Source organism: Hoplias malabaricus, chromosome 12 (assembly GCF_029633855.1).
Source record: "Hoplias malabaricus isolate fHopMal1 chromosome 12, fHopMal1.hap1, whole genome shotgun sequence".
Taxonomy (NCBI): Eukaryota; Metazoa; Chordata; class Actinopteri; order Characiformes; family Erythrinidae; genus Hoplias; species Hoplias malabaricus.
Genome location: NC_089811.1, coordinates 2,437,433 through 2,581,611, shown reverse-complemented (window position 1 = coordinate 2,581,611; position 144,179 = coordinate 2,437,433). Strand labels below are relative to the sequence as shown.

Sequence of the window (144,179 nt, the reverse complement as noted above, 5' to 3'; positions counted from 1 at the left end):
GTTCAGTGTTTAGCCTTGTTCAGTGTTTAGCCTTGTTCAGTGTTTAGCCTTGTTCAGTGTTTAGCCTTGTTCAGTGTTTTGCCTTGTTCAGTGTTTAATTCCGTGTTTTGTCTTGCTGTGGGTGTTATCTTGCTTTGTGTTTAGCCTTCTCGTTTAGCTCTTGTGTTTTATGTTTAGATTTCTTGTTTAGCGTTTACCTGAGCCTTGTTTAGTGTTTAGCTCTGTTTATAGTTTAGCCTAGTCTTTTGTATTTAGCTCCTTAGCCTCTGTATTTAGCCCTTTTGTTTAGTTCCTTAGCTTCTGTGTTTTGCCCTTTTTGTTTAGAGTCCCTTTGTCTAGTTTCCTTTTAAGTTATGGTAATAAAACCTCCTGCACTTACCTCCTTCCCTTACTCCTACACCCCCCCCCCCCCCGAACGCACTTGAAGGAGAGCATAAACTACACAGATATGTTACGTCAATCAGAATACATCCCTGTCCCATTCAGAAGTGCACTATTGCATGTTTCACTATTGAATGGTTAACCACTCGTCATAGATGTGCACTTACGGGTGTAGTTCATCTGTTGCTCTGCATACTTTGTTAGCCCCTTTTCACCCAGTTCTGAAGACCCCCAGAGGTGTGATGTGGGTGGTGGATCATTCTCAGCCCTGTAGTGACACTGACGTGGTGGTGGTGTGTCAGTGTGGATGATATCAAATGGATCAAACACTGCAGTGCTGTTTTTTAACCCCTCAGTGTCACTGGACTGAGAATAGCCCTCCAACCAAAACTATATAGTGCCCTGTGTCCAGAACTACAAAGTGCTCACTGGAGCTGAGAGAATGGATGGAGAGTGTAGAGACAAAGAGGTTGTTTTAATGTTATGGCTGATTGGTGAATATATGATGTCACACTGCACTGCATATCAATGACCTTGTTTGAAGGCAATATAGTCTGAAGATATCGGATTATATCAAACATGCAGATTCTCATTTGTGCTGTGTGTTGTGCTGCGATTCTCTGAGCTCAGTTCTCTCCTCATTAGAGCAGCCCTGTGCTGCTGCCACATTATCCACGCTCTCCTGCTCCCACTCCCCCAAGCTGACTGAGGAAATCTCGCATCATCCTCCCCGAGCTTTCAGAACCAAAATGTAGGTGTTCAGCTGCCTCCTACGCCACTCACAAACACATTACACCATATTTAATTCAACAGCCAGCCCTGGAAATACAAAGAAGACGTCTGTTTCCTTTGTCTTCACTTTAATGTCTCTCATCTAGAAAAGGGGTTGATTGTTTACAGCAAGATTCTTTTGGTTCAGCTCATTTTTTAATGACATTTCTTTGGACATAAAAAAGTTGATAAGGAAACATACAGGTTACACCCCTAAAATTCCTCTGGGGAGAAAGTATTAAAAAGAGCTCCAAATATTAATACATTTACAATGAACATGGCCTCGCCTTTAAAGCATCACACAGTAGAAATGTTAGGAATGTCTGAAATGCTCCAAATATCAGTGCTCTTCATATACAATGAATAGGAGCATCTCAGACAGTGCTAACATTCCTACAGTGTGAAGTGTTTAAGGCAGTGTTCTCATTTTGCCAACTCTCCTGTCGGCTTGCACGTTGGAAAAAGCTCCGGTGTTTGTATGAAGCCCTTGCTGAGTAAATGGGGAGAAAACTAAAGATCTCATGCTGAAATAGTTCAGGCTTTTTCCTGTTTGTATCGTTGGCTGAGCCATGACCAAGAAACAGCATTTGGAGATGTTTGAACAGTGGAGAGACCTTGTAATGATCGGAAATCATGAAAAGAGATGTGGATGTTGCTCCATTTCAGCTCCATAGGTGGTAACATTACCTTATTTTGCTTTCACAGTTACATTAATTAAAGGCTAATCACCAGCTCTATGAAAGTGTCAAACAAGTAAATACAGTAGTTGAGTTCCTAACTTGTGTTTATTGAGAGTCAGAAAACATGTTATTTCTTACTAATTGAAGGAATAAGGTTTAAAAGACCGTTGGTCCCCCCCCCCAACGGTGTTCGGAAACTCTAATAGGCGTCTTGTCTGTGACGTAGATGGTGGACAACAACTCTAGAAGCTGCACTTAATTTAATGCAAAATGACGAAAAGGTGTGTTGTTTTTGGCTGCAATCATTCAATGTACAGTGGGACATCTGTGCACAAATGGCCCAAAGATCCCAAAATATCCAGAAAATGGAGTAAATTTGTCCACTTTAAACGGGCACTTTGGAAAGGACCATCCGCTCACTCCGTTATCTGTAGCTCATTTCACTGGCGCTTTTCCAACAATATGGGCATGTAAGGACACCAACGAAAGGTGTTCAAGAGCCTCTGTAACATGGAGGTAAACAGGGTAAGGACACTCACTTCGCCTGTTTTAGTTGGTGTTAGTTAACGTTAGCTTGACTTGCTAAACTCGGTGTCTCAGATTATACTCGGCTACGTAGCTGCATTACGGAGGTTTATAGTGTCTGATGAATTCGAGTTCGACTTCGATCACATTTACAAGAATAACGGTACCTCTACATTTGAGTTTAGCTTATTGCTAGGCTATTGTCATGAGTAATGTTGGTTATTTAGCTAGATACTGTCATAACAATCAGTCATAACGGTGTTTTACCGCGGCGTTGTTCAGCTGTTGTCCACCAGTGACGTCACGGTCGCGTTCAAGAATTTCCGTAGAGAGCTCGGGTTTTTCCGTCAATTTAATAAAATTGTCCGTTTTAAAGCAAATTAAGCTGATATTTTCATTTTAATTCATACTTATATCTGTCAGTAACTAAACTAATGTGAAATATTCATGGAGGTCCATTTAAGTGGTGCTTAGCCTTTAAGCACATATTTTTGGACAACACTGATTTTATGAAAGTGACCACCTACTGAAAGTGCTACAAAACTAAACAATCAAGTGAGTTTCTATGATAATTCAAACAGTGAATAGAAACGTACAGACCAGTTAAACCTCAAGAACTAACAAGCTAGACTCGTATTCACACTTCTTATTCAAATGCATCATTCTATATTTAAAAATTTGGAGCTTCTGAATGAACACAAATAGAAGGGTGGGGGGTTGTTTTACTGTGGGAACAGTTCTTCTCCAAAGTTGACTCCACTGCCTACAAACTCATAATTATTTTACAATCACAAAATGACCTCCCAGTCACTGGTGGTGCGGTTTCCTGGTCCAGTCCTGTCTGTTTACCCCACCAAGTGCTCATGTAGCACATGGCCCTGTTTGTTGTTGTTCCTGTCTCCGCCCTGGTTCCGCCCTAGCCCCACCTTAGTCCTGCCTCTGTCTCGTTATTGTCTCCAGGTGTTCCTCGTTTGTCTTGTCCTTATATAGTCCCTTTGTTTCAGTGCTCCCTGGTCTGGTGTTGTGTGTGTCGATATGTGTTTTACACTCTCTCTGTTCTTACGTGTCTACCCCGGTTCATGGCTCTTCCCTGTCGGTCATTGTTAAGCTCTGATTAGTTAGTTTTGTCTTTACTACCCGTGTTTATTTTGTTTCTGTCTGTGTTAAATAAAATTCCTTGCGTTTACGTCCGTCTCCTCGTCACAGTCACATATTTTAAATTTAGTTATGTATCAAAGCAGGCATTTACAGAGTTAGGAGTCTTGCCTAAGGATGCTTACTGATGTAGCAAATGATGGTCCCCAGATAGAGACTCAAACACAGTTTGACAGTTGGATGGCAGCGTGTCACATCTTAGCCACACCATGATCAGTTCGGTCTCTGATTTCCTTCTTTTGTTTGTTTGTTTGTTTATTTACGTTCTACATTCTTGTCTATGTCTCCCGTTCTCGTGTGTTGTCTGTAACCACACCACCTTACACCCTCAAAGCTACTCTCCCATGTCTTCCCTGTGAGTCTAGAATCTAAAATCTGTGCCCTGTGTCAGTGCTTGGTCTTTCAGGTCGTTCTTTTTCTCAGGAGAAATATCTGAGCAAAAGCTTTCTTTGTCTTTTCCTTTGATCCTATTCTTGTCTTGAAGAAAATATCAAGACATTAATGAGATCTCACTGCTAATTTATTTTCATTCCTATAGGTAGGCACTTCCAACTCAATGGTGAAATGTATATAGGTCGAACATTCATGTGGCTAGATTGCTCATGCCCGCAATGACCTACATAACAGACCGGTCACAGTGATGGGCAGTGTATTAGTGGAGCGAGGAAGCCTGAGGCACAGAGTCACCTGCACTTAGCCTCAAAATCAAATGAGCAGGCTTTACAGCAGCACAAAACTCTGACTAGAGAAGAAGCTTTCAGAAAGATCTGTCACTAACAAGGTCTCCTAACCCATTCTGCGGCAGAATCACTCCCGTGCAGAGCTCAATTGCAAGACTAATTTAAAGCCAGCAGCTGTACTGTTGAAATCCCGTGAAGTGCTTGATTAGCTGGACCACATGTGTTACATTAGCGTTGGAGCTAATCTCTGTAGGTAGATCTCCCGGGCTAACACAAGCCAAAATACACTCTCCTGCCAAAGGAATTAAAATAAAGACACGGCAAACAGTAAAATAAAGGTGGACAACTAGGTTATGCCGTATTAGACACGATAACTGTAATGATAATATGATCTGTGAATCAAAAAAGGAGCTACATCATGAAAAGGGTCATCCCTGATTCAATTCTACACGGTGTCTTAACTGCAGTCAGTGAACATGCATCATCTGTGCATCAAGAATGAACTTAGTTTGCCCCCCTTTCAGCCTGTTTTTTAATGATCAGGACCCCCACAGGGTAGGTATGATTTGGGTTGTGGATCCTTTTAAGTGACACTGACATTGTGATGATCTGTTAGAGTGTGTTCTCCAGTTCTGTTGGAGTTTCCACTCTGGGGATGTATGTAGATAGAATGGTTTCCCCAAAAGGGACTGAGCCTAGTCCTGGACTATATCCCACTTTTCTGCTGCTCTCCAGTTTGTTTATGTGTTCGAAACCAGTGTAATGTGTTTATGAAGCATCTGGTATGTTAGGCCTCTCTCTCTCTCTCTCACTCACTCTCTCACTCTCTCTCTCTCTCTCTCTTTCTTGCGCTCTCTCTCTCTCTCTCTCTCTCTCTTTCTTGCGCTCTCTCTCTCTCTCTCTCTCTCTCTTTCTTGCGCTCTCTCTCTCTCTCTTGCTCTCTCTCTCTCTCTCTCTCTCTCTCTCTCTCTCTCTCTCTCTCACTCTCTTGCTCTCTCACTCTGCTCATTGCAGAGACATCTGGAGTTTTTGGGCAACAGATGAGGAAATTGCTCTATTCCTGCTCTATGATGCTCAAATAATACTGATTTATTTTTACAGTTTAGGGTCACTTAAGGTGGAAATGTCTCCAAACTTGGGAGACGGCTAACTGCATTACTGAAAGTGCTACAAAATAAAATTGAGTTATAATTCATCATACAGACAAGTTCAACTTCCGCCACATACAAACAAGAGTCATTTTGTTATTAAAACACATCGTTCCAACTAAAAAGACACTAAGCTTCTGAATTTAAACAAATTTGAGAGAATTGTGTTTCCCCAGGGCGGCGCGATGGCACAGCTCCAGGGACCTGGAGGTTGTGGGTTCGATTCTCGCTCCGGGTGACTGTCTGTGAGGAGTGGGCGTGTTCTCCCCGTGTCTGCGTGGGTTTCCTTCGGATGACTGTCTGTGAGGAGTGTGGTGTGTTCTCCCTGTGTCTGCGTGGGTTTCCTTCGGATGACTGTCTGTGAGGAGTGTGGTGTGTTTTCTCTGTGTCTGCGTGGGTTTCCTTCGGATGACTGTCTGTGAGGAGTGTGGTGTGTTTTCTCTGTGTCTGCGTGGGTTTCCTCCGGGTGACTGTCTGTGAGGGGTGTGGTGTGTTCTCCCTGTGTCTGCGTGGGTTTCCTCCGGGTGACTGTCTGTGAGGAGTGTGGTGTGTTCTCCCTGTGTCTGCGTGGGTTTCCTCCGGGTGACTATCTGTGAGGAGTGTGGTGTGCTCTCTCTGCGTCTGCGTGGGTTTCCTCCGGGTGACTGTCTGTGAGGAGTGTGGTGTGTTCTCCCTGTGTCTGCGTGGGTTTCCTCCGGGTGCTCCGGTTTCCTCCCACAGTCCAAAAACACACATTGGTAGGTGGATTAGCAACTCAAAAGTGTCCGTAGGTGTGAGTGAATGTGTGTGTTGCCCTGTGAAGGACTGGCGCCCCCTCCAGGGTGTATTCCTGCCTCGCGCCCAATGATTCCAGGTAGGCTCTGGACCCACCGCGACCCTGAACTGGATAAGGGTTACAGATAATGAATGAATAAATGAATGTGCTTCCACACAACATTTCCTTTAAGTAATATGTTACGGAAATGAGAAATGAAAGGGAAAACTGAGTGAAATCACACAGAATAATTCCAGTCCCTTCAGAGCAAAGGTCTTTCTTGTTGCTCAATGAAGTTTTAGTCAGTGATGAGCCTCAGAACTTTCCACTTTTACAGGGTAAAAATTAACGTGGTGACATAACGCTAGAGAAAACACATGACCCCATGAGAAAGTCCACTGCTGCTGCCCAGATCCAGTGGTGCCAGGAAGACAGGCCCATAGTCCTTCGGCAGTGGACACACACACACACACAATCCCACCAAAAATACTAATAAATCATGCAATCCCTGGATGCCCCAAGTACAGGGCACAACATCTCTGTTATCTTCCAGCTACTTGGTGATACAAGAATAAACTGGAAAATAGCATCCATGGGCCCTCATTTATTGTTTACTGTAGAAAGGGTGACCATTATATAACCAGTGTCCACATTATAGCCTCACAACTATAAATGCAATCAACACAGTCATTATTCTGGGCTTTAATTCTCCAGCTTCTTTTTCAGATCTCCTGTTCTATCTTTAACAAATGTTAAGATGAAAATCTCCCTCTCATGAAACTCCTAAAATGTCATATCTGCTCAACAAAGTTACATATCTGGATGTCTCTAAATATAGAGGAAGAAATCACCCCTTAGACACCGTCTTTGGAACCAGTGGTGAATTTAGCCATGGGCATCTTTGAGAAGCCAGGGGCAGGATGGAGGTCCGTGAACCCTTCAGCCAATACATTTTCATTTTAAATGGGAAAATGGAAATAGGGAAATGATCCATTAACCAATATCTGAATTGAAAACAGGAAAAAAAATCAAAAAGAAATTAAAACAGGAAAGTGTTCTATTGTCAGAGTGGCCAACAACTCTTGCTGATCACAGCAGTAAGAACATGGCTTAGGAACAATACTCTAATACTCTTTGGCCTTTACATTCGTCAAAATAAAGGTCCTAAAAAGGTTCTTTGAGCGATGCCATAGAAGAACTACGTTTGGTTCCATAAAGAAACATTTGCTAATACGTTTAAATGGGTTAAAGGTTAAAATGGGTTAAAAGGTTCTTCACTCTCATGTGTCTCTTAAACAAACATGGTTTATTTTGGTTTTATGGAACCAAATATGCTCTATCTATGGCATCACTCAAAAAACATTTGTAGCATCTTTATTTTTAAGATTGTAGGTGTGTGAGGAGAAGGTGGGCTCACATTTGGAGATATTCAGCAGGTAGTGTCACTGTCACACAGCTCCAGGGATCTGGAGGTTGTGGGTTCAAGTCCTGCTCCGGCTGACTGTGAGGAGTTTGGTGTGTTCTCCCTGTGTCCGTGCAGGTTCCTCCAGGTGCTCCAGTTTCCTCCCACGGTCCAAAAACACACATTGGTTAGTGGTAGGTGGTTGGTAGGTGAATAGGGAGGGTTGTGTCAGGAAGGGCATCCGGCATAAAAATTGTGCCAGATTAATATTGCAGATCGTGGTTGATCAACAGATCAACATCTGTTCCCATACAATAATGGACTGCTACCAGTGGCGATTGCTCTAAGACTGCAAGGGAACCTCTGCTTCCCCTAAAATGTAAAAAAATAAGTGATCAAATATATACTGTTGTGTGTACATGTCATTGAATAAATATGCACTACAACGCGCTCAACTTTTGTTCAGAATCAGCTTCTTATCACTGGTAAAGACGCGGCTTTCCTCTCAATCATTCCCACAGCTTTACAGTGCTTTAAACAGTGAGGACGCTGAGCGTCCACAGAGTTCAATAGTGAAGCAGCGAAGTGCAGCGAAACGAGACGAGTCATTGGATAAATGCTGGGCTTTGTCCCGCCCATCGGACGCTCAGCGTCTCTGGGGGTCTATGGGGCAGTGGGCTGGCCTCGGCTGGCCCGGACGCTCAGCTTCTGCATGATGATTGGATGATCTGTCTGAGGCTGAATCCCTTTTTGATTGACAGCGAAATGAGCGAATCAGCGATCCTTTGGTGTGGGAGCACATGCGGACACACTTCACATGGGCCAAGGCCGTTTAAGCCTAGCTCTGCTGGCCATTGAGAGGACACTAGTCAAGTCCCTGGAAAAGACGCCTTGTTGGTACGACAGGGTCACAGATCATTTTCTTAAAAAGGAACGGAGGGTAGAATTTACGTATAAATAAACCGACACATTTTATGATGTAGGCCGAAATTGAGCTTCTCCTCCTTGAAAGACCAGCATCCGCCACTGACTGCTACTATTGGTCTGACACATGTATGGTATTAGCTTGTAATTTGATTCTGTTGACTGCATTAAAGTCTGAACACTGGGATATGTAGGAGTTCATCAACAATCATTAACTTTGAAATCCATTTTCAATGTGCTAAACACTACTTAAAATAATACTATTAAAACATTCTTTATTATAGCGCATGCTTTTACATGAAATAGTTTGTGTCAACAAAGAAATCCTGAAGAACAAGGAATGCCGTCTTCCTCAGACTTGGCTTGTTTTCAGCTGTGTCTAAGCTAAGACAGCCATATTCACTAGACCACTAAGATTAAACTCTACTGGAAAATGTCATCACATACCACTCTGCTAGAAAGGTCATTGTATTGACAGATTCCTCACATAAATAATAAAGAAAGCAACTTAGTACTGATCCTTGGGGCACACCATAAATAACAAGGGCGGAGGATGATTAATGTTTTCTGCTGCTTGTTGGTTTTAAGGTTGTTTTTTTTTCATTTTACACCAAGAAGTCAAGAATAGAACATTAAAAAAAATCAGCTCCAGTGCTGAAATCTGCTGGATATAAACAACATTTCTAGAAGCAACTCAGCACTTTTGACCTAATGTGTTGTTTACTCCTACTCAAGCTGTTTGTTCTTGGATAATTTTACTTCAGCTTGAGTCATGATTTTATTGAAAGATATATGATTTTACTAGTGTTCTCAGTTCTGCAAAATGTTAATGTATGATAAATATGATGGTCTGCCTTCTTCCTTCTCAGCTAAAACAAAACAAAACATGGTTTTAAAGCCAATTCAGAAGACAACAGAAGAGATGTCTTCTAAAAATGTCAATTGTTGGTTCAGCAGAAACACAAAACACTATCTGATACTTTATTCCACACTTATTTTTTTTCAAATTATAATATTTATATGTGCAAAGATGCATTACATAAACAGTAAGAGGAAACAGCAAGTATAAGCCTTTCATCTGTGTTTACCACGACACTGTTGAGAATAGGAATGAAAATGTAAGAATGAAAATGTAGGAACAAAAATTTCATTGAGCAGAATTTAAGCATTTGATTCTAAAAAAAAAAAACCAAGAATATGCAGAATATTTAATATTTATTGTACTTTATATATAGTACCAGTCAAAAGTTTGGACACATCTTCTCATTAGTCATAGATGGACGAGGGCTATTCACTCTATAGAACAGTGTACCAGTCCCTACTTCTGCACGGCCCAAGTTATGGTCTCAAACACATTAAGAAGGGGAGCAGTTTTACAAATTAACTCTTGACGAGGCCACAGCTGTTCCCTGAAAACCATTCCAAGGTGATGACCTCATGAAGCCGACTGAGAGAATTGAGAGTGTGTGCAAAGCTGTCATCAAAGCGAAAGGTGGCTAATTTGAAGAATCAAAAGTATAAAATATATTCTAGTTTGTTTAACAATTTTTTGTTTACTACATGATTCCATATGTGTTCCTTCGTAGTTTCAATGTCTTCCATATTCATTTACAATGTAGAAAATAATAAGAAACAAAGAAAACCATTGAATGAGATGTGTCCAAATTGACTGCTAAGTTTGGTAAATTCACAATATGTGGAAAAAAGGCCCAAAACAAAGGAAACCCTTCCTGAGTGGGCTTGTGCCTCAGTGCAACTTCTGTTAAGGTGGAATGTAAAATTTGAGTAAAAAGGTATAGGGGTCAAAGCTACACCAGATGCCACAGACATGAAGGTAGTGATGCGAACATTGCTTTATCTCTTCAAGTCAGTGTGGAGCATAGTGTTGTCTTGAGGGCAGCAAAATAGGCAAACTCTTCTATCCACAATTCTCCTTTTATTGATTGCTTCTTTGTGTAAAAGGTGATGGAACAGTTAAAAAAAATGTTCAGCACCAGCACAGCACTGACGCACCAAATCAGCAGAAAATTGGAAAGAGTAGCGTTCAAAGAGCCATTAAGAAAATTTAAACAAGTGAAAATCTTTAAGGTTTAAATCACATTTCAAGTCAATGTGATCTCTAAATGAATTTGACTGGGGTTTGACCTTCCTACCCTCTTTCCCCTGGGGCTGCAGAGACCCTCGCTCCACAGGATGCAAAGGCGCCAAAGTGTGGTTTTCCGAATCCCATCAGCCCTGTCTATCATAGATGAGGAAATGAGGAGAAGGGAGGGTCCTGGAACAATAACAACAATTAGCAGGAGTGTACCCTATGCGCCACAATGTCTTTAGGAAAGAGACCCCCTGTGACTGTTCCGGGGTTCATATTTACTAGTAGCTTATCACCAGAGTAAACAAGTGATTTAAATGCCTGGAAAAACAATTTAACAAGTGCGGTGTTCCCAGACAGCTAGCCCTGGGGGACATGGAACTGAGGGGTTTTTGATATGCTGATAAGACAACGTAAGCGGTTTCTCTCCACACTTCCGTCAGTATTGATCTCCATTGATAATCAAAGGCACTACTGTTAAAACCAAGGTTTGTATCTGTTTTTTTGGACAGCGTACAGCAATTTTCTTATCTATTATCAGGGTTAGAGCATTGTTAGCTTGTCTTTCTGAATTCAATATTATATCACTTCTCAGACGTAGAATCTAGTGTAAAAACCTTAGGGCACCAACAGTAGTGTTTACAGTAGTGGAAAGGGTACCAATCCATCACAGGGCATCACACGCTCAGGAAAAACACATGGAAACCCTTGCAGACTGAGGGAGGGTACAATTTATAACTCAATATATCAAATTGTGAACAGTGACAGAGGAGTATTCATTACAGACCTGTCTTTCTTGTGTAATTAATAAACAAAGTCAGGGATGCATAATTAACTTCATCAAACCTATTCCCCAAGACTGTACGTTGGCATATGCAATGGTGCCTTTACACCGACTTGACTCAGCACGGCTCGGCTCGAAATGCACCAGGTATTCGATTTGGCCAGTGGAAAAACAAAAGAGCCGAGTCAAGTAGAGATGTGTAGGTTCCATGCATTGGAAAAGCGCTCTAAACATACAAAATTGTACAATACCCAGGAAGAAATATAACCTTAAGTCAAAATGATGCCTAGATACATGTTTCCTCAGAATACTTCCACCAATGTACACGAGTTTAATTTTCCATTGTTTCCACTGAAAAAGAGATCTGTGTGACTTCAGTCTCATCATTCAAGGAATCTCAAAATCATTCAAACTCAGGAGTTATGAGTTCATTCCTCTGAGAACTTTAGCATCTCCATTGTTCAGTTTAGTTCTTCTTTTGTGTCTATTTCCTTTTCTCTGTGAGGGCTTTTTGACACAACTTGACCCTTTGTACTGCAGTTGTTTTGACTTGAGTTTAAATAAGTATAATGGTGGTCACTGACTTTCAGTCAAGCATTCTTGCAGATCAACTTTGTCCCCTGTGCCCCACTGTGGGCAGACATGCTCAGTGGCATTTCCACAAAGACCTCCTCTGGACTTTTTTTAAACAAGAAAAAACTAATTCAGAGGTATACAAGCAGTAAAATCAACACGTGGAATGCTTCGTTTCTAACCTTTAACACTAAAAATTAGTAATTCTCAAGTGATCCAGAGCAGAGAAAACACAAGCTCTGTGCCATGCTGTTTCCTCAGAGCTGGGACCAATGAGCACATCTCATCTGCCTAAGCTTATCCTGTCATAGTTGCTGGTTTTATAAACCCTTGTTCAAGCTGTTTTCAAGCATGGCTAATCTGTAATGGGATCACAATTTGATTCCTTCCCGCCAAGACCTGTTTTGCATCCTAGTACAGATAAACACTTCATACACAGAGGAGTTATTGCAGAAAGCTTAAGTAAGTCACGGAATATGGTTCAGAGATTGCCCAGAGATTCCCAGCATGCCTGGTGCCTGGTGTGGAACGAGAGGGGATCTGGGTGACACAGCCTAGCATCAACTAGTTAGCGTGATGTACCCAAGGATGAAATTAGACTGAGACTGACGTCTGGAGACCAATTTTTTTATGAAGCCCAACAATTCCCACCAACACTGAGAAGAGATGACCAAATTTAGAGTCAGGATTTTGGCCTGCTCTATGGGAAACAAGTCGACTGAAAAATAAATACATTCAATTCGACAATACGACAAACAGAATCAGCTGCAGATGAGCATAAATTTATAATGCCCAATGCCAAGTGTACACCAGAAGGCTATAAAGCCCCCACCCAGAACTGGACATGTTCCTCAATGATATGAAGCTGCCGCAAGTGCCCTCTGGATGGGATTTAATGCAGGTTTGTGATCCAGATCTAATGCCATCAGATTCACATAAACATACTCCTCATTGTAGTTGCCATCTCCGTTTGGAAGGTCGATCACATTACTGAGGAACACAAACACAAACACACAAATACAGGGGACACACTGCCATGAGACGTTTGACCTCTGCGTTCTGGGAAGCTTTGCGCACTTCCCCGCTGTTCCTGGAGCATGAGGCATAGAGGGGGACAGGGCAAAGACAGGTGCTGATATCTGAGAGCGGGGTTAGCCCTCCCTCCTGGTTGTGTGAGTTTACAGCTGTGGGGAACACAGCCCATTGCTGCAGCAGTGCCTCAGGGATCACCCTCACACAGTTCTAGGGGTCCACTCTTCAGGGGGCACTGGGATTGCAGCTCAATTACACACTTATAGAATTACAAGGCAAGTTTCAGACATGATGGCGTGTCGGTTTTGCACGTGTGTTTTAAAAAAAAAAAAAAGCTTTTCATAGCATTAACAATCTGCAAACCATTCTTAAAATCAAAGGTTTTAAAGGGGGCTGCAGTAACAGCTTCTTGGAAGGCTTTACGCTAGAGGTTGGAATATATCTGTGAGAATTTGATGGCATTCTGCCTCACAAGCTTTAGTCAGATCAAATACAAGTGTTTGAAGATTATTTCTGAATCGCATACGCCACTCCAGCTCATCCCAGTGGTATGGATAGAGCCTCATCACTCCAGAGAACATGTACAAGTGACAGCAGAAATATTTTGGCTCACTAACACAGTGTGATTGTGCTATGGTACAGGAATGCCATTGCATTCTTATACATCCTTCAGCTATAAAACAACTCCAGATCGTACTGTCTGTACAGGACAAATTTAATGCTGTTAAACTTTTGCACCTGTGGACATTTGTGCAAACAGCTGCTAATTTCCACTCACACAAAACCAAGCTCCCATCTTTTTTTAAAAGGGGAAGGTTTTTCAATCCCAGGAGTGACAGTAAAATTTCAGATACAGTCAATTTGTGTGGATTTTTAATTTGCTAAATCATTTGAACACAGCAGCATTTATCATGGCAGCACTGAAACCTCCTTGGAATAAAACCTTTCTACATTGTCTTCCATTGAAAGTCCATTCATTCATTCATTGTCTGTAACTGTTTATCCAGTTCAGGGTCATGGTGGGTCTGGAGCCAATTTCGTTGCACACGCTCGTTGCAATGAAAATAACAGCGTCTTATTTTATATAATATATTTTCTTTATTTAATTTGACTGTTTTTTTGTTTGTTTGTTTGCTTTGAAAGGCATAGGTAAAAGAATGTATTTGATATAGCAGAATTTAATGTAAAGCAGAGAGACTATGAAGGGGCCATTTGGGTATGAGTTTTTGTTTGTTTCGTTTGCTTTTTTTTTTTTTTCTGGTGGGGCCTGACCTCTGACGTTAACCTGCTCTGCTACCCGGAATCACTGGGTGCAAGGAACTACCTGGGGGGAGTCCCACTCCGGGTGACTGTCTGTGAGGAGTGTGGTGTGTTCTCCCTGTGTCTGCGTGGGTTTCCTCCGTGTGACTGTCTGTGAGGAGTGTGGTGTGTTCTCCCTGTGTCTGCGTGGGTTTCCTCCGGGTGACTGTCTGTGAGGAGTGTGGTGTGTTCTCCCTGTGTCTGCATGGGTTTCCTCCGGGTGACTGTCTGTGAGGAGTGTGGTGTGTTCTCCCTGTGTCTGCATGGGTTTCCTCCGGGTGACTGTCTGTGAGGAATGTGGTGTATTTTCCCTGTGTCTGCGTGGGTTTCCTCCGGGTGACTGTCTGTGAGGAGTGTGGTGTGTTCTCCCTGTGTCTGCGTGGGTTTCCTCCAGGTGACTGTCTGTGAGGAGTGTGGTGTGTTCTCCCTGTGTCTGCGTGGGTTTCTTCCTGGTGACTGACTGAGGAGTGTGGTGTGTTCTCCCTGTGTCTGCGTGGGTTTCCTCCGGGTGACTGTCTGTGAGGAGTGTGGTGTGTTCTCCCTGTGTCTGCGTGGGTTTCTTCCGGATGACTGTCAGTGAGGAGTGTGGTGTGTTCTCCCTGTGTCTGTGTGGGTTTCCTCCTGGTGACTGACTGTGAGGAGTGTGGTGTGTTCTCCCTGTGTCTGCGTGGGTTTCCTCCGGGTGACTGTCTGTGAGGAGTGTGGTGTGTTCTCCCTGTGTCTGCGTGGGTTTCCTCCAGGTGACTGTCTGTGAGGATTTTGGTGTGTTCTGCCTGTGTCTGTGTGGGTTTCCTCTGGGTGCTCAGGTTTCCTCCCACGGTCCAAAAACATGTTGGTTTGTGGATTGGCGATTCAAAAGTGTCCATGGGTGTGACACTTGGAGTATGAAGTATAGACTATAAACTGGTACACTGTACAGTATATAATGACAGAGTATAATATGTACTGAAATGTTATATTGTAGCGAACAGTCAATATATTCCAGTGCTGTATAGCGTATACAGTGTTTTCCAGACAGGTAAGTAATATATATATATATGCATTAAAATGAAAATACCATGGTTGTATGCTGTATATAGAACAAGTTTCTCATTAAGAGTAGTTTAACTGCAGAAGTGGATGTGCGTCAGCCAGCAGCTCAGTGACGATCCGAAGTATCTGACCCTGCGTGAAGACAGGTGCATCAGACGGCCCCAACAGTAAGTGTGAACGGAGGGTTATAGAGGCAGGACCTTGCAGGGTGTGTAACCAGAGCCCCTCTCATTCCTTTTGGGGGGCTACACACTGGGTTACAGCTAGCTGTAGTTCACATCACTGTTGGGGCGTATAGATGCATGTGGAACCTGACACTCTGCTGTAAAGTCCTTCAAAATAGCTTGAGTTCCATCATGGCATCTTTGACAGCTTGAAACTAAACCTGTCAACAGCTCCCCGGAAGGTAATAATGGCTCTCGGCTACAAACTAAATACATATACACACATACGCATACAAAGGAATGGGCAGAAGCTAGTCTTGGAGCAGGAAAGGACATATTCCAGTCCTGCAAAATGCTAGGACAAGAGAGGAATTACGTAGTATGGCAGCATTTGAAATATTTAGTTTGCTCTAGTTTTGCCCTCTTATCTCCCCACATCCTCATAGAGGCAAGGCGCTGGATGCTGGAAAGTAATTCATGTGGGATTTCTTTTATAAGAGTTTTGACAGATAGTCAAGTTCATTCAAGGATCCTTAAGGGTCTCAGGGAGATCATCGTCAAAATGGAGTAAATGACTTTGGAAAGAGAGGTTTGAAAAACCCCTCATTATTCGAGTGAGTGCTGTTGTAAATGTGCTTTGCTACATGCCTTTTGTCCTCCAGGGCTATAAGAAGTCATTACTACTTCAGGGCTTAACAAAGAAGTACTTAGTATCATCTGTTTCCACCTAATTGATCATATAGACTCCTCCTAAGCTTGGCCGAGACAAAACAATTCCCAACGCCATCCATCCACAAATGGAACGTGCTGAGATGCAGTTGGGGGAGATTAGTCTCAGGGAAGGCTTTAGAAACCCTCAATTCTATTCATGCTGGAGCCAGAGGGCTAGTGAGACCAGCTCCAAACACAAGTTTCAGGGGACCACCTCTATCAGTGAGAGGAAGTCTGAAAGCAGGTTGAGCCCCAGAGTAAAAACCTTCTGCTCTTTGCGGTCTTCCTGTGATTGTACCAAAGCCAATGACCAGGAACTTCTCTTCTTCGCTGCTGATGATTGAGGCACTCGAAGAACCCCAATGAGCCTTCTTATTTTTGTAAAATAACAAAAAGAGGAGCTCCTCCCTTCAAACCTTTTTGGAGCATTCCCTTAAGCTTGGGATTAGGTTTAGAGTTAAGGTTAGGTAGTGGAAGAGCTAATTTGTCACACTTGGTAGACAGGGGCATAGCCAGAAATTGATCATTAGGGGGCCTTTGGTATAAGTGGGTGTGGCCTCCCACTCCAGTTCTGAGTCAGACTGATTAGATGTGCCTGGCTGTGCACCTTCAGGTAGGTGTTAGAAAGTCTCATGTACCTCCACCAAGGGCAAACATGGAATTCATGTTTAGCCTGGGCCCTAGAGGAGAAACAAACAAAATCACTTACATATGGAAGTCATTCAGCTCATTGAATCTCTTGATGGTACTAAGTGACAACTAGTTGTGGTCTAAACCTTTATTTGCTGCTCAGCTAAGTGAAGTCATCAAAATGGATGGCCCATTGAAAGAGCGACCAGTTATTTCCTTTGAGAGCGGCACAATTTGGCAGCAGGTGGTAAGTGACAAATCAAGTTGAGATTTTCTTTACTTTACAAATGTGTTACGGCACAAAGATGCCATTTCCCACATTTCCATTACCACTCTCTGTGACATACATTTCTTTTCTCAACCAATGCCCCTAAGAGTGCAAGAGAAGCTCGTAAATGTTGTTTCATCTTTGTACAGAGATAAATCAATAAAAAAAAATGAAATGAAGTATGAAAGTAGCAGATATTGTTGGTGTGTCTAGGCATTATATACCTTCAGACACTGAGAGAAGCCCTGAACACTCATGAGGTGTCATGAGCATTTAGCATTTACTCTACTAATTTACTAATTACAGCTTGAAAGTCTACAAAACATGGCTCTAAAACTTGACAGGTAAAATGTATGTATTTTATGTGCAGACTTCTCAAAAACTATGTTACAAATTTTAGCTTAAATGCTAACTTGCTAACTAGCCCAACTAGCCCAACTACATTTAGTTTGTGATTTTGTCCAGGAGTAAAGAACATTTAGACTGTACCTACCTCTTTTCTATCGTTTTGTAGCTATACCTTTTAAATCAGTGCACGAGGGGACATGTTTCACATGAACCTCTCGAATCCCACACAGAGAGAAGATTTCCCATAGGAAATGTTAGAATAACAAAAACAACAGAGCACCAAATCAAATGAGACACATAGACTATATCTGGTGGTATCTGCTAAACAAATCATAGGAAATTAATACTACAACTTTAATTACACTGTGTGGGAGGAGACTCATGTCTTCCTGAGCCTCATGCCACACTCCCTGGAGTCAGAGATGAAAAGTGCACAGCTGTCTACACAATGCAGCCAAGGAAAGAAAGAAGCACTCCATAAACAAAGTGCTCCCAATGGTCAGACAGTACCTTATTATGAATGAATTTTTGCTCCAGGGACATGGCCATGGTTTCAGACCATACCAATATTAATTATGTCTGCGGCTGTTCATTTATCTTCAGGAGGTCATGTGAAAATGGGGGCGAAGGAGAAGTGGCTCATTTAAAGGCCAGATTTATACTAGGAGTTTTTCTTGGTATTTTATTATTCCGTCATCTAACGTAACAACGAAATACACAACGATGTCTGTGTATAGCTCATACACAGCTGCTTCAGAGAGTCCCATTTCATTTAACACTTTACTTTAGAGACTACACTAGCTATGTATGCTCAACACCTGTGTCCAAAAGGGGTGCAACCTAAAGTAGTTGAAATCATGAAACCATAAACCCGCCATTGTTTCTACATCCATTGTAATGGCAAAGTTTGATCAGACACAGCAGTGCTGTTAGAGTTTTAAAACCCTGTGTCCACTCTCTGTCTACTCTGTGAGACACTCCTCCCTCGATGGTCCACCTTGTAGATGTAGAGTCAGAGACAGTAGCTCATCTGTCGCTGCACAGTGTGTGTCGCTCGTCCTCTAGTCCTTCATCAGTGACCTACAGGACGCTACCTACAGGACACTGTTGACACTGAGGGGTTTAAAAACTCCAGCAGCACTGCTGTGTCTGTTCCACTTCCACCAGCACAACACATACAAACCCACCACAACCAAGTCAGTGTCACTGCAGCGCTGAGAAGGATCCACTACCCAAACCATATCTACTTTTTGATGATTTTGTGTGTGTGTGTGTGTGTGTGTGTGTGTGTGTGTGTGGTGTGCAACCAACAGATAAACTACGGTTTGTAAATGTGCACCTACAGAGCAAGTAGAGCCGATAAAGTGGACAAACAAGGAGGTGGTTTTAATGTTATGGCTGATTGGTGCATGCTGTATATTCAGGCCACACCTGCAGACACAATTCTGTTTTTCTTCAAGGAGTCACATTCCTCTTTAACCTACAAATGGAGACATTAAAATTTAATATCCAACCCATGGGTAGGTGTTTGAAGTGTGTGTGTGTGTGTGTGTGTGTGTGTGTGTGTAGAAAGGAGATTGAATCAGGGACACACACATCCCTGCTCATGTTATCTGGCTGAAAGCTACGTGTTGAATGGTGATGAGGATGAATCACTGTGGGCTGCCAAAGCACTTGATGCCTTTGTCAGTGTCAGAGGATGAATAGGGCTTCAGCCTGAAGAGCACCAAATAAAACACAGCCTACCATCACAACAGCTCTTCACTAAATAGGACATTATTTTCAAAATAAGATGAACAAGTTCTATTACTTTTTTTTATCATCAAAACCCAAATAAAATTAACACATGAGGATCTGAGATGAATGACATTTGGGTGTGAACGTTATTCACAGGAATATGTTCCAAAGCTACGAAGAGGAGGCACACTATTTACTCCCAGGTGTATTTCGGTGTTAAATCTTAACCATCATGGCACAATGTACAGCCAAATTTTGCCTCTGCATTAATCTGATTCATTTCAGGGAACACACACACAAACACACACACACACACATCGATACATTATGGGCAATGAGTGCCCACACACTCTGGGAGCAGTTCGGAGTTAAGTGCCTTGCTCAATGGCACCTCAGCCCCTGACCCCCAATTTTTTTCCCCATTTTGAGGGCCTCGAATCAGTGACTGAATAAAAAATGCTCTCAATTATAAGTCATCTGGGGAAAGTCTAAGCCATCTTAATTACATTTAGTCATATATTCATAAGGCCCTGTGAAGGACTGGCGCCCCCTCCAGGGTGTATCCCCAGCCTTGCGCCCAATGATTCCAGGTAGGTTCTGGACCCACCGCGACCCTGATTTGGATAAGGGTTACAGATAATGAATGAATGAATGAATATATTCATAAGTGGACTGGTAGCTTTCTGGCTCCATTAATGCTTGCCCAGTGACACTAGTTCCAAAGATACATTATGCTTTACAATAACAACACATACGCCTGACGAAACATGGAGTTACAATGAGTGTACAGCTGTCTATACCATCATTCATACCATCAATAACCCTGTAAAGAGCTGTGGCAAGAAATGACTGAGGATGGTGGACAAAGATCAGTTCCAGCCAGTGGCTTTTATTTGGGCTTTGGAAAAAGGTGGTCCTTCACAAACCTTCAAATGTGGGCCCTATGTCTGTGACTGGGTGTGTAGGGCATTCCGAATGCGACTTGTGGAAATGTGCATTTACGTGGAAATGCCAGTAAGGAGTGGGTGTCTGCGTGCGTGAACTCGTACATGGGAAATTAGTCATGACTGACTGGATGGGCTTTGGTTCACCAGGGAATGTAGCCACAGGCCCACCCATGGCTATACTCCTGGTTCCAGCTAGTCCTACTTTTTGGTCTGTAGGAAAACAACTTGTTTCGCACCCACATCATGTCACAAATATGCCTTGAGATGCACACTCTGAGTACATAAATGAAGTTCTCTTGTTCACTTTCCAAGTTACACAGTGTGAAACTGCAGCAGTATTTAATGTGGAACATGAGAAATCCACACTCTCTCTCCGCCAGACACAACACAGCAGTGAGTGTAGCAGGAATTTTCCTGACAAAGGGAGTTAAAGAAGTGAAAACAATCTTTCCCTGTGCGACATCACAACACATTAGCATGGAGAGGAGTCACTGACCCTGGAGAGCGCTTCTAGGGGAATAAAGGTGAGTTGAGAATCATGTTGAAGCCTTTCGGCAGGACTTTGTGTTCTCAGTATTGGAAAAGTCAGTCTAGCATTGATTCTTGTCTTGTCTCATTCTGTTAGAGGCTGTTTTTGCTAAAGAATGTGTTTTTCTTTCCTCAGTGGAGGAATATGTGAATGGTTGTGTTGTCCTAAGTATTTTGTAGTGGAATCCACCATCTGCATTGAGAAAGATCTGGGCAGTGTTGGTGTCATTGGGGAAGGCCCAATTAAAATTAAACCCTCAACTGTGAAGAGAGGCCTAGTTTCTCGTCTGCTGTTTCATGTCTGAGAGTAGATGACTGGGCTCACTAAAGAAGGTCAGAAAACGTTAGTCAAACAATATGCTACTCGCAAACAGCATTTTGAAGTTTCATGATGTGAAACCGATTCTTCCAACTACAGTGGAACCTTTACCTAAGAACTTGATCCGTTCCGTGACCCGGTTCGTAAGTGGAAAAGTTCGTTTCTCGAGTCAAGTTTCCCCATTTAAAATAATGGAAAAGCAATGAATGGGTTCCAGCCCCCGCCCCGAAAGTCACCCTTTCTGCACTGATCTATGTTTACAACACTCTCAAATTAGTAAAAAATACATGTAGCGTTACTAAAAATAAAAGAGAAATACAGTGGAAACAGTAATAAAAAAGAAATAATAAAGTTGTAAGTGGTTACACATCGCTACCTTGAAGACGTGACGACTGGCTGGAGGAGTAACACAGGCACTGGCTGTATGACGGGAGGTGGGGGGGTGGGTGGAATAACGGAGAGTAGGCGGTGAATGTGGGGAGACGAAGCGTAGATGCGGTTTAACTTAGCACGAATTTCCATGTCTGCTATTTACACTAATGCTAAATTGCTAAAGCTACAATGTGCTAATCTTAAAAGCTCACTCAAGTCTGGGCACTGGGAGACTCGCCTATTGGCGTCAGTGGACATTTCCAGGCGCCGGCTCGGAGGAGGCTCGGGTTCGTTTCTAGAGTCGTGGTTCGTTGGTGAAGGCAAAAAATATTCAAATGACCGGTTCGTATCTTGGAAAGTTCGTTAGTAGAGGCGTTCGTTAGTAGAGGTTCCACTGTATATGCATCTGGGCCTGGTCAGTGTGCAAAACATTGCTTTGCACAAGCTCCCAGTGCTTCCTGGCAAATGTAATTAGTGCATCTTGACTCCTTGTGTTTCTCTCTCTGAGGAATACCACTGGAAATAAAGTCTCTGCAGATTTCACATAGGGAAGATGGCAGCTATATTAGCGCAATAACTATATCCAATATATTTCAGTGGCCGGCTTATATTGGCACTGGTGGATGAGGACACATCAGGAAACCTTCACCTGTTGACAGAGGACAATGTGCAATTAGTCACAGTCTCTGTGTCTGGGACTTCCTTTGACATGGCATCTAGGGATCATAAAAAAAATGTTATGAGGATTATTAATGGCCATGCACTTGGCAGGCCTTCTCAAGTATCACATAATTTCCATCAGGCTATGACGCAGATAGGATGCATAAGAGAACTGAGCTCCTTCCCAGAGTGCTAACACTTGTAAGGCTCCCACGCCAAGGGTCTCGGTCAGTGCGAATCTAGTCATTGCTAGCATAATGCTAATGAGTAATAATAGCTATTGCTACTGCTGCTTTCTTAAGTAATGGTCCTGTTCAAACCTGCTTTAACTTTCTCATTAATGCCGAATTTACCCTCCTCTGCTTAGTTTTTGTGTAATATGTAACACACACACACACACACAAACACACACACACACACACGAAAGACTGGTGTGGTGCAGGTTTAAAAATAGACTCATATACTTATGAAATACTTGTAAACATGGACTTGCAACAAGTTGGCACCCTATCAGTTTGTTTTGAATAGCTAACATGACTAAACCACAGGATCACTGGGGTATCAAAGTAACCTGTTTGCAAGTATTTATTTCCAAAATGTATTAATATCCTTTTGTGCAGCATGGTGGAACTTGTAGTCCAGATTTTGACCCTCACCTTGGGCAACTGTCTGTGAGGAGTGTGGTGTGTTCTCCCTGTGTCTGCGTGGGTTTCCTCCGGGTGACTGTCTGTGAGGAGTGTGGTGTGTTCTCCCTGTGTCTGCGTGGGTTTCCTCCAGGTGACTGTCTATGAGGAGTGTGGTGTGTTCTCCCTGTGTCTGAGTGGGTTTCCTCCAGGTGACTGTCTCTGAGGAGTGTGGTGTGTTCTCCCTGTGTCTGCGTGGGTTTCCTCCGGGTGACTGTCTGTGAGGAGTGTGGTGTGTTCTCTCTGTGTCTGCGTGGGTTTCCTCCGGGTGACTGTCTGTGAGGAGTGTGGTGTGTTCTCCCTGTGTCTGCGTGGGTTTCCTCCGGGTGACTGTCTGTGAGGAGTGTGTTGTGTTCTCTCTGTGTCTGCGTGGGTTTCCTCCGGGTGACTGTCTGTGAGGAGTGTGGTGTGTTCTCCCTGTGTCTGCGTGGGTTTCCTCCAGGTGACTGTCTGTGAGGAGTGTGTTGTGTTCTCTCTGTGTCTGCGTGGGTTTCCTCCGGGTGACTGTCTGTGAGGAGTGTGGTGTGTTCTCCCTGTGTCTGCGTGGGTTTCCTCCAGGTGACTGTCTGTGAGGAGTGTGGTGTGTTCTCTCTGTGTCTGCGTGGGTTTCCTCCAGGTGACTGTCTGTGAGGAGTGTGGTGTGTTCTCCCTGTGTCTGCGTGGGTTTCCTCCGGGTGACTGTCTGTGAGGAGTGTGGTGTGTTCTCTCTGTGTCTGCGTGGGTTTCCTCCAGGTGACTGTCTGTGAGGAGTGTGGTGTGTTCTCCCAGTGTCTGTGTGGGTTTCCTCTGGGTGACTGTCTGTGAGGAGTGTGGTGTGTTCTCTCTGTGTCTGCGTGGGTTTCCTCCGGATGCTCCAGTTTCCTCCCACAGTCCAAAAACACATGTGGATAGTCTGTGTCAATTGGTCTAGATATGTGACTGATTGGGTGAGTGTGTGATGCACTGGCCCCTGTCCAGGGTGTGTTCCTGCTTTGCGTCCAATTATTCCACATAGGCTCCTCACCCAACATAGCCCTGATTAGGATGAATTGGTGGCAGACTATGAATGTACTTTTGTTCTTGCATTTTAATCCCATGTGAGTTTTATGTAGCATGTGTATATTATGGGAGGCACAAAAATTACACATTCACACACTGAGACAGTTTCATAATGTAAAGTGACACTGATTTAAAACTGGCTTAACCTGTCTCCTGAGAGCAAGAATTCAAGTCTGAGGTCAAAAGCACTCAATCTCCAGGGACCTTCAGAGAAAATGGTGGAAAATTGTTTTGCTCAGGAGCAGCGTTTCTAAGAACAGAGTTGATTGGTGGTTGGGTGGATCGACAGGACATGCTAGGACTCGTCAAACAGAGCTTATTCAGGGCCCATAAATTCTCAGTCATCTCATTACATCATATGAGGTTAGCAGGGCAAAGTTTGGAAACTCAGTAGCTTGGAGCAAGAGCTATTGCCTGATTATGCTATGCTAAATGTCTTTTATGTTAGAGTGGTGTTTTCCCCCAAAAAATACTAAAATGTTTGATAAAAAATGATTTTGTGTATGAATAAAAAAGCACAAATGAGCTATGTATGAATTCCCAGTCTAAGCACAGCCTCATTTCTTCTGTTGGAGCCATTCATGGGTCAGCCAGCTGTTAGAGAACCGATGACACATATGACACACTGCATCTGAAGACATTTGGTATAAGAGGTCGGGCTCCAAATCTCCAGCAAACAGACTAAATTTAAACTATGACTGTGCGATAAATCACAATCCAACTCTAGCATCACGATTTCTTACCAGAAAAACATCTGAATGGGTTTCGCAGCTCCTCTACTTCACAACAGCAAAATATCTGCTCTGAAATGAAGCCCCAAATGGAACACAGAGGAGAAAAATAGTGCAAAGGCCACTGCATTTTGGAAGATTAATGGCTGTTTGGCTGTGAACTTCTCCTCCACAGAAAGGAGCGAGGTCAACGGAGACTCAGCACATCTCTCAGCTTCAAGGGGTGTGGAGGACACACAGTAAAGACCAGGAAAAGGCAGGAGTTTCTCGCTTATTAATGACGTCTTAGTACATTTGTTTGGAACACAGACATAGATTTAGACGCAAATGGTGCTTGTCCACTGCATAGTACATACACTACTCGACTCTACTCACTGCTTGGTACTTGGTTCCTCGTTCATTTTCTACTACAACAGCTGCCCCTAAATATAACTGGTGACTTCCCAAAATACTGTCTCTAAAGTCCACAACAAACCTGGTTGTAGTGTTAAGTAATGTTTACTCATCGTATATTCGCAAGTTGTTGAATCCAGATGTGTGCATTGGTTCAGACAGATCAGTTGAGGTTTGCTCCTTGATGCACGGCCTAAATCTTGTGTATTTTTGTTTCTTTTTAAACATTGGGCATCATTTTATGAGCTGCCATTGTGAGTCAGATAAAAACACGTGTTCTCATGTGTATGCGACTCTAGCTCGGAGATTTTACAGATGGCTAGTTTGTGCTGGATGTCTGTATTTTGTCTGCATGTAGAGTGACAGTTCTCTCTGGTCAGTTAGCACTCTCCAATGTTTACATATCATGTATTAGTCCATACTCAGCTCACTTAGAACCATGAGCGACCAGGTAGCAAAACTGCCAAAAGGAAAAGCACAAAAGCAGAGCAGTGTTTGAGCAGAGTTAAGTAGATTTCAGGCAGTGGAAATGCACCAAAACAGTAGTAAGCAGCTTTAAAGCCCAATATTTGAATGTCTGGATTTTCAGATGATTGAAAAAGAGTGATCTTCTCATCATGTTCAGCGTTGTGGTGGGTCCGGAGCCTACCCAGAATCATTGGGTGCAAATCAGGGAAACAAATCTGGGCAGGTCACCTGTCCATCACAGGGCATCACTCAGCCAGTCACTCAAACACAGACCTGTGGACAGTTTCACGTAGCTAACTACAAACCTGCAACCCCAAAGGATTTTAGTGAATTACAGTTTGTTGAAAATGACGTATATCCAAGCAGCTACATTTATTTTAATACTACAATAATCCTGTGGTTTAGCCTTGTTTCCTATCTCACACAAAATCGTATTCTCTGTATAGAACAGTACAGTACAGGCACTAAAGGTACAACAGTGGTTTTAAAGTAATATTTGTGTTCCCTAAAGGTACTTTACATTCACTTCTCCCAAAGGAAAGCTGAACATGTGTAAGCTTTCATTACAGAGATGTGTAAAATAATAAAATACCTGGGGATGAAATTAAAGCAGATGACTATGACAAATTTACAGCAGGTTTGCTTTCAATTAATCGAATATAAACTACTGAATATAAAACATCTTTAAAATAACTTACAACAGTCATCTCTGGAGTAACACTAGCTGCTTGTTACTGTTATTTAGTATAAATTCACTGCAAAACGAAGACACAATAAAAAAATGCAACCATGGTAAACATGTCCAATGCTTCTGTAAAATAGCAGCCCACTGTTGCTCTCTGTGCTGAAGTCATAGCTTTAAGCCTCTGATCTAGAAAATGGAAAACCTCTATAATTGTGGATTGGTGCCAAAATACCAGTTCAAATGTCTCATCAGGGAGGACCAGTACGACACCATCAGAGACGTCATGGTTAACGGTCGAACACACAGGACTGCGAGGTCTGAATGCATGCATTCCTTAGCAGCAGTCTCCAGGCTTTTGTGAGCTCAAAATGGAGGGGAAATAATTTACTGCAATGGAGAATCCCAAAGGGGCACAAGGAAAGAGCGTGGAAATTTCCTGCACACACAGCAGTCCATCTGTCTGATGTTGCTGGGAAAAGACCCCTCACTGCCCCTCAGTTCACCCTCCTTTTCTTAAAATAACACTGGAAATTATGCTTTATGATGCTTTTGTCAGGGAGATCCCCTCGGGAGAGACACGGAGAATGGAAGGTACTCTCTACAGAATAAAGCATGAGGCCAACAAAAAATGTAGGCAACAATTTGCATTAATCTTTTTGACTTCTGCCAACTGCTAATAGATTTACACTGATCCAAAATAATGTTTTAAGTACGGTGAAGTTTTTCAGCCATTCATAGCAAGATATTGCCTCTGAAAATGGTGGGGACTTCAGGGAGGAATAAAAATGTTGAACAAAAGAGATATGTGTACATCTCTGCAACAGAAAATAACTCAAAGAAAAGCAGGACCATGATGGACATACGTGCTGGCTTTCTTTCCTAACATTCATTCATTCATTCATTCATTATCTGTAACCCTTATCCAGTTCAGGGTCACGGTGGGTCCAGAGCCTACCTGGAATCATTGGGCGCAAGGCGGGAATACACCCTGGAGGGGGCGCCAGTCCTTCACAGGGCAACACAGACACACACACATTCACTCACACACTCACACCTACGGACACTTTTGAGTCGCCAATCCACCTACCAACGTGTGTTTTTGGACTGTGGGAGGAAACTGGAGCAGCCGGAGTAAACCCGCACAGACACAGGGAGAACACACCACACTCCTCACAGACAGTCACCCGGAGGAAACCCACACAGACACAGGGAGAACACACCACACTCCTCACAGACAGTCACCCGGAGGAAACCCACGCAGATACAGAGAGAACACACCACACTCCTCACAGACAGTCACCCGGAGGAAACCCAAGCAGACACAGGGAGAACACACCACACTCCTCACAGACAGTCACCCGGAGGAAACCCACGCAGACACAGGGAGAACACACCACACTCCTCACAGACAGTCACCCGGAGGAAACCCACGCAGACACAGGGAGAACACACCACACTCCTCACAGACAGTCACCCGGAGGAAACCCACGCAGACACAGGGAGAACACACCACACTCCTCATAGACAGTCACCCGGAGGAAACCCACGCAGACACAGGGAGAACACACCACACTCCTCACAGACAGTCACCCGGAGGAAACCCACGCAGACACAGGGAGAACACACCACACTCCTCACAGACAGTCACCTGGAGGAAACCCACGCAGACACAGGGAGAACACACCACACTCCTCACAGACAGTCACCCAGAGCGGGAATCGAACCCACAACCTCCAGGAGCTATGTGACTGCAACACCTACCTGCTGAGCCACCGTGCCACCCCCCTTTGATTTTAGTTTTTTTTTAATAATTAGTTTACAGTTAAGAAGGCTTGTGTCGGGAGAAGTTGTCCAGCTTTGCAGGGGAATTCAAACACAATAAAAAATTAAGTTCTCCAAACTATTAAATTAAGTTGTCAGATGATTTTGCAAGATTTTTTTTTTCTCTTAAAACTGTGTGTATATTTAAGTGTTAGGGGATGGCCATTAAAATTGATTACTTTTGAAATAAGCCAGGAATCTAAAAAGGACCTTAAGAACAAACTTCATTATCCAACCTCTGCTGACCACCCATACCAGCTGACAATATCCAGAGATGGCACCACCCAAAGCTGGTATCTAAAGGACAGAAGTCCATCAGGAGATCAGGAGCTGGACCTCAGCAGAGGCAGCAGAAAATGTCATGGACACTGCACTGATCTGCCATGAGAGAGGCTGTGCTCTCTCAGGGGAACAGGGTTGACGGGGAAGTGATAGCTTCAAACACTGTTGCTGATCTAGGCTCAGTTACTGAACATTCATTACACAAACTAAGAGAGAAAAACAGTGCGTCTGGCATCTATCAGAGAGAACAATCCCCTAGTTCTCTTCACCAAGACAAGCATCTTTATCGTATATGAAACAACATGCAGTACACATTATAAAGAGCACAACAACAGCAGCTACAACATAATAAGGCTTTTATTTGGCTGGGGGCGAAAGCATGGTGCATGCCCATGCTCATCCCCAGAGCTCCCAACAGGGGCATGGAGCCCACACCACCTCCACAATGTGTGCTGTCAAGATTTCAGCAAAGGATTAAGCGCATTGTGAAAATGTGACAAAATAAAAGTCCTGACCTCTATTATATAAATGAAGAGTTGCTGATCTTCAATATTTGGTGCAGAAATGGAATTCAGTGCTAAAGCAATAAGATCAGGACACGGTCTTGGTGGATAATAGGAACCCTGCCGGGACACACTCTACAAACCAGCAATGACAGCTCAGCTCAGCAGAGAGAGAGAGAGAGAGAGAGAGAGAGAGAGAGAGAGAGAGAGAGAGAGAAGATAGAACAGAGATAGAATAAGAAATGGAGAGAAACATTCGAGAGAAAGAGAAACAGAATTATTAATAAGAGACTAGGATGACAGAGAGAGAGAGAGGGAGAAAGAGTGAATAAACAGAGGACAAAAGGAGAAGCAAGCTTCATTAGTCTCCCAGCTATATTTCTAAAACATGCCATTTCAGCAGTGTACTGTATGTTATCAGAGAGAGAGAGAGAGAGAGAGAGAGAGAGAGAGACAGAGTGGGGGAGGGTTGGAGAGAGAGGACAATTACAGTGCTCATAATGAGGGGCTGTAATTTGCTGTAATGAGAAGAGTGGGGGAGAAATCTAATTGTTTTGTTTACAGAGTGTTACGGAAGACAGCTGCAGTTAACAACAGATTTGTTCACGTCTTAATCACAGCGAATAATTAGTACAATGGTAGTAATCAAGATCACATCAGTCAAACACTCCCTTCCTCTTTGTACAATACCAACTGGTCACTTTATTAGAAACCCCTCCCTTGGGGGGCTCCAGAGTGACACGGTCTAAACATTGGTCCTATTAGGCCCCAGTTTAAAGAAATTAATTGGCTTCCTTATATCTGCGTGAGTACGATGGCCCTCCCCCACCAGACTCACTCCCATTCAGTACAATGCTCAGGTATTTTGGCTTATGGCAAATTAGTGGAGAATTAGTGTTCACCTGGGACGGTACGGTGGTGCAGCAGGTAGTGTCACAGTCACACAGCTCCAGGGACCTGGAGGTTGTGGGTTCGAGTCCTGCTCTGGGTGACTGTCTGTGAGGAGTGTGGTGAGTTCTCCCTGTGTCTGCGTGGGTTTCCTCCGTGTGGTGTGTTCTCTCTGTGTCTGCGTGGGTTTCCTCCGGGTGACTGTCTGTGAGGAGTGTGGTGTGTTCTCCCTGTGTCTGCGTGGGTTTCCTCCAGGTGACTGTCTGTGAGGAGTGTGGTGTGTTCTCCCTGTGTCTGCGTGGGTTTCCTCCGGGTGACTGTCTGTGAGGAGTGTGGTGTGTTCTCCCTGTGTCTGCGTGGGTTTCCTCCGGGTGACTGTCTGTGAGGAGTGTGGTGTGTTCTCCCTGTGTCTGCGTGGGTTTCCTCCAGGTGACTGTCTGTGAGGAGTGTGGTGTGTTCTCCCTGTGTCTGCGTGGGTTTCCTCAGGGTGACTGTGAGGAGTGTGGTGTGTTCTCCCTGTGTCTGCATGGGTTTCCTCCGGGTGACTGTCTGTGAGGAGTGTGGTGTGTTCTCCCTGTGTCTGCGTGGGTTTCCTCAGGGGGCTCCGGTTTCCTCCCACAGTCCAAAAACACACGTTAGTAGGTTGTTTGCGCCAATGTTTGTAGGTGTGAGTGTGTGAGTGAATAGGTGAATGTGTGTCACCCTGCAAAGGACAGCCGCACCCTCCAGGGTGTGTTCCTCTGGCTTGTGCCCAGTGATTCCAGGTAGGATTACTCACTGTGACCCCTCAGCTGGATATGCGCTTACAGACAACTAGTGAATGGTGTTCTCCTCCAAGCATTTTGAGCTTCAGTAACATTGTGAAAAGAAACAATGGCTGGCTGCACGTATCTCACTCTCACCTCTGTTGTTTGGATATAACAAAAACCAACACTACACTCATAACACCACACACACCCACACACACACACACACTGTGACACTGCTGAGAATGGTTCACCTCCCTAATAATAAATGGACTGGCTCTAGCTGACCATTAATGAATTGAATGGGTGGGGGAAGGGGTGGTAATTTGTGCATGACACATATTGTGAGCCCATAAACACACACACACACACACGCAGAGAGAGCGAGAGAAACGGCACAGCTGTAGAACATAATTCTCTGCCAGTGAATGAGAGGCTGAAAATAATTCTGTGTTGGACACAATTACATAAATGAACTGTGCTGTGTAGTGGCCACAATACTGACCTCATATAATTATTTCATTCGGCCAATTCAGGACACATTGCAGACCTTACATCTACAGCCGATTTTGCTTTTACAAACCTGAGACCAAACAAACAGATTAAAAATGAGGATATCTTCAAAATCTTGCTGTTGAAATATTTCACACAGAAAATAACGTGTGGCCACAACTCACTAAGCTGTGGGAACAGGATCCTATTGCATGGCCATCACTTCTTCACCCAATGGGAGTCACTTGCTACTAAAGTTGGCCATGATTTGGCCTAGTAAACAAGGTAAGGGAACGACTCACTCTGGGACTATTAAAGGATTGTCTTATCTTATATACAGTACATACATATACACCAATCAAAACATAACATTATGACCACCTCCTTGGTTCTACACGTGCTGTCCATTCTCTGAGCAGCTCTGCTGTGTCTGATCCACTCGTACCAGCACAACAAACACTAAGACACCAGCAGTGTCAGTGCCACTGCAGCGCTGAGATGGATCTACCATTAAAATCATACCTGTTTGTGATGGTCCTGTGGGGTCCTGACCAAAGAAGAACAGGGTGGATCTGGGCAAACAATGTATGTAGTTCAACAAGTGGCCTGCAATCTGTAATTGTACAACTTCTCCTGAGTGCTCCTGTGTGGTCAGTGGAGCTGAGAGAGTGGACAGTGAGTGTAGACACATGGAGGTGGTCATAATGTTATGGTTGATCTGTGTATATCTCATCAATATCCAAAGAACTTTCAAGAGGAATGGACCAATAGAAATGCTCTAAAATGACTATTTCAAATATAATATATGTGCAAAGATGATAGACACACTTAATTATCACTGATTTATGTAACTGAGGTGCACCCATTGTGGATGTTTAAACACAAACACAATGCAAACACAGCATGTCAAACCTCCAGAGACAAAGGGGTACAAACCCCTCATGATTTTGAGCTTTGGAGCAGTGAGAACTGTGTTTTCTGAAGGAAGGAGCTCTATTCAGCACCTAACTAATAAACCTTAATCTGTTTATGACCTCACTAATGCTCTTATGGATGCTATCAAACACTCTTGACAATGTTCCAGGATCTGGAGTAAAACCTTGTGTAATTCCAGTGTTTCCCAAGGGTGGACTTGTGATTATGATTTCAATATCCAAGAATGTGGGCCAGTGTAGGGTGCCAGAGTGTGGCCAGAATTGTGCCAGTGAGTTTACATTCAAACAAACTTCTCCTGCAGTGGAACCAGGCCAACTGTGAAAGCAACTGTGAGGTTCAAGAGAAGAATAAATAATGAGGGATAATAAGAGACAAAAGGACAAATAATTAAGTTTCTCCAAGAGTTTGTTGAGCAAACATCAATTGGACGCTGTAATCAATTGATTTTAAATCATCTGTGATAATTAAATCAGCTCTGGTTGTCCACGAGGGAACCTCTGATAACAAAACCCACATATGATCAAGTTCCTCATGGAAAATACCAGCTCCAGGGACCTGGAGATTGTGGGTTCGAGTCCTGCTCCGGGTGACTGTCTGTGAGGAGTGTGGTGTGTTCTCTCTGTGTCTGCGTGGGTTTCCTCCGGGTGACTGTCTGTGAGGAGTGTGGTGTGTTCTCTCTGTGTCTGAGTGGGTTTCCTCCGGGTGACTGTCTGTGAGGAGTGTGGTGTGTTCTCTCTGTGTCTGAGTGGGTTTCCTCCGGGTGACTGTCTGTGAGGAGTGTGGTGTGTTCTCTCTGTGTCTGAGTGGGTTTCCTCCGGGTGACTGTCTGTGAGGAGTGTGGTGTGTTCTCTCTGTGTCTGCGCGGGTTTCCTCCGGGTGACTGTCTGTGAGGAGTGTGGTGTGTTCTCCCTGTGTCTGAGTGGGTTTCTTCCGAGTGACTGTCTGTGAGGAGTGTGGTGTGTTCTCTCTGTGTCTGCGCGGGTTTCCTCCGGGTGACTGTCTGTGAGGAGTGTGGTGTGTTCTCCCTGTGTCCGCATGGGTTTCCTCCGGCGAGGGCATGTCTACAATATTGGAGGTGGGCCCTGGCCCCACCAAATGTCACTGTGGGGCAGTGCGCAAAAAAACAAGTGTCAGAGAGAGACTGTGGATGTATAAAATTCCCGGAGGCTGCAGCAGGGTCTGCTACACATCACTAGATCCAGTGTAGTTCCTGGTGTGCTGCTAATTCAAATATTAATTTTTGAACTCTCTGGAATTGTTTGTTTATTGAATATATTCAATACTAATAGGTTGAATCACAGGTGTCGAATTCACGGATGTGGACAGTTGAATGTACTAGAAAAATATTTAACACATGACAGGCTTGTGCAAACAGACAGCATCTATAAAATATTCAGCAACAAATATAGAATTATATATATATTGTCCATGCAGAATAATGCAATATTTTAGGTCACTCTCAGAGAATGTGTTCATGCAGAAAACCAACAAAATGACATTTGAGGTACAGAAACCTTCGCACATGACCTTACGATTTCAGACTCAAGGCTCAGAATGTTGTGCACTGTGAGTGTCCCAGATCCACAGCAGTGACAGCATCTGCGTCCAGGGTGAGCTGAGTGTCCAGCGGCGGTCAGACAGGCTGCAGACGGAAGCCTGTACACGTGTGACCTAAATAAACCTCTCCACTGCTGCACACAAGAGCTGCTTCTGAACATGAGTGGACCGCAACAACATTTTCACCTGGTCCTCAGTGGGTACATTTACATACAGCCTACAATCCATAAATAATGTGAATAATAACTCAATGAAAAAAAAAAGAGTACCCCTACAATCATAGACCATAGTCCATCTATTGCTCTGCATACATTATTTGCTCCCTTTCACCCTGTTCTACGTTGCTCAGGACCCCCACAGAGCAGGTGTGATGTGGTGGTGGGTCATTCTCAGCGCTGCAGTGACACTGACGTGGTGGTGGTGTGTTAGTGTGTGTTGTGCTGGTGTAGAGTGGATCAGACACAGCAGTGCTCCTGGAGTTTTTAAACCCCTCAGTGTCAGGAATGAGATTAGTCCACTGACCAAAAACATGCAGCCGACAGGGTCCTGTGTCACTGATGAAGTCCACAAGATGAAGACCAGTTAGGTAGGTGTGTCTAAGATAGTGTTTAAAACTTCCAACAGCACTGCTTTGTCTGATCCACTCGTATCAGAACACCAACACACTATCACGTCAGTGTTAATGCAGCGCTAAGGATTGTCCACCACCCAAATCACGCCTGCTCTGTTGGGGTCCTGACCAATGAGGAACAGGGTGAAGGTCTGTATTTGTAGAATTACAAAGAGCTCCAGTGTGTTCAGTGGAGCTAAGAGTATGGACAGTGAGTAATGTATCACACAAGAGATTATAAGTACTCTATAAAACCAAGCAATCAATGCTAGTCTGTTTTTTCAACTCCAATGACACTATATGAGCACTGTGTAGTCATGCAATTACAGACGGTTGCTCCGCATACTTGTTACCCCTTTTATAAACTGTTTTTCAATGGACTGGACATTCACAGAGCAGGTACTAACCTGAATGGACAACAGTCACTGAGCCAAACATTTCCAGCCAACAACATCCAGTGGGATGTTGAACCCAGAACAGTTCAATTGTTGCATGTTCCAACTGTTTATTCCAGATGTCCCCTGTTGCAAGGTTTTAAAGAGCTTGGGCCTCCGACCCCTGGGGCAATTCATACACATTGAGTGACTTCCCTTGGTCCCTTAACATTGTCTGTCACCAGCCCCCACATTAACAAACAGCACTGTTAATGATTGTTAATGATTGTTAGCATCTACTCCACTCACTGTCCACTATGTTTAAAGAACTCCAGCAACACTGCCGTGTCTGATCCACACACAGCACCACCACGTCAGTGTCACTGCAGGGCTGCGTATGAACCACCGCCTGAATCATACCTGCTCTGACTGGACCCGAGCACTGAAGAACAGTGTATATATAACTAAGGGCGTAATATCATAGTGACTCACAGTGGAAAGCATACAGTTTGTGAATTGCGTAACAAAAAGTTGAGGGAGATGGCAAACTGTTTGCCATCTGCTGTGCAACAGTTACGTAACGAAGCAGCAATTAATGTGAGGTCCTTCAAACATGACCCAGCCGTTTCAGCACATTTCAAATGGATGGCCATGATTCACTGTTTGTTTTCTCTACAGAAAAACAAGCCAAAGTAACACACATTATGATATGCATAAGCTGCGATTCATTAAGTTGAGAGGGGCATAAGGCATACTTAACTCTGCTCTTTAGAATTACTTACTAATTGGACTCTCTGGGGGTCTGATTTTGGAGGGAAAGAGGTTTGGGAAACTGTCAGAGTGGCCTTTGATGCGAGATTCCCAGCGGCGTGTGATGGAGAGACAGATCAAGCGCTGACTGAGACGTAAAGGGAACATACTCTACTCCTTGTCCACAAGTGATAACATCTGAATTAAACATCTGTGAAATGCTGCGGGCAAAATACCACAAGGATCAAACACCACAGCAGCATTCAGATCTTCTGGTTTCAGCACCTGTTCCTTTAAATTCACCCCAAGCAGTGAGGAGCAGAGGTTCTGGTTTTTCTTTTTTATCATTTTTGCTTGGTCCTCATTTTCTTCATTTTTACTCATATTTCTCTGTGCCTGTTGTGTTTGTTTCATTCCGTTTAACCTCGTCTTTGCGCTCTCGCATAAACACAAGTCCAGCGCTCTGATTGGAGGCACTCTAAATAATTCTGAAGTGTCTGCACTCTATCTAAGAAGCAGCAGTTTGGCAGCCCACAAAAATCACACTGAGTGGCCTTGTTTCACAGTATAAGGGTTGGAAGGTTCCAGACGCTTAAATACATCTGCACATGCACTGAGCAAGTGACTTTGATACAATATGTGCCCTAAAAGAGTCAAGCCAAGTCACACCAACACATCTAACACCTTTTTCCTGTGAAAGATGAAACCGGTGGTGTATTTGCAGAAAGCCAGCCCCATTCCTTGCTGGAAGGAGATAATCGTGAAGCCCAACAGTGTGACTGACTAATGACGCATCATCTTATTCTGAACAAGCGATTGTGGCTACAGTAAAGCAGGAAACCAAATATTTACCCAGTTCAGTCTTGCAGTTCAATCCTTGATGTACATACCTTGAAAACTCTTCTTTTCTAATCATTCATTCCCAGCTTCTCTCCAAACTTTCACCTGATAAAGGAGATAAGACCAAAACGTCCAGCGTTATTCCTGAAATCAAGAGTACCGTGGAACCTCTACCTACGAACTTGATCCGTTCCGTGACCCGGTTCGTAAGTGGAAAAGTTCGTTTCTCGAGTCAAGTTTCCCCATTTAAAATAATGGAAAAGCAATTAATGTGTTCCAGCCCCCACCCCGAGAGTCACCCTTTCTGCACTGATATATGTTTACAACACTCTCAAATTAGTAAAAAATACATGTAGCGTTACTAAAAATAAAAGAGAAATACAGTGGAAACAGTGATAAAAAAGAAATAATAAAGTTGTAAGTGGTTACACATCGCTACCTTGAAGACGTGACGACTGGCTGGAGGAGTAACACAGGCACTGGCTGTATGACGGGAGGTGGGGGGAATAACGGAGAGTAGGCGGTGAATGTGGGGAGACGAAGCGTAGATATGGCTTAACTTAGCACGAATTTCAGTGTCTGCTATTTACACTAATGCTAAATTGCTAAAGCTACAATGTGCTAATCTTAAAAGCTCACTCCAGTCTGGGGGCGCTGGGAGACTCGCCTATTGGGGTCAGTGGACATTTCCATGCGGAGGCTCGGGTTTGTTTCTAGAGTCGTGGTTCGTTGGTGGAGGCAAAAAATATTCAAATGACCGGTTCGTATCTTGGAAAGTTTGTTAGTAGAGGTTCCACTGTATTTGCAGGTAACTTGCCTTCTATTGCTACAGTTACAGCCTCTGCTCTTCTAGGAAAGCTGTAATCTAGATATCAACAATTTTTGTGAGGATTTGATTGCATTCAGACACATAACCATTAATGAGATCAGGTGCTGATGCTGAATGATTCATTCTGGATCATAAACACCACTCCAACTCATTTCTAAGGCACCATCTGCTCCACAGGCCAATGCTGGGAAGATTTATACCAGTACAGCCAGTGCTGAGCATTGGGCGCGGTAGCCATATGGTCATGTGCAGCTGCTCCAGTGTGTGCCATTTCATTCCATGCGATGCTAAGGAGAATACACAATATGTGGGACAAACGGTGCAGCATGTTAACATGTGTTAGTTCAGTAGGTGTCTCAATGAACGAGGCTGTGACATTGTCACACACCTACTGCAATTTCCTTTGGGCTTAAAAAAAAAAAACAAGTGTTATCTTATCTTACAATTATACATTTATAAGATGTTAATCTCAGTAAATCTTTAATCACACGCGGTGACGGCTGAAGCGGAATAAAATATATATATGTGCGATAAAAAGAACAGCTTAATGATTAAATATTACAGAAGCTGATCCAAAGCATCCTCTGCTCTGATATCCTCTCGTCGTCATGGTGATGTCTGGCTCCCTATCTCTCCCTCACACACAGCGGGAGAGACAAGGACAAGCACCGCGAGGGTCACGCTGCGAGTGCTTCTCTTCTCACCTTTGCTCTCATGCTCTACATACAAATATAAATATAGATAATCCCCCTTCCGTTTCTCCATTTTTGGAGAGCATCTCCACGGTGACGTAAGTGAGATTTCTGCACTTTCACAAAGACCCACCAAAGGTCAAGGCTGAAGTGATGAATGCAGGCGAGTTCAGTATTCAGAGAGGAAATGGATTTGTTTGTCCTTGGCAGAAGAGACAAAGTAAAAATGTAAAAAAAAAAGCTTAAAAAATACAGGGAAATTCAGTTGTCAATGTGCACAAGCTGAACAGTTTCACAACACTGATCACACACTGCCTGTGTGTGTGTTTGGGGAGGCTTAAAACGGTGGGATTATTTCATGATGCATTATCAAGAATTAATATGAAGCATGTGATGGATCATTGATAATAAGACATTTATCTGTAAAATGAAGCCAGCATCAGAAAGAGACCATGCTGCAGCCCTCTCTCATATATGTGTGTTTTTAATCTGTATACAGTTGCTGTTGTTGTTGTTGATGGCTGTATGGATGGTGCACTTCAATATCAAAGAGAACCAAGGCTCTCTCACCTCTGACACCGAGGCACACCTTTCCAAAGCCTCATTAGACCCAACAGCTGTTGGAGCCTTGAGATACGGGAGAGAGTATAAATAAACGCAATTATTTTCCATATCTGTGCGTGATGTTTGATCTGGAGACGGTTCTTAGGTGAGAACCCCCTCTCACTTGTGTTCTGGACTAATCCCAGAACGGGTCATAACACTATCAAAGGCATCGTTTGCTTTGAAGGGCTGTAATGGCCTGTGCTGTTGGTTATTGGCCCTTTAAGCAGTGACTGCTGTGGTTAGGTCCAGTGATGGGGTGGAAGCTGTTGGTGATGGAGGGTTAATTATATCTTCAGTAATTTGCTCTGCTCAACATCTGTGACGGAGCTGTCATCGTTCTTCGTTACCTCCTCGGTTTCTTCGGTGCTCCCAACAGCCTGAGCTCTCATTAGCAAAACTGCAGTCAAAGCCATCCTGCTGCTGCAAAGAGGAGCATAAATGATGGGGGCCCTCTTGCTTAGTGATAGCAACTGAAAAATGCATGTAGTTTTAAGCTAATTTTCATTTCAAAGGATCATCTAATAACTCTGTTAGCATTGTAGTAGTGTTCTTATGTCACTGCTCAGTACACAGCACAGTACGTTCTATTGGTTAGGCCTTCAGGAGCTGGACAGAAGGCCTAACACTAATGTGCGGGCAAGACAATTTGGAGCTGACAGTAAGATCAACCAATCACATTTGGCCTTGAAGGGTAGAAGCACTGCTGTGAGAAAAGCACCTTTAGCAGTTCTGAATGTCCTAGACATGGGATATCATTGAAAGAGTCACAGTAAAGTTGCAACGTGCAAAGTTACATATAGGTAAATGTACACAATGAAATTTTAATACATTTTTGCATTGTCTTGGCTTCAGTTCTGGTTTTAATTTAAACGGCAAAATATTAATTTGCACTTGTTTTCATAATTTACTTAGATTTTAATCTCACAATGGTAGTAGCAAATCAGGCCTCACGATAACATGATGAGTGGATTTTGAACTAGACGTGCATAAGGACATTTGTCGCAGTTCCTGGTGTTTTTGGACTGTGGGAGGAAACCCACGCGGACACAGAGAGAACATACTACACTCCTCACAGACAGTCACCTGGTGGAATCCCACGCAGACACAAAGAGAACACACCACACTCCTCACAGACAGTCACCCGGAGGAAACCCACGCAGACACAAAGAGAACACAGCACACTCCTCACAGACAGTCACCTGGAGGAAACCCACGCAGACACAGGGAGAACACACCACACTCCTCACAGACAGTCGCCTGGAGGAAACCCACGCAGACACAGGGAGAACACACCACACTCCTCACAGACAGTCACCTGGAGGAAACCCACACAGACACAGGGAGAACACACCACACTCCTCACAGACAGTCACCCGGAGGAAACCCACGCAGACACAGAGAGAACACACCACACTCCTCACAGACAGTCACCTGGAGGAAACCCACGCAGTCACAAAGAGAACACAGCACACTCCTCACAGACAGTCACCCGGAGGAAACCCACGCAGACACAGAGAGAACACACCACACTCCTCACAGACAGTCACCCGGAGGAAACCCACGCAGACACAGAGAGAACACAGCACACTCCTCACAGACAGTCACCCGGAGGAAACCCACGCAGACACAGAGAGAACACACCACACTCCTCACAGACAGTCACCCAGAGCGGGACCCAAACCCACAACCTCCAGGCCCCTGGAGCTGTGACAGAGACACTACCTGCTGCACCACTGTGCCGTCCAAGTTTTTAAATGTAAAACTCAATTAAAATTTTTAAAAAAATTAACATAATATGTAATAGCTGGAAAATGGCAAGCGAGAAGATCTTATTTGTCACTGCATTTGTTATGAACACCATCAAGGAAAAAGCACTGCAAAAACATGCTCAGTTCATAATATTTTATCCAAAAGTACATGGGGGTTTGGTTTAGACGATCTGAGATGTGATTTTGATGCTTGTGATCATGAACATTGCATATTAATAGTTTTCTGGGGTTTTTTTTTAATAAAATCCCATATGTAAAATTTACTTTACAATACTTCCCCACTGTTTAGAACTGGCCTTATTTTGGGATCTATTTCCAGTTTTCAGAAGCATTCCCTGAAATCAAAAAGCATGAGCTGTTGACAGTGAGTTCATGGCCATCAGTGTCTCCAGTAAAAGCTACTTCAGGCCTTTCACCATGTGCTGAACGGACCTTTCTCTGCTTTTTCCTGCTGGACAGAGAAGACTGTGGAGAGACAAACACAATGGCGCCAGAACAAAGCTGGAAACAGAAGGCCACATACCGGAGCTTTCTTTCATAGAGGACAGGAAACTCTGACCTTGTCTGCTAAAGCTTCACCATTACGCTCTCAGAAAGGTCAGTGACCTCAGTGTCCTCCATAAACCATTTCTAAATATAGCTGCTTTTCATTCTCACCTTTACCACGCAGACACATTCACAAAGAGAGGAACCTCAAACAGACTGAGACAGACTGGATTAAAGTGCCATCCTGACTGATTTAGAAGTAAAACGTCATCATGGGCCTCTCAGTGACATAATGGTTAGTGGCACTGTCACACAGCTCCAGGGATTTGTAGATTGTACCCATGTTGAAAACTGTCTGAATGCCCCTTTTGTGTATTACATAAGAGAGGCTTGCAAAACATTTCCTATATTGATGTAACCCACTAATAATACAGGTAAATTCCTTGATTCTACATTCACTGTTCATGGTCTGAGCTCCAATGTCCACTCTGTGAGACACTCCTCCCTCGTTGGTCCACCTTGTAGATGTAAAGTCAGAGACAGTAGCTCATCTGTCGCTGCACAGTGTGTGTCGCTCGTCCTCTAGTCCTTCATCAGTGACACAGGACGCTGTCGGCTGGATGTTTTTGGTCGGTGGACTGTTCTCAGTCCAGACACTGAGGGGTTTAAAAACTCCAGCAGCACTGCTGTGTCTGATCCACTCTCCACACACTAACACACCACCACTATGTCACGAGGACTGTTACAATAAATACATTGTTGACCTTACAATATATGAACATGTCTGCATTCATTTTTAGAGATTGTTGTTTACATCAGAAAAAACTTCACCAGTATTGTCACGCCCTCGTCCTGCCATGCCTGTTTTCCCTGCCATGCGCTCTCTCTGCACATGGCTCTGTCTGTTATTGTCCTTGTCTCCGCCCATGTCCCGCCTTTGTTCCGCCTCCTTGTCTGCCGTCCTCGTTATCTGTTTCAGGTGTGTCTCGTCTGTTCATGTATTTAAATTCCCTTGTCTCAGTTCCTCTTTGTCAGTCATTCGTTTCACTCCCAGGTCATGTCGTTTCCTCTGTTTATTTCCTTAGTCATGTTGTTATCAAGTCTTGTTTGTCTCCGCGTTTCCACTTTTGTTTGTACTCTCCAGTCTGTCTGTCTTGTCCGTCGCTCGTTCCCTTGCCTTGTTCCTATCGCTTCCCTTGTCTCAGGTCTGTTTGTATTTTAATTCAGTCTAACTTTCTTTGTATCTGTTCAGTTCTCTGTTTTGCTCTCCTTCTCCAGGTCCCTGTTTAACTCTTCCCGTATGATCTCTGTTCAAGTCTCTGTCTAGGTCTCCTTCTGTCCTGATATTCTGTCTAATCATTCGAGTCTGTCTATCTCTGTTGTTTCAATAAATACTGTGTTTTAGCAAGTGTGTCCGCCTCCGTCAGTCCGCCCTCCGTGATCCCTGACAAGTATTTTTGCCAGTTTTCTCTGGTCCCTTTATTCTGGAGCCATTAGGTGGATTTTGTTTAAAAGCATTGTTTTTATTTATTAATAATATTTAAACATTTGTTATTATATGAATCCAATGTCTTAATATTTATATTTTTTTTTTTTGCTAAATGTTCCTTGCTCTTTAAAAGAGGTGCATTATCATGCTTTTATATGATCATCATATAAGTGGCACAAACACCAATAATACAATTTTATCACAATTATTTCTGGGACAATATTTTAACCACATTCATTGGTCATTCTGATATTTGGATTCACTCTAAAGGACAGTGGGTATTTACAAATTAACCAGAGCCCAGAACAGAAATAACAATAATGGAAATATAATACTTTGTTCTGAAAGCTCTGGCTTGTATGAGAAAAAAGAAAATGGTTTGATCTTATTTTGCTGATGGAGTATGTTGACATTATCCTGGTAATTTCCAGGAAATCCAAGCTGCTGCCTGTCTGCATAATTTTTACTTATGCCACTAACACTGAGTAAACTTTGTCCTCGAGTTGACCTTAAGACAAAGCACCCGACACCAGAGAGACTCCCTGCACCACTTCAGAGAGCACTGTCAAAACCTCTGATTGTCCAGATCAGGGTTTTTCAGGCAAAACAGGATGTTTCAGATCACATCCCATTTGGACGTCACTCTGGAGCCGCTGGGCCCCCAGCTGGTAGTGAATTGAAGAGCCACATGTCATTCTGTCATCAGCTTTAACCGAAATGACGAGAGATTACTGATAGATCCGTATCTTCAAGTCAACTCACTTAAGATCCCATCCAGAAAAAAGAGTTGGGAAAAATGTAATGCAGCTGAATAAACAAACAGTTTATTATTCAACATAGACATGAGCCAAAACATTAGACCCCTCACAGATGAAGCAGATAATATTGATTTTCCCGAAAATGGGTACCACACAAGTTCTGGGATGTATTACACGATAAATGAACAGTCTGTTCTTAATGTCAGTGTGTTGTATAAGGACTTGGTGTGATGCATTGCAGTACACACTTCATCCACTGGGGGAGCCCTTTTGTTTTTCCCCCTTGACCTCAATATACAGGAAGGGGCAGTTAGATTTGAGCTGAGGTGGATGTGGATGTGGGACAGGCCCAAGCATTTCCAGGTGAGTTGTTTACGCTTCACTTCCACATGACAGTAGCAGTACATGACTGTTAGGCAAAGCATGCTAGCTTTCCCAGTTCTAAATGTTCCCTAAACTGGTCACCATTGGTTGGTAGCAGGAATTCATAGGAGCTGGAAGCAGGAGAAATGGACAGGATATTTTTACCATGAAAGCAAAGCTGATTTGACCTGAGCTGGGAGCAGTAGCTGGGAAAAGTGTATGTTTGTGTCTGTTGTTTGATTTTTTCGTCATCTATTGTTGGATGCACTACATTCTTCTTCTTCTTCTGAAAACTCCCCCAAACTCATCAGTGCACTCTAAAATCCCTTACTATTCCACTCCACCTTAAAAAAATACCTGATTACTTCCAAGTGATAAGCTGAGTTCTTCAAAGTTTCAGTTCCACCTTAAATGCTGGCGCCATACTCAGGAGGGAGAACACTAGTGGAGAGTCAGGTGCCACTGTCAAAGAATGGTCACATTTTGGCTCACAGAGTTCAGGTAGGAGAGTCCCTTATCAACATTTTGCTTAGGGCCCCAGGAAGGTCTGCTGCCCTTGGTCTAATAACATTGTTTATTTTATTGTATGGTGATTGTGAAATGGGCGGCACGGTTGTGTCGCAGCTACACACAGCTCCAGGAACGTGGAGGTTGTGGGTTTGATTCCCGCTCCAGGTGACTGTCTGTGACTGTGTCTGTGAGGTGTGTTCTCCCTGTGTCTGTGTGGGTTTCCTTTGGGTGCTCTGCTTTCCACAGTCCAAAAACACACGTTGGTAGGTGGATTGGCGACTCAAATGACCGTATGTGTGTTTGTGTGTTGCCCTGTGAAGGACTGGCGCCCCCTCCAGGCATTGGACCCATCGCGACCCTGAACTGGATAAGGGTTACAGATAATGAATGAATGAATGAATGATTGTGAAATGCACATCCTCTACATACTGCACTGTTACAGTCCATATGTCCATGATTACACAATGGAGAAAAAACGATTGCATTGTATTTAATACTTTATTGTTTTCCTATACATTAAGCTCAACAAATAAATAGAATCATGGTTCTAAGCCACAAAGAAACATAATTACATTCCCAGAGAATGAACCCATGTCTTTCTGTGTTAATATCAGGTGCCAAGGGCTGTCCACACATTAGGTGCCAGCTTTGAAGTGCGATATAATTCAGATGAGAATTGCAGAAAAACAGAGACAGCCGTCGTGACCTGAGTTTGTTAGGCCCCCTTCAAGATGCGTTTCCCATTGTTTTTGTCTATCTAAAGATGCAGGAGACTGGATTGTCTCATTTAACAGTCAAAAGAGATTAATCCTCCGTCTGGCCAGGCCTTGTTAATTTGTTTAATTGGGGTTATGTGGCCAAGGTAAGCAAGCACTTGCCCTCTCTGAGGTGAGCGGGAGTTTGTCACTCTGGAATGAGGTTAGTGAAGGACATCATGAAGAATATCTTTGGACAAGGTTTAATGAGCTTTGCGCAGACATTGTATGAAATATAAAGTTTTGATGCAGAAACAAACCCAGACCACTCTCCGTACTCCACTCTGTCTCAGAATTAAACGTCATAACTCAACAGCAAAGGAGTAGTTCTGGCAGAAAATACAGAATTTACTAAATCTTCCACTATTGAATCATGCAGGTGCTCTAAACAGACTCCCTCTCCAATTTGAGTCTGGCAAGTCAATACTTCATGTGACAGATAAATAGGGTAAGAAACTTAGGCAGGTACTGTCCTCTTTCAAATTGAAAGTCTGCGCCCACACTTACGTTTTTTACAACAATGTCCTGTTAAAATAAAGTACACAGACAATGCAATGAACATGCCCAACTGTTCTGCTTTTTGGTTTTTTGATTATTTTACATTGGAATGATGACCCACTTTGACATGGACACACTGCAGCTAGGGTATGTGCATTAGAGGCATGAAGCTAAGTTATGCACTTTGTTGTACACTGTCTCATATTGGCTGTTAGACCCTGTGAAACTCTTCTTGTTACACAGATAGCGATGCATACACGATTGTCTTGCAAAATATAGAGTATTGCAGAATCGCTGTATCATGACATCATTGCTGTGGTGGGCAAAGCATCATGATAAGATCGTGTTGTGATGCTCAGTCCAGGTGTCAGGGACTCGCGGAGGGCAGACTGACGGATGCGGATGCACTCGCTAAAACACAGTACTTTATTAAAGAAATATAACAAAACAAAGAGTCTTTTACAGAAGGGAAAACAAACAGGGAGCCAAGCAGGCTAAACTGGACACGGGGAGCTAAACAGGGCAAACGGGACAAACAGACTAAAGAGTCAACGAAACAACGACTGAGGAAATGAAACAATGAGGTGGAACACAATGACGGGGAAACTGCAAAGACAGACAGACTAGATAACATGACCGACTTGACACAGTACAAAGGAGAAATGTCCGACAAACAGGAACTAGACAAGGGAATTTAAATACATGACACAGACAAGACACACCTGAGACAGATAATGGGGAGGACGGACAAGGAGGCGGAACAAAGGGCGGGACAAGGGCGGAGACATGGACAACAAACAAAAAGAGCCATGTGCTGAGAGAGCACATGGCCGGGAAAACAGACATGACAGGACGAGGGCGTGACACCAGGTAGGCTCCAGGTCCACAGACAAACATTTTACACATTTTTAAAGCTACAGTAGTCTATGATCAATTGCATACAAGGGCGGTTCTAACAAAAGGGATTCCATTAAACAGCACTGTTCGTGTTGGTACATAAATATCAACGCAGAATACAGTAGTTAATGACAAGAATGCACTGTGCTTGTGTAAAATGGGTGTGTGGATAATGGAAGTAAAATAGATGTAGATCACCATACACTACTATTATCCACCCATTATCCACTGTAAAACAATCCAGTGTACAACAATCATTATTCATTGTGGACCAATCTGGTACACAACAATCACTATCCAATGAAAACCAATCCAGTGTAAACTGGCCATTATCTTCTTCAAACAGACCACCCATTGTGTAGATGATGACCACTATAAACTGGGTTAATTTACAATAAATGACCACTGAAAGAGGCTCATAGATGAAGTTTAGCGCTTTCTGAATCTGATCCTAATCTTAGAAAACACACAAATAAATGAACACACAAGACACACACCTAGGTTTAATTTTCTTCTTTACTGCTTTACCCCAAGCAGCCACTGGCAATATACAGTCATAGACAATCCAAGCACACACTGCTAAACCCTGTTTACACATGCTCCCAATGGGGAGATACGCGTAAGATTTCTGAATTGGATATTGTATTCTTTTGAAATGCCTGAACATTATTGCCCCAGAGAGTTGCTGAACAGTCTCCTGATTTCATATCCGGTGCTGTAGCAGTCCTGTTCAGAGCTGGGCAAACTATAAAGCCTTCAAATTAAAGCATGACTCATGCCTTCTCTTCGTATCAGTTTAAAAATAGTGGCTCAACTTCAGGAGCAGCGGCAGCTATATCCAACATCTGAGAGCCCTTTATATAATCTGATGATTCGAAAAGATACATAAGGTGCACCGGTGTTCCGGAGGGGAAAAAAAATCCTGTGTAGGGTTTCCCTCCCCTGGAGCACATATTAATGCAGCTGCTGCAGGAACGCAAGTAGATTTAGGTACCATTAATATTTATATCAACACCTTTAAAATAAGACCACAGGTTTACATTCCATGGTCCAAAAATAACTCGGTTCTAGCAGATATCTTTTTTCTAGATATTCACAGTTTCATAAAACCAGTGTTAGGTGTCATACACCATTCAGCCGTAACATTAAACTAACCTCTTTGTTCCTACACTCACTGTCCATTCTCTCAACTCTACTGTCCAGAGGAGCACTTTGTAGATTTACAATTACAGACTGTAGTCCAACTGTTGCTCTGCAAACTTGCTAGCCCCCTTTTGCTCTGTTCTTCAATAGCTGGGGTCTCCACAGGCCACCACAAGTTTTGATCAAAAAAAGCAGCCCATCTCAGCAAGTACGAGGAGCTCTGAGTATTCGGATTGAGAGGGCCTAGTTGAGGTGGCACGGGCATTTTATAAGAATTGCCTCCTGGACACCTCCTGCTGGAGGTATACCAGGCTTGACCAACACTGAGGAGGCTCTGGGGTTTACCCAAGACCAGCTGGAGGGATCATCTCCCCAATCTGGCTTGGGAAAGCCTGGGGATCCCCTAGGAGGGGCTATTAGAATCTGTGATGGACAGAGATGCCTGGGATTCTTTGCTGACCCTGTTGCCACCGAGATCCTGAAATAGATCAGGCAGAAAAGATGATGAAAAGGAGGAGCACCACAGAGCAGATGTTATTTGGGTGGTGGATCATTCTCAACGCTGCAGTAAGTTTTGTCCACTCTCTTAGACACACCTACCTCATTGGTCAAACTTGTGAATGTAACTCCAGCAGCTCTGCTGTGTCTGATCCACTTGTACCTACACAACACACACTACCATACCACCACCACGTCTGTCACAGCAGCGCTAAGAATAATCCACCACCCAAATACTGGGTCTATTTCTAGAATGTACTAACAACTTGTTTTCAGCAAACTGCAACTTTGTTCTCCAGAAGAACCTTGTAAGAGCGAATTTGTGATGTCACAGTAAACGATGGGAGTTTCAGGTCTTTCTCATGGGCAAGTCACAAACCGATGCATTCTCATTATTTTGGACAGATCTGTGCAATTTTATCCCTTCTTGGAGTGTGTGTTCTTCATTTGGAACATTTTGGAACGCAACTTCGGCCGAAGCAAGAACACGAGAATGTAGGAACACACAAAAACACTCACAGAGAAACAGCCCTGCTCTGAGGTTTTATAAATAAAGGGGTAGAGGGAATGAAGGAACAGCACTCTCTCCTCTCCCAGCACCAATGGAGCAAGGCATCTGAGCCCCAACTGCTCCCCAGGTGCTGAGGTATTTGCTCATATCTCATAGTGTGTGAGCAAAATTGGTGCAGATTTTGATTGTACTGCTGTGCACAACAATAAAAGCATATTTCATGTTTGTTTTATTTATTTTTTTAATTCTGAAGGAGATGCTCAAGGACAACAAAAACTGCACAAACCAGACAACAGCTTTTGGAAATGAATTACTCAGGGACAGGTTCAGGGTAATTATAGACTCTCGTCAGATGAGTAGTTAGAGGTTACCCCTAAAATTATTTTATTTATTTATTTATTTGTGCTTTTTCATTGTTTAATTTTCTCATTTTATAAGAGCATTAGTAAAGCCATGTACTGATTGGATGAGTAGTTCTGAATCACTCCAGCTCATCACACATGTACTGGATGGTGCTTCATAAAGCCAGTAAACACAGATCTATTGCTCCACAGCCCAGTGCTGGGGGGACTTTATATTGCTTTAGCCCATGCTTGGCATTGAGCATGGTGACTTTAAGCCCATGTGCAGCTGCTTCAGTGCAGGGTTTTCTTTGCGGATTACACTGTACGTGCTGTGCACCACAACTGGGTGTCTGTGTCTATTGGGTTCACCGTGAAGTAGTTGAATTGTAATTTGAACGAACGTCCAGTCAAAATATGTCCTTTATTTCACCACTGAGGGGATGGTACATCGGTGTAAGGCCTCTTTTCCACAGCAGGGCTGAACGGCTGCCATATCCATGTCTCACCACTGTGTGCTGGTCGAGATACATGAGCCTGGATACGGTTTCTGTTTACATCTGTGCTGAGCACAGAGTGCCTAAGAAAACTGTTGTGATGTCAAAAAGTTACTGTAAATGTGGAGCCAATCAGCGAATCCCTGTGGTATTAATCCAACCCACAGGAACGGCTCCCTGGTTCTCACAGGCGGTTTGTAAGCCTTCCGTGTCTATGTTAAAAAAACACAAACCAAACGTTTACAGTCCCTGGACCATGTGGAAAAGTGGCCAATAAGTTCTGAGGTTATTTTAATAAATGTGTAGTAGTGAGGACCCTCTGGGGAACAAAGACAAAGGTTGATGATTGAGCGATTGTGTACACCTGTTCATGATTATTTACTGCAAATTTCCCCACAGTAGGTTCTTAGAAGGGTGAGGAAGAGTGTGTTCAAGGTCCAGAGTGTGTGCTGAAAAATCTTTGCATTTCAGTGACATTGAGAAGGAAATTCAACTTAATCCCAATATAACCTGAGTGGTGGTGATAGGAACCAGACGTCTGAAGAGTGCTTTTTCATTTGTACTCCACTCCATCCCAGTGATTCCTACTTCACTGCATATTCCACAGACACACGGTGCTTCCATACTTCTGTCAGAAATGAGCCCACCATGGGTTTTAGTAGTTCAGGTAACAGAATACACTCAGAAACAACTTGGGACAATAACGGTTAAAGGAATCACTGAACCATTTCATCATACTCAGCATGTTTACATTCCTTTGATTAGAAAAGAAAATATTAGAAAAAGAAAATTTGCAAACGAGTGGAGAATAATGATAGGCTAGCTGTTTTTAACAAACCCATCCATCATGCTGCTGGGAAAGCAGTCAGCAGCTTAGCAGGCTCCATTTGATCTGAAATAGCTTAGTAATGGATTATTTGCATCATAGATTTTCTTTCCTAGAATCTTCTTCTCATTAGAATGCAGCTTATTTTTCCTAGACACTGCTTTAGTGAGTCACTGATGAATGAGCACTCGAAATAATCAAGCAATTTACAACCACGCTCTTCAGAAAAGCCTTGAATTAAAGTCAACGATATCTGTAAAAATAATACTAGCATCGTCCATGGTTTCTTTCTTTCATTAAACCAAATGAAACCAAAGAAAAATCTGGGAAAATGGGATATGAATGTTCTGATTTGACAAAAGCCTGTTTCTTGACTCATTCATTCATTCATTTTCTGTTCAGGGTCATGGTACTGCCCACACTGTAAACCTGAATACGTTAGCAGAACTTCACTGTCAGAAGTATGCCTACACTTTTCCTTTATGTGTAATACAGGGGTGTTCAAAGTCTGTAAGTTTGAATTGGCCCCGGCATTACTTTTAAGAACACATCGTTAGTGACCTGCTGGCACTTGGCAGTTTTTCTTTTCACGTGACGGTGGTAGCAATGTGCTAATGTATAGGATATTGCACCACTGTGCTAATGAACTAAGCTAAACCTTAATGGCAATCATTTCTCTGGACCAGCAAATGAATTTAAGAATGACATTTGGTGATGGCTATATTTTGTATTTAGCTGGTTATGTATTCATTCATTCATTATCTGTAAGCGCTTATCCACTTCAAGGTCGCGGTGGGCCCAGAGCCTACCAGAAATCATTGGGCGCAAGGCGGGAATACACCCAGAAGGGGGCGCCAGTCCTTCACAGGGCAACACACACACACACTCACACATTCACACCTACGGACACTTTTTTTGAGTCGCCAATCCACCTACCAACGTGTATATTTGGACTGTGGGAGGAAACCGGAGCACCCGGAGGAAACCCACGCAGACACAGAGAGAACGCACCACACTCCTCACTGACAGTCACTCGGAGGAAACCCACGCAGACACAGGGAGAACACACCACACTCCTCACAGACAGTCACCCGGAGCGGGAATTGAACCCACAACCTCCAGGTCCCTGGAGCTGTGTGACTACGACACCTACCTGCTGCGCCACCATGAGAGGTCATTTTCACCATATACATTTGAGAGCGCTTTGCCTCCATAAGCTAGTTCTGTTTTGGGTTTTTTTTTCACCATGTTACAATGACTATGATTATATTTGAGCAGACAGGTCATCTTCATCCTTATTTCACAGGATGTCTGAAAAGAAAAAGCAAAGTGATTTAAAACCCAGTGTTAACAGAAAAACTCAGTTAACAATAATCGCATAATGGCCATTCAAGTCTTAACCGAATTCAGACCTTTTAAACGATTAAGAGCATTAAAAGAATTCAGTGCCAAGCCATAAATATCCAGACAAGTACATTAACAGTAAAAAGGCCTTCATGGCTCCTGACAGTGGAGAGTTTTCATTCACTCAGTGCACATCCTTCTTAAAACACTGTAAAACTCTAATGTGGTCTCTGGAGCCAAAAGGCTGCAAAGGATAGACTGCTTAGTCTGGGAAAATGACCTTTGTGGGCAAGTAGTCGAGGCTTGGCTTTATGGTAGCTTTGGGCATAGTAGCTGTATGTAAGCAGCATGTACTCTGTGCAATCCTGCAGCATCCCACAGAGCAAAAACGTGCAGAGAAACATTGGCCCACTCCAGATGTCTTCTGAATTCCCACATTTGCCACACCTCATTGTTTCAGCCTGCACATACATACCAGCCAACTGGAACAAAGAGCATTTGCATACACCAGTATAGCAGCTATTTTAATTCTAAGGGTGAGAAAAGTGTTATAACGGTTTAACATGTCCTAGTCAATTCCACTGGAGCGTCTGTTTGACTGTAGGTCACCTATCTAACCACCAGAGGTTGCACATCCTGGATTCCAATCACTGTATTAGTCAAGCCAACCTCCGTGAGCCAAGCAGATAAATCACAACCTGGGGAAACTAAACCCGTAAAAGGGGACATAATATGAAAAAAGAAAAAGCAAATCACTTGCTCAGTGCATGTAGTCATTACTTTGAGTATCTGGGGCCTACCGACCCTCAACCAAGGCAGGTGTGAATTGTCTAAAAAAAAAAAAAACCCATAAACACATTGAATAAAATGAGTCATTCGGATATTATACTAAGTCAAACATCACATGCAGAACCTTTAGGATTGTCCCACCCCCTCATCTGAGTCTCAGAACCCAGCTTTTCTGAACAGGACTGTTTACACAGGAGTTAGATCCTTGTGGTATTTTGAGCAAATAATGTCACAGATGTTACAGTTGTTAAGACCCCAGGACTGTGATCAGATGTGGAAAAGGGCACTTTCCCCCCGAAAGTGAAGATATGTCCAGGTGGAAACACAGTAAAAAGTGGGCACTAAAGCATGGACAAAACATTAAACAAACATAAACAAAACAATCAATAAATCAAACTAACAAACAATGCATTAAAACAATGACACAGCGATGTGGCTTTACACAGTTACACAGAGATGTGAAGGTTCACCATAAAAATACTTACAACGAATATGGAACAGTTTAAGTACAACTCCAATCATCTCTCCCTCTGATCTTAGGTTTGCAAAGCTCACTGCTGCCCCTAGTGGTTGGGATCCATCGGTACATGGAATGTTTTGTACGTGGAGGTTAGATAGAGAGGTCAGGCATTAGTGAGGTCAAACGCTGATGATGAATGATTGGTTTTGAAACACCAAAGTCACCTCTGCTCAACTGAGAGGTATTGGATGATGTTACATCATTCCAGATAACACAGCTACTGCTTGACATTGCACAGGGTGACTTTAAGCTCGTGTGAAGCTGCTCCAGATCTTCTTATTTAATTGTATACTTTTTGTGAAGCGATCCTACAAGCTGTGTGTGTTGAACTGAACTCAGCTGAGGTGTGTGTTCACCTCGAGCGAATCTGTAGCTGAATTTAGAACTGAGTGAATAGTTTTATTTTATAAACTTGTCCCATGCCGTGGAGTTCTTAGAAGATCCCTGCCGTGAAGATCAAGTAAGAAGCAGCATCCCACACTTTATCACATGCGGTTTTATCAAGTCTCACCATTACTTCCCCACACGCAAGGGGTGGAAAGGTCAAAACCTCTCCAGATGGCTGACACTTGCAAAAACCAGAGCTCCTTTCTTGATGAGATAATGTCATCTGCGCTAATCTAATCACATTCAGAACCCCGGAAATACATTTCTGGTGGAGAACAACATTCTTTCTGTGTTTTCTGAAAAAGGTTTAATGGGTCCTCGAGGAATGACGTTCGTGTTTAAGCCATTTCTGCAGTGGTCAGGTTGGCTGCCGTTTCTGCTGTTTCCTCCTGTTGTCTGTTAATAGTGTGATGTTGCACTGATGTGGTACGTGTGTTTGAACGTGTTCAAACAAAGACAAACATTCCTTGATGCTTCTTTAGATGGATTCAGAAACACTCATGAATAAGAACACAGGAATATGATGAACATATACAGTTTGATTGCGTTTAAACAAAACAAAGAGAGTCTGGGACTCCCCCAAACTCCATTCGGAGTAAATTCTCCTGTTCACAACTAATAATAATAATAAAAATAATTAATTCATTCTCTGTGATCCTTATCCAGTTCCGGGTCGCGGTGGGTCCAGAGCCTACCTGGAATCATTGGGTGCAAGGCAGGAACACACACTGGAGGGGGCGCCAGTCCTTCACAGGGCAACACACACACTCACACACTCACACCTACAGACACATTTGAGTCGCCAATCCACCTACCAACGTGTGTTTTTGGACTGTGGGAGGAAACTGGAGCACCCGGAGGAAACCCACACAGACACAGAGAGAACACACCACACTCCTCACAGACAGTCACCCGGAGGAAACCCACACGGACACAGGGAGAACACACCACACTCCTCACAGACAGTCACCTGGAGGAAACCCACACGGACACAGGGAGAACACACCACACTCCTCAGAGACAGTCACCCGGAGGTAACCCACACAGACGCAAAGAGAACACACCACACTCCTCACAGACAGTCACCTGGAGGAAACCCACACGGACACAGGGAGAACACACCACACTCCTCACAGACAGTCACCTGGAGGAAACCCACACGGACACAGAGAGAACACACCACACTCCTCACAGACAGTCACCCGGAGGAAACCCACACGGACACAGGGAGAACACACCACACTCCTCACAGACAGTCACCTGGAGGAAACCCATGCAGACACAGGGAGAACACACCACACTCCTCACAGACAGTCACCTGGAGGAAACCCATGCAGAAACAGAGAGAACACACCACACTCCTCACAGACAGTCACCCAGAGGAAACCCACGCAGATACAGGGAGAACACACCACACTCCTCACAGACAGTCACCCGGAGCGGGAATCGAACCCACAACCTCCAGGTCCACCGCTCCACCGTGCCGCCCTAATAATAATAATAATAATAATAATAATAATAAACAGTGCCTCCAACAGTTTGGAAAGACCTGTGCATTGTTTTTACAGTGATAAAAAAACATGGAGCACACAGAGTGAACATGCCAATGCAGGGACTCCTCTATCAGCAGACTCTCACAGGATAGAAATAAATAAATAACGTCAGCAGATTTTCATCCCACCAATGGGACAGGTTCAGAGATGAATATATTCCTTCTGAAATGAACAGTTTCCAATGCCCACTTCTCTTTGTACAGAACGATTTAGAAAATGGCGCTTTAGATTTTGGAGATGAGGTTAAACTGCCTTTGACAACATGCAAAGCAGCCTTTGAAGAGGTCAAACTCACTGCCAGCTGAGCGATGATGTCATTGTTGTCAGAGCATTTTACAAGCATTTTACAAGCTCTGAGATTGGAGCACAAGAATTGAAGAGATTTCTGGGTTTTTCCTCCTGTTAATGTCTTGTTGTTTGTCCCTAATAAACTGCATTAAGTTCCAGACCACAAACCATCAACTAAGTACCACTGGACAGTACTACACCACTATATGTGTGCACCCAGCAAGTCGTTCCCTGTATGTGAACCATACTGGGTGAAATAAAATGATTCATAATATGAGTCTGAAACCCTAGTCCTGGACACTCTCACTCTCTCTCTCTCTCTCTCTCTCTCTCTCTCTCTCTCTCTCTCTCTCTCTCTCTCTCTCTCTCTTGCTGTCTTCCCTCCTCTGGTGGAATGTGGTACTGTGTTCATTTGGCTCACAAACGCACTGCAGCTGTTCGTCCTGGTGCTGGGATAAGTGTTAACATGACCTTCCAGATGGAGCTTGGTTGGGGTTCATTACACATCCCCCCTTCAATTTCAGGATAATTCATTTTTTCTTGTCTATTTTTAATGGAGTCAGAGGGAATTTGGTGTTTAGATATGCGTTCATTACGTGCTCCTTTAAATATCTCAAGTGCCCACCAATTTGTGGCTAAGTCTCAACGTCAAAGCCAAAGAACCCAAGAAAGGATTATCTAAAAGGTTCTAACAGGCCTTTGTCAGGGACTCGTGTGCCATACTCTGCCCCTAGCACAGATTTTAACCTAAAGCCGGACACCCTTTCCCCCCTATATTTATTCTCCGATCCCAGCTATAAGGTGTATAAGGAAAATTGCTGTGAGTATTTGATGACATTCAGCCACACAAGCATTAGGGATGCCAGATGCTGATGTGGGTTGCTACGTCCTGCATCACAAACCCCACACCAGCTCATCACAGGATATTGGATTTGGCTCCATCACGCCACAGAACGCCTCTGGTGCACTCATAGCATTTAGAATGGTGATATAAGGCTCATGTGCAGCTGCTCCAGAATATCTTACAGCACTAAAGATCTATTCATCGTAGTTTACGTGTAAGTGATCAACTATCATGGCGTTAATCATCAAAACAAATCCCTACATCCCATCTTCCTATTAAGAGAAGGCAATGACTAATTTGGGATTTATTGGGAAACAATTGTTAAATGTGAGTGAGTGATTGAGTGATTGAGTAAGTGAGTGAGTGGGTTAGTGAGTGAGTGAGTGAGTGAGTGAGTGGGTTAGTGAGTGAGTGAGTTAGTGAGTGAGTGAGTGAGTGAGTGAGTGGGTTAGTGAGTGAGTGAGTTAGTGAGTGAGTGAGTGAGTGTGTGAGTTAGTGAGTGAGTGATTGAGTGAGTGAGTGAGTGAGTTAGTGAGTGAGGTAGTGAGTGAGTGAGAGAGTGAGTGAGTGAGTTAGTTAGTGAGTGAGTGATTGAGTAAGTGAGTGAGTGGGTTAGTGAGTGAGTGATTGAGTGATTGAGTAAGTGAGTGAGTGAGTGAGTTAGTTAGTGAGTGAGTGATTGAGTAAGTGAGTGAGTGGGTTAGTGAGTGAGTGATTGAGTGATTGAGTAAGTGAGTGAGTGGGTTAGTGAGTGAGTGAGTGAGTGAGTTAGTTAGTGATTGAGTGAGTGAGTGAGTGAGTGTGTGAGTGAGTGTGTGAGTGAGTGGGTTAGTGAGTGAGTGTGTTAGTGAGTGAGTGAGTGAGTTAGTGAGTTAGTGAGTGAGTGATTGAGTGAGTGAGTGTGTGAGTTAGTGAGTGAGTGAGTGAGTGAGTGAGTGAGTGAGTGGGTTAGTGAGTGGGTTAGTGAGTGAGTGAGTGAGTGAGTGAGTGAGTGAGTTAGTGAGTGAGTGAGTGAGTGAGTGAGTGAGTGAGTGAGTGAGTGAGTGAGTGAGTGAGTGAGTGAGTGGGTGAGTGGGTGGGTGAGTGAGTGAGTGAGTGAGTGGGTGGGTGAGTGAGTGAGTGAGTGAGTGGGTGAGTGAGTGGGTGAGTGAGCGAGTGAGTGAGTGAGTGTGTGAGTGGGTTAGTGAGTGAGTGAGTGAGTGGGTGGGTGAGTGAGTGGGTGAGTGAGTGGGTGAGTGGGTGGGTGAGTGGGTGGGTGAGTGGGTGAGTGGGTGGGTGAGTGAGTGAGTGAGTGGGTGAGTGGGTGGGTGAGTGGGTGAGTGAGTGAGTGAGTAAGTTAGTGAGTGAGTGAGTGAGTGAGTGGGTGAGTGGGTGAGTGAGTGAGTGAGTGTGCTAGGGTTACGAACAAATCTCCAAAACAAATTAAGTAAAAACAACAGGCATCTTTTTTGATTAAGGTCTAAATCATTAATTTCTCAATGAAAAGGTAGAAGACCTTGATAATTGCTGCAAATGCGATGAATTTTTCTCCGAAGTTAGGCTGAATTCCCAATCTATCCATTTATATTAGATATACATGTGTAGATTCCTTACCTTACATTATGTCCAGGGCTTTTCCTAATCATGGTTAAGTAGTTTAATTTTCTAAGTTCCAGTCCTTGGGAATGACTCCTAACACTACATCAGCAAACCTCTATGTCTTACTCAAAACACTGTGTGTGTATATAGCCATGTCTGATCTGCACAAATCAAATGTACAGTATATCAGAGAGCGATGTGTGTACAGCTTTGAAAAAACACAGTGAGCAGTGTACATTAGTATATTACTGAATGAGATGCATATTTAGCGCCATATGTAAATATGCTTTGGTAATTTTTGTGGGCCCCAGTAAGAGGCTGGGGGAGGGATTTCCAATTCCATTAAAAGCAATATGTCAGTCATTTAACCCAACATTGTGCTGGACTCTTGAGTAAAAAAAGCCCCATGAATCATTTTAGAGCGGCTTTGATCTTCTCTGTGGGATCCTTTATGTCTCGGAGTCTGTGTCGCAGATGCTCTCCTTCTGTTCGAAAGCAGCTTTCAATTTCTCTATTAAAGCAGCGATTTGGAGATAAAGACAACCTGAAAATAAAGGTTGTGATCCATTTCAGGCTTTTCACTTCGCAATCTCTGAAACAAAGGCCATTACAGCAGATCCTTAGCCTTCTGAGTGGTTTTAATGATGTACCTTTGCATGCATTTGAATAAACGCATGGATTTTGAACAAAAAATAGCGCCCTCTTTATTTTCTTTTTTATAAAAATGCAGAATAAAGTGATACTCACTGCAAATGCTATTATAATAAAAACACCCGCCTGTTGAGAATATTCAACTCAGTGAGCTGCAGTCAGGAGAGAGGCAGGTGAGTCAGTGATGAACAAAGTAACCCATGTATTTCTCCAGAAGGAGAAGCGCATGCATTTCATTTATAGATAAAGAAAAGCCTGGGCAGGGTTTATTTTATGTTTCAACACTTGTGTTTAAGTAAATATCTGAATTGTTTTTGACAAATGGCAGTTAGGGGCTCAGATGTGAGTCAGAGCTGTTATTTTTAGCTGTAATTTTAACAGGCTCTTATTGGTCCATCCTACAGCGTTCTACCAAGTGATAATTAAAATCAGGCATAGATTTTATACACAGACTGCACCAAAACACACAGAAAACTGGGGAAAACAACCTGAATCTAGTAGGATATGCATGCGTCAAGAAATATGACATTAAACAGGAAACATCCAGTGACTAATAATCGGTTACTGAGAGTTTAATAGCTTCATCTGTTTGGGGTTCATCTATGGCTCTGTCTGCCCAGTGCCTCCCCTCTCTTCTGCCTCTGCCAGGTTCAACTCCGCTACAGGTGCAGAATAAATGTACCCAGTGTTCCCAGCGTTTCTGTTCGTTCATTAATTATTGTGTATTAACACATTGTAATGAGTGGCTAGTGTTTATAAACTGTATATGAAATAATAATAATAATAAAAAACTATATAAAATGAAAGCAACAAAACTGGAGATAAAAGGTTGGTTTGTTCCCTGAAGACATAGAGAAACATATATAACAGACCATTTTACTTTTCTTTTCCATAAACAAGAAACGTTTCAAACTCCGGAGCCACAGACCTGAGAACAATGGCCATTCTCTGATACCCAAAGTCATGGTTTATCACTCGGTGGTCACTCAGGACTGATAGGATTCAAACAGCCAGCTCCCACTGTTTACGTTTGTCAGTGGCTTTCCTGCTTTTCTTTCCTTTTCAGTGGGATATGATTTGGTGGTTGGCCCTCACCCCTATGACAACACTGACCCCTGAACCCTGAGGTCTGATGCCGGCCTTATCTGGACCATATGGGTCTCTGGAGCCATGGGAAAGATAAGGCAGCTCTTTGCTGGGGGACCAGACTGTTTGGTGCTTTTCCTGGTTTGAAACCTGTTGCCAAATCTGTGCATCTTAAAAACCTTCACGCACTTAGAGGAGCCACTATTCCTAATGTAGGACTTGCCATCATTTGTTGCAGTAACAGCCTCTAATCTTCTGGAAAGGACTTACGGATTTGATTGCATTCAATCACAAGAACGTTAGGGAGGTCAGGTAGTGGGTTTGGAGGATTAGATCAGGATCAAAAACACCACTCCAACTCATCCCACATGTACTTCCATTAGAATCCTCCAGAGAATCGGTTCCACTACTCTGCAATAGGGGCGGAGCCAGGGGGTGGCCAATGGTGGTCAAGGCCTCCATAAATTAACCGTTGGCCCCCCTGGACCCCCCAAATTGCCGGCAACTTTTTTGCAGAACCATTTCCGTAGGGCCACAGTTTAACAGCGCACCTCAAACATGTAGTTCTCTGAAGAAATAGATGGTGGCGCTGTACTCAATGCCTGTATCAGTAAATGAGTGAATGATCAAGAAACACTACTAGATCCACAGCAACTTCACATACAAAAAAAATAAGGTATCATTTTCTGTGCCACCCCTGTGTGAGTAATGCTCTCACACACCTATGAAAATCGTGGGGCTCCATTTTGAGGCTGCTGATTGGCTAAATGTATGTTGCTGCATGTAATTTTCCTCTCAAAAACAGTTTTTGACAGGCTTTGCTCTGGTCTGGTGACACCTGATACTTCGCCCACTGCAGAAGAACAGAAATGAAAAGAAAGGTCAATATGTTTTTTTCAAATTATACATTGTTTTACATTTATAACATTCTCATATAGAAAATTAAAGGATGTAATGTGAATGTGTTGGTTTAACACTTTCGAAACCTCTCCTCTTGGCAGTCCAGTATCATCTGAGGTCCTCATCTAATACCTAACATTATAAATACTTCATTATGTTAAATCAAGTGTGCTGCTGATTTACCAAATTCATACAATGAAGGGGAATATTTGGAAACAAACTTTGTTCTTCACACAATCTCACTACACATCTACTATAGTTTACAAAAAACACATCCTTTTACTTTGACTGTATTTGTGTTTATGTATTTACTGTAATTATATATTAATTTATACGGGCACCATGCTTACTGAGAAAATACATTATTCATTCATTATCTGTAACCCTTATCCAGTTCAGGGTCGCGGTGGGTCCGGAGACTACCTGGAATCATTGAGCGCAAGGCGGGAATACACCCTGGAGGGGGCGCCAGTCCTTCACAGGGCAACACACACACTCACACACATTCACACTTACACTTTTGAGTCACCAATCCACCTACCAACGTGTGTTTTTGGACCGTGGGAGGAAACCGGAGCACCCGGAGGAAACCCACTCAGACACAGAGAGAACACACTACACTCCTCACAGACAGTCACGCGGAGGAAACCCACGCAGACACAGGGAGAACACACCACACTCCTCACAGACAGTCACCCGGAGGAAACCCACGCAGACACAGAGAGAACACACCACACTCCTCACAGACAGTCACCCGGAGGAAACCCACTCAGACACAGAGAGAACACACTACACTCCTCACAGACAGTCACGCGGAGGAAACCCACGCAGACACAGGAAGAACACACCACACTCCTCACAGACAGTCACCCGGAGGAAACCCACGCAGACACAGAGAGAACACACCACACTCCTCACAGACAGTCACCCGGAGGAAACCCACGCAGACACAGGAAGAACACACCGCACTCCTCACAGACAGTCACCCGGAGGAAACCCACGCAGACACAGAGAGAACACACCACACTCCTCACAGACAGTCACCTGGAGGAAACCCACGAAGACACAGGGAGAACACACCACACTCCTCACAGACAGTCACCCGGAGGAAACCCACGCAGACACAGAGAGAACACACCACACTCCTCACAGACAGTCACCCGGAGGAAACCCACGCAGACACAGGGAGAACACACCACACTCCTCACAGACAGTCACCCGGAGGAAACCCACGCAGACACAGAGAGAACACACCACACTCCTCACAGACAGTCACCCGGAGAAAACCCACGCAGACACAGGGAGAACACACCACACTCCTCACAGACAGTCACCCGGAGGAAACCCACGCAGACACAGAGAGAACACACCACACTCCTCACAGACAGTCAAATCAACAAATATTGAGTTAGGAATCTTGCCCACTGACTCTTTATGGTGTAACATATTGTGTTTATGCTGTATAGTGCAGAGTAACAGATCCACTTAGACACCATGGCCTCGGAACAATTAGCCCAGGCTACCCCTGAGCTACAGAATCCTGCAAACTGATCCCCTGCCAAACACGATGCCAAGGAGCAGCTACAGAATACCCAGCAGGCCCGCACTGGCATGGAAAAATAGGAAGTGGGCTGACATCTGAGACTTTGTTCCCTGGCATCTCCATCTCATTTAAAGCGAAAAGTATTTGAGCTGTTCAGAGTTTAGTGATTCTATTTGGGGCATTGACAAGTTCCGTGGCACATTGTGGAAACGTTGTAACTGAGAATGGACATAACCTCACACCCACGTCAAGTGCAAGGCTCTCAAAACATTCATGCTCTTTCCCCGTATGGTACACCACACGCATAATCTATGACAATGACTGATATTTCAATTAATCAGTTATTTGAATTCAGTGGCAGAGTTTGTTCTAGGGTCCAGAGTCCTGGGATCAGGTGTTAGACCCTTGTCTCAAGTCATGTGTGTTCTCCCATGTCTATGTGGGTTCTCTGGATCACTCTCAAGTCCAAACACATATGTGGTAGGTGGCCTGGCTGTGTAAAATTGAGTGAGTGAAAGTGTTTGAGTGACTGGGAGACTGTGGAGGACTACTTCCCTGTCTGGGGTGTGTCCCTGCTCACGTTGGTCTTAAATAGTACTCATGCTGGTCCTTTTGGGCCTCGTATGTCAGCGGGGAACTAGCTGTACATGTGTCCTTTACAAACGGAGATTTTAATTAGAAATCAGGTTCATATTGGCACTTGAGAGTTGCCAAAGCTAAATTTCAGAAAGACTGCTTTTTAAGATCTGAAACAGTAAGTCAAGCTCATTCCGAGAGGGGATCAAACCTGTCATCTGTCAAACTTAAGTCAATAGCCTTCCACATAATGAGTAACTGATTGGTCTGCTCTTGCTGCACCAGAGCCTCTGTCTGGAGCATCAAGTTCCATCAGTATACACCCCATTGTCCCATGTAAAAAGATACTGAGGACTGTTAATGTATTAATGTATTATATTTTGTTTTAGTCTAAACCTGAGAAGGACTAGCGCCCCCTCCAGGGTGTGTTCCTGCCTTGTGCCCTGTGATTCCGGGTAGGGTCCGGACCCACCACAACCCAGAACTGGACAAGTGCTTACAGACATTGAATGAATATATAAATTAATATTTTATTCTACTTTTGAACATAAATGAACATAACCCTAAGTTTGCATGTAAGGTGTATGAATTATTACAGTATAATTATAATTCATTCATTCATTCATTCATTCATTGCCTGTAACCACTTATCCAGTTAAGGGTGGCCGTGGGTCCAGAGCCTAACCAGAACCACTGGGCACAAGGCGGGATCACACCCTGGAGGGGGCGCCAGTCCTTTGCCAGGCGACACACACTCACACATTCACTTACACACACACACCTACGGACGCTTTTGAATCACCAATCCACCTATTGGATATAATGTATGAATATTAGTAAGTATGCGAGTATGTTAGTAGGTGCGTTAGTGCGTGAGTGAGTGAGTGAGTGAGTGAGTGAGCGCATGAGTGAGTGAGTGATCGCATGAGTGCATGAGTCAGTGAGTGAGTGAGTGAGTGCATGAGTGAGTGAGTGAGCGCATGAGTGCATGAGTGAGTGAGTGAGCGCATGTGTGAGTGAGTGAGCGCATGAGTCACTGAGTGAGTGAGTGAGCGCATGAGTGAGTGAGTGAGTGCATGAGTGAGTGACTGACTGACTGAGTGAGCGCATGAGTCAGTGAATGAGTGCATGAGTGAGTGAGTGAGTGAGTAAGCGCATGAGTGAGTGAGTGAGTGAGTGAGTGACTAAGTGAGCGCATAAGTGCATGAGTGAGTGAGTGAGCACATGAGTGCATAAGTGAGTGAGTGAGTGAGCGCATGAGTGAGTGAGTTAGTGAGCGCATGAGTGCATGAGTGAGTAAGTGAGTGAGCGCATGTGTGAGTGAGTGAGTGACTAAGTGAGCGCATGAGTGTATGAGTGAGTGAGTGCATGAGTGAGTGAGTGAGTGAGCACATGAGTGCATAAGTGAGTGAGTGAGTGAGCGCATGAGTGCATGAGTGAGTGAGCGCATGAGTGAGCGCATGAGTGAGTGAGAGAGTGAGCGCATGAGTGAGCACATGAGTGAGTGAGTGTTTGAGCGCACAAGTGCATGAATGAGTGAGTGAGCACATGAGTGCGTGAGTGAGTGAGTGAGCGCATGAGTGAGTGCATGAGTGAGTGAGTGAGTGAATGAGTGACTGAGTGAGTGAGCGCATGAATGAGTGAGTGAGTAAATGAGTGAGCACATGAGTGAGTGAGTGAGTGAGTGAGTGAGTGAGTAAATGAGTGAGCACATGAGTGCATGAGTGAGTGAGTGAGTGAGTGAGTGACTTACAAACCAGGTCATTGACCTGCTTTCCTTCTAAAACAGACTCTTGTCTAATGGAATGGTATTGGAACACATTCACTAAAAAATGATCAATGCCACTGGACCAAATTCCCTTAATTTCCCAGAAGCCTGTGTGTTGTATTTCTAGCAACAACTAGGTCCTAAAATGACAAAGCCCTTGTTTCCTCTCAAACTCAAAAGACCCTTGTATTTTTCACATTCACACAAATGAAGTGGTGTTTTGAGCTGTGTGTCTTTGAGGTGTGAAGTGTTTTTAGTCTAGCTAGCAGCCTTTAGCTTTCCCAGTTAACGAACCCAATTTAATGAGTGGTTCGGTTTGCTCCAGACAAGTGTAGCATTCAGTCACAAGCCCACGGTACAAAAAAAATCAGCTTCTTATTAGACCTGAAGACCAAGAAATGAAACACCTCTGAAGCTGACTCTATCCAGTGATTCCTGTGTTTAGCTCATAGACAGGAGTCCTGAACCCACACAGAAACAAAAACTTGCCACCAGCCCCCACCGAGAGACTCATTAGTCATCAATCATTCAAGCCAGACAAAACACTGCCTCTGTTTACCATCTCTCTCAGGTAACAGATACACAAAGCTGGGAACTGCCTGTTAGCACAGAGTTCTAGCCTCGCACATCAGAGAGACAACCTACAGAGAAAGGCCAGTTCAGTCAGGTGAAGACTGAAGCAAATGAGCTACAGCAAACTGGTCCAAGTGTAGTATCACACTCAATTACACTCAACTTACACACACACACACACACACACACACACACACGGTGCTAGGACTAACATAGCAAATCAACATTTTTTATATTCTGAAACCACCTGGTATGTTTTAATCTGCCATTAGCCATAACTCATTGTTATCATCATATATCTATTTTTATATGAACATCTTCTAGAACAAGTCTAGAATGACATTATCAGATCCCCTCTATTTAAAACAAAACTAAATCATATATTTTTCGTGTCCTAGGATGTACCTTTCAATTAAAACATATTCTCGTGCTGTAAAACGTTTTACCACCACAGCTAAGACTGGACCAGCGAGCTTGTGGAAATGTTTGATATTCGCTTTTCAGCTGGAAGGGCTCAATTATGAAAGTGATTTTACCTATGCTCTATCTTACCCTCCTCCAAAAGTTACATAGTGCAGTTTCTCCAGTGCTGAGCCAAGAATAACAATGACCGAAGCTCTTTTCACCCTTTTACAGGTCAATGGAGCATCACAATAATTCTGAAACTGTAATTGTAAGGCAAATATATGACGTAGTATTCCTTTAAACCAACTTTACAGTCATGCCGCTCGCAGTTAAGAATTTTCTTGATGGGTTTTGACAATTATTACCTGAATTTAAGGCACATAGTCAGAGTTAGCCACTGGATAATGCATTGCCACCCGTGTTTATCGGGAGCATTCCGGGTTTCTGTGAAGGGCTCATTTGCATATGATAGCCTTTGATAAAATCAGTTTTGTAAATGTGAATTTTCATGAGAACAATTAACAATTAATACACTGTGCGGGTTCAAAGCCACAGCATGATAATGTTGGTTATATCTGTATGTTTTACCTGTTCTAATATCTAGGAAATGTACAGATTCTCCTGAGGGACCTGGACCTGTAGGACACACATCGTCCAAAACAAGTGGCCTTCCTTTACATTTTATGACCGAAGGAGCAATCGTTATCATTATTTATTACAACATCAACACTCTGAGGGTGCACTCTGAGTTGACACATGACCTTTAGTTGATCAAACTATGTAAAATGTGTGGTAGAATAAGAGGTGATTAAACATTTCATAGTATCTTTCCATGTGATTTTTGGCCCAATTTAATTTTTGAATTTATTTCATATATATGTGTAAATTAAGAGGTGGTGTCGCAGTCACAGAGCTCCAGGGGCCTGGAGGTTGTAGGTTCGATTCCCGCTCCGGGTGACTGTCTGTGAGAAGTGTGGTGTGTTCTCCCTGTGTCTGCGTGGGTTTCCTCCGGGTGACTGTCTGTGAGGAGTGTGGTGTGTTCTCTCTGTGTCCGCGTGGGTTTCCTCCGGGTGACTGTCTGTGAGGAGTGTGCTGTGTTCTCTCTGTGTCTGCGTGGATTTCCTCCGGGTGACTGTCTGTGAGGAGTGTGGTGTGTTCTCTCTGTGTCTGCGTGGGTTTCCTCCGGGTGACTGTCTGTGAGGAGTGTGCTGTGTTCTCTCTGTGTCTGCGTGGATTTCCTCCGGGTGACTGTCTGTGAGAAGTGTGGTGTGTTCTCTCTGTGTCTGCGTGGATTTCCTCCGGGTGACTGTCTGTGAGAAGTGTGGTGTGTTCTCTCTGTGTCTGCGTGGATTTCCTCCGGGTGACTGTCTGTGAGGAGTGTGGTGTGTTCTCTCTGTGTCTGCGTGGGTTTCCTCCGGGTGACTGTCTGTGAGGAGTGTGGTGTGTTCTCTCTGTGTCTGCGTGGATTTCCTCCGGGTGACTGTCTGTGAGGAGTGTGCTGTGTTCTCTCTGTGTCTGCGTGGATTTCCTCCGGGTGACTGTCTGTGAGAAGTGTGATGTGTTCTCCCTGTGTCTGCGTGGGTTTCCTCCGGGTGACTGTCTGTGAGAAGTGTGGTGTGTTCTCCCTGTGTCTGCGTGGGTTTCCTCCGGGTGACTGTCTGTGAGGAGTGTGGTGTGTTCTCTCTGTGTCCGCGTGGGTTTCCTCCGGGTGACTGTCTGTGAGGAGTGTGATGTGTTCTCCCTGTGTCTGCGTGGGTTTCCTCCGGGTGACTGTCTGTGAGAAGTGTGGTGTGTTCTCCCTGTGTCTGCGTGGGTTTCCTCCGGGTGACTGTCTGTGAGGAGTGTGGTGTGTTCTCTCTGTGTCCGCGTGGGTTTCCTCCGGGTGACTGTCTGTGAGGAGTGTGATGTGTTCTCCCTGTGTCTGCGTGGGTTTCCTCCGGGTGACTGTCTGTGAGGAGTGTGATGTGTTCTCCCTGTGTCTGCGTGGGTTTCCTCCGGGTGACTGTCTGTGAGGAGTGTGATGTGTTCTCCCTGTGTCTGCGTGGATTTCCTCCGGGTGACTGTCTGTGAGGAGTGTGATGTGTTCTCCCTGTGTCTGCGTGGGTTTCCTCCGGGTGACTGTCTGTGAGAAGTGTGGTGTGTTCTCCCTGTGTCTGCGTGGGTTTCCTCCGGGTGACTGTCTGTGAGGAGTGTGGTGTGTTCTCTCTGTGTCCGCGTGGGTTTCCTCCGGGTGACTGTCTGTGAGGAGTGTGCTGTGTTCTCTCTGTGTCTGCGTGGGTTTCCTCCGGGTGACTGTCTGTGAGGAGTGTGGTGTGTTTTCCCTGTGTCTGCGTGGGTTTCCTCCGGGTGACTGTCTGTGAGGAGTGTGGTGTGTTCTCCCTGTGTCCGTGTGGGTTTCCTTCGGGTGCTCCGGTTTCCTCCCACAGTCCAAAAACACACATTGCAGGTGGATTGGCAACTCAAAAGTGTCCGTAGGTGTGAGTGTGTGTCTGTGTTGCCCTGTGAAGAACTGGCGCCCCCTCCAGGGTGTATTCCCGCCTTGCACCCTATGATTCCAGGTAGGCTCTGAACCCACCGCGACCCTGAATTGGATAAGGGCTACAGATAATGAATGAATAAATGTAAATTAAGAAGGTTTTTGGACACGCATGTTTTGAATTGGACAGCGACAAATAGTATAATAACTCACTCTTCACCAACATGGATAAAGGTGAAGATTTCATAGGTATCACCAGTAACCTCGGTTTCACCCATCTGACCTGCCCTATTAATCACACCAGAGGACGGGAATCATCTGTATCTGGTGCGGAGGATTAAGATTAAAGCTAAGCAACTGAAGATGGTAAATATTTGGACTGGCAATCACTGTTTTAAACCTATTTTCCTTCATTACTTGTGCCTTTCCTTCATTACAAATGCACATCAGCCCTGGGGTCACTCCAGTGATGGCGAAGATGAGGAACATGTGGAACATATGGACATCTCCCAATGCAGATTTCCTGCATGTCTGTGCAGTCTCAGTCCTTTCCCAGAAGCAGGAATATGTTACACATGTGTGGAGCTGATCTGGCCATTTGAGAATGAGTGCGTTTCTATAATCACGATAATCAGATAACAGAAAATCAGTTTTGGGCAATAATCAGGTCAAAAAGCTTATAAGCACTTTAGTAATCTGCTATTGGTAATGAGTCTACATGAGTCTCTCAGTAATCCGATATTTTGAAATCAGATTTAGGCTTTAATTTGATCTAAGAAATCTGACTACGCTTCAATGGTGGTGGTAATGATGTTTTTGGTTTGTGTGTAAACACACTCAGTGTATCGTGGTCTAATGAAGTAAGTGACATAACAGCATTCAGAAACTGTCAAGGAGAGGTCTGCAGTTTAACCCAACAATCTGATTCAGGCACTTAGTAAACAACGCATCATTTTGGGGGTCTTGAAATGGAGGTATTAGAGGCTCTTAAAAAGCATTTGGAAATATCTTACCAAGAGGGTTCCAACCTAAACATGCAATTTGTTGGTTGAACACAACTAGAGAAACAACAACAATATATAATATCACTGTTAGTAATACTGATATATTTACTTCCATTACTGCATGTATTATCAGTCAAATGTAATATATTTGCCAGTTCCTATTACTAAATAATTAATGGTAAGAGAACTGGGAGACGATGATTGTTGTACTGTGTTATCACTTTTTGTATTTCCTCCAGAAATAATGTCTGTAATCAGGAGTGTAAAGGATTAAATGGATGTCAATTGCTGGTATATACAATTCTTACAATTTAAGCCATGGTAAAAAGACTTAAACACTTTTCCAAATGGTCAAAAATTTATATGAAGAGGTTATATTGTTGTTGTTATTGTTGTTGTTATTAGAATAGTCGCCCTGGTTTGTCCACATTAGCCTCGAGTAAACACTGGAGATTCGGCTTGTGGTGATGATGTCATCATTCCTGAAGTGATGTCTCCCTCTAGTGGTTATTTTCCATTTTTACTACGTCTTGTTCGCCAAAGTACTGCACTTCATTTGACTTTGTAGAAAATAAGCAAGAAAGTGTTTGCAGAAAGTTATAAATTTAATATATTTTTGAGAACATATAATATTATATAAAAGTTGTATATATTTATTTTTTTCCCTGTGCTTCCACTTATTTTTCATTGACTTTCCTTGTTTTATCCTAATATAAATCCATTTTTATATTTAAACTCATTATTAATATCTCCTTAAAAATGAATAAACTATTCATTAATTCATTGTCTGTAACCCCTGATCCAGTTCAGGGACCTAGACTTAGGGGTTCCAAACTCACATTGGGTGACTGTCTGTGAGGAGTGTGGTGTGTTCTCTCTGTGTCTGCGTGGGTTTCCTCCAGGTGACTGTCTGTGAGGAGTGTGGTGTGTTCTCCCTGTGTCTGCGCGGGTTTCCTCCGGGTGACTGTCTGTGAGGAGTGTGGTGTGTTCTCTCTGTGTCTGCGTGGGTTTCCTCCAGGTGACTGTCTGTGAGGAGTGTGGTGTGTTCTCCCTGTGTCTGCGCGGGTTTTCTCCGGGTGACTGTCTGTGAGGAGTGTGGTGTGTTCTCCCTGTGTCTGCATGGGTTTCCTCTGGGTGCTCCGGTTTCCTCCCACAGTCCAAAAGCAGACCCACCGCGACCCTGAACTGGATAAGCGCTTAAAATCAATGAATGAATATTGTCCACAGGTGTGAATGTGAGAGTAACTGGGTTGAGTGTGTGAAAATGTTCACAGGTTTGAGTGACTGGGTGAGTGTGTGTGTGTCCTGTGATGGACTGACTGGCACCTGTCCAAGGTGTTCCTCTCTTGTGCCCAAAGATTCTGGGTTAGTTCTAGACCCAGTGATGCTGATCAAGGTGAAGTGGTTACAAAAGATGAATGAATAATCACAATAATCACATATTAGATATAACATGTATTTATGTTTCTTAGAATTGCACTGAAACAGTCACAATTTTAAAAGTCCAAACCTTCATTGAAATTATTGACTTATCACAATTATGCTCATATTAATATTAAACAACGAAATAAAACTGACCAAAAGGTACACGTGATGAGTTCAAACACGTGTTATTGAAGGTTATAAATCAATCTATTATCAATATTGCATACAATAAAATGTGCAAATATTTGTAATTTATAAAATCTTCTGTTATAAATTCATATATAAACATAAACATTTCAGGCAAATTTAAGAATAAAATTCACGATAGAAATGAGGCAATTCATTTTACATTTAGAAAATTACAGTAGAAATATGATATATATATAAAAAAAAAAAAAAACGTTTCCCTTATTGACAGCATAAGGACACACATCAGCTCAAAAACCCCAGGTGTGGAGGTCAAAAGGTCATTGTGCTCGCACTGCCACAGAGTCTTCTTTCTTCTAAGATGCTTTAGAGCAGTGCTGTTGTCATCATCCCTGAGCTGTAACACAGGAGACAACATGACGGTGGTGTTATTGTACAGACCAGTGACCAGTGTGCACTATACAGACAAAGGCTTGTGGGCACATGCTCACCCCCATGGTCTCTAAAGGGAAGGGCATGGCATTTATAATGGATTATTAACTAAATTACTGGATGTAGCACCATTATTTAGAGAAAGTAATTCCACTGCTCTACAGCTCAATGTTGGAGGGGGCTTTATAATTGGGGAGGGGGGGGGATTTATAATGGGGGGGGGGGATTAAAGTGGTGACAAAGTTAAGGGTTTAAAGTGTGATCAATGAGAAGCAAAAAGATTTTTATTAAAATGGTAATAATTCCAAAAATGTAAAGTATTTACCAGTTGCTTTGCAGTTTTCCTCAATCCTCATTTTCTGACGTCAGTATTCATCCTGATATTCCCAACTGCGTTGTATTATGGGGCCACAATAATTGCTAAATCCATTTACGTTAAAATTCACTCCTGCTGAAACAAAAAGACATGATTTACATACAGCTCACCTTTAATATCTACATAAACAATACGCTGCATTGAAGTGGGATGAGTACAATTGGTGACCCCTTAATGAACTACACACTAACACTGCATCAAATTTCACACATACATCCATCAACATATGGTGTACACACTGTACAGGTTCAACTGATACAAGAGATGCACCTGGATGTCTGACAGATTTAGCTTATAATCAATGGATAAATTCCCAGGTTGTCTACAAACCAGATTCCAAAAAAGTTGGGACACTAAACAGATTGTGAATAGAAACTGAATGCAATGATGTGGAGACGGCAAATGGCAATATTTTATTCAGAATAGAACATAGACGACAGATCAAAAGTTTAATCTGAGTAAATGTAACATTTTAAGGGAAAAATATGTTGTTTCAAAATTTCACAGTGTCAACAAATCCCCCAAAAAGTTGGGACAAGGGAATTTTTTACCACTGTGTGGCATCCCCTTCTTCTTACAACACTCAGACGTCTGGGGACAGAGGAGACCAGTTTCTTAAGTTTAGAAATAGGAATGCTCTCCCATTCATGTCTAATACAGGCCTCTAACTGTTCAATCGTCTTGGGCCTTCTTTGTCGCACCTTCCTCTTTATGATGCTCCAAATGTTCTCTACAGGTGAAAGATCTGGACTGCAGGCTGCCATTTCAGTCCCCGGATCCTTCTCCTACGTAGCCATGATGTTGTGATTGCTGCAGAATGTGGTCTGGCATTATCTTGTTGAAAAATACAGGGTCTTCCCTGAAAGAGATGACGTCTAGATGGGAGCATATGTTGTTCTAGAACCTGAACATAGTTCTCTGCATTAATGGTGCCTTTCCAGACATGCAAGCTGCCCATGCCACAAGCACTCACGCAACCCCATACCATCAGTGATGCAGGCTTCTGAACGGAGCGTTGATAACAGCTTGGGTTATCCTTGTCCTCTCTGTTCCGGATGACATGGCGTCCCAGTGTTCCATAAAGAACTTCAAATTGTGACTCATCTGACCACAGAACAGTCTTCCATTTTGCCACACTCCATTTTAAAAGACCCCTGGCCCAGTGCAAACGTCTGAGCTTGTGGAGCTTGCTTAGAAATGGCTTCCTCTTTGCACTGTAGAGTTTCAGCTGGCGACGGCAGATGGCACGGTGGATTGTGTTCACTGACAATGCTTTCTGGAAGTATTCCTGAGCCCATGCTGTTATTTCCTTGACAGTGGCGTTCCTGTTCGAGGTGCAGTGACGTTTAAGGGCCCGGAGATCACGAGCATCCAGTAGAGTTTTACGGCCTTGACCCTTACGCACAGCAATTGTTCCAGATTCTCTGAATCTTTTGATGGTGTTATGCACGGTTGATGATGATAACTTAAAAGTCTTTGCTATTTTACGCTGGGTAACACCATTCTGGTATCGCTGCACTATCTTTCTGCTGAACAATGGTGGAATTGGTGATCCTCCTACCATCTTGGCTTCAGAGAGACACTGACACTGACATGTTGTCAATTGACCTAATTAGTGTTAATTGGTCTTCCAGCTGTTTGTTATATGCTCAATTTCCTTTTTCCAGCCACTTATTGCAACTTGTCCCAACTTTTTTGGGATTTGTTGACACTGTGAAATTTTGAATCAACATATTTTTCCTTTAAAATGTTACATTTACTCAGATTAAACTTTTGATCTGTCATCTATGTTCTATTACGAATAAAATATTGACATTTGCCGTCTCCACATCATTGCATTCAGTTATTATTCACAATTTGTTTAGTGTCCCAACTTTTTTGGAATCCAGTTTGTATAAAAGAACATATTGATGTGCAGTTCTCATGCCATAGAAAATATATTCAGATGTACTTCTGACAAACACTCATTTACACATATTATATTTATTTTAAAAATATATATTTATATGAAACACCTACAAACCACAGAACTAGAAACTCATTAAACAGCTCCATCCTGTTTAGAGACACAGGGAGAACACATCAAACTCCTCACAATCAGTTGGTGAGGATCAAATCCAGAATCCTAATATCCCAGAGCTGTGTGACAGCAACACTATCAGTCACACCACACTACCATCCTCTGAATTCTTTACTTCATTTTCATATTTTGTTTCCTGCCACCCTCGTTCCCTCATCTCAGTGGCCAGGTCTCAGAACTACAGCGTCTTCCATTCAAAAGCTTAATTTACTGCTTCCTTCATACTATGAAAGAGGCCTATATCTGGCTTCAGCCTAGTTAACGCAATGCATTCTGGGACCTGTAGTTTTTGTTTTTGTTTTTCACATCCGTCAGCAATTTTCAGTCACATGCTTCACCTCATTTACTTATATGTATAGCCTGCGCACACTCTTGACTGCACTCCCCTCCTACACAAGTCTAACCACTTTATTACTACATTCACACAGCAGTGCAGGTCCAGTACACACGCTAAAACCCTAAGCACCTGATTATGTCTCGATGTGTACTGACCCTGAGAAAATCTAAACTTACACGCCGACTGAATATGCCTCATTGTGCCAATCCCTGCAAATAACCTATGTCTTCACCTACTGTCCAAGATGAGTTTGTGAGTTGGACGGATGTCATAAGTTGCTCCCAACTTGCCTTCAATGCCCACAATAACACATTGCCCATGTGATCTTCCGCTTCCGAAGACTGGTCGTTCAGATGTATGGTTTAAGTACAAGGGTAAGTTCAGCTGCTGAGCAACACTTAAATCCTCAAAACGACCTAAAGGATCACTCAGTGGGGTGACATTTCTGGTAGCAGTAGGTTTTGGGCACAATAGTAGCCTACAGACATGTTATGGACATGTGTCATACTCATTAGTTTTATAATAATTGTGTGAAGGATTAGTTACGTTTTGTAGGACTACAGGATAAAGTCGTTGAGAGTGAAACCCAGAAGTTTACTCTAGTAGCTCTGCTGTTTATGACCTCCCATTTCTGTCATTTTCACAAAGGATTCAGTGGGAATCCACCATAAATATTACTACCATCTGTTGGTAAAATGACATTACCCCAGTTCCCCACGTAAAATGAATCCTGTCCGAATGGGGCTTTTGTGTGTTCTCTATATGATCAGAGTAATAAAGTAATTGTAAAGATCAGAGTACATCTTTATAATTCATTGTTTGCATGCACCTTCTATAACAGGGTTTGGTGAAGTTGGTGGGTATGAGGTAAAACAAATGCATATTTTAGACTGGTGAATTCTTACCTGGAAAAAACAGGTTGCTCTTCTTTGCTGGTGGCAAATCACTCTTTTCTGTAAGAAAAAAGGGGAGAAATAAAACATTCTGAAATGTGGGTGAATATATACAGCTTCAAGTTGCATGTGACTGTAGCACTTAATGGTTGATGCACAGTTTTTGTTTGTCTTTCACTACAGAATCACTCCTTAAGAAAGCTCTTAAACGCACAGTGAAAGCCCATCAACATCACTGTATCTGATTTACTCATGAATGGGGATCAGCTGACATACCTGAACCAGCCTTCCTTTTATTGCTTGGTGTTGCCTTTCTTTTCCCTTCATGAAAACAAAAAAATCATAAATATTAAAACAGCTCATCATACATTTTTAGATAAATCTAGCACTCTGCTCACTGCTACCTCAGGGCCCTCCCCCAGTTGGCTGAGCCTGGTACACCTCCAGTGAGAATCGTCCAGGGGGCATCTTTATCATTTCCCTACCCCCTTAACTTGCTTCTTTCAAAGCGATAGAGCAGTGGTTCTACTCAGAGCTCCACAGAGTGTACATACACTCCAGTCCCTTTTTCTGGAAAACGGGAACCTTCACCTGAGTTGATCACGCCAATCTAAAGGTGCTGTTCCCAACGTTCATGCAATCGTGTAGAAGCATGTCCGCAAAGACAGACCCCCAGTATCAAGGGCTTCAGGAATTCCAATCTCATCAACTCCAGAGACTTTGCCATTGCCAGTCTTTCCAACTACCTCAGTGACTTCAGCCGAGGAAACGTGAGCTGACACCTCAGTCACGTCTGACCCTATCTCCTGCATAGGAGCTGCTCAAAGTGCTCCTTCCAACATTTAAGCTCAGGTTCACCATCCCCTGCCCTTCCTGAGCTGTCGGAGTGTTTTCCAGAACTCTAAAGTGTTTTCTGTTCTGTAATTTCATGGAGCAGTTTTGAAATATAGCTACAAATGCTCCATGCTGTTCACGTTAGAGTCTGTGAGGGTCACTCCATAAGCTTCAGCTGGTGTTTCCTGAAGTTCTTGTGGTGAATTTTGGACTTTGTTCTAGCTCAGAATTTTCAGACTGAAGACACTCACCTGCGTTCTCTTTTGTTGCTGTTGTTTTGGGTTTAACTGTTTAAAAATAAAAATAAAAGCATTAAATATGTGAATTGCTGACACTAAATGTAAGTGCAGAATTGTCAGATGAGACACAGTTACAGAGGATCTTTGCAAATTCCTGTAGAAATGTGTTTCAGCAAGAAAGTTTCTGAAAGAAATTAAACAAATGCAAAGATTTCAAGGGCCAGGGAGGAACATGTCATTGAGCTTTAAACACAGCTGTAGGCAAATGTTTAAACAGAGTCCTGGAAGAGATCTTTTCTTGATTATTTTTAAAGTAAGAAACATCTCTGAAAGTACATCATTTTAAATATATTTCTTTCTTCAAATATGACTTTATTTTTTAACTTAAACAATATAAAGAATAAACTGATCATTGTGGCTTGTGAAAAGGTTCACATTCTGTAGTTCCATCCGTTATTTTCCTCTGATTTGATTGGGGCATGTGTAAGATGCCCACAGAGTGTCAGTGCTGTTAAGTTTGGTGTTTCTGTGACGGCCGTTCAAAAATCTTCAGCTTGTTTTCATTCAGATACTTTCTGGCTGATTTTGAAATATGCTTCGATTTAAATATTAAATCACTCTGATTCTTCAGACAGAGAATCTTACCAGGTTTAGCCTTTGGTGCCTTTGATGCCTCGTTTGCTGGTGATTTGACTTTGGCTGTTCACAAAAACAGTATTAGAGACGTGTGCTGTGACACCAAAGTTTAAGTATGGATTTCTCAGGTGAGCTGAAGTTACAAAGACAAATTGTACAAAGCCTCATATAAATCTACAGATGTTAAGGCGCCCTGACGGTTTTATACTGTAAACATTTTATTAAAACACTAATGCACATGACTTTATATAATATCTACAGTTACTTCAGATATTTAGACAGAAGAATTTTACCTGATTTAGCCTTCGGCGCCTTGTTTGGTGTTTCGGCTTTGACTGCATGAACAGGAAAGATATAAGGAAGTCTTATAGAAGCACAGACTGACACACAAAGACTACACTACAGTGCAAAACTCTCAGACACACTGATAATACACATATGATACTGTCATATATCATTTTATACATACATACATACATCTTCTTTTCCGCTTTTCCATTTCAGGGTCACGGTGGCAACAGGGCGAGCAAAGAAGCCCAGACGTCTCTGTCCCTTGCAACATCCACCAATTCCTCCTGGGGGATCCCAAGGCGTTCCCAGGCCAGCCGGGAGATATAATCCCTCCAGCGTGTCCTGGGTCTACACTGGGGCCTCCTTCCAGTTGGACGTGCCTGGTATACCTCCAGTGGGAGGCGTCCAGGAGGCATCCTGATCAAATGCCCAAACCACCTCAACTGACTTCTCTCAATGCGAAGGAGCAGCGACTCTACTCCGAGCTCCTCCCTAGTCACTGAGCTCCTCACCCGATCACGGAGAGTACGCCCAGCGACCCGTCGGAGAAAGCTCATTTCGGCCGCTTGTATCCGCGATCTCGTTCTTTCGGTCATTACCCAGAGCTCATGACCATAGGTGAGAGTGGGGACGTAGACTGAACGGTAAATTGAGAGCTTTGCTTTATGGCTCAGCTCTCTCTTCACCACAACGGTGCGGTACAGTGACCGCATTACTGCAGAAGCTGCACCTATCCTACGGTCAATCTTACCATCCCTCTTCCCATCACTCGTGAACAAGAACCCAAGACACTTGAACTCCTTCACTTGGGGCAGGTTCTCACCCTTTACCTGAAGGGAGCATGCCATCTGTTTCTGGGAGATAACCATGGCCTCAGACTTGGAGGTGCTGATCCGCATACCGACCGCTTCACACTCGGCTGCAAACTGCTCAAGTGAACACTGGAGTCCTCCGTGCGAAGAAGCCAGAAGAACAACATCGTCCACAAAAAGCAGAGATGCCACCTCCTGAGCTCCTCGACGGAAGCCCTCCTGCCCCAGGCTACGCAGTCCCACCCTATCCATGAATATCAGGAACAGGAGTGGAGATAAGGCACAGCCCTGACGGAGTCCAATGCCCACACTGAACAAGCTTGACTTACTACCAAGGATGCGAACACAACTCAAACTCTGAGAGTACAAGGACCGTACGGCTCGCCGGAGCGACCCTGGCACCCCATACTCCTGGAGCACCTCCCACAGAATCTCTCGGGGAACACGGTCATATGTCAGAACCTCTTTGAGGCCGCCTGGAAGTCATTCTCCATGGCCTCTCCAAACTCCTCCCATGCTCTGGATTTTGCTTTAGCAACTGCCACAGCTGCAACCTTTTTCGCCTGCCGGTACCCATCCACAGAATCGGAAGTTCCCCGAGCTAGCCAATCTCAAAAATCCTCCTTGTTCCACTTGACAGCTTCCCTCACCCCCGGTGTCCACAAACGAGTTCTTGAGTTGCCGCCATAACAGGCACTGACAAGCTTTTGACCACAGCTACATGCAGCCACTTCCACGATGGAGGTCCGGAACAGTGTCCATTCAGACTCCATTCCCCCTACCTCCTCCGGAACATGTGAGAAGTTCTCTCGGAGGTGAGAGTTGAAATCCATCCGGACAGAGTCATCTGCCAGCTTTTCCCAGCACACCCTCACTATACGTTTAGGTTTACCAGGTCTGTCCGGCTGCTTTCCCCACCATCGGATCCAACTCACCACCAGATGGTGATCGGTTGACAGCTCAGCCCCTCTCTTTACCCGAGTGTCCAAAACATACGGCCTCAGGTCAGAAGACACAACCACAAAGTCGATCATTGACCTTTGGCCCAGAGTGCTCTGGTACCAAGTACACTTATGAGCAATCTTATGTTCGAACATGGTGTTCATTATGGACAAACCATGGCTAGCACAGAGGTCCAACAACATCACACCACTCGGGTTAAGATCAGGCAGTCCGTTCCTCCCAATCACTCCTCTCCAGGTTTCCCAGTCATTGCCAACATGAGCATTGAAGTCCCCCAGTAAAACAATAGAGTCAGTGCATGGAATCCCCTCTAGAACTCCAGTCACTGCCTCCAAGAAGGCCGAAAACTCTGAGCTGCTGTTCGGTGCATACGCACACACAACAGTCAAAGTTATCCTCTCTGCAAGCCGGAGCCGCATTGAGGCAACTCTCTCGTTTACTGGGACAAACTCCAGCTGTACAGGCGCCTCTACAGGGGACTTGTGAGTATCCCCACACCCGCCCGGCGCCTCTCACCCTGTGCAACTCCTGAGTAGGAGAAAGACCAACCCCTATCGAGGAGTTTGGTTCCAGAGCCTACACTGTGTGTAGAGGTGAGTCCAACTAAGTCTAGCTGGTATCTCTCAACCTCACGCACCAGCTCTGACTCTTTCCCCCCCAGTGAGGTTATGTTCCACGTACCAAGAAGCAGTTTCCGCTGACAAGTTCCACGACGCCAGAGGCCCCTTCGCCCCCGCTCTGTGCCTGATAGGCATTGCACCGCACCCCTACTCTGGATCTTGCGTGTGGTGAGGCCATATGATCCTCCCACGTTGCCATTTCGGGCTGAGCCCGGCCGGGTTACGTGGGCTGCCCGGCCACCACGCGCTCGCCGACGGACACTACCCCCAGGCCTGGCTCCAGGGGTAGGTCCCGGTAACCCTCTCCCGGGCAGGGTACACTGAATTTTAATGGGTGTACTCATAAGGATGCTTTTGGATCATGTTTGTCTGGATCTTCACTCCAGACCTGTTCGCCATGGGAGACCCTACTGGGAGCTAACAGCTCCCGACGACATAGCCCTGGAGGTCATGAGACCACACAAGCCCTTCCGCCAGGACAAGGCCCTGATCATTTTATAAAGGCCTATTGGAATCTGCAGTTCAGGAATCAGTTTTAAATCTGAGATTTCTGAAAGTGATATTTGGAAATGGATGTTTGGACTTCTTTAAAGTACTTATATACGGTTCAGACAAAAAGGTCTCACCTGATTTAGCTGCTGTAGTCTTTTTTGCTGGTGGTTTAGCTGCTGTAGTCTCATTTGCTGGTGGTTTAGCTGCTGTAGTCTTTTTTGCTGGTGATTTAGCTGCATGAATATAAAAAGCCAGCATTATGGACAATGTAGTATTTACTCTCCATCACCTGATGCTTCTCTGAGTAACCTGACTACAGACACCTGTGGCTTTTTCCACCCTCAAATATAACTAAGGACACTGCAGTCCTCTGTTGCTCTGCATACTTTCTTAACCATCTTTCACCCTGTCCTTCAGTGGTCAGCACACCACAACATTAGGCCTGTAATTAGTGTTCATTTTAGCAGCTGATTTTGATTTTTAAAATGTGTATTATTTGGTCTCATTTTAGTCGTTTAATTTTTGTTAAAACTAAAAACATTTTAGACAACTTTTAGGTTAAGTGCTGTTTTTTAAAGGCTTTAGTATTTTAGAGTCATTATTTCACACAGAAGACTCTTACCTGGTTTAGACTTTGTTGCCTTTGTTGCTGGTGACTTTGTCTTCACTGCAGAAAAAAGCGAGTATTAAAGATTTATATCATGACACGAATTTCAAGCACAGATTTGTGAGATGAGCTGAAATTACAAAGGCAGTTTGTACAAAGCCCTGTAGAAATGTATAAAAGTGTAGGTCTCCTGACCATTTTATATTTTGTAGTTAATTTTAAAGTGAAAAGGAGTAAATACAAACTCTGGAGCCATGTTTTATTTCTGAAAATACTAATGCACTGTGACTGAATAAAACACTTCAATTTTTTTGACAGAAGGCTCTACCCTGTTTTAGACCTTGGTAGTGTTTGTCTTTTAGTGCAGAACTGACAAGCTGATGCTACAGAGTCTAATTTTAAAAAGCCCAGTGGAAATCAATGTCTCAGCAATCACACAATAAATGAGACGGATCTCTATAAAGCTAAAACAAATACATACCATTTTAGTACAGTGTCCCCAACACTGCACTCAGGCATTGGGATCCACACAGACCACAGATACAGTGCACCCTACCGGCCTCACATTTATCTCTTCCAGAAGCTCCCCAAGACTTCCTTAGAGGCCTACCTTCCATGTAAGTCTGACTGCTAGCAATATACAGTACTTAATACCGTAAGCTCTCACCTGCTTTAGCCTTTGGGGTCTTTTTTGCTGGTGGTTTTGCTGCAGAAACAAACACAAAAAGAAACAAGCATTAAGTAATAACTTAATTGACACAGTTAAGCCACCTTGTGTCATTTAAGAGGGTTTAGAGGGTCTGGTGACGGGTGCCTTGCTACACACACAGAGGTCAGAATACAGCCTCTTTAGTAAAAAATACAATTTCAGTAATTTCATAAAATGGCACTAGTCATGGTTGAATCTGAAAGACTTTAAATCTGAGTTTTCTGAAAGTAATAAAAGAGATGTTTGGACTTCTATCAATAGGGAATAGCTGCATATAGCCTCTGTATCAACCTTAAATCTTAAAAATAGAATTTTCTTCATATAAATAGACAGACAGCTCTCACCTGCTTTAGCTTTTGTAGCCTTCTTTGCCTGTGGTTTTGCTGCAAAAACAACGGGTGCAAGCATTAAATACACAACCACTGACAAAAACCAACATTTATGTATAACATTTAAAGACATATATATGTTTGTTACCTTCGATCATTCAGAGGGCACTGACTGTCATGCTGCAGTGATAAATATAGCCAAACAGACTTGGGAGAATTTCAGAAAACCATTGTCTCTTAACAGAGTCCACTGCTGTATGAAGAAAATCAACCTGAATGTCTGTTACACGCAGAGAAAGCCATACAGCAGTTCTATGCAAAAACGCTGCTGAGTTCTCTGGGCCCGAGCTCATCTCAGACGGTCTAAAAGAGACAGGAAATGTGACGTATTCAGATGAGCTCATGTTTCAAATTGCTCTTGGGAAGGTGAAAAAGCCCAACAATGCACATGTTTTGGGGTGCATCAGTGTCCACAGTATGGGACTTGACTATCGGGATGAACCAGCATTAACAGTAAAATAGTACGGTGTAAAGCTGTCTGGACACCCACTACTTGTGAGCGGTTAAACGCAGCTGACTTGGTTTTGGTCTCTCTCTAAACAGTATGAAGCAGTTACACAGGATGAATTAATAAAAGAATAAGCTGGGGTTCCTCTGTGTTTCTGAATCATTTCTTTTATTTCTTGTATTTCACTGAGAAAGTAAAAGTCAAAATTACCCATTGATATACTTCATACACAATTGCACTGTTCTGTTTCCCACCCAACACCAGTCATACGAGCAGTGTGATCATTATGGCATACAAATCTGGTTCGTCTCTCCTAGCCCTTTATTTTGCCCAAAAACAGACAGTGAAATGTTGGCTCTGTTTGGTCCGTCACATTAAGTTCAAATGATTCAATTATCTATCTATCTATCTATCTATCTATCTATCTATCTATCTATCTATCTACCTATCTATCTATCTATCTATCTATCTATCTCAGCAGGATCTTTAGTTCTCCTGCATGTACAAATAGTATGTGTTAAAAACCATGTGCTCAACACAGAACCGTTAAAAATCATTAAAAACATCCTACTTATAACTCATTAATAATAATATTAGGCCTAAATCACTAACATCACTGATTATTATTATTATTATTATTATTATTAATAATAATAATAATATTTAATAAAAGAGGTAAGGACTTCCTTTCAATCAGGAAGCTAGCTACATATCACTATATTATTAAATATATATATATATATGGAAAATACGAGATGTCTGATACTCTATTAATGATGTAGAATTATATTTAGAGTTAATAAATATATCAACGACCAATATCTAACTTTATATCAGGTGTGTATGGGGTGTTTGGTGTTGCTGCTCTGTACCTGAACCATTCACTGTTTTAATCCAGGCTCTGAGCTGCGGAATGGACTCGTTCACCTCGTCTTCTCTCAGTAAATCCACAAACGAGTCGCACACTTCAGGTCCCTTCTGGAGGACGAGGTCCACGAGTTTCGTGGCCTGATCACTGAGGTCCGTGATGGCCTTCAGCCCCGAGTATTCATCATCAGTGATCAGGTTCTTTGAATGAAGGTGTTGTAAAATGAAGGGATCTCCTCTTAGCCATTTGATCAACTTCACTTTATTCTGCTTTAAAACCTCCATCAGAGACGAAAAGGGATATTAGATCTATTATAAAGATCAGAGGTGCTTCGGAGTGGTAAATAAATATTATTTAATCCGTAGATACACTCCTCACACGCGACTCACTCTCCGGCAAAGAAAGCGCGCCAAAATAATATTTCACTTTCGGTTTATGTCATGTACTAAACCTGTTCCTGTGTGCCAATTTTGTGAGAAGCCAAGGTTTATTGAATTATTTTCATCACAGCATCCTATTTTTTAAGTTCTGTTCTTTTTGAACCACTAAGTTGTAGTATTAATATGTAATTTAAATTATATTCAGTTATATTAAATTAATATCCTGAGCATAATAGTCATATGTTTTTTGGCCACTTTTCTAATACAACTGTAATAGATTTATCTCAGCTGTCTGTCTGAACTCTACAACACATTAGAATGAGCTTAAATTAGTAATAAAATGTTAAATAAATTCACTAATATAAACAAACACTCAGGCCGTGTCAAAATAATCACTAAAACACGTTGCAGTTGCACAAAATATACCAATATATATTATTACAAATTACAGTACTTTTAAACGATATGAATTTGGTTGTAGGAGGAGCCAGCTGTAGGCTGTTGGTGTATAGTGTGTTTATGAGTCCAGATTTGGCACTTGTTTTTGTTTTCTGATTTAAAATGATACCTGGGCCGAAACTGACCCTAAAAACAGAAAATAATTTTAATAAGAGCATTTTATAATTTAGTAAAAGTGGGTCGGTTAAGACCCTAACACGAGAGGAAGGTTAATTTTAAGCCCCGTGTAGTGCACTAAGTAGGGAGGAGGGGTAATTCGCGCTTCGCCCTAAAATGTCCGTTATTGCCACAAGATGGCGGCACTGCTCAGTCATAACATCGCGTTTTTTCAGCTAAAGGTTTTCCACTCAAGAATGTAATGAGTAAACTGTATACTAGAGATGGTCTAATATAATATTATAATATACATTCTGTTAACTATTCAACTCTCAGATAAAGTTAAAAAATACCAGTTTTCTGGATGAAACAATAAAAATGAGTGAAGAAAATCGAAATGATTTCAGTTGTTTTTGCTAATGATTTGAACATTAGGAACATGTAGAAATCTTTAAATGACACTTAAATACTTTTCGCAGCATAAAAGTATCACATTTAACCAATAAGTGAAATCTTTACGCACCTTTATCTCCCCCTGAATAATCTATAAGTCCACTCTTTTACACCATAGCTTCAGACCACAACAAATTGCAGGTCCCAGTTTATCCACCCACTCCATGATCATTGAAGCCCCATCATTGTAGGTTAAAACCCCCAAAAGCTCATCTCTGTTAATCAGAATCACTCATGATACATCTTCTACCAAATACAACATCACACCGCCCTGTTAACAAGGTTAGACACTAGATTTTCATGACAGAGGTCTTTAAAACCTGACAGAGCATCAGGGACTAGCCCAGTTCTGAAAACCACTAGCTTCAATACTAAGTAATGAATCAACTCTCAAACAATCCACACATTAGAACAATTAGCAGGAGGTCCTCGCTCAAGCCCGTTATTGAACATTCATTCATTCATTGTCTGTAAGCCCTTATCCAGTTCAGGGCGGCGGTGGGTCCGGAGCCTACACGGAATCACTGGGCGCAAGGTGGGAACACACCCTGGAGGGGGCACCAGTCCTTTACAAGGCGACACACACTCACATTCACCCCTATAGACACTTTGATTAGCCAATCCACCTCCAAATCAGTTTTTTTTTTTTTCGGACTGTGGGAGGAAACCCACATGGACACTGTGAGAACACACCCCTGTGTTACCTGGAGAGGGGCTTGAACCTACAACCCCAGGACCCTGGAGCTGTGTGACAGAGACACTACCTGCTGCGCACCGTGGTGCCACCCCAATTAGTGAACACCCAGGTCCAAATGTGATCATCACACAAATCCAAAGACCAACAGAGGTTTAATGTACACGTTTATCAGTTCTGTTAGCCATGTTTACTAGCATGGAGACAAGCTCAGGGTATCCTTAATGTTCAGTGTTAAAATTAAATTATGGTTAATTTAAGGTAAGGAATGTTCCCTTGTTGGGGCTTGTGTGTGTGTGTGTGTGTGAGGGAAAGAGAGAGAGAGAGAGAATAAACGTGGATAGAAACTGTCCTTGGATATATATAAAAATGACTAGTTTTTAATTATACATTTCCATGGTTTCCTCTATGAGGCACGTATCTCTGCTTTAGTGAATGTATGGCACTTATAAAGTGTAGCTGATGTCAGCTGAAGTTTGTATTTAAAGCGGTTGAAGAGAGCAGTAATGAATGTTGTGGTCAGCTCTGTCAGTCTGTGGGCGTTCACCTGTTGCCCAGTGAGCCTTTTCATTGGACGAGGAATTTTGCGTAAACTCGCCCGCCAGCACTCCCGCGCGCAGATCACCTCAGTGCATCCGAGCTGGGAAGCGAGGGGTTCTAAACTGCGCAGGGACGGTTACAAACAGCGCAGACACCGTAGAAAAACAATTCTAACTGCGCAGCGGGGTTTATACAGTGTAAAGGATATAACGCCGCCTGCGACGTTGAGGATTCTGAACAGCGTAAGCAGCGTTCCGAGCGGAGCAGTGAGTCCAGAGCGGTTTAACGGCTTTTTCTGGAAAATCTCAGAGAAATTCACAGGTAAAGCTAGTTTTTTTTTCCTGTTATTGTACTGTTGTAATATTAATTTAGATTATACAACTCAACGTTTCTGTTTTAAACCTATCGTAAAATCGTTTAAGAAGACGTCAACGTAAGTTTCAGCGTGTTTAAAGTTTAATCAGCGAACTTCAGTCTCCTTTAATCTAACGTAGTCCGTTACTAACCTAGTTAAGTAAGACCGTTAACTTAGGCAGTGAGCCCGGTTTCGACAGTAAAAACACCGTAGAACATCATAACAAATGTATTTAAATACAAATGCAGTCGAATGCTACAAGAGTTTCTTATATGATTATATCAAATATAGACATTTTTTAGCAAGTGTTGAGGAGTCGACTCACAAAGATTCATTTATTCCATTCCAAAGCGTCAGTGAGTAGGAATCGACTCTTTGCCAATGATTCTGAGAGTTGAATTGACTCTCAGAAGAGGTAAAATATTACATAATGTCTCTTTAAACAGACAGAACTTGGCATATTTTACACATACATACATACCCACCAGGATCTGTGTCAGCTCTACAAGTTGAGTTAAGCATGTTTAAAATGGGTTAGTCCCCTGCATCTCCAAGGTAACAGGATTGGTTCATCAGGGTTATGATGTAAGAATCCATGGGCGTGTGAATCTGCCTGTTGGAGACTTGCTTTGGCTCCATATTTCATATGTAGTGCACCATGTAGGTCATGAAGTCCTCAAACAGTACATGTTTCCTCTAAGAAATTCTAGCCCTTTTTAGGCAGAATGCTGTTTAATTGATCAGCTACAAACACAACTAGGGCTGGACGATATGGCCAAAATCTATATCACTATACATTTATACATTTTGGTTGATACAATATAATTCCAATATCGATATTAACAATATAAAAGCCACAGAAAAACTGCCAGGAACGAAAGAAAAAAAAAAACATGACATGAGCCTCAAATCTAAACTGTTCGGATTTTCCTCAACATTAATATATTATTACTTTAAAATTGGGTTCAATGAACTGATAACAGCGCCCTCTAAAGGCTATAATAATGTATATTAAAATATTGAAATTGTGTTAGGACGGCACGGTGGCGCAGCAGGTGGTGTCGCAGTCACACAGCTCCAGGGACCTGGAGGTTGTGGCTTCGTTTCCCGCTCCGGGTGACTGTCTGTGAGGAGTGTAGTGTGTTCTCCCCGTGTCTGCGTGGGTTTCCTCCGGGTGACTGTCTGTGAGGAGTGTGGTGTGTTCTCCCTGTGTCTGCGTGGGTTTCCTCCGGGTGACTGTCTGTGAGGAGTGTAGTGTGTTCTCCCCGTGTCTGCGTGGGTTTCCTCCGGGTGACTGTCTGTGAGGAGTGTGGTGTGTTCTCCCTGTGTCTGCGTGGGTTTCCTCCGGCTGACTTTCTGTGAGGAGTGTGGTGTGTTCTCTCTGTGTCTGCGTGGGTTTCCTCCGGGTGACTGTCTGTGAGGAGTGTGGTGTGTTCTCCCTGTGTCTGCGTGGGTTTCCTCCGGGTGACTGTCTGTGAGGGGTGTGGTGTGTTCTCTGTGTCTGCGTGGGTTTCCTCCGGGTGACTGTCTGTGAGGGGTGTGGTGTGTTCTCTCTGTGTCTGCGTGGGTTTCCTCCGGGTGACTGTCTGTGAGGAGTGTGGTGTGTTCTCCCTGTGTCTGCGTGGGTTTCCTCCGGGTGCTCTGGTTTCCCCCCACAGTCCAAAAACACACGTTTGTAGGTGGATTGGCGACTCAAATGTGTCCGTAGGTGTGAGTGTGTGTTTCCCTGTGAAGGACTGGAATATTGTTGTTGAAAATGTGTTTAAAAATCATGTCATTGTTATTGAAATATATATTGAATTATTGTCCAGCCCTAAACACATCTACAACTATATGTATTTTTTTAAACTAGGGCCCTGGGTCATGTCTTGCCTGGTTCCTAAGCTCTCCACAGAGCCGCAGAGTAAATATATAAATATTTTAAATACATAAATATTTTAAACTCTTTAATTAGGGACAGATTAAGTTGAACCCTATATGTTTTAGGAATGGTTGAGAATATACTGGTGTGACTGTAAAACATGAACATCTATAATATACCTACCTCACAGGCCTAGGACTTAGTATATCGCTATTCCTAATATATTCAGATATTTAATGTCAGTTTTAGCCCAAAATGCTGGAGCCTACCCAGAGTCATGTGGTGCAACAGGAACACATGCTGGATAGTGCTCCAGTTCATCACAATGAAAGCATGTGTTTACAACACTCAGAGTTTCTTAGCTATATATATATGTCAAATAACGTTTGCGAATACTTAAAAAAAATAATAATAAATGAATTTTATTATTAGACTACCTTCAGTGAACTTTTAACATGACATTGAGACATAACAGTGACCTTGATGTCCATATGGTTCAGTATTAGTACGTGAAAGTGACAGTGCACTACTGAAATTCCTACAGTCAAGAAAATACCAGTGTGCTGTACATTTTCAGACTTAATATCCACACCCTGTGTTTTTGCCTGCATTCAATTAATGCACTGATGGGGATCCTGGACTTGGAAATGTTCACCGTGATGTTAAAGCTTTCAGTTTGGCAGTATTCAATGACACGTGTAGATCATTAAAGTTAATATAGCAGTTAATCTGATTTCAGCTTATATTTCACTGCTGAATGCTGTGTACGTCATGTTGTTTCTTTGGGATAAAGTGATAATTTGTACCATCTCTGCGATTATTCAGGACTTTGAATAACCTGTGTCTCCTGGGCTTTTTTTTGGGGAGATTTGTTCGACGGGAATGACTCCAGCCCTCAGCAAGTCATCAAGCAAAGTCCACAGGGTTCATATTTCCTCCTCTGTTTTATCTGGCCACATGGATTCAGACGGTGCTGGACTAGGCATGGACATAGACCCCACTCTTAAACTGCTGGAGGACAGCTACACTAATAGGTAGGTTGGTTTCTTCAGTATTCATCAGTTTTAAGTGTTTTGTTTTAACCATTTTTTTAAACTATTCCTTTAGCCATTTTCTCCAGGCATCAAACACTCACTCTACAACTAGGGTGTACACAACCAGAGCTGTTTCAGAGGGGACTAGTGACAATTTCAGCCACTTTTTCTTATCGTAATGTTGTACAAATGTAAACCAAAATCATTTCTACTAGAGCTGATTGGTTTGGAGAAAATACTGTATCTGACTGTTTGACTGATTGTGGTTGCGTTTAAAATGACAGTTATTTTCTACACAGACCCAGGCATGTTTTAATTACAAAGACCTAGAAGATCTGGCTTTAATTCTGAGCGCTGAATGTTGAGTTCCAGATTGTCACTCCACTGTAATTGTTGTCATGTTCACTGCACAGTTTTTGATTGCCTTTGATTAATCTAACTATGTAATTGCAATTATTTTCCCATTTAATCTTATTATTAAAACATTGTCCTTGGTCATAAATTAAAAATCATTCATTCATTGATTAATTATATGTAACCACTTATCCAATTCAGGGTCACGGTGGGTCCAGAGCCTACCTGGAATCATTGGGCGCAAGGCGGGAATACACCCTGGAGGGGGCGCCAGTCCTTCACAGAGCAACACACACACTCACACATTCACTCACACACTCACACCTACGGACACTTTTCAGTCGCAAATCCACCTACCAACGTGTGTTTTTGGACTGTGGGAGGAAACCGGAGCACCCGGAGGAAACCCACGCAGACACAGGGAGAACACACCAACTCCTCACAGACAATCACCCGGAGGAAACCCACGCAGACACAGGGAGAACACACCAACTCCTCACAGACAATCACCCGGAGGAAACCCACGCAGACACAGGGAGAACACACCACACTCCTCACAGACACTCACCCGGAGGAAACCCACGCAGACACAGGGAGAACACACCACACTCCTCACAGACAGTCACCCGGAGGAAACCCACGCAGACACAGGGAGAACACACCACACTCCTCACAGACAGTCACCCGGAGGAAACCCACGCAGACACAGGGAGAACACACCACACTCCTCACAGTCACCCGGAGCGGGAATCCGGGAATATTGTCCTCTTTTTTTATTTTTCTCTTTTAAAAAAATGTTTTATTGCAGTTAATGGGTGTGTTTTTTCACTATTATTTTTGTTACCTGTAACAGATGATAAAAGCCTGCTGATATATTATCCACCCCTACTTTCAGGTTTTGGCTGAACCTATCTTCCGTGCCCTATCTGGACTCCTGCAGCTCCAAGGGTCCTTTAGAAATCACTGAAATGTTCCTGCCTTCTTTGTTCCATGAAACTGAGTCTCTTGAATCTGTACTGCTGTCGAACCCAGGCTCTTTATTTGAGTTTCTTTCGATGGATATAAACGGTGTAGACACTGCCATGTCACCCAAAGCATCCCCTGATGTGCAATTTTCTGTTTACGAGGACCAGACGACAGCTGTGGAGAACTGTCCGACACCCACACTTGAGCGGCTTGACCATTCCACAGAAGATTATCTGGGTTCTACCCAATCCCAGCCACCATGGAAATGCCCCCAAGGGCAAAGCAGGTCTACTGATAACGTTTCTCTGCTTTCTGCAATGAGACCACAAGAAACCAGCCACATCAAACAGAATGGGGTTGATGCCTTGAGACAGATTGGGTGCTCCTCTTTCCAGATGGAGCCCTCAGCAATGAAGGAAACTCTGAAGGCTCTGACTAATAGGCTAGCTTCTCAACACAAATCACTACTGGCTCGAGCAGACCGTGCAAAACAGAGGCTACATGCACTTCTGGGTAAACATGCGCTTAAGCATTGTAGTCAACAGCTGCAAGGATTGGATAAGAAACTTCCCCAGAAGAGCTCCCCACTCCAGTCTTCCATGCCTTCTTCCTGCTCACCAGAATCCAAAGCCCCTGATGCTCTAGTGCAGCAGAATGGACTCAGCAGTCCTCTCGCATGCTCTTCATGGCAAAGAAGCTCCCAGCCTGTGCAGCTGACCAAAGACGTGAAGAGTTTAGCACAGTGTGGGCAGGCCATACTTCAGGAAGTCCAGAGAGCCGTAGACTCAGACGCCACAGCCAGCAGCTCCGATGAGGAGTGGGACCATGAAGAAACCCAATCAACCAGAGCATCCTCAGCGTAAGTAGAGACAGTATCTGCCACTTTAACATTCATCATTCATAGTAATCATATCAGTGTCATGGTAACTTCACTGAGGCTTTTCTTGTGTTATTAATGATGTCAGTGCAAATATGTAAATGAGCATTGTCCTTAACTGCAATGTGAATGGGAGCTAGAACAACATGACATCGCCATCAAACAAAAATCTCTTGGCTTTGTCAATATTAATATGTTATAATTGAGAGGTAGCTCTCTGTTATCAACATCAGTCAATGACAGATGCTGTAGATAATGTAGTATATTGAATCATCTTATTGTTATTGAAATATTTTCTATTGTGATATACAGGGGGTCCTACGTCGCGTTGTAAACAGATTTTCGGTGTAAGTCGGAACATACGTACACACGTGAGAGAGAACGACGTAGCAGTGTATTCTTCCGTTGCGCACACCAAACACGAAGTTCGCGTTACGACGTTTACGACGCAAAACCACTTAAGTCGAAACAAGGCTGTATACAGTAAATGGGAGATGTGTCGTAACCACGGAACATTGATTAACGTAAAAGAGTCCATCTGTGCATTACCAAACTAGACTGTGTTGGTGGCAGAAAAACTGATAATATTATAATTTGAGATTCTAGAATGAAATAAACATTGATTGCATCTGTACTGTTGACCTGGAGTGTACAACAGAGTTCTGCTGAAAGTGCTGATAGCGATGTGACAACACTGACTTCGCACAGTCTTGTAAATCAGGTTAATATGTCAAGGCTATTCTCCTAAGGGCTGTTTTTTTTTCAGTCACAGTATGAAGGAACAAAAGCGCAGCTTGATATTGTGTCAAGCATGAGCACACACAGATCCCCAGATGTTGACACTTCATCCAGTTTATTCAGAGCTTTGTTCAGTGTGATATGACTCTGCAGCTGGATTTCTGGGTCTCTTTCCCATGGCAGCTGAAAAACACTGCTGAATGTTGCTAGTCCAGGACTGGGTAAACAGGCGAGAACTGAGCTTCTGGATTCATATTAATGTACATAGTAACACATTGTTGTCAGAGTCCTTAAAGAATAGGAATGTGTGTGCTGTGAGTTCTAACCTTTTATGTAACACGTGCTCTCTCTCGACATGTAGGCTCTTGTAACTTTAAATACCTAAAATATGCTCCCTACTAAGGGACCTTTATTATGATGTCATTTTAAGGAAGTATCTGTTCAGCTTCAGCCGCTACCAGAGAAAAACATACATCTCCAAAATAGTACGTCTATTTGTAGGAAACAGAAAACCTTCTACTTTCTACAGAAGACGGTGTAAAAACATTTAATCTAGTGATTTTGGTGCATTTCTATTGGTTCATACTTCACAAGAAAAGGAGATGCATGTTTTTCTTGGATGTTGTTTAGTGTTGTATTTCACCTTAGTGTTGAGGGAAATGTTTACCTGGTTTAAGAGCGACATGAAGTAGTAGTCTGTAGTCTGACTGCAGCATGAAAGTCCTGCCCATTTGCGTTAGTACAGAATGAATGTTATGAAAATAGCATGAAAACAAACAGGAACAGAATGCATTGTGCTAATCTGTGAGAACCGAGGGTAATACAACTCTGAGGGGGCTGTGAGAGCTAAGGGGAGTAAAGGTTGGCTGTGTGCAGTGGAGAGGAACACGCAGTGACATTGCATCAGTACATCTGCCTAACTAGAGCGTCTCAGTATACTCGAGGAAGTCACTATGTATTGAAACACACCCACAGTGGATCTAAAAAACAACAAAAATCAGTTTCATTTGACTTAAATCCCAATATTTACCCAAAAGAACTCATTCAAAGAGTCAGTTAATGCGCAAGTGACACATTTCCAGTTCATTACAGTCGGTGTTGGCTCAGTTGGCATGGTTATGCCAGTGTGGGTCTCCGGTAGCAGGATGACCTGCATGTTGACAGCTGGCTGCTTGGTTACCCGCAGGGTCGGTGTGGAATGCAGGAACAGGAAGGTGGGTCATGCATGGAGAACAGGAGTGATGTACGTAGGATTTCTTTTGTAATGCCATGTCTTTCCAATGATAAGGAGCAGAAGGACAAAGGCCATTGCTTTATGAGCTCCAGGAAAAAAAAAGAGCCGTGTCTCTGGGGTGTACATGATTTGTTTGGCAAGCTACAGACTGTCTTTGTTGGAACCTTCACCTCAAGCTGTGGCAAGACTGTTTCATGTGGTCCTACAAAGGTCCTACACTGCTTTTATTGGCGACATGTTTCAGGTTCTAACATCCCTGTTTATACAGTCGCTTGCCCATGCTGTGCCAGTTGGATCAACAGTTAAAATACTGAACGTTAGGAAATGAGGAGCATATCTGTGGCATTATGGCACTTTCAGTGCATGGAATACATTTGGCTCATGGGTTGTTTTGGTGAGTGATTAGAGAACCACTTGGAAATCATTACTGAATAAAAAATCAAATATTGACCCTTTATTGGTTATGCATCTACTGGCATAATTAATTATTTCCTGGTTTAAAGGAACACTAGGAAAGATTTGTTTTTTTGTTCCTGGCCTCCCCCTAGTGTAATTCATTTTTACAGCACTGTACTGAAATCAGCATTGAGGGGAAGGGAGAGGGTTTGATTTCTAAGCTCCTCTGTTACATAGCACAGTTTCTGCAGTGCTGAGACCAGCATAGCAATGACAGAGGCCTCTGCTCTCCCTGTTACAGGTCAAAGGAACATCACAATAATTTTGAAGCTATAATTTTAAGGTAAAAATATTACATTCATGCTGTGCATGGGGGCGGCACGGTGGCGCAGCAGGTAGTGTCGCAGTCACACAGCTCCAGGGGCCTGGAGGTTGTGTACCAAAAACACACGTTGGTAGGTGCACACCCTGGAGGGGGCGCCAGTCCTTCACGGGGCCACACACACTCACACATTCACTCACACACTCACACCTACGGACACTTTTGAGTCGCCAGTCCACCTACCAACGTGTGTTTTTGGACTGTGGGAGGAAACCGGAGCACCCGGAGGAAACCCACGCATACACAGGGAGAACACACCACACTCCTCACAGACAGTCACCCGGAGGAAACCCACGCATACACAGGGAGAACACACCAACTCCTCACAGACAGTCACCCGGAGGAAACTCACACAGACACAGGGAGAACACGCCACACTCCTCACAGACAATCACCCGGAGGAAACCCACGCAGACACAGGGAGAACACACCACACTCCTCACAGACAGTCACCCGGAGGAAACCCACGCAGACACAGGGAGAACACACCACATGTTGCTTTCTCAACATCACTCAGAAAAATAAATGGCTCTAGTTGATGCTGAATGAAAAAGAAAATTTTATATTTTTCTAAGACAAATGTGTTGCCACATTATCCAGAGAGCACTTGTAAGAAGAAGACTCTTCATCAGCATTCACATTTGCATCAATCCCATTGGCTCATATTATGGCATCTCCCTTATTAATCCAACAAAAACCCCTGCTGATTTCCCTCACCTACTTTTGAATAATGAAATTATTAATGTATGAGTGAATGATTCATTTATAAACATTTTTTTTCGTGGTTAACCACTTACCCTGATAAACTCTTACGAGTACATGTAATTACAACCTACGGGCTACATATCTGAAAAGGGGTATGGGTTTCACACATAATCATTATTTTAAACTGTTGCGTTATGACCTCCTAACCATTCGAAAAGGAGAAAAGTGCAAGTGTTTATATGAGATGAGCTGCTTTTTATGAGGAAAAGCACTGCTCAGCAGAACACCTGCACTGGCTTTAAGAATTATTATCTAGCTACGTGGGAAAGGCGATGTTCACCACATAATCATATAATTCCAATGAAACATGTGTTGTTGTACTCTTATTGCTTCCACTGGTGGGTGAGGAGTGTCCTGGTTTTTAATGTGAACAGGGCTAGTGCAACAGCAGGAGGTTTCAGACTCATAACTCCCCACTATGTGTGTGTGGAGGGGTTTGTATACAGTATGTGTTCACTGCTGCTCTACTGCCCTGTAAGTATTTGTGGAATTTTCCTATTAGCATGGGGGCAGACAGGGCCATTGTATATGTGGAGAGGCAAAGAAGCACGTAGGTTTAAAGCTGGACAGTGGTAGCGTGTGTCTCATAGAGCTCCTAGGTCAGTAGTTCAGGTTCTACGCAGAGGATAATCCATAATTTAGTCGATTAAAGGACCTTCTTTCACTTAAAATGAACATATTTTTAACAAGGACACTTGCTGTCTACTATGCATTCAGAAATATATCATAGTTGTATATCATATATAACTATGGGCGGCACAGTGGCGCAGCAGGTAGGTGTCGCAGTCACACAGCTCCAGGGGCCTGGGGGTTGTGGGTTTGATTCCCGCTCCGGGTGACTGTCTGTGAGGACTGTGGTATGTTCTCTCTGTGTCTGCGTGGGTTTCCTCCGGGTGCTCCGGTTTCCTCCCACGCTCTAAAACACACGTTGGAGGATTGGTTGTAGGTGGATTGGCGACTCCAAAGTGTCCGTAGGTGTGTGTGAGTGTGTGAGTGAGTGAGTGAATGTGTGTGTGTGCGTGTCTGAGTGAATGTGTGTGTGTGTGTCTGTGTTGCCCTGTGGTGTGTGTGACTGGCGCCCCCTCCAGGGTGTATTCCTGCCTTGCACCCAATGATTCCAGGTAGGCTCTGGACCCACCGCGACCCTGAACTGGATAAGGGTTACAGATAATGAATGAATGAATGAAAACAACCAATCTGCTTTGTGCTCTTTGAAAGACCAGGTTTACGCTCCATAGAGCGGGTCCTCCACATGGGATAGCTATGTTGCCTTGTTTAATATAGGTTTAGTACAGACTCTCTGACAAATCGAGACCAATGGAGAAGAAAATATATGTTCTGGGCTCATTTGTTAAATTACAATAGCATATGTGTTGCTAATGTACAGGTTGATACTCTGGCTAACCTTCACAGAACTGAGCAACTCCTGACAAGCCAGAGGTTGTGGAGTAAGTCCATGGAAACACGACTGTGGCGCTCTCAGGAACATTTACTTAGACTAAAAGATGACATCATGGAAAGTTTTGTCTAAATATTAGCCATTCATACAATGGTGTCTGTGTTTCCTATGACTAATCAGTTTGGACAGGAGTCATAGTGGTGTTTTGTTTTCTAATCTGATTTATTTAAAAGGCCATTGTGAAAAGTGCTTATGCCAGAATGGATATTTGGATGTTGAATGCATATTTGTGACTTTCAGAAGACACTCATCAAGGCTTTGAAGGAGGAGAATATATGAATGACATTCAGTTTCACACAGGCACAGACTTAAATATGATAAGAGCAAATACATGTGATGTGTAAGGCAGCACTGTAGTGCCACTGACACACAGCTCCGGGGGTTGTGGAGGTGTGGGTTTGATCCCTGACTTGAGGGACTCTGAGGAGTGTGGTGTGTTCTCCCTGTGTCTGCGTGGGTTTCCTCCTGGTGACTGTCTGTGAGGAGTGTGGTGTGTTCTCTCTGTGTCTGCGTGGGTTTCCTCCGGGTGACTGTCTGTGAGGAGTGTGGTGTGTTCTCTCTGTGTCTGCGTGGGTTTCCTCCGGGTGACTGTCTGTGAGGAGTGTGGTGTGTTCTCTCTGTGTCTGCGTGGGTTTTCTCCAGGTGTCCCATAACACACGTTGGTAGAAGAATTGACTGTGTGAAACTGCACAGTTGTGACTGGGCGAGTGTTTGAAATGGTCCTCTGGTGTGAGTGTGAGTGACTGGGGTCAGGACCAACCTTTAAACAAAATGGAGCTGTTACAGAAAAGGGATGAATGTGGAATGTGTGCTGTTAGAAACTAAATTCAAATAAACCAATGATGTAATAAGGTTGTTAATAACTTTAACAAATGCTCCAGCTCAGTTTGAAAGCTCTTCCTGAAAAATAGTCTGGTTTTTCTAATTTTCCTCTTCTTTCTTTTTCCCTTTCTACCTCTCTTTCAGCTGTTTGGGCTGTGAGTGGAGATGGCAGTGTGAGAGAGCAAAGCTGGCCAGTTGCTGGACATGGCTGAAGCTCAGGCTCTCTGAACTGGACTCTAGGATCCAGCAGCTCAGTGAGCTCCATAAACACATCCTTACCTGCAAGGTAATGGTCTACTACATTTACTGCTGGAACCATGGCTGTTGGTGAAGGTGTCATTTCAACTGTGTTGTTGTTTTATTTTATTTTATTTTTTTTAAGAATGACAAAAGTGACCAATTAAATCAACATTGAACAAAGTGTGTGACGGGGCTGACCCTGTAATATTTTACTTTTGCCCAATGTGTTTTTCCATCAGTCAGATCCACCCACTAGATAGGACTCCCCCAATGATAAAGTTCTACTAAGCTGGATGGAAAGGCTAGCATAGGCTTCCTCTGAGATTTGTGAAGTCGGTTTATTTTTCGTGTCAATGCAACATAGTTGGAGAGTTAAACACACTGGGAGGAGGACAGTAACATCTGTTAATGTGAGCTAACATATTCCAACATTCACCATCATTGCGCGGGCTGATGAAGAAGAGGGTGAGTCTAAGAAAGTCTGTGATAGCTGGGCTCCCCCCAGGATCCCTTGATTATTCAATTTTAAACCAAACCCACAGTTTGACAAAGTGCAGATTTTAAAAACTACAATTTTAATAATATTCTAAAGTTATAAATTTTTTAAAAAGTAAATTAAAACACAGAAATCATAAATAAATGTTAATCAACGCTCAAGTTTTTAATCTGAACATTGCATTTTCTGACGTTCTTGAGGATGGGAATCGCTTGCCTTGGAATTAATGTCAGGAATTGCTTTTACATTTACAATAGTATATTTGTTAGAAAAATAGTAATTAGCTATTTTCCTTGAATTACAGTATGTAAAATAATATGAGGGCTGACTGTCTGTGAGGAGTGTGGTGTGTTCTCTCTGTGTCTGCGTGGGTTTCCTCCGGGTGACTGTCTGTGAGGAGTGTGGTGTGTTCTCTCTGTGTCTGCGTGGGTTTCCTCCGGGTGACTGTCTGTGAGGAGTGTGGTGTGTTCTCCCTGTGTCTGCGTGGGTTTCCTCCGGGTGACTGTCTGTGAGGAGTGTGGTGTGTTCTCCCTGTGTCTGCGTGGGTTTCCTCCGGGTGACTGTCTGTGAGGAGTGTGGTGTGTTCTCCCTGTGTCTGCGTGGGTTTCCTCCGGGTGACTGTCTGTGAGGAGTGTGGTGTGTTCTCCCTGTGTCCGAGTGGGTTTCCTCCGGGTGACTGTCTGTGAGGAGTGTGGTGTGTTCTCCCTGTGTTTGCGTGGGTTTCCTCCGGGTGACTGTCTGTGAGGAGTGTGGTGTGTTCTCTCTGTGTCTGCGTGGGTTTCCTCTGGGTGACTGTCTGTGAGGAGTGTTCTCTCTGTGTCTGCGTGGGTTTCCTCCGGGTGCTCCGGTTTCCTCCCACAGTCCAAAAAAAAAAAAAAAACACACGTTGGTAGGTGGATTGGTGACTCAAAAGTGTCTGTAGGTGTGAGTGTGTGAGTGAATATGTGTGTGTCGCCCTGTGAAGGACTGGCGCCCCCTCCAGGGTGTATTCCCGCCTTGCGCCCAATGATTCCAGGTAGGCTCTAGACCCACCGCGACCCTGAACTGGATAAGGGTTACAGACAATGAATTTAATGAATGAATTCTGAAAATTGCGAGTAATTAAATTTAAATCACTCGCTTCATAAAGAATCATAATCGCATTGAAACATGGTCAAGTCAGAGACTTATATCCCTCAATTGGAATTCATCTCAGAGTTTTGGGATTCCACTGGTGCTCTGCTGTCATCTTGATGTTTGTGTGCATGTGTTGGATGGTCTTATCTCAGATTAGGGTCTAATTAATCTAACTGGCAGTGTGCTGGTGTGGATTTGATTTCACACTGCGGCTAATCTCCTTATCTGTAGAAAAGCCTGACTGCTTCAGAAACCCAGGGCTGGTTCTGACATTGTCACACCATGGCCTTGTTTGTGTTTGTTGCAGAAGGGTGTAGTTTTGGCCGAGTCTCAGCCACTGACAGACAGACAGATCCAGCAGATGTTACTGACAGAGACGGCTGGCTTGGCTCTCACAGCGGGGAACGTGACCACCGAGCTGGACGCAGAGCCCAGCAGTCCCACACGACTCCTGTGGAACATAGAGCGACAGGTGAGCAACTGGAGGATCATCGCACCAATACACTTTATAGCACTTTATTTTCATAGAGAGTAGAATTTCTCATCAATTACCTCTTTATTGTGGTCAGAATCCTCCATGATTTAGTTACAGCTTTGTGGTGGATCAGCGCTATGATTGATATGATTTAATTTTCATTGCTCTAGAATTTACATGTTAGGACTCATTGAGTTATTACGATTTATTCACTTGCAATAATGAAAATCATGGGCAGCACTGTGGCTCAGCAGGGCGTGTTGCTGTCACACGGGATCCTGGGCTTTGTGGGTTCAACCCCGTCTTTGGGTGTCTGTGGGGAGTGTGTTGTTGTCTCCCTGCGTGGGTTTCCTCCGGGTGCTCCAGTTTTTTCCTACAGTCTAAAAACACATACTGGTAGGTGGATTGGCAGAACAAAAGCTTCCATATAGTGTAAATGAATATGAGAGTGTGAGGTGCCCTGTGATGGAATGGGGTTCCTGCCGGATTCAGAGCCACCATGAACAGGAAAAAGGGGTTAAAGAAAATAAGGGAGTGAATTGAATATACACGATTATACAATTCCTTGTGAAAAGTGTTACCTAAACGAAGCAAAGGAAAGGAAAGCAACTGAAAGGAACCATACTAACCATACATTCTTAAAAATAAATGTGTTACAAAAGTTTCTTGGAGCTATGCCATAGGATAAACACTTTTAGTTCCATAAAGAACCAGGAAGCTTTTAAAGGTTTAAAAATCCATCACTCGATCTTAAAGGCTAAGCACCACTTAATGGACCTCCATGAATATTTTACATTATTGTAGTCACTGACAGATATAAGTATGAATTAAAATGAAAATAGCAGCTTAATTTGCTTTAAAACTGACAATTTTATTAAACTGACGGAAAAACCCGAGCTCACTACGGAAATTCTCGAACGCGACCGTGACGTCACTGGTGGACAACAGCCGAACAACGCCGCGGTAAAACACCGTTATGACTGACTGTTATGACAGTATCTAGCTAAATAACCAACATTATTCATGACAATAGCCTAGCAATAAGCTAAACTCAAATGTAGAGGTACCGTTATTCTTGTAAATGTGATCGAAGTCGAACTCGAATTCCTCCGACACTATAAACCTCCGTAATGCAGCTACGTAGCCGAGTATAATCTGAGACACCGAGTTTAGCGAGTCAAGCTAACGTTAACTAACACCAACTAAAACAGGCGAAGTGAGTGTCCTCACTCTGTTTACCTCCATGTTACAGAGGCTCTTGAACACCTTTCGTTGGTGTCCTTACATGCCCATATTGTTGGAAAAGCGCCAGTGAAATGAGCTACAGATAACGGAGTGAGCGGAGGGTCCTTTCCAAAGTGCCCGTTTAAAGTGGACAAATTTAGTCCATTTTCTGGATATTTTGGGATCTTTGGGCCGTTTGTTCACAGATGTCCCACTGTACATTGAATGATTGCAGCCAAAAACAACACACCTTTTCCTCATTTTGCATTAAATTAAGTGCAGCTTCTAGAGTTGTTGTCCACCATCTACGTCACAGGGAAGACGCCTATTAGAGTTTCCCAACACCATTGGGGGGGAGGGACCAACGGTCTTTTAAACCTTATTCCTTCAATTAGTAAGAAATAACATGTTTTCTGACTATCAATAAACACAAGTTAGGAACTCAACCACTGTATTTATTTGTGTGACACTTTCATATCGCTGGTGCTTAGCCTTTAAGGTTTTTACCTTAAACATATTATTTGTTTTGTTATTTAAAAATATCAGCAAACATGTTTCTTTATGAAACCAAAAGTGGCTCTTCTATGACATCGCTCAAAGAGCCCAGATGACATTAAGCAAATACAACCAGATAGCTCCCTAACCAGTGAATCCAGGCTTATAAGGCATCACTGCAGCCCCACTTCAAATCAGATTAGTGCCTATAGGACTCAGGAGCAGGGGCTTTACAAGTGGCAGTTGAGAAGCTTCATGAATGAATGTGTAGAGGTGGATATAAGCACAAGTCCAGACATTGATGTAAAAACCTGTGACATGTGATATTTACCATCTACAGTGTATGCCTTAGACTAAAATAGTTTGACCTACTTTCTTAGTCTACCAGCTATGTGTATTGTCTAGTAACATTAAATCTGTGTGTGTGTGTGTGTGTGTGTGTGTGTGTGTGAACAGAGTGCCCAGTTGAGTCAGATAGTGAACAGTCTAATGGCTCCACTCAGTGTGTCCCCCTCTTCCTCACCGGTGACTAAAGGAGTCTGTAGCCTCTGGAAAGGCCACAAGAAAAGACCCTTAAACAGGTTGGAACTCTGTTATTCACTCCTCTCTCTCCCTCATACAAGCTCTCTCTCTCTCTCTCTCTCTCTCTCTGTCTCTCTTTCTGTCTCTCTCTGTCTCTCTCTGTCTCTGTCTCTCTCTCTCTCTCTGTCTCTCTCTGTCTCTCTCTCTCTCTGCTTCTCTCCTCTCTCTGTCTCTCTGTCTCTCTCCTCTCTCTCTCTCTCTCTCTCTCTCTCTTACTCTCTCTCTCTGTCTCTCTCTGTCTGTCTCTCTCTCTCTCTCTCTCTCTCTCTGTTTCTCTCTGTCTCTCTCTCTCTCTCTCTCTCTCTCTCTGTCTCTGTCTCTCTCCTCTCTCTCTCTCCCTCATACAAGCTCTCTCTCTCTGTCTCAGTATTTTTCACTATTATTATTTTCTTTAATTCCCTTACTCCCCATCTTGTTCTCCTTGTCTCTCGTTTTCATTGTTTCCTTGTCTTCTTTCATCTCCATCTTTCTCTTTTTTCGCTTTCCCTCTATAGTAAATTCCCTGCTGACAGTTTCATTTAGTCTGAGAACAAGCTTAATCTGTGGCAGGGATTTAGTCTCCTGAGATCTGTAATGAAAGCCTGATCTTCAAATGGTGAAGAATTGCTTTTACTCAGATGACTGAAGGTTTTCTCCTTTTGTACTGACTGCGCTGAAAGAACACAACACTGTACTGGAGTATACTCTTTCTCCAGCTCACACTGAGCTCTCTTTTGCCACCTTCAGGTTTTACCTGTCTGTGGATGCCTCCCTGACAGTGGAAAACTGGCTGCTTTTGCCAAGTTATTTTCCTTTTCCAACTATTTTGATAAGGTTCGAAATGTGGCTTTATTCGGTCAGAATCACTGTATCCAGGAGCAACATGTCAGCCGTGAAAAATGCACTGGCTTCTTGTGAATGTTTATGTCCTCTAGCAGGAACGGTGACTGTCTTCCTTCAGCTGGTAAAGACACACTTCACACTTCTTTCACTGATACAACACATGACCTTCTTGTTATGGGCCTGTTTTAGGCCTTTGCTGTGTGTGGTCATTGAAGCACAGTAGACTTTCCCAGTTGACCATTTCGTTATTTTAAAGGAGTAAAAGAGTAGGTACTATTATCTATTCATCTGTGTATGTACACCCAGAAGCTTATAACCATGAACTTTTTCTTCCATTTTATTCTCTCCCTCTCTTCTAGCTTTAATGATTCGCTCCTCCACTCTGGATCTACGTGTCTTGTAAAAGCAGAGAAGAGGAGGCGAGTGTGCCGTCCGAGGCAGTGCGTCCCCCAGGTGGATACGACTTTTGTTTGTGCTCGCACTCGACCTCTACTGACCTATCACAAGCCTCGCCTCTTTACCATGAGCCGGTCATCACTCAGACAGCAGGTGGGACAGCTCATATTACTTCCTTAGCTGCCATATGAAGATGTTGTGGCGTATATCACATTCATTCATTCATTAACTGTAACCCTTATCCAGTTCAGGGTCGCGGTGGGTCCAGAGCCTACCAGGAATCACTGGGCACAAGGCAGGAATACACCCTGGAGGGGGCGCCAGTCCTTCACAGGGCAACACAGACACACACACATTCACTCACACACTCACAGCTACGGACACTTTTGAGTCGCCAATCCACCTACCAACGTGTGTTTTTGGACTGTGGGAGGAAACCGGAGCACCCGGAGGAAACCCACCCGACACAGGGAGAACACACCACACTCCTCACAGACAGTCACCCGGAGGAAACCCACGCAGACACTGGGAGAACACAACACACTCCTCACAGTCACCCGGACGAAACCCTCACAGACACAGAGAGAACACTCCACACTCCTCACAGACAGTCACTCGGAGCGGGAATCGAACCCACAACCTCCAGGCCCCTGGAGCTGTGTGACTGCGACACCTACCTCCTGTGCCACCGTGCCGCCCCCCGTATATTACATGTTCGTTTTTTTTATATATATTTTGGAGGTATAAATTGACCATGTTTAAGTCCTTTGAAAGTAAGATGAGTGACCCGATAGCTAGTTATCTACAACTAGCTAGCTAGCTCATTCTGATTTAGTTTTACCAATGGTGGTGGTAATAAAATCTTTATTCCTTTCTGAGAATTAGAAGATATTCATACATCATCACTGTAAACAAATTCTCAATGGTTTTTTAATATATATATATTTCCCTTTATAAAATTAGGTTTCCTCCATTAAATGATAGACACAAACTCATCAAGTCTTTCTTCTGAAACCAAGGGTGTTATAAAGACATTTGTCCCCACTTTCTGTAGTAAGAGTTTTGCTCTTCTGGGAAAACTTTAGAATAATGTTTATACCATTTCTGTGAGGATTTGATGGCATGCAGCCAAAACAGCATTACTGAGGGCAGGTACTGATGTGGGATAATGACAAATCGCACTCGGCCTCATTCCACTGCTGTTGGATTGTGTTCCAGGGAACAGTCCAGTGCAGAAGATTTACACCCTTCTAGCCCACAGCTGGCATTGGAAAGGGTGACTTAAACATATTAATCTGCTGCTCCTTTAGACCTTATTTTGAATATTTCTATTCATGTGTTTTCTGGTCACAAACAAGACTGAGTGGTACATGATTAACAGAGAAGAGCAAATGAGACGCCTGAAATAGTCACGTGTTTGCATCACGTTTTATGAAATTCATGTTTCCTCACCATTTGCTAGCGTTCAAGTCTGTTTGTGCTGGAAACCGGTCTAATGTGTTTACGAAGCCCTAGTCTCAGCAACAGACGCTCGGACACTAACGAAGCCCCACTGTCAGTAAACGAGTAAATAAACAAGGTGAAAAGAAAATCGGCTAAAGGACCTCCAAACGTTTAAAACCATGAAAAAAGAGACGAGGATGCTGCTTTATTCTGGATCCATGTGAGTAATATTGACTTATTTATACTGTTTTAGATGATTTATTATTTAGAAACCCACTCTGAATTCAGGAGGCTGCTAACTGTATGAAAGTAAACAGACTTAAAAACAGCGCTATAAAACTACAACTCAAGTTACAAACAGTAAATAAGAGAAGTTCCACTTCACCCACGTACAAACCATTTATCATCATTTATCTCCTTTAAAGACACAGAGCTTCTGAACGTAAACAAACCAGAGAAAACTGCAGTTCCCCACAATCGCAGACGTTCGCTTTAAAGAGTTAAGCGGTTCCCAACATTATGAGTTAGTTACCTTAGTTCTGTATGAGTCTGGAACGTGTGTAAGGGTGTATATCATGAAGGTGATGACTGAGGAGTGAACGGACCTTCTGTTTTTGGGTGAATGCAATGCTCCCCCAGTAATAGTAGTCAGATTATGAATCCCTTACATATTACAGTACACAACCCCATGTGGTAAAACTAATCCAGCTCCAATAGTGCTTAAGCCTCATATACTGTTTGCCATTTTAAGTTTATATCTGAGTCTTATCTGTTTGTGACAGTTTACACTCAGCATGTGCACAACCTTGGGCTCGCACTGTTACTATACTTTCTTTATTCTAAATGGCAGAGGTTCTAAATTTGCAGAGGTTTTCTCACACAGTTCAAAAGCACATGTTAGTGGGGAGATTGGCTGTGTGGAATTTTCCACAGGTGAGAGTGTGAGTGACTGGGTGAGTGTGTGAAACTGTCCACAGGTGTGAGAGTGTGAGTGACTGGGTGAGTGTGTTAATTGTCCACAGGTTAGAGTGTGAGTGACTGGGTGAGTGTGTTAAATTTTCCACAGGTGTGAGAGTGTGAGTGACTGGGTGAGTGTGTTAATTGTCCACAGGTGAGAGTGTGAGTGACTGGGTGAGTGTGTTAAATTTTCCACAGGTGTGAGAGTGTGAGTGACTGGGTGAGTGTGTTAATTGTCCACAGGTGTGAGAGTGTGAGTGACTGGGTGAGTGTGTTAAATACCACAGGTATGAATTTGTGGGTGAGTGTGTGATGCTCTACATTGGACTAGCTTTGTCCAGCGTGTGTTCCCTTCCTTACATAAGCTGATTCTGGGTTGGCTCTGAACCCACTTTGACCCTGAACAGAATGAAGCTGTTACAGAAGATGAATGAAGAAATGAAAATGTTCATATATTGTTATAATTGAATGATGAATGGTCTGAATGTGCCTATGACAATATCCCGAATAATTTTAGCATTGACTTGCACTGAAATTTATTCTTGGATTTTGTGTTCTTGTTTTTTCATTCTCTCTCTCTTTCTCTCTCTCTCTCTCTCTCTCCTCTCTCTCTTCCTCTCTCTCTCTTTCTCCTTGACTCTCTCTCTGTTTCTCTCTCTCTCTTTCTCTCTTTCTCTTTCTCTCTCTTTCACTCTCTCTCTCTGTCTCTCTCTCTCTCTTTCACTCTCTCTCTCTGTCTCTCTCTCTCTCTCTTTCACTCTCTCTCTCTCTTTCACTCTCTCTCTCTTTCACTCTCTCTCTCTCTTTCACTCTCTCTCTCTTTCACTCTTTCACTCTCTCTCTCTCTTTCACTCTCTCTCTCTCTTTCACTCTCTTCTTTCTCTCTCTTCTTTCTCTCTCTCTCTCTCTCTCTCTCTCTCTCTCTCTCTCTCTCTCTCTCTCTCTCTCTCTCTCTCTCTCTCTTTCAGGGATCCGACCCCTCAGCTTCCCTCTGTTTTAGCTGTGCGTCTTGTGATCCTGTGAGTGTGTGTTCGGACCCATTCTGCTCCAGCACAGCTAACAGAGCTCGCCCCATGTGCCCTCTCTCCTCAGGTATGGCTTAGATTGAGTTTGTAAATGTGAAAAAAAGACTGAGGTAAGAAAAGAGGATATTGAAGAAAAACAAATCAAAGAAAAGGAGGGAAAATGGAGAAAGGGAATGTACAGTTATATACACAGACATCTAACCCACAGTATGTAAGTGCAGGTGTAAACACTATGCAGTTTTTTAACATGGTTACTTTCAGTAATTTCATAACTATAATGTTTGTAGTTAAGAATTAATGGCTAATTTGTCCTCCGTTGCTTCAGTGTCGGCCTCCACTCTTTTTGAGAGGTTTACACCGGGTGTTGGAACATTTTATTTATTTGAAGGAGCTGAATTTACTCATTAGAAGGACAGTCTGCTAGAAAAGAAAGAAAAAGGTTGGTTTTCTTTTGTTGTGGACTGTACCTTTTCATCATATTTGTTTTATTGAAAGTTTATGGTCCACACATTAGACCGAATATTTCTCCATGTTTCCATGAACACTACAAGTGAGAAAAAAAGAATAATAATTCCAAGAAATCGAAAACCATTGCTTTTGTTATGGGCAGCAGTTACTATGATTTGTCTGTGGGCTCACGCTGAAACAGCTCCACGTCTGAGAGAGAATGGAAGCTTCAGGAATGTACACAGCCTTTATTATTAGCCAGAGGCACTAGTGGCACTGGTGTGTGCAGCTCTGCAATTCCTACTCGCCACACGTTACAGTCTGGGGTTCTAATTTTAGTGCTGCAGATGTTAGCGCTTTAGCTGAGCTATGGATTCATAAACCACACGATCCAGATGCTACACTGACATAAACATTTCTCAGAATGTGGGTCTGGGACTGAGTGTGATTTCAGGAGGAACTTTCCTTTATTCACTGTGTCCACTGCAGCACTGCAGTTTCCGTACTGAACCTCCCTTTCTGAAGTAAAGGCAGTAACAGAACGGTTGAATGTGCTGAGTAATGTAGAATATGCCTGTAACAATGTATTACTCTTCACTAGATTCATCATGATACATGTGACACTCATCATGTGCTCAAAAACATATGGACATCTGACCATCTCACCTACGTGAGCTTGTTGAATTTAAAAGCGTTAATATGGAGTTGCGGCGACACGGTGGCGCAGCAGGTAGTGTCGTAGTCACACAGCTCCAGGGGCCTGGAGGTTGTGGGTTTGATTCCAGCTCCGGGTGACTGTCTGTGAGGAGTGTGGTGTGTTCTCTCTGTGTCTGCGTGGGTTTCCTCCGGGTGACTGTCTGTGAGGAGTGTGGTGTGTTCTCCCTGTGTCTGCGTGGGTTTCCTCCGGGTGACTGTCTGTGAGGAGTGTGGTGTGTTCTCCCTGTGTCTGCATGGGTTTCCTCCGGGTGCTCCGGTTTCCTCCCACAGTCCAAAAACACACGTTGGTAGGCGGATTGGCGACTCAAAAGTGTCCGTAGGTGTGAATGTGTGTGTGTGTGTCGCCCTGTGAAGGACTGTCGCCCCCTCCAGGGTGTATTCCTGCCTTGCGCCCAATGATTCCAGGTAGGCTCTGGACCCACAGCGACCCTGAACTGGATAAGGGTTACAGATAATGAATGAATTAATGAATATGGAGTTGCTCCCCCTTTCTGAACACAGTAATTACGAGGTGGTATTCATTATCCCTCGGAGAAACTCAGCTGAACGGTTAGATTTATTAATAACACTCAAACAAGTAACTTAAAGGTGTCCACGTCATGATGCTGTCTAAATAAGTGTTACATTAGGAGATAATGTTTAAAGCACCATTCGGTTAGGATTAAATTTACACGTGTCCTGAGAGAGTTTCTTCTTTTGGAAATGCTCCCGTGTTTTTCTTTCTGTGTGTGTTGGCAACAACCTTTCCTCACTTCCTCTCCTGAGAAAATTACTGGCAAAATTCAGCAAACTCAGCACTCATCTGATAATATTAGTTCTGTCCCGATGCAAATCCCCATTATTTTCCAGGCAGATGCTGCCTCATGTTGGGGAAAAAAACAAAGCTCATCTACACACGCTTACTTTTTTAATTTGATGGCGACAGAGAGTGGAGAGAGGTAAGGTCTGTGGGGCTTCAGGGCATTTCAGGGATGAGCAAGGCACCAGGGGAATGCATCCAGGCGCGTTCACTCATAGACAACAACAACACATTAGAAAGTCTCTTGTCCTGTGGTTATTTTAATGACATCCAGATGTCTGAGTTTCATCACGTAATACTTGGTTAGAAATGTCCCCCTGGTTAATCCAGTTTGAAAAGGGTTATGGGGTGATTTGACTGGACTGTTTTGAGTGATTTCATTTAAATTGGACCTTACACAATACAAAATAGAACAGTTCACGACACGAAGCTGTTCTTTCCATTGTTTATGGTGTAATACAACAGTGCAGTGTTAAGCTTCAGTGAGTGTAATAAATGTTGTCGTCATATTTGCTCTGTTTCACAGAGAGTTCCCTGACTTTCCGCCTCAAGATGGGTCTGTCTAGAGAGAACTGGCTCTGGAAAACGAGGCCCTTACACACCTTCAGCACCGAGGAAAACACACCCCACTCTTTATTCAGTAAGCTTCATTTCAGATTCATTTTCACAGGGATATAAAGGCTTTTAAATGTGAAGGTGTCTTCCCACCTTGCTCCCAGTGATTGCAGGTAGGCAACAAACAAACTGCGACCCTGATCAGGATAAAGCCGTCATATAAGATGAATACTGTGGAATACGAGCACAGTTAGATGAAATGATTCACATCACATCAAACCAGAGAGAATTCAGATGCTTCTAGCGTTCAGTTTTGATGGATTCACTCATGATTTGAGGGAGCATCGTGCTCCTCCAAGAACTGCTCTTTTTCCACAAATACTCTGAAGGTCAAGATAAACCCACTGCCCACTGGCAATAGCCTAATGCAGCCTTGCTGTAAGTAAGCTGATTTGGCAGCTACTGTGTTTGGCCTGGCACCAGGGGAGTTTCTGTCCCTCACACACACACACACACACACCCTCTGACTGACTCAGCCACTACAATCATTAATCGCCCACCGCTTCTCCTTACACTGAGCTATTTCTGAAGTTGGGCTAATGATCTTTCATATTAATAATGTTCTTAATCCAGAGGGAGGGTTAGATAATGTGTGTGTGTGTGTGAGACACAGAGAGAGAGACAGAGAAGGGGAGAGAGAGAGAGAGCCAGCGAGAAAGAGAGAGAGAGAGAGACAGAGAAAGAGAGAGAGAGAGAGCAAAATAAAGAGAGAGAAAGAAAAAGAGAGAGAGAAAGAGGGAGAGCCAGAGAGAGAAAGAGCAATATAAAGAGAGAGAAAGAAAAAGAGAGAGCCATAGAGAGTCAAAGAGAAAGAGAGAGAGAGCCAGAGAGAGAGAGAGAGAAAGAAAGAGAGAGAGAGCAAGAGAGCCAGCGAGAAAGAGAGAGAGAGAGAGAGCGAGAAAGAAAGAGAGTCAAAGAGAAATATAAATTTAATGTGCAAACTCATGCAGAAAGGACATAATGCCTCATGCTGCTGTGTTGATTTACTGTCAGAGAGTGAGGCACAAATCAACACACAAGATAGAAAGTGAACCCCAGGAACACTCTGACACACTCTTATTTATAGATTCTTACCATGTGCAGGGAAAGTCAAAACATTTCAAGGAAGTCAGTACTGCAACCTGTTTTAAAGGGGCCATGTCTTAGAATGCGTGCACCTGAAGACCATTTACGTTTATATTCATCTTCACACGACTGTTTCTTCCTACAGTGAGATGAGCTGTTATTGTTAGCGTACATGACATCCTCATTCAGCAAGCAACCTGTAACTCAAAGGCATTTATAATAAATTCAAATACGTGGTTCCTGTGGAGTAAGAGACAGATTTGAAACTTTTATAGAATCAACAAACATATTATAAAACAATAAGAATTAAAAAGTAAGGACTTTTTAAAGTAAATGCACTTTACATTTCCACAACTTACTCTCCCTGCCCTTTTCTATCTCTCTGGCCAACATGTCAGGATTTATTCTTTGAATCTCTTTGGCACCATCCTCTGAGGTGGAGGTGTGTGTCTATGAAAGGATGGCTGTCAGTCGTGTTTTGTGGGTGGACGGCTGGGTGTGTGATAGTGCAGAGTAAAGAATATCTGCTTATCTGAGTCTCTCAGGCCATGTGTCTGAAGCCCTGCAGCCCCCAGAGCTAGAGCCGAGATTACCAACAAATAGCCTGCTCGTCTGTCAGCCTTCACAACCCAAACACACACACACACACCCACACACACTCACACTTATCAGTTTGGAGACATACTGCCTACATCTGAATTTTCAGACGAAGATTTAACATATATTTTCTTGGACAAATAAAAAAAAAATTACATATAAAATTTCTTCTCAGATTCTTAGCTAAGCATCCCATTGCCTTAATGAAAACACCAGTTCCCTTAGGTAAGGATTACACCAGTGTGTGTCTAGGCCACTCTTCCACTAACTGTGTGTTTCATGTCTGAGCAGACGACATCATAGGACTGATGCTTTTATTAAGAAATAAAGACAAATAACCAAGTTTTAATAAAGGGATTAGGGAGGAGGGTGGTGTGTTCTCCCTGTGTCTGTGTGTGTTTCCTCCGGGTGACTGTCTGTGAGGAGTGTGGTGTGTTCTCCCTGTGTCTGTGTGTGTTTCCTCCGGGTGACTGTCTGTGAGGAGTGTGGTGTGTTCTCCCTGTGTCTGCGTGGGTTTCCTCCGGGTGACTGTCTGTGAGGAGGGTGGTGTGTTCTCTCTGTGTCTGCGTGGGTTTCCTCCGGGTGACTGTCTGTGAGGAGTGTGGTGTGTTCTCCCTGTGTCTGCAAGGGTTTCTTCCGAGTGACTGTCTGTGAGGAGTGTGGTGTGTTCTCTCTGTGTCTGCGTGGGTTTCCTCCTGGTGACTGTCTGTGAGGAGTGTGGTGTGTTCTCCCTGTGTCTGCGTGGGTTTCCTCCGGGTGACTGTCTGTGAGGAGTGTGGTGTGTTCTCTCTGTGTCTGCGTGGGTTTCCTCCTGGTGACTGTCTGTGAGGAGTGTGGTGTGTTCTCTCTGTGTCTGCGTGGGTTTCCTCCTGGTGACTGTCTGTGAGGAGTGTGGTGTGTTCTCCCTGTGTCTGCGTGGGTTTCTTCTGAGTGACTGTCTGTGAGGGGTTTGGTGTGTTCTCCCTGTGTCTGCGTGGGTTTCCTCCGGGTGACTGTCTGTGAGGAGTGTGGTGTGTTCTCTCTGTGTCTGCGTGGGTTTCCTCCTGGTGACTGTCTGTGAGGAGTGTGGTGTGTTCTCCCTGTGTCTGCGTGGGTTTCTTCTGAGTGACTGTCTGTGAGGGGTTTGGTGTGTTCTCCGTGTCTGCGTGGGTTTCCTCTGGGTGACTGTCTGTGAGGAGTGTGGTGTGTTCTCTCTGTGTCTGCGTGGGTTTCCTCCGGGTGACTGTCTGTGAGGAGTGTGGTGTGTTCTCTCTGTGTCTGCGTGGGTTTCCTCCGGGTGACTGTCTGTGAGGAGTGTGGTGTGTTCTCCCTGTGTCTGCGTGGGTTTCCTCCGAGTGCTCTGGTTTCCTCCCACGGTCCAAAAACACACGTTGGTAGGTGGACTGACGACACAGAAGTACTCTAAAACTCTTTTGGCCCGAAGATGGTCCATACTCCTGAGAGTGCTGGTAAAGTCTGACAAAATGTGGGTTTTAGCATTTGCGATTATTTCCCTTTTATTCTTTTTTTATTCCAAAGAAAACTGATAGGATGTAATTGCTACATATTTTCAAGTTTAATATATTTAAAAACAGCCATGTAATCTTACTATTTATTAAGTGTCCCTAAGGTTTGTTTAGCTGATCCAGTTAAAGATTTGTTTTCCCAGTGTAGTTAATGTGTGCCTCTAACATCTTTACTATGCAAAGAAATTCCTGTGTTTCCTGACCCTGTTAAAGGAACCTTTCTCTTGGTTACAGATTGCACACACCAGCTGCCAGCTGCCCCACATGTGCAGGCCAACAGAAGAGAGTGCACTCCACTGCGGTGGGCACCCTCAAGCCAGGAACCACCCAGACAGGGCCACAGACGAACTTTAAAGAGGAGGCACCACCCTGCAGACGCACGTACTACTGACTCTCTGCTGTCTCCTATTGCATTAGTTATTGCTATTTCCCCTTCGTCCCAAATGTAGTCCATCGGCCAAGAAGTGTGTGTGGTCTCAAACCTTTGTTCCTTTATTTTTCTGGTGAACATTTTGGTAAAATGTAACTATCAAATAATTGAAGCTTATGTGCAATAATTCGCTTTGGGTAAACTCAGTAACTGATTACGAAATCGATAACAGTTTTAAAACTGTAAAATCATCTTTAATAGGTTTCAGGTTTAAATATAACTGCTACTATAAAATACTGTGCCTTTGCCAGTTTTTCAGAATAGTATTATAGCCATACAATGTCAGAAACCACATAAGCAAGTCCTTTTGAGTTTACATAACTGAAACAAGTGCATGGATCTTTATTTGCCAATAATGTATCTTTTGGATTGTTAGCTGCTAATAATATAAATAATTATAGCACCATTTAAAACACCCAAGGATGCTTTACGATTTGAGAGGGAGGGGGAAAAACATTTGTATTTATTTTATTTAAAACCAAGTAGAAATTCAGAGCTAAGTGTGTAATGTAGTGACTTTCCCAGAGTTAAGAATATCTGAATTTGTCAGAGGGCGGCACGGTGGCGCAGCAGGTTAGTGTCGCAGTCACACAGCTCCAGGGACCTGGAGGTTGTGGGTTCGATTCCCGCTCCGGGTGACTGTCTGTGAGGAGTGTGGTGTGTTCTCCCTGTGTCTGCGTGGGTTTCCTCCGGGTGACTGTCTGTGAGGAGTGTGGTGTGTTCTCCCTGTGTCTGCGTGGGTTTCCTCCGGGTGACTGTCTGTGAGGAGTGTGGTGTGTTCTCTCTGTGTCTGCGTGGGTTTCCTCCGGGTGACTGTCTGTGAGGAGTTGGTGTGTTCTCCCTGTGTCTGCGTGGGTTTCCTCCGGGTGACTGTCTGTGAGGAGTGTGGTGTGTTCTCTCTGTGTCTGCGTGGGTTTCTTCCGGGTGACTGTCTGTGAGGAGTTGGTGTGTTCTCCCTGTGTCTGCGTGGGTTTCCTCCGGGTGACTGTCTGTGAGGAGTGTGGTGTGTTCTCTCTGTGTCTGCGTGGGTTTCCTCCGGGTGACTGTCTGTGAGGAGTGTGGTGTGTTCTCCCTGTGTCTGCATGGGTTTCCTCCGGGTGCTCCGGTTTCCTCCCACGGTCCAAAAACACACGTTGGTAGGTGGATTGGTGACTCCAAAGTGTCCGTAGGTGTGAGTGAATGTGTGTGTCTGTGTGTCTGTGAAGGACTGGCGCCCCCTCCAGGGTGTATCCCCCGCCTTGCGCCCAATGATTCCAGGTAGGCTCTGAATTGGATAAGGGTTACAGATAATGAATTAATTAATTAATTTGTCAGAGTAAAACGTGTGCTAATTCACTGTACTGCAGAAACATACCCGTCTGAAGCTGGAGTACTCTCTCCCACTCCTGAAGACAGCACAGAGGAAGCAGTCACACCTTACAGCACACGTATACACCAGAGGAACTCACAGGTAGATTTACACCTTTTAACAATGGCTCCACTTTACAACAACACTGTTAATGTGCTGCTTTACTCAAACTCTGAGAAAAGAGCCTGTTTAAAGCCTGAGTGGTCAATGTATTTCTAGCTTGTAATTGTGACTTTCTTTAATGAGTTCATAATTGGACTGTAGTTCTCCTTTCTTGTGCTGTTGAAGCAGGTTGTGTATGCGATGTCGTGACCAGTACAAATGTTAACAAGAGCTGCTCACTTTTAAATCCATTGTTACAAAGACAGGGATCATGTCCTAATTTTCATAATGATGACGGTATATTGAGCATCTAAATTATTTCAGGAGCAGGAATAGTTTCTATAAACATGTTTTTTTGGGGGAATTATAAAAGCTCAGACTTGTTTAATTATGTACAAAAATCTGATTCCCTTCAAAAGACAAGGAAACATCTCTCAAGTGGTTTGTTTTATTTCCAGTTCCCAGTGCGAAGGAGAAATGGTGAAAGTGTCTACAATATAAACAACATAGTGATCCCCATGTCCTTGGCCGCTTCAACCAAAGTGGAGAAGCCTCAGTATAAGGATATCGTCACACCCAGGTACAGTGCGTTTATGCTGTAATGCTAGTGGTGGGGATTAGTAGAAGCACTTCTTCATGATAAATAGTCAGATTTGACTACACAGTTGTTATTACGTCTTTGTCTGTATTTATCTGTTCCTGTTTCTCTCTTTAGCTGGAAAACAGTGGACATTACTTCCCTGGTAAAGAAAGAAGAAGACGAGGAATCTGTGGATGAGGTATGGACACTGCTTTTTGACCTTGTTTTTTTACAGATATGTGGTCACATCAAACACAGACACATCTACAAAGACATCGTCAGCAGCAGCAGCGTTTGGATATTTATAAAGCGCTTAATTCTTAAGATTAATTTAACTAACGTTAGAGCTTAATTCAAACGTGTCTTAGAGCCTGGAACGGCTACATGGATTTAGCATTTCTCAGAGGAAGTACAGATCAGTCTTGTATATTGTGTCGTTTTACAGCAGCTCTTTCAGCACACTGTAAAAAAAATCCGTAAATTTTACGGTAAAATACTGGCAGCTGTGGTCGGCAGGATTTCACTGTAAAATGTACGGTCACGTTTTTGGCAAATCGTAAATTTTACATTTAAAGACCATTTTGTTTACAGTATATTTCTGTTAAAAAAAACAGATATACACTGTAAAAAACATGGTATTTACCTAAAAATAACAAAGTAAATTAAAGTAAAATTAACGTGTAAATTGCGTGACAAATTAGAGAAAGGAGACTGAGATACAGTCAAACTGCATCCTGTATTCAGCCCTTAAAAGGAGATATTGCTGAAAGGACTAAAGAAATGTTCGGTATCTGGGTGCCACCCTCGGAACACAGGCTGATGGTGAACTTTCCTGACCAACACACGTCTTGACATAACATGCACAGAAACACAAACACACACACCAAAATCAATAAGTCTCAAAGACAGAAGAAAACAAAGAAACTCTGAAAATCACAGAAAATATGGAGAAGCAAAGCATGCTGGGAGCTCCCTAATGAGTCTGAGCTCTTCCCAGTCCTTGGACACTTGTACCGCCCCCTAATGGTTTGTGTTTAACAGTGAAATAATGTATATTTTACAGTAAAGAGATGTAAAAAATGGTATTTTGGCTGATAGAATATTTACGGTATTTCACTGTTTTACAGAAACGGTTTTCAACCTTTTTAGAGTTTACAGTCATTTACTGTCATGGTTTTACAGTTTTCCACCGTAAAATTCACAGACATTTTTTACAGTGTAAAAGACAAATCTTGTCACCAGTAAATAAGTGGTATTGAAGGAACCTGTCCACCTCAAAATACAAAAAGTGTGATTACACTAAAAATATTTGGATAATGGTTTCTCCAGCTCTCTCCGGTGGAGGTCCTCTCAGACGAGGTGTTTTCTCAGAGACACCGGAGCTGCGAATACAGAGAGAAACTACGCTGGGGCTCATGGGAGAAAGGCAGGAGGTGCTCACGCAGGACCAGATCAATGTGAGTGTGTTTGTGTCTGGTGTAAGTTGATTCCTGTAATAGACACAGCAGGTCTGAAGTCAGTTTAAGTGGGAGGTTTTTACAGTAAATACATTATTAGAACGATATAAACAAATAAAGTTGAGTATCATTCATTAAAAGGCTCAAACGGCTGTTTCTTTTAGGTTTTCCAACAGCGGCTGCATGAAATTATCAGAGTTTTCTGCTGATGTCCTGGAGCCTGAACAGATGATCTGTGATCAGTCGTGGGACAGCGGCACATCTGGATCTCCACCTGAGCTCAGTTTGGATGAGACACAGGTCAGTCTCAAAGTGTTGCTGCTGGAGAGGAGCTGATATTCATCCATTCATTCACTCATTCATGAATTACACACACACACACACAGCAGACTTGTGGTGGGTCCAGAGCCTCCCTGGAATCATTGGGCACTAAACAGGAACAGACCCTGGACTGGGGCTCAGTTCATCTCAGGGCATAATATACGCACCTATTTACACGAACAGGTGCAGATAGGAAACCGAACTCCACTTTATTCAGAGCCTTTGTATCCAATACAAACCACTTTGGTACAAGGTTAAGTGTCCCCTGCTGTAAACTCATAAACTCCAAACAGAGACAGAGAGAGAGGTTACATTCAAGTCTAGTTATGGAATGTAATTGAAAGCTTTAAGTACTGTTTATGTGAAGGCCGTCGTGTTTATGATCTACGAGACGGTGCACAGTTCTTAGGGAGGGTCTTGTTTCCAGTCCACTCTAGATTTGATATCACGGGGCACATATATATTTTGAGCAGAATATATCTGAGAGCACTTTAACAGCACTGGAGGATTACGCTGTGTCTTGGCCAAGACTCCTGATTGGCTCCACTCCGACTCCACTCCAAGTCTCCGTCTGAATGAAGTGGTTGCTGTAGCTTAGGCCCTTTCACTACACTACACTGACTGTCTCTCTTGCTCTCTCTGTCTCTGTCTCTCACTGACACACACACACAGAGCGACCTAACAACAGACTCGTTCTTCTGCTCAGATTGACTATATCATGTGTATATATAGTGAAATCTTAGAGAACTCTTAGAAAATGAGTAGGAATGAAATACTAAAAGGTTTTAGCCAGATTTAGTGTTAAAGAGCCACAGCGGTGCTGGAGGAAGAGTTTCGGGGTTCTGGGTTTGACCCTCACCTCGGTCACTGGCAGCAGTTTGGTGTGTTCTGCCAGTTTCCTCTGGATGCTCGTGTTTTCGTTGATCAGGATGAAGCTGAAACAGAGAAAACGGAATGATGCTGTACAATCAGAAGGTAACGAACCTTGATGCAAAACTGCGTCAATAAAATGTAATTCATTTGTTAAATAACTATGTTATTAATGATGTGAATGATGTAGCGCACAGTATAAACTAATTCAACTGTATTATGACTGACTAAAGCTGCAGGATCTGATAAAGGAAGATGATGTGTGAGTTGTTTAATCAGAGAAGGAAGCAGAGAGAGTTTAATGATGGGTTAAAATAATGATTACCACATGTTTAACATCTGCTCAGGTCCAGCTTAATGCAGTCCATTGATATTTATGACTGCAGCCTTAAAACTAGTCACAGTTACTGTGTATCCACTGATAATGGAACCCAGTGTTTAGCCTTCTACCTGGATGTATCACACACACACACACACACACACGGGTACACCTGCAGCCTCTGTAGTGTCAGATCTATTTTTACAGAGCTGAATGACCTGCTTTATCTTTCCCGTGCAGTGCTAAAGCTGCTGTGAAAAGTGAAGGTCACTGCGTCTCGTGGCGTGATCTGTTTTATATGACACTCGTACAAAAGAGAACTGTGTGACATTTTACTACGTGACTGTATTGTTAGGAACCCTCGTGTCCCTAGTGTCTTTTGTCTAGACTGATGCTGGTTTACAGGTGCTGTTTCAACCGGGGACAACGCTGCTGTGGGGTTTAATCCTTGTGGTATTTTGACCAAAGGTGTTTCATTAACATTGATAACACACCTCTGAGCATCCACTGTGGCTCTGATCTGGAGAGAAGTTAAAGATGAGGAATGAATTAATACATTGTTTAAAAAGTTACATGAATTTGACCAATGCAAGAGGTACAGCACATTTTAAATTGGTTGGTTTTGTTATGATTTAATATAAAACATCATTTTTGGGCTGTTTTTACAGACAGTGATTAAGCATTTGTAAAGCATTTTGAATGTCCTCTGTGTGTGAAAGGTGCTGTAGAGATAAGCTTGCCTTGCTTTGCCTTAGTCCTGGACTATATCCTCTTTTCAAACCTCTGTGTGGTCCAGGACTAGGCTTAATCCCTGTCTGGGAAACCATGCCTTAATTTAACGAAGGAAATGAACAGAAGCTGTGCATTAAATTTAGCAACAATTTCACCAAAATTATATTTATTCTCTGTATATGATTTTTCTTTATAATTGAGACTGATAATTTTGCATATGAATGCATTGAAAGGCATGTGACTTTTGCAAGGTTTAGCAACGTAGATACGTCCATCCTGTGCCTTCCTAACCTGTTCCATACACACACTGTGTGCCTATCTGTGTAGAGCCAGCTGCCGTGGGAGCAGCGTGTGTTCCCATTGTCTGAGGAGGAAGAGGAAGCTCTGAGATGTGATGAAGATATCAGAGAGGCAGCTGATGCGCTGTGGTCAGAGAGAGAGGCTGAGAAGTTGGAGCCGAGTTTCTCAGAAGGCAGCTCTGAGAACAGCCTTTCCTCTTTCTGCTGTAATGCTACTGCTCCCTCTGCTGGGCACATGGGAGTTCAACACTGACCGGTACACTTCTCTTTCTGTGCAAACCTCAAGTACTGAATGATGAGACTGCTGTGTCTTAAACAGTTATGGGCAATGTGGAAAAATATGATTTGATAAATAAACTGTGCAGAGATTTGTATGGACCCATTATATGTAGTTTGTCCCTCCTGTGCTGAGAGAGAGAGAGAGAGAGAGAGAGAGAGAGAGTACAGAGAGAGAGAAAGAAAGAAAGAAAGAGTACAGAGAGAGAGAAAGAAAGAAAGAAAGAGTACAGAGAGAGAAAGAGAAAGAAAGAAAGAGAGTACAGAGAGAGAGAGAGAAAGAAAGAGAGTACAGAGAGAGAGAAAGAAAGAAAGAAAGAGTACAGAGAGAGAGAAAGAAAGAGTACAGAGAGAGAGAAAGAAAGAAAGAAAGAAAGAAAGAGTACAGAGAGAGAGAGAGAGAAAGAAAGAAAGAGTACAGAGAGAGAGAGAAAGAGAAAGAAAGAAAGAGTACAGAGAGAGAAAGAAAGAAAGAAAGAGTACAGAGAGAGAGAAAGAAAGAAAGAAAGAGTAGAGAGAGAGAGACAGAGAGAGAACAGAAAGAGAGTAGAGAGAGAGAAAGAAAGAGTACAGAGAGAGAGAAAGAAAGAATGAAAGAGTACAGAGAGAGAGAAAGAAAGAATGAAAGAGTACAGAGAGAGAGAAAGAAAGAGTACAGAGAGAGAGAGAGAAAGAAAGAAAGAAAGAAAGAGTACAGAGAGAGAGAAAGAAAGAGAGTACAGAGAGAGAGAAAGAAAGAGTACAGAGAGAGAGAAAGAAAGAAAGAAAGAGTAGAGAGAGAGAGACAGAGAGAGAACAGAAAGAGAGTAGAGAGAGAGTGAGAGAGAGAGAAAGAAAGAGTAGAGAGAGAGAGGGAGAAAGAGAAAGAAAGAGTAGAGAGAGAGAGGGAGAAAGAGAAAGAAAGAGTAGAGAGAGAGAGGGAGAAAGAGAAAGAAAGAGTAGAGAGAGGGAGAAAGAAAGAGAAAGAAAGAGTAGAGAGAGGGAGAAAGAAAGAGAGAGTAGAGAGAGAGAAAGAAAGAAAGAGAGAGAGTACAGAGAATGTAGCCTATATTAATTAAAACATTATATTAAAATCTAAACCGTTTATGTAATGATTATGAATGATCTGTAGATGGTGTCCTGCTCATGACCCAGCCTTGGATTTAATGTTAAGTTGTTTTTATGACTTTAAAAATTCTAAAACTCTCTTTTCTTCACGTAGACAACAACTCAGTGTGCAGAACGTCAACAGCAGCTGCCCACAGGAACATCACTCTGAGAAAGTACAGTCAACAGTCACCATTCAGTGCTCAACACTCGGGATCATATTTATTCTTTTATTTCTCTGGTAGTGACTCTCTGTATGGATTCGTACGGAGAAGTTTAACACCAAGAGCAGGACCTCTACACGTGTGTATAGCATCGTACGCTAAAGATATTACTGTATTTTAACTAATTTTATGGTAAAATATTTATTTTTTAAAGTGATTTAAAAAAAAATATATGATTTTAGAACTGTAGTCGTAGTCTGTGTTTGGAGCTCAGTGCTCTTCTGTAACGCCCTGGAAGACGGCAGGTCTTTACTGTTGTGGATGGCACTTAGGCCGGTGAAGTGATGGCTAAACCATTAAAGAATGTCTTTTATTTATATCATGTCTGACTTTGTGTTGATGGAGGAGTAACACATTCATTCATTTTTTTGTTGTCAGTAAAATCTTGTCCTGTTCAAACTGCCCTCAGGAAAGCGTCACCAGTCCGTTACAAACAAAACCGTAGAAGAAGACACACCTTTATTGATCCCCTTAAGGAAACTGCCTCTTTGACTCATCCATGGGAGTGAACACTCAAACACACACTAGTGAGCAGTTCTTCACCAACACTAGGAGCAGTGAACACACACACACACACACAACTGGAGCAGGGGGCTGCCAACCACCTCGGCTCCCGGGGAGCAGTTTGAAGGTCAGAGGCCTTGCTCAAGGGCAATTTTCTCCGGCCTCACGTTCGCTTCTTTAACCTCAAGGTCATGCCATCTATCATACACTATACATTATTGTCCATATGTAGCGTGGTAACAGTATTTGAATTAGTTATGCTGAAATGGTGATTAACACTTATTATTATTATTATTATTATTATTATCACTGAATTTAGATAACAGCAATATTAACCATTTATCAGAGATTGAAATAATGTCAACTGAGGAGTGTGGTGTGTTCTCTCTGTGTCTGCGTGGGTTTCCTCCGGGTGACTGTGAGGAGTGTGGTGTGTTCTCCTTGTGTCTGTGTGGGTTTCCTCCGGGTGACTGTCTGTGAGGAGTGTGGTGTGTTCTCCCTGTGTCTGCGTGGGTTTCCTCCGGGTGACTGTCTGTGAGGAGTGTGGTGTGTTCTCCCTGTGTCTGCGTGGGTTTCCTCCGGGTGACTGTCTGTGAGGAGTGTGGTGTGTTCTCCCTGTGTCTGCGTGGGTTTCCTCCGGGTGACTGTCTGTGAGGAGTGTGGTGTGTTCTCCCTGTGTCTGCGTGGGTTTCCTCCGGGTGACTGTCTGTGAGGAGTGTGGTGTGTTCTCCCTGTGTCTGCGTGGGTTTACTCCTGGTGACTGTCTGTGAGGAGTGTGGTGTGTTCTCCCCGTGTCTGCGTGGGTTTCCTCCGGGTGACTGTCTGTGAGGAGTGTGGTGTGTTCTCCCTGTGTCTGCGTGGGTTTCCTCCGGGTGACTGTCTGTGAGGAGTGTGGTGTGTTCTCCCTGTGTCGGCGTGGGTTTCCTCCGGGTGACTGTCTGTGAGGAGTGTGGTGTGTTCTCCCTGTGTCTGCGTGGGTTTCCTCCGGGTGACTGTCTGTGAGGAGTGTGGTGTGTTCTCCCTGTGTCTGCGTGGGTTTCCTCCGGGTGACTGTCTGTGAGGAGTGTGGTGTGTTCTCCCCGTGTCTGCGTGGGTTTCCTCCGGGTGACTGTCTGTGAGGAGTGTGGTGTGTTCTCCCTGTGTCGGCGTGGGTTTCCTCCGGGTGCTCCAGTTTCCTCCCACAGTCCATAAACACACGTTGGTAGGTGGATTGGAGACTCAAATGTGTGAGTGTGTGAGTGAATGTATGTGTGTCTGTGTTGCCCTGTGAAGGACTGGCGCCCCCTCCAGGGTGTATTCCCGCAATGCGCCCAATGATTCCAGGTAGGCTCTGGACCCACCGCGACCCTGAATTGAATAAGCAGTTACAGATAATGAATGAAATTAAATTTATCAAGAGACTTAATTAGACATCAGCTTCTGAAAATTTGATTTTATGAGCTTAGGTGACGCTGTCATAACCAAGCCGATGGGTCCAGCAGATTTAATCTCTGTTCTCCGGTTCTTGGCTTTCTGTCCTCCCCGTGTCACCGCTGAAGGTAGGCTTTCGGCGTTGTTGGACGGTGTGACGTCAGTCGGGGGATTCCCTTCATAGAGAACTGCTGGCCTGGCTGACCCCGAAATGAGGGGGCGTCGAAAGGAAAGCTCGCTGTTTCCTCAAATTTTCAGAAGCGACATCCTCCTAAGTCAAAGTATAACGCTAATATACAACAGCTATCAACGAATCTCTGAGGTGGTGTCTTATTCTGGCCAAAAATAAGTTTTCACCTGCTTTGATCAGTCATAAAATTAAACTTTGATTGGCTACAAAAAAAACGACGAACACAGAATATAATATAAGTTGGGATCTGCTAACGGAGCTAGTCGACTTCTCGCTTTCTTGATTTCTGTATTAAGCAATGCTAACTGACCCAAGGCGTCCCCTGTTAGTTAGCGCATATATTAGCGCATTCCTCGGGGGCCATCTACGGATTTTGCGATAAGCGTTCGACAGTCCGACGCTGGAGGGTGATAAACTGCTGGGGGTTCTGGGGTCTCCACATGTGGTGAGTTTTTATCCTCAAGGCTCTATTTGCGTTATCGTTGATTTGATGATGCTTTCTGGACGTCATAAAATTGGAAGAACCACTCAGTGTCAGTCTGAATCCTTCTGTGAGCATCTAAGGGTCACTGGAAAAGGGGGTTTTACAGCCTTTCAATCTTCAACAGACTAGGTGTGTGTGGCTGCTAGCACACACACATTCTGTGGAATGAGAGGTCTTGATAAAAGAAAGTCAAAGTTTGAATCTTGGCGTTTTTTCATTTCTTGATCTGGATCCATTATCCACTACACAGCTGTAACTCTGACAACTTAGTAGTCCATATATGTGTGGCCTAAACTACTGATTATTTCAAATAAAATTTTAAATCAGTAGAAATGTGCGTCCATGCTCTTTGCTGATAAATGATATGACTGTATGATGATATTTCCAGGTGAAAATGTCCTGATTTCTTCAAACTTCTGCAAACTTGAAGGACTTCATATTACTCCAGCAGCAGTCTCTGATCCACTCGTACCAGCGAAACACACCAACACACCACCACCACGTCAGTGTCACTGCAGGGTGAGAGGGTGAATTTACTGCAGTGTTTGATTGGTAATATTGATCATTTGAAGTGTATTTAAAGTGAGAAAGGTGTGAGTCAGTGGCGGATGCTGGTCTTTCAAGGAGGAGAAGCTCAATTTCAGTCTACATCATAAAATGTGTGGGTTTATTTATACGTAAATTCTACCCTCCGTTCCTTTTTAAGAAAATGATCTGTGACCCTGTCGTACCAACAAGGCGTCTTTTCCAGGGACTTGACTAGTGTCCTCTCAATGGCCAGCAGAGCTAGGCTGCTTAAACGGCCTTGGCCCATGTGAAGTGTGTCCGCCTGTGAGTGCTTTGTGATGGTGGAGGGGCTCAGCAGCATCCGCTGGACAGAAACTGCGATAGAAGTCAGAAAGAGTGATAGAAGTCAGCCTCCAAACACAAACAGCTACAAAAAACCCACCAGAAATAGAAGCTCGATTTGTCGCTAGTCGTTTTTAACAAAGAAAATGCCGCTAAGTGGATTAATAAAGTCTGGTTCAACTCAGAACAGAATGAAAATGTAACGCTCCCACGGATCTTTACACCAAAGGATCGCTGATTCGCTCATTTCGCTGTCAATCAAAAAGGGATTCAGCCTCAGACAGATCATCCAATCATCATGCAGAAGCTGAGCGTCCGGGCCAGCCGAGGCCAGCCCACTGCCCCATAGACCCCCAGAGACGCTGAGCGTCCGATGGGCGGGACAAAGCCCAGCATTTATCCAATGACTCGTCTCGTTTCACTGCTTCGCTATTGAACTCTGTGGACGCTTTAAAGCACTGTGAAGCTGTGGGAATGATTGAGAGGAAAGCCGCGTCTTTACCAGTGATAAGAAGCTGATTCTAAACAAAAGTTGAGCGCGTTGTAGTGCATATTTATTCAATGACATGTACACACACCAGTATATATTTGATCACTTATTTTTTTGACATTTTAGGGGAAGCTGAGCTTCACTTGCAGTCTTAGAGCAATCGCCACTGGTGTGAGTGTATGTCTTTGATCTCTGAACAGTAAGCGTTAATAGCCCATTCATCTTTACACTGACCACTCAGTGGCTAAATGTGAGAGAGAGTTGGTCAAAGTTCATCAGAGTCTGTCTTAGAGAGAGAGCATGAGAGGAGGAAGAGATTGTCTGCTGTAAACAGAAGAACTCTGCTGTTTTACTTTGAAGGAATTTTTGTTTTCCGCACAATTGCTCTAAGCCTTGTTCCACAGAACAGTTTACAAAGATCACACAGATGAGAACATGTAGAGCACAACTTCATCCAAGTTTATGAGAAATGTCTCTTAGAAATGTCTTTGTTTTGTAGCAAGAAGACACTACAAAGAATCCATAAACGTACATGGGCCACATAAGCGTGGCTACTGTTCAGATTATTAAAACATCTGTCTAAGCGTTGGGGCCTATCAATGGGAGATGGTCCAGTCCCTGGTGACTGATGATTCAGCTGTCCAAGGTCGGGAGACAGAGAGAGCCCAACTAGCCTGACTTAGTGGTTGTGTAAGTGGCTGTTTATTTAGGAAGGAGAATCAAAATGCCATACAAAATGACTATAATATACACCAATCAACCATTACATTATAACCACCTCCTTGTTTCTAAACTCACGGTTCATTCTCTCAGCTGCACTGACCACACAGGAGCACTGTGTAATTCTACAGTTACAGACTTGAGCAGTCCTGCTGTGTCTGATCCACCTCAGTGTCATTGCAGCTGAGACTACAGTCTGTGATTGGAGAACTGCAAAGTGCTGGTCAGTGGAGCTGAGAGAAAGTTTATATATACTTCATCTCAGCTGGAGAAACCATCCTCTTTGCAAAACAAATAAATACAATTACACATTCATTCATTCATTATCTGTAACCCTTATCCAGTTCAGGGTCGCGGTGGGTCCAGAGCCTACCTGGAATCATTGGGCGCAAGGCGGGAATACACCCTGGAGGGGGCGCCAGTCCTTCACAGGGCAACACACACACACATTCACTTTTGAGGCCACAATGCACCTACAATTAACCATTTTTGTTAAAGAAATGCATGTGTGAAGAACCTTTTTAAAGGTTTAAAAATCCATCATTCTGCCTTAAGTTTCTTTACCAATTTAAACATATTCGCAAAAATGGTTCTTTATGGAACCAAAAGTGGTTCTTCAGTGGCATCGCTTGAAGAACCTTTTGTAGCACCTTCGTTTTTAAGAGAGCAAACACCGGCTGTGACCAAAATGGCTCTCTGCTTCTTCATTAGTATCGTGCTCCATAGTGAGGCACTATTTAGTTCATGGAGCTAAGAAACACAAGTGAATTTGGACACTTCCACCGAAGAAACTCGCAATGCATTTTGGTCCACATTCAGCTTGTGTCGTGTTCTACAATGTTCACTGTATATTACCTACACATTGTGGGAGATTGCAGTGCCCTCAAAATCATGCTCAAATTGGAATTTATGATGTCGGCAATCAGAGGAAAATGGCTGACATACACATCAGCGCCCTAAAAATGAAGTAGGGAATTCCGTTTCACAGACACAGGGTTGTACCACACGGAGGAAGTGAAATGGTCTGTAAACACGCGGCTGTATCTCTTTAACACTGTGAAGTAAAGTGAGAGTTTAGCTGTGGGTCTGATTGGGATTCTTTGTCAGACCACTGTGTGATGTCATCACACCATATATGGGCGTTCTGAAGGCATCATAATGAAACGCATGCAGGTTTATATTCAAACGTCGCTTGAGTAACACTCACTTCTGTGTTTTCGCTGAAACAGTCAAGTCGCTGTAGACTCCTTAAGCTTTACTTGATCAGAAGAACCAAACCAAACGAGATCCTAGTACCTGTGAGCGTCCAGCCTTCCTTTGTCTACGCTTCTACCATTACTGCGGTGTAGACATGAAGAAGGACACCAATCAGAAGTGGATTAACAGAGCTACTTCAATGGAGGACATTCAGGGCCTGCAGCTAATTGTGGTGAGACAGGCACCAACTCCTCCTGACAGAAAGGGCAGTTCTTTCCTCCCAGAGCTGTGGAGAACAGAACCTCAGACTGTCAATAAACATCGGAAGAACCCAGGTCTCAAAACCCGCGGAAAGCTGTCACCGCTTCTATTGCAGAGCAATGCTGGAAAGCCATCTGCTACCGGAGACGGCAGCTTTACTTCTGCACATAGGACAAGATTCCCTCAGCTGAGTGTGGTAGGGCATGGATGTGCTGTGACTAGAGACGCTTCTCTTCAACTGAGAAGACAGAGCAGCACCTTCCCGACCAATGTGGCTGTGTTGAAGAGGACCAAATTCACACCATCTGTCTCCTCCCTGGTTGTAGCTCCTGTGCCCAAAGCACCAGAGAGCTCACTGGACAATGGGATCCACAAGGTGCAGGAAAGGTCCAGCACTGTCCAACAGAGGGACAAGAGAACGTCACTTGAAGCTCTGAACCTAAACACTCAGCCGAGCCCACCTGCCGGACCAAAACCAGAGAGGAAGACCTCACGGAGGACGTGTGGAACAAGGCGTAAACTCAAACCTGACGCCCCAGCAAAAGAACCTGTGGAGAACTCCGCTCAGAAGAGTGAAGACGCTCCGGGTGTTGCTCCACTAGTGTTTGAGGTGACGTTGCCTGAGTCCCTGCAGATGGGCCGCAGAAGGAGACTCTGTTGCAGGTCAATGGCGGAGCGCTGTGGGACGCTCGGTGTCAACTTGAAGTTATTTCGAACACCGATGCCCCCTCTGCGCGTGTCCAGCTCTCCAGCACTGTCCGAGGTGGAGGAGGATGAGGATGAGGAAGACCACTGCGTAGATCAAACAATGCTTTAAACTACAACATGGCACCAGTTTTCTTTTTAAAAGCTAATTCAATAAATAAAATCAAACCAATGCACTGCATTCTGGATCTTCTTTTATTTAGTTTTTGGGACGTTTAAGGATTATTATTAGTGGTGGTAATAGTGTTAACAGCATTGTTGTTATTTTTCTTGTTATTATTAATAACTTCGTGAAATATGGGATGTAAAAAGCACTAGATATAAAATGTACTGTCACGGCTGGAAACACTTCTGTATAAATACATCTATAAACACTTATTTCCTGACTATATCTCACATATCTGTCTTTTTCATAGGAGTGTGTAAATGTGCTGCAACTGTAGCAAGTGTGTGTATGTTTTTCTTTTGTGTGTGGAATTTGTGAAGGTGTAACTCTTAAGTTATATTTGAGGGAGAGGAAGAATATTTAGTGATTTCAAATTCACTGATACAGATGTGTGACTATTTTCTACAAATTCCATTCTCACAGGTGCTCATGTGTTATTCTCTTATAGCTCTATAGAGGCACTTAGAAGGGTGTTTCTCATTACGTACTGTATGAATTTCGCCCAGTCATGTTGTCATGTCTGTGTGGGTTTCCTCCGGGTGACTGTCTGTGAGGAGTGTGGTGTGTTCTCCCTGTGTCTGCGTGGGTTTCCTCCAGGTGACTGTCTGTGAGGAGTGTGGTGTGTTCTCCCTGTGTCTGCGTGGGTTTCCTCCGGGTGACTGTCTGTGAGGAGTGTGGTGTGTTCTCCCTGTGTCTGCGTGGGTTTCCTCCGGGTGACTGTCTGTGAGGAGTGTGGTGTGTTCTCTCTGTGTCTGCGTGGGTTTCCTCCGGGTGACTGTCTGTGAGGAGTGTGGTGTGTTCTCTCTGTGTCTGTGTGGGTTTCCTCCGGGTGACTGTCTGTGAGGAGTGTGGTGTGTTCTCCCTGTGTCTGTATGGGTTTCCTCCGGGTGACTGTCTGTGAGGAGTGTGGTGTGTTCTCTCTGTGTCTGTGTGGGTTTCCTCCGGGTGACTGTCTGTGAGGAGTGTGGTGTGTTCTCCCTGTATCTGTGTGGGTTTCCTCCGGGTGACTGTCTGTGAGGAGTGTGGTGTGTTCTCCCTGTGTCTGCGTGGGTTTCCTCCGGGTGACTGTCTGTGAGGAGTGTGGTGTGTTCTCCCTGTGTCTGCGTGGGTTTCCTCCGGGTGACTGTCTGTGAGGAGTGTGGCGTGTTCTCCCTGTGTCTGCGTGGGTTTCCTCCGGGTGACTGTCTGTGAGGAGTGTGGCGTGTTCTCCCTGTGTCTGCGTGGGTTTCCTCCGGGTGACTCTCTGTGAGGAGTGTGGCGTGTTCTCCGTGTCTGCGTGGGTTTCCTCCGGGTGCTCCGGTTTCCTCCCACGCTCCAAAAACACACGTTGGTAGGTGGATTGGTGACTCAAAAGTGTCCGTAGGTGTGAGTGTGTGAGTGAATGTGTGAGTGTCTGTGTTGCCCTGTGAAGGACTGGCGCCCCCTCCAGGATGTATTCCCACCTTGTGCCCAATGATTCCAGGTAGGCTCTGGACCCACCGCGACCCTGAACTGGATAAGCGCTTACAGATAATGAATAAATGAATGAATGGTCAGTCATTTTGAGTTTGTGACTCCTTTAAAGAGGGACCTATTTGAGGCTGGCCAAATTGTGCGGAAGAACACTCTTAGAGAGCAGACACGTCATGCTAAGCTGTATGACTGGAAGGCGAAAGGATCTCTCTTGGCAGTTGGGGATAGAGTGCTTCTTGCCAACAGAGGTGAAAGGGGGAAATTGAAGGTTGCAGACAGGTGGGAGCGAACCCTGTATGAAGTTGTGTCTGTGAGACCAAACATAAATGTCTACAGAGTCAGGGATCCTCTGACAGGCGAGGAGAAGGTCGTTCACAGAGATCTTGTGTTACCTGTGAATTTCTTACCTCTGGATGATGAGGTGGATGTGGCTTTAGTTCAGTTTAGGTCTCCACTTGTGGACGCGATGCTGTTGTGTCTGATGAGGTAGTAGGATGTGATGAACGTACAACGTCCTGGCTCTTACAGTGTGATGTTGTTGGTGAATCACATGTAGATGTGAACACAGTGCCCCAAGGCTCATCTGGCAGTCTTAATGAGGGGTCCGACATGATCTCTCCCCTTGAATGCTCAGATAGTGGTTCGAGGCAGTCAACCCTAGTTCATAGCAGTGACAGTTTCACAGTCAGCACCACTGATAGCTCACCTCAACCATCACTTATTTCACTTGATCATATTCAGTCACATGTAGACAAACCAGACTCTGCTACTCAAGACTCTGTAACCTGCACACAGCCCACTGCTGCTCATTCTAGGGTTGGTAGAGTCATTAGCCCCCCCTCAGGACCTACTGTAGGTTCTCTGTTATCTTTTGTGAGAGATATGCCTTCAGTATGAGTAGCATAATTTAGTATGTCTCCAATTGTTTAGCTTCATGTAACAGTTGTGCTCTTTGAGTGGTTGGAACAATGTGTTAGTTCAAGAGGTGTTAATGGGCATCTATTACTAGGTACCATTATTATTGTGTGTGTATGGGAATGGGATAGAATTGGCCCTTATTTTACACCAGAGGGCATCTGAACTCCAAAACTGGGTCCAGCTGGTGTTACAGTGTAAAAATGCTTATATATAAATAGTTCTGTGAAATGCCTGCAAATGAGTTCAGCACCACCTGCTGGTCAAATGCTACCAGCATCTGCTTATAAAACAGAGTGAATGCTGGGAGATCTGCAGCAGTTTGATATCCCTGCTGTGGGTAAGTTGTCTCTCAGCAGATCTAGAAGAAAAGCACTCTTATAACAGAGTATAACTGTTACATTCTGATAATTAACAGTGACTGATGAATGTGCTAGTTTAATGTATAGCCATTTTACATTGTTGTTAACTACAGTTTTAAGCTAGTAAATCTCACATGTACAGTTACTAAGATTAGCTTGCTTTGTTGAGGCTGGCTAGCTGACCATGCCTTGAGCTGATTATACGTGAACGTTTTTATACTATATGTAAAAAATGTGCCGTAAAATGTGCTCCAGCTTAGCCTAGCTTTGTTAGCATTGTTATACTCGGTGTTCACCATCAGGTGACAATGCACCTTTTTCAATGTTTTTTACTATGGAAATGTATAAATTGGATGATGTAGTTAAAGATTGAGAAAGTAAGGATATGTTTTATAAGTGCATGGTTTTATTTTTTAACATTACCGTGTCAAAATAAATGAAACTAAATTATATTTTTGTAATATGCACTGTTTGTAAAGGTGCGGTAAAATTTAAAGAATAATTATGTTAATACAATTATGAATATACAGGGGTTGGACAATGAAAGTGAAACACCTGGTTTTAGACCACAGTAATTTATTAGTCTGGTGTAGGGCCTCCTTTTGCGGCCGATACAGCGTCAGTTGGTCTTGGGAATGACATACACAAGTCCTGCACAGTGGTCAGAGGGATTTGAAGCCATTCTTCTTGCAGGATAGTGGCCAGGTCTCTACGTGATGCTGGTGGAGGAAAACGTTTCCTGACTCGCTCCTCCAAAACACCCCAAAGTGGCTCAATAATATTTAGATCTGGTGACTGTGCAGGCCATGGGAGATGTTCAACTTCACTTTCATGTTCATCAAACCAGTCTTTCACCAGTCTCGCTGTGTGTATTGGTGCGTTGTCGTCCTGATACACGGCACCGCCTTCAGGACACAGTGTTTGAACCATTGGATGCACATGGTCCTCCAGAATGGTTCGGTAGTCCTTGGCAGTGGCGCGCCCATCTAGCACAAGTATTGGGCCAAGGGAATGCCATGATACGGCAGCCCAAACCATCACTGATCCACCCCCATGCTTCACTCTGGACATGCAACAGTCTGGTGGTACGCTTCTCTGGGGCTTCTCCACACCGTAACTCTCCCGAATGTGGGGAAAACAGTAAAGGTGGACTCAGAGAACAATACATGTTTCACATTGTCCACAGCCCAAGATTTGTGCTCCTTGCACCATTGAAACTTACGTTTGGCATTGGCATGAGTGACCAAAGGTTTGGCTACAGCAGCCCGGCCGTGTGTATTGACCCTGTGGAGCTCCCGACGGACAGTTCTGGTGGAAACAGGAGAGCTGAGGTGCACATTTAATTCTGTCGTGATTTGGGCAGCCGTGGTTTTATGTTTTTTGGATACAATCCGGGTCAGCACCCGAACATCCCTCTCAGACAGCTTCCTCTCGCATCCACAGTGAATCCTGTTGGGTGTGTTGCGTCCTTCTAGGTTGTATGCTGACGTTACCCTGGATACCGTGGCTCTTGATACATCACAAAGACTGTCTTGGTCACAGATGCACCAGCAAGACGTGCACCAACAATTTGTCCTCTTTTGAACTCTGGTGTGTCACCCATAATGTTGTGTGCGTTGCAATATTTTGAGCAAAACTCTGCTCTTACCCTCTGCTTATTAACCCTTCACACTCTTCACTTATTATTATTGAGCGCAAAACACAGAAAAAAAGATATGGTTGGCACATGTTCATTTTCAAAGTCATTCATTCATTCATTGTCTGTAACCCTTATCCAGTTCAGGGTCGCGGTGGGTCCAGAGCCTACCTGGAATCATTGGGCGCAAGGCGGGAATACACCCTGGAGGGGGCGCCAGTCCTTCACAGGGCAACACAGACACAGACATTCACTCACACACTCACACCTACGGTCACTTTTGAGTCGCCAATCCACCTATCAACGTGTGTTTTTGGACTATGAGAGGAAACCGGAGCACCCGGAGGAAACCCACGCAGACACAGAGAGAACACACCACACTCCTCACAGACAGTCACCCGGAGGAAACCCACACAGAAACAGGGAGAACACACCACACTCCTCACAGACAGTCACCCGGAGGAAACGCACACAGACACAGAGAGAACGCACCACACTCCTCACAGACAGTCACCCGGAGGAAACCCACACAGAAACAGGGAGAACACACCACACTCCTCACAGACAGTCACCCGGAGGAAACCCACACAGAAACAGGGAGAACACACCACACTCCTCACAGACAGTCACCCGGAGGAAACCCACACAGACACAGAGAGAACACACCACACTCCTCACAGACAGTCACCCGGAGGAAACCCACACAGAAACAGGGAGAACACACCACACTCCTCACAGACAGTCACCCGGAGGAAACCCACGCAGACACAGAGAGAACGCGCCACACTCCTCACAGACAGTCACCCGGAGGAAACCCACACAGAAACAGGGAGAACACACCACACTCCTCACAGACAGTCACCCGGAGGAAACCCACACAGAAACAGGGAGAACACACCACACTCCTCACAGACAGTCACCCGGAGGAAACGCACACAGACACAGAGAGAACGCACCACACTCCTCACAGACAGTCACCCGGAGGAAACCCACACAGAAACAGGGAGAACACACCACACTCCTCACAGACAGTCACCCGGAGGAAACCCACACAGAAACAGGGAGAACACACCACACTCCTCACAGACAGTCACCCGGAGGAAACCCACACAGACACAGAGAGAACACACCACACTCCTCACAGACAGTCACCCGGAGGAAACCCACACAGAAACAGGGAGAACACACCACACTCCTCACAGACAGTCACCCGGAGGAAACCCACACAGACACAGAGAGAACACACCACACTCCTCACAGACAGTCACCCGGAGGAAACCCACACAGAAACAGGGAGAACACACCACACTCCTCACAGACAGTCACCCGGAGGAAACCCACGCAGACACAGAGAGAACACACCACACTCCTCACAGACAGTCACCCGGAGGAAACCCACACAGAAACAGGGAGAACACACCACACTCCTCACAGACAGTCACCCGGAGGAAACCCACACAGACACAGAGAGAACACACCACACTCCTCACAGACAGTCACCCGGAGGAAACCCACACAGAAACAGGGAGAACACACCACACTCCTCACAGACAGTCACCCGGAGGAAACCCACGCAGACACAGAGAGAAAGCGCCACACTCCTCACAGACAGTCACCCGGAGGAAACCCACACAGAAACAGGGAGAACACACCACACTCCTCACAGACAGTCACCCGGAGGAAACCCACGCAGACACAGAGAGAACACACCACACTCCTCACAGACAGTCACCCGGAGGAAACCCACACAGAAACAGGGAGAACACACCACACTCCTCACAGACAGTCACCCGGAGGAAACCCACGCAGACACAGAGAGAACACACCACACTCCTCACAGACAGTCACCCGGAGGAAACCCACACAGAAACAGGGAGAACACACCACACTCCTCACAGACAGTCACCCGGAGGAAACCCACACAGACACAGAGAGAACACACCACACTCCTCACAGACAGTCACCCGGAGGAAACCCACACAGAAACAGGGAGAACACACCACACTCCTCACAGACAGTCACCCGGAGGAAACCCACGCAGACACAGAGAGAACGCGCCACACTCCTCACAGACAGTCACCCGAAGGAAACCCACACAGAAACAGGGAGAACACGCCACACTCCTCACAGACAGTCACCCGGAGGAAACCCACGCAGACACAGAGAGAACACACCACACTCCTCACAGACAGTCACCCGGAGGAAACCCACACAGAAACAGGGAGAACACACCACACTCCTCACAGACAGTCACCCGGAGGAAACGCACACAGACACAGAGAGAACGCACCACATTCCTCACAGACAGTCACCCGGAGGAAACCCACACAGAAACAGGGAGAACACACCACACTCCTCACAGACAGTCACCCGGAGGAAACCCACGCAGACACAGAGAGAACACACCACACTCCTCACAGACAGTCACCCGGAGGAAACCCACACAGAAACAGGGAGAACACACCACACTCCTCACAGACAGTCACCCGGAGGAAACCCACACAGAAACAGGGAGAACACACCACACTCCTCACAGACAGTCACCCGGAGGAAACCCACGCAGACACAGAGAGAACACACCACACTCCTCACAGACAGTCACCCGGAGGAAACGCACACAGACACAGAGAGAACGCACCACACTCCTCACAGACAGTCACCCGGAGGAAACCCACGCAGAAACAGGGAGAACACACCACACTCCTCACAGACAGTCACCCGGAGGAAACCCACGCAGACACAGAGAGAACACACCACACTCCTCACAGACAGTCACCCGGAGGAAACCCACACAGAAACAGGGAGAACACACCACACTCCTCACAGACAGTCACCCGGAGGAAACCCACACAGACACAGAGAGAACACACCACACTCCTCACAGACAGTCACCCGGAGGAAACCCACGCAGAAACAGGGAGAACACACCACACTCCTCACAGACAGTCACCCGGAGGAAACCTACACAGACACAGAGAGAACACACCACACTCCTCACAGACAGTCACCCGGAGGAAACCCACGCAGACACAGAGAGAACACACTCCTAATCAATGTTTTTGGTTCTAGCCGAAAAACTGAAGGTAACTCAGGAATTCCGACTCTTTTCAGGAACGAACAAGAAAAAAACAACAAATACAATCAAGCACACTGCAAACAAACAAAGAAAAAAGCAAACAAAATGATAATAAAAGAGACAAACATGTCGCAGCGTAATGTATCCCTTTCGTAACCCAGTGGAAATGCACCAGAACTATTCAGACCTGAGCCTACATTAATACACTACAAGGAAAAAAATACATTACAAACATTTTGCTTGATGCTCTCCACAGGAGCATCTTTACAAACGTTAAACAAGCAGTGAAACATCAGGAGCGTTTATAATGAAACAGGAGGTGACACAAAACGACATGGTAACTGAATCAGAATCTCTAAAACTGAGCTGCAGAGTTCAAGAGGCTAACAATAATGCTACAGTCACTTTTCACTGTATCTGCTGCTGTGCTTCAGAATGCAACATGTTAAAAAAAAGCCCCAAACTAATCACCATCCAATCACTGTCTTATGTGTGGGTTTAATGAATGAATGTATACATGCACTCCAGCCTGACATAAGAGTTGAATCATTTGTACCTTATCACCAACGCCAGTCGCACTCGTATTAACAGTGCATTTGTATCACTGCAAACAGTATCACAATTATAATACATTACAATTTAATCTCAGTGTAAGTGTTTTCTCCATATCACAGCGCTACATGAAAGTAGTGTTCTGCAGGAGCAGGCCCATTTGGCACCGTCATAAGAGGATGATAATGTCCCCACCAAGCTGTACTTTCAAACTTTCCAACTGGAGCGTTAAACTGAAACTTGTCTGAAACTTGCAGCTTAGGAGCTGTCGCATTCCCAGCTAGCAAGGTAGATCTGGGCCGATTCTGGCGCAGGCTCGGCACTGTCGGCTAGCATTCATGCTGCGTCTGGCCCAAGTCCGGCTGCATGTTGCCACTGTCGGCTAGCTGAGGCTCGGCATGAATGCGGCACGCTGCATCTGGCCCAGGGCAGTGAGGTACTGACAAAGTGTGACAACACAGCAGAGGCTTGCAAACTGTTGATGGAACTGATGTGTGCCATGAATAAGTGTCAAATGTGTTCTTCCACAGATCTGAGGAAACTCAAACTCAAAATCTACAGAAGTCATGTGATACTGCTGAGAGGTTTTTTTTTTTAATTAAATTGAATTTCACAGGGTCCGCTCCGAGCCCGCCTGAGTCCAGTTCGCTCAGGGTGCTCTTGGCTTTGGAGAACCAACTAGGTTTCTCAATGATGGTGACTAAAATTTTGAGTCTGAGCTTAGTCTTTTTTCAGGGGATTGGTGCAATGCACTCTGGCCTCAAAGGAGCAGAGAGCTAAATAAATTCGGGCTGTCCAGTTGACCTCGCCTGCTCAAAAGAGCAGAACGTGTCAACAGTGGGTAGTCCTACTGGACGCGCCCACACTGGAGCACTAGTTGGAGCAGTACGTATTTTTGTTGCCCTTTATTCATGTGTTGCGGTGTTAGTTAGTGATTGTTTTGTTGTCGAAAGTGTTATGATCAGTTTTTGAGAATTACTGAGCAGTGAGAAAGGGTTTGCAGCAGCTAACTTTAGCCGGATTAGCTCACTTTTGTCAGTGGAACCCAAGCTTTGTTGAAGACAGTGTTATAATCTGAGAGCTAATGATGAACAAGGGCGAGTGTTAGCGGCTGCTAACTTTAGCTGTATTAGCTCAGTTTTACTCGTTAGGCATCGATTCTGTTAAGTGCTTTTCTTTGGGCCGCTGCGGTTATAACGGCTAGTGTACCACCAAAGTGGTGATGTGAATTACACTCAGTAGCAGGTAGGGGGAGCTCAGGAGACAAAAATCAATTCTTACATTGTATTCTTTTAAAGTGGATGTGTTCACTCGTTATAATGGGTGTCTATAACGTTCTGCACGTGTAGCAGAGCTGAAGCAGGGCGTTTGCAATGATCTAGGAGTGCATTTCACACTTTACTTACCTTGTGGTTGCGAGTATTAGCCCCACCCTCAGTGAGACGGGGATGGGAAGTGTTACACAGGAAACAGAAACGGACAGAAAGTGGGGGAAGAGCTTGAGGCGTGGTCCTTGTGAACATCAGCTATTTCATCATGGCCTCTTTATCTGATTAACACCGACTGAAAGTCTATGCAATGTCCCCACAAATCACAGATACAAGATTTATGTGTGTGTGTGTGTGTGTGTGTGTGGAGGGGGATACTGAGATATTGCAGAGCTGTTCAGATAAGTGTATTCAGGTGACGTATTAAAGGTCTCTCTTGTTACGTCAGGAACACGATGGTTTTGCTGCTTTGATAAAATCTGTTCTGATGCTGCGCTTGTTCCTCTCTCTCAGATGAACCAGAATGACCTTTTTCTGCCAGAGGCTGAGCAAAGAACAGGAGCCACAGAGCCTCAGATAGAAGAATAAAGTGCGTACCTGTCCGTCCTGTACTGCCCCAGGCTCCAAACACAACCAACATCTGGCTTTTACTGGAGTTTTTACTTGGACCTGCACTCAACCAGCACTGACTGACATGGTCTATTCAGACTAAACCACTGAGGTACATTGCAAGCAGTGCAGCATAACTGTGCCCCTCTAAACCCTGTGCCTCAGCACAAGAAGAACTCCTGACTGGGCACAGTGAGCTTTTAAAGTGTGTTTCAGGCTTTTCTTTAGTGATTATACACACCACTAAATTTGGACATGCTCCATTCTGGACCTTCTCAGTGATTCATAAATGTCCTGAGTAATGAAGCCACTTCATCCACGCTGTGCTGTTATTATCCCTTCTTCTTTAATGGAGGGATGAGAGCAGTGTTTGTGTACACAGCTCTGTGTGGAGTGAAGTGTGTGGCTCTCTCCTCTCTCCTGTGTTTACAGGAGGACTGTTAGCTTTGAGAGTGTCTCTCTGATGGAAACCTGCTAAAATAAACTTGCCTCGTCCCTCATACACACACACACACACTGTTCTTTCTCTCAGCTCCACTGACCGCACAGCAGCACTCTGTAGTTCTACAATTACAGGCTGTAGTTCATCTGTTGCTATGCATACCTTCTGAGAAGCTGAGGACCCCCACAGAGCAAGTGTGATGTGGTGGGGGGTCATTCTCAGCGCTGCAGTGACACTGACTTCGTGTGTTAGTGTGTGTTGCACTGGTCAGAGACAGTAGCTCAGTGTTGGTTGTCCTCCTGTGTCGCTGATGAAGGACTAGGGGATGTACAACACACACTGTACAGCGACCGACGAGCTACTGGATGTTTTTGGTTGGTGGACTATTCTCAGTCCAGCAGCACTGCTGTGTCTGATCCACTCGTACAAGCACAAATCACACTGGCAGGGGGGTATTGCACAAAGCAGGAATTCCCAGTTAGCCAGCTAACCTAGGCATAAATTTGTCCAATAGGAACAGAGCTGAGGGAGATTCCTATTGGACAGGCTTGACTTTGGGCTTAAGTTCTCTGGCTAACTAAGAAATCCTGCTTTGTGGAACACCGCCCTGGTTTTTAAGGCATGTCGGGGGCTGCTTTGCAAGGGACCCGCCCACTGCACTCCCCAGACAGTTTGTGAAATGTAACCAGGGTTTATTTCAGCAGAAGGAAATTTCCAAAGCGCAAAGAGGAAATTCTGAAGAAACACTGAGAGGGTATCAGCCAGCATTATACACACACACTCTGTGAAAGGCATGAAGGAAATGTTTCTAAATGTTGTTTGTTCTCTGTAAAACAGCAGCTTATCCATGTAGCGTTATGTGTGAAGATAAGAAAGTATTAAATCAAAAACAAGACAAAATGAAAGTGAAAATGTTAATGTGAAAATTCATTACTTCATTGTCTGTAAGCGCTTATCCAGTTCAGGGTCGCAGTGGGTCCACACTCCTCACAGACAGGCACCCAGAGGAAACCCACGCAGACACAGGGAGAACATACCACACTCGTCACATACAGTCACCCGGAGGAAACCAATGCAGACACAGGGAGAACACACCACACTCGTCACATACAGTCACCCGTAGGAAACCCACACAGACACAGGGAGAACACACCACACTCCTCACAGACAGTCACCCGGAGGAAACCCACGCAGACACAGGGAGAACACACCACACTCCACACAGTCACCCGGAGGAAACCCACGCAGACACAGGGAGAACACACCACACTCCTCACAGACTGTCACCCGGAGGAAACCCACGCAGACACAGAGAGAACACACCACACTCCTCACAGACAGTCACCCGGAGGAAACCCACGCAGACACAGAGAGAACACACCACACTCCTCACAGACAGTCACCCGGAGGAAACCCACGCAGACACAGAGAGAACACACCACACTCCTCACAGACAGTCACCCGGAGGAAACCCACGCAGACACAGAGAGAACACACCACACTCCTCACAGACAGTCACCCGGAGGAAACCCACGCAGACACAGAGAGAACACACCACACTCCTCGCAGACAGTCACCCGGAGGAAACCCACGCAGACACAGAGAGAACACACCACACTCCTCGCAGACAGTCACCCGGAGGAAACCCACGCAGACACAGAGAGAACACACCACACTCCTCACAGACAGTCACCCGGAGCGGGACTCAAACCCACAACCTCCAGGTCCTTGGAGCTGGCACACACGGTATATATAATTCATTCATTAATCTTCTGTAAGTGCTTCATCTTGTTCAGGGCACTCTGAAGATGTCACATTTGAGGTCACCATGAGGTCCCCAGTGCCAACCATGGACTGGAGTATTTGGAAAACTCTGCCAGGATTAAGCTTCTAAATATAAAAACTGAGTTCTGTGGTGCGATGGAGAGTCATTCAGTACCTTTGGGTTGTGTTGGATTGCAGTTTGTGATCCAGAACTAATCATCCAAAACATCATTACCTCATCTCACTAATGTCCTCGTGGCTAAATGCCATCAAATCCTCTCAGAAATGTTCTAACAAGTAGCATCAAGCTTTCTCAGAAGACTGGAGTGTGTTGATTTGACTGTGGGATATTTAAATGTCATATGATAAGAGAGGAAAAAGAATGTGGGAGTATAAAAACACAGCTCTCTCTCTGTTTGTGTGTGTGTGTGTGTGTGTGTGTGTGTTTTTTCAGAAGAAGTGGATAAGTTTAAATCTATATATACCTTGTATTACTATCCTGACTACATTCTCTGTCGCAGATCCGAGCCAAGTGCTGTTCCCCAGACGCTCAGAACCCTGAGACAGAACCCATAACATCAGGGTTTAGTCTGCTGCTGAATTTATGTTTCCATTCAGACTCGGCTTATCAGAGCATCCCAGACATGGCCTGCACTCAGTCAACACGAGCAAACACAAGCTACATTTACTTTGATGTAATTCAAGAAAAAAGTTCAGAGAAAAGTCTCCTTCCTATAAATAAATAATTACTTCAAGGTTCCTTCTTTAGCACCGGAGCTACAAGGCTAACCTAGCTAAACTTAACTAATGTGTTAGGGGGCGGCACGGTGGCGCAGCAGGTAGGTGTCGCAGTCACACAGCTCCAGGGACCTGGAGGTTGTGGGTTCGATTCCTGCTCCAGAGTGTTCTCTCTGTGTCTGTGTGGGTTTCCTCCGGGTGACTGTCTGTGAGGAGTGTGTTGTGTTCTCCCAGTGTCTGCGTGGGTTTCCTCCGGGTGACTGTCTGTGAGGAGTGTGGTGTGTTCTCTCTGTGTCTGCGTGGGTTTCCTCCGGGTGACTGTCTGTGATGAGTGTGGTGTGTTATCCCTGTGTCTGCGTGGGTTTCCTCCGGGTGCTCCGGTTTCCTCCCACAGTCCAAAAACACACATTGGTAGGTGGATTGGCGACTCAAAAGTGTCCGTAAGTGTGAGTGAATGTGCCTGTGTCTGCGTTGCCCTGTGAAGGACTGGCGCCCCCTCCAGGGTGTATTCCCGCCTTGCACCCAATGATTCCAGGTAGGCTCTGGACCCACCGCGACCCTGAACTGGATAAGGGTTACAGATAATGAATGAATGAATGAATGAATAAAGTGTTAGGTGTACAAACAAGTGTTATAGTGTTTTACATTAAATTGTCATTCAAAATTCAAACATTCTCTCGCTATTTTGTCATGTTATGGTAAGTGTTGCATCGTATAAAAAAAATATTAAAATAAAAAAAACACTACAGTGCACTACAGTGATCCCTCATTTTTGTCAGGGGATGCGTTTCAAGACCCACACGCAAAAAACTAATTTCCACGAAGTAGAGGAAAGATATTTTTTTATTATTAGTTTAGTATTTGGACTTTTTAAACCCCTCCCTGTTACTGTTCACAACCCACCCTTTGCATTAAACAGTCGTTCTATCCCACCAGTTTCTTTAATAGAGTCATTCCTAAGCTGTGATTTAGCGTCAGTAAATTTCACTCAGATGTGGACATGAACCATACATGTACTGTACGTAAGAAATATTTTTTCCTAGATTTTCCCTCAATATTCGCGATATAGCCCCCTTGAAAAAACCCGCGATGTAGCGAATCCGCAAAAGATGATCCGCAAAGTAGCGAGGGATTACTGTGTATTCATGAATGCTACAATGAAGTCATTATCTTTAAATCGTCTAAACGGAAACTCACACACACTTTTGGATCAAATATTATCCACAAGAACAGAACAAATAATATTTATAATATTTGTGGTAATAAAATGACAGTTTTCATATTTAAAGGGAATGTCTACGATTATGGGCAAACACCGTTCTTTCAGGTTGTTTACATTAAGAAGCACCATTTTTTTAACAGGGAATGACGTGTTTGAGGGGGAAAATGACGTGTTTGTACGTGAAGTTTTACTAATGAAGTTTACAAATGAGTTTGTAAATGAAGTTTAACCTAAAAGGTTAAAGGTTTTAATCACTGTTTGAATTACCACAGAAAGTCATGTGTAACTCGAGGTGTTTAGTTTTGTCGCACTGACGGTAATGTCGTTAGCCGTCTCCTGAGGCAGCAAAAATAAGTCAATATTACCCACCTATGGAGCAGAAATAGAACAATATCCTCATCTCGGTTTGTGCTTTTCAACGTTTGGAGTTTGTCTGTTGTCTAAAAAAACAGAAAGACAGAGTATTTTTGGATTATAATCGTGAACGTCCCTTTAAGTACCACACAACAGTTACAAAACAATAGAAGAGGTGGGGAATATTTTAATTTTTGAATTACGAATAACTGTTACGTTAAAATATTTTGTAAACCTAGTGTTTTTTTGACTTTCTCCTGCACAGATAACTGAGACATCGTGCCCAGCTCCTTTTACTACTTTGCATTCAGCTCCTCTAAATACACTTTAAAACATGGAGAAGTAAACTATATTTATTTTCCTGATCATAAAATAAATGAAAATTAACTTCCATAAAAACTAAATATATTTCAGGACATGGAGAAGTACACTACGTTTATTTTCATGATCATAAAATAAATGAAAATCAGTTTCTATAAAAATCCACCGCTTTATCACACCCTGTTTGTCCTGGCGCTCGGGTGAACTTTCCCGAAGGTCAAATCTGCTTTACGACAAAACCACTGAACAAACAACACAGATGTGGAATGCACATGAGAGGGTCTGATCTAACACAGACGTCCCCATGAACTCACTTCACATTAGTTTGATAATTCTGTCTGATTTTGGTTTTTTTTTTATTAAATTTACATAATTGAAAAGTTATGTATAAACGAGAGAGCTGAGATTGAACCGTTTGATATAAAACATGTGAGAAATATGTTATAATACAAGTACTTTAAAGGCGAATTTCAGAACATTGAGAACATTTCCTTAGACCCCAAAGGGTTAAATCCTATATTTAATTGAAAACAGTAAAATTAAAAAATGTTATAGTTTTTGGGGGAAGTTTGACGAAGTTTAAATTGATGCCCGTAACATATTTAAGAGCGGTTGCCAGTCCCTCTTCTTTTAACACCATTCTGAGCATTTGGGAACTGAGAATAATTGCTGTAGTTTAAAATTAAAATGTTTTCTTCTTATTGGATTTCAATGGCCTTATTGAAATAAGCAGTTCCTTCCCTGAAAAAAAGATGTTGTCTGGATGTCAGAATGTTGCTCCAAACCCCGTATGTATCCTTCAGCATTAACGGTGCCTATGCAGATGTGCTAGTCATTCCTGCCTTGTGCACTAATGCCACCTCGTACCATCAGAGATGCTGGCTTTTGAACTGTGTTTATAACAGCCCAGATATTCCCTCTCCTGTTTAACCCGGAGGAGGCAACATCCTTGAGTTCCAAAAAGATTTTCCAATTTTGATTTATCAGACCACAGGGCATTTTTCACTTCTCTTCTTTCTCTTGAATGAGGTCAGGACGAAAAAAGGTGGCTGCGTTTCTGCATCCTATTTATTTATGGCTTGTTTTTTCATTTGCATTTGTGAATTTACCATAATCTGAATTAAACCTTTGATCAAAGTTAGCCACAGTTGTTTGGATTGTTAATGGCTAATGGATACTCTGGCTATGATTGATTTATTTTTTTTTTTTACCAACAAACCTCTCTACTATTATACAAAGCAAACTATTAAGACAACATCATTTGTCTCAATACAGTTTGTTTATATTGCAGTCCCTGTTCCTCCCTCTCTCTCTCTCTCTCTCTCTCTCTCTCTCTCTCAGCAATATCTCTCTGTAGATAAAGATAGAAGTCTCCCACAATGATGAAAGTTAGAGGAATGCGTCAGTGCTGTCACAGAGTTTCTGGGAAGAACTGCAGTGATAAATAAGAGGAACTGACCATGAGCAAAAAACACACTGAACACACACTGAAGAATTTAGCTTTTTTCCACTGCCTGACCAGAGATGAATACCATTTATTAGTGGCACTTTTCCACTGCATGGAACCTACTCGACTCCTTGGCTTTTCCACTGTTCAAATCTGGTCCTGGTCCTTTTTTTAAGTTCTTGCTCACTTACGGTTCCAACCGAGACGAGTAGGTACTGAAATGTGAGGTGTAAACCCTGCAGAGCGCTGATTGGCCAGAGACCTGTCAATCACCACGAAGTGCAGAGCTCCAGCACAAACTCGCCGCCTGTTAAGTCTCAGAAGTTACAGCAGCTTTCACACTTTATCCAACTCTCAGCAGCAGCTCGTAGCTCGTAGGGTTTTAAATAGTTTCAAATGCTCCTTGGGTCAGTGGCAGACGAAAATCTCCAGCGAAAGCTGAACGTGTGACAAGGAAAACTGATCTTTGAGAAGTGGGGCGCGGAGCCGCATTCAGTTCGAACAACAACAACAACACGACGATACACAACGAGTAAACAGCGCTTGACTTATTACCATTGGCGTTGTTGTGGTCTTTAAGAGACAGGGTTTTGTGATGTCACTGCCTCCATTTTGCGTGCTAGTGGAAAAAAGACCTGCTAAAAGAGATCCAAGCTGAGAAGAGTCGAGTCGAAAACAAACAACAACAAAAAACAACTGAGTAGGAGTAAGATAGCATCAGCTCAAAGTACTATATAGCCTCTTTCCACAGGCACTATAGTAATATGGATCGAAATTGACCCATACAATTAGGTCTCTTTAGTGGTGTAAATATGGAGATAGAGGAGACCTGGCATGTGCATATTCATGTGTGCATTAAGTGTAATAAATCAGAGTAGAATGCGAGTGTTGTATGCACTGTAAAAATGATACACAAGGAAATCTCCCTGTAGAGGACTCTATGACTGTTCCAAAAATAACCATCTAGGCCTTGTTTCATTACACTTCAAACACACACACAACTATTCAGGGAAGGCTTTAGTCATTGGAACACAGCTGGGAGGATTTGATGGCAGATACACAAGCATAAGTGAGGTCACAAACTGATGGTGGTTGATTAGTTCTGGGTCATGAACTTTACTATATTTTACTATGCTCCAACACTCCACAGCCCAAAGTTGGATTGTTTACCCCTCTACATCACAGTTGCCATTGAATATGGAGCAGCTACTCCGCTAATTCCATTACCTTTTCTATAGAGAGGAACAAAAGTGTTGTTTGAACACCCCTCATTTGCCTTTTACTTCTCATTCGTTTGGGCCCCAAAATTAGATCTTCAAAGATGCTACACTTCCTGTGGTCGGATGCTTGAGGTCAGATTGTTTTGCTTTGCCTCTAGATCATGTTTAAAATGTTCTCATATAATATTGGGTGGATTTTATTGGCCTGGACACTTTTATAAAGGCAAAACTAGCTGTGTTTGTAAACACAGTGCATGGGACACAGCTGAGTGACCCTCTGAATGTCCAGTACATGCTCTGGGGTTATAAACTGGCCTCAAGTGAGTTATTCAAAACAGTTTTTTTCAGGAAATACAAAAGAGGAGGGGATAATATAAGAACACAAGCCAAATTTGATTCCATCTGGATGTAGTCACAGAGTGAAAGTTACCATATCGTTGTGACTGTGGGAACAAGTGTTATGAATGAGCTATCACAGTGTTTCCTCCCCTCTTCAGAGACCATGCAGTCGTCTCTCTCAGACATTACAAAGCTGCATGTGTATCAGCTTTAGTCATCCGTCAGAACTATAGCTTCACTGTAGTACCTTAGAAACAAGCGGAAATTCAGTCACTCTCTATGACGCACAAACTCATCCACAACTAGTATACACACTAACTTACATGCACTGTTTGTCCAAACGAGGGTGGGATGGTGGCACTTCAGCTCGTGTCTCTGCCACACAGTCTCAGAGTCCTGGGTCACCATCTCGGAGGAGTCTGGTCTGTTCTCCCTGTGTCTGTGTGGGTTTCCTCTGGTTTCCTTTCACTGTCCAAACACACATGTTTGAGTGAGTTTATGAAACTGTCCACAGATGTTAGATTGCCCACAGGTCTGAGAGTGTGGTGCCCGTCTCGAGTGTGTTTCCTGTTTGTGCCTATGATTCCAGGAAGGCTCCCAAACCATTGATATCAGGATGAAGTGGTTATAAGAGATGAATGAATGAATGAATTATTAATACTACTATTAGTCAAATTTTGGACTGAGGAAACCCACACCGACACAGGAATAATACTCTCATAATCACAGGGCCCTGGATAATGGAGCAGCGAGGCAGTGACGCTTATTGCAATCCACAAACGTTTGTAAATAACTGTATTGTAAATTCACTGACATTGTCAAATTTGAATTGAAATAAATGAAAAAAATCAGAATCACTTTACTGGCCGCGGTGCTTGCACACAGAGCAATTCGTTCTCTGCATTTAACCCAATCCGTGCAGTGAAACACACATTGACGCACACACTAGTGAACACTAGGGGGCAGTGAGCACACATGCCCAGAGGGTTGGGCACCCAGGGAGCAGTTGGAGGTGAGGTGCCTTGGTCAAGGGCAAATTAGTCATGACCTGCCGGCTCTGGGGATCGAACCAGTTCCCTAACCACCAGGCCACGGCTGCCCTCTGTCACCTTTATTGGTACCCTTAGGGAAATTGCTTCCCTGCATTTGACCGATTTGTGGTACCCATCCTCCACCCGGAGAACTTACTTACTTAAGCCTTTTGTAAAATAAATAAATAAAATAATATACATTTTTTTGTGTTGTTTTCTTTGCAGTTCGTACTCCTGGGACTCTAAGGGGTTAATGTGAACGGGGAGGGTCTTTGTAAAATCTGAATAATAAAAAACGAAACATTTTCCCCACTTCTTGAAACACCCTTTGAGCTTAAATATTTTAACAGTTTGGAAACGAACAGGGGGTAAATTGTTATTAAGGTCAAACCACTCCTTCACCGCACAGTGGACGACACCAGGCAGCGATGTCCCTGTTCTCATCTCCCACTGAACAAACATCACCTTT

The 144,179-nt window shown here is 43.8% G+C and overlaps 2 protein-coding genes across 7 annotated transcripts; one reads left to right on the top strand and one right to left on the bottom strand.

Annotated features, from left to right (window-relative positions):
• The first annotated feature begins 42,683 nt into the window (after positions 1-42,683).
• Positions 42,684-118,464, top strand: kansl1l (KAT8 regulatory NSL complex subunit 1-like). Of its 4 annotated transcripts, none has more exons than XM_066641417.1 (17): positions 42,684-42,702; positions 86,767-86,933; positions 88,183-89,112; positions 95,071-95,212; positions 97,086-97,250; positions 99,429-99,553; positions 100,736-100,925; positions 104,141-104,264; positions 106,687-106,800; positions 110,177-110,323; positions 111,719-111,822; positions 112,281-112,402; positions 112,538-112,601; positions 113,732-113,859; positions 114,024-114,159; positions 116,429-116,656; positions 117,878-118,464. In XM_066641417.1, exons 2-16 carry the CDS (start codon positions 86,782-86,784, stop codon positions 116,651-116,653), a joined length of 2,868 nt encoding a protein of 955 aa, XP_066497514.1. In that variant the 5' UTR covers positions 42,684-42,702; positions 86,767-86,781; the 3' UTR covers positions 116,654-116,656; positions 117,878-118,464. The 4 variants fall into 4 exon arrangements, with proteins under 4 accessions (XP_066497514.1, XP_066497515.1, XP_066497513.1 ...); XM_066641418.1 differs by lacking the exon at positions 42,684-42,702 and adding an exon at positions 83,791-84,004 and having other exon boundaries at positions 86,792-86,933; XM_066641416.1 differs by lacking the exon at positions 42,684-42,702 and adding an exon at positions 83,791-84,004.
• si:dkey-10c21.1 (histone-like protein HC2) lies at positions 69,158-81,452 on the bottom strand. Of its 3 annotated transcripts, none has more exons than XM_066641373.1 (12): positions 81,066-81,452; positions 79,701-79,739; positions 79,315-79,353; positions 78,663-78,707; positions 78,175-78,273; positions 75,156-75,197; positions 74,872-74,925; positions 74,239-74,274; positions 73,430-73,474; positions 73,166-73,213; positions 69,793-69,918; positions 69,158-69,432 (listed from the first exon to the last, which is right to left on the bottom strand). In XM_066641373.1, exons 1-11 carry the CDS (start codon positions 81,343-81,345, stop codon positions 69,833-69,835), a joined length of 813 nt encoding a protein of 270 aa, XP_066497470.1. In that variant the 5' UTR covers positions 81,346-81,452; the 3' UTR covers positions 69,158-69,432; positions 69,793-69,832. The 3 variants fall into 3 exon arrangements, 2 of the variants coding, with proteins under 2 accessions (XP_066497470.1, XP_066497471.1); XM_066641374.1 differs by having other exon boundaries at positions 69,793-69,915; XR_010795099.1 differs by lacking the exons at positions 69,158-69,432; positions 69,793-69,918 and having other exon boundaries at positions 73,180-73,213; positions 74,872-74,995.
• Positions 118,465-144,179: the final 25,715 nt, after the last annotated feature.

Bases quoted from the DNA above. Each gene is read 5' to 3' on its own strand.
- si:dkey-10c21.1 (XM_066641373.1), bottom strand. From the start codon at position 81,345: ATGGAGGTTTTAAAGCAGAATAAAGTGAAGTTGATCAAATGGCTAAGA. The intron at 79,740-81,065 runs GTACAGAGCAGC...TTGTTTTTGCAG, and splicing joins TAAAACAGTGAATGGTTCAG to CAAAACCACAGGCAAAGAAG. The intron at 69,919-73,165 runs GTAAGAATTCAC...TTTTTGTTTCAG, and splicing joins GAGCAACCTGTTTTTTCCAG to CAGGAGTGAATTTTAACGTA.
- kansl1l (XM_066641417.1), top strand. From the start codon at position 86,782: ATGACTCCAGCCCTCAGCAAGTCATCAAGCAAAGTCCACAGGGTTCAT. The intron at 89,113-95,070 runs GTAAGTAGAGAC...CCTCTCTTTCAG, and splicing joins TCAACCAGAGCATCCTCAGC to CTGTTTGGGCTGTGAGTGGA. The intron at 112,602-113,731 runs GTATGGACACTG...TGGTTTCTCCAG, and splicing joins ACGAGGAATCTGTGGATGAG to CTCTCTCCGGTGGAGGTCCT.